The 129,214-nt window shown below is 52.5% G+C and overlaps 4 protein-coding genes, 2 long non-coding RNA genes and 6 pseudogenes across 6 annotated transcripts; 3 read left to right on the top strand and 9 right to left on the bottom strand.

The window, feature by feature from the left end:
• Positions 1–1,845: 1,845 nt before the first annotated feature.
• LOC114694328 lies at positions 1,846–8,006 on the bottom strand (annotated as a pseudogene).
• A 1,531-nt stretch (positions 8,007–9,537) lies between these two features.
• Positions 9,538–14,018, bottom strand: LOC114694330 (annotated as a pseudogene).
• Positions 14,019–14,325: 307 nt separating this feature from the next.
• LOC114694331 lies at positions 14,326–22,884 on the bottom strand (annotated as a pseudogene).
• Positions 22,885–28,955: 6,071 nt separating this feature from the next.
• Positions 28,956–31,023, top strand: LOC114694152 (annotated as a pseudogene).
• A 4,283-nt stretch (positions 31,024–35,306) lies between these two features.
• Positions 35,307–42,428, bottom strand: LOC114694332 (annotated as a pseudogene).
• A 1,591-nt stretch (positions 42,429–44,019) lies between these two features.
• On the bottom strand, positions 44,020–44,730 carry LOC114694343. Its single transcript, XR_003734684.2, has 3 exons — positions 44,654–44,730; positions 44,334–44,433; positions 44,020–44,062 (listed from the first exon to the last, which is right to left on the bottom strand). It is a non-coding gene; the product is annotated as an uncharacterized LOC114694343 (long non-coding RNA).
• A 169-nt stretch (positions 44,731–44,899) lies between these two features.
• Positions 44,900–45,425, bottom strand: LOC114694333. The gene is made up of 3 exons (XR_005090640.1): positions 45,374–45,425; positions 45,181–45,245; positions 44,900–44,929 (listed from the first exon to the last, which is right to left on the bottom strand). It is a non-coding gene; the product is annotated as an uncharacterized LOC114694333 (long non-coding RNA).
• Positions 45,426–47,209: 1,784 nt separating this feature from the next.
• On the bottom strand, positions 47,210–48,632 carry LOC119086123 (GDP-L-fucose synthase-like). The gene is made up of 3 exons (XM_037201896.1): positions 48,597–48,632; positions 47,860–48,016; positions 47,210–47,513 (listed from the first exon to the last, which is right to left on the bottom strand). Exons 2-3 carry the CDS (start codon positions 48,003–48,005, stop codon positions 47,210–47,212), a joined length of 450 nt encoding a protein of 149 aa, XP_037057791.1. The 5' UTR covers positions 48,006–48,016; positions 48,597–48,632.
• A 5,566-nt stretch (positions 48,633–54,198) lies between these two features.
• LOC114694334 (zinc finger protein 707) lies at positions 54,199–77,898 on the top strand. Its single transcript, XM_028871261.2, is given in 8 exon segments — positions 54,199–54,269; positions 56,363–56,566; positions 56,673–56,862; positions 71,845–72,082; positions 72,184–72,365; positions 75,203–75,299; positions 76,976–77,374; positions 77,377–77,898. Coding segments are annotated over 8 exon segments (1,836 nt in total). The 3' UTR covers positions 77,832–77,898.
• Positions 77,899–87,128: 9,230 nt separating this feature from the next.
• LOC114694335 lies at positions 87,129–88,733 on the bottom strand (annotated as a pseudogene).
• An 18,142-nt stretch (positions 88,734–106,875) lies between these two features.
• On the top strand, positions 106,876–112,436 carry LOC114694336 (mitogen-activated protein kinase 15-like). Its single transcript, XM_037201897.1, is given in 18 exon segments — positions 106,876–107,144; positions 108,233–108,332; positions 108,417–108,514; positions 108,629–108,658; positions 108,764–108,816; positions 108,819–108,875; positions 109,353–109,415; positions 109,418–109,482; positions 109,562–109,725; positions 109,890–110,029; positions 110,150–110,152; positions 110,642–110,696; positions 111,099–111,233; positions 111,321–111,426; positions 111,536–111,740; positions 111,846–111,948; positions 112,041–112,152; positions 112,251–112,436. Coding segments are annotated over 18 exon segments (1,944 nt in total).
• Positions 112,437–115,276: 2,840 nt separating this feature from the next.
• LOC114694153 (protein FAM83H) lies at positions 115,277–126,205 on the bottom strand. Its single transcript, XM_037201898.1, is given in 21 exon segments — positions 115,277–115,406; positions 115,408–115,900; positions 115,903–115,983; positions 115,986–116,066; positions 116,069–116,156; positions 116,188–116,254; positions 116,256–116,574; positions 116,577–116,778; positions 116,780–117,009; positions 117,012–117,187; positions 117,189–117,297; positions 117,300–117,475; positions 117,477–117,708; positions 117,711–117,801; positions 117,804–118,147; positions 118,352–118,396; positions 118,399–118,471; positions 118,544–118,557; positions 118,560–118,707; positions 119,502–119,963; positions 126,098–126,205. Coding segments are annotated over 21 exon segments (3,534 nt in total). The 5' UTR covers positions 126,176–126,205; the 3' UTR covers positions 115,277–115,381.
• Positions 126,206–129,214: the final 3,009 nt, after the last annotated feature.

The following is a 129,214-nucleotide window of genomic DNA, read 5'->3' on the forward strand; positions in this document are numbered from 1 at the left end:
CCCTTATGCATCTTCTGATCTGAACCAGCCTCCTACCATCTGCACACTTTTGCCAGCTAGTGTCTGGGCCTCCCATTCCCCATATCTGCTTTTCTGGGCCTTCCTTCTCCTAGATATGGCAGGTCAATTAAGTCTCCCCAGCCTGTGGATGTTCCCTATCTCAGGCCCCTGGGGGGTAGCTTTGTTTTTAACAGCAGCTCCTCAAGATGGCTGCTCTTGGGGTCAGAAGCACAACAAAATGAGATTTCATTCAGCTGCAGACCATCCACCAGAGAAATCAATTCCCTTACTGAAAAAATGGCAAGCGGATTTGAGGCTCCTGAGTGTTGTGGGCTTGTCCTGGTGCTTTGACCGCCAAGCTTTTATCTGCCTTTCTTTTTGGAAGTAGCTTCTCAGTCGCTTCCCCCAGCCAGGGACCTGTGCAGCGGAGTTTGTGGTAGGTATTTTCCTCTGTGTGGCATGTTTATTCTCCTCCATCATCCTTTCACTTCCTCTGTTTCTGACAATCTTTTTCTTTTCTTTCCCTCCTTATTCTGACTCTCTTCTTCATCCGCTCTCACAGAGGCAGCCACTGTTCTGCCATTGTCTTAATTAGGGTTTCTATTGTTAAGATAAAACACCATGACCAACGCCGCTTAGGGAGGAGAGGGTTTATTTCAGATTACACTTCCAGATGACAGTCTTTCCCTGAGGGAAGTCAGGGCGGGAACTCAAACAGGGCAGGAGCCAGGAGCCGATGCAGAGCCCATGGAGGAGTACTGCTTATTGACGTGCTCCTCATGGCCTGCCCAGCCTGCTTTTTTATAGAACCCAGGATCATAAACCAAGCGATGGCACCACTCACAATGGGCTGGGTCTTTCCCCACCAATCACTAATTAAGAAAATGCCCTTTGGCTGGATCCTATGAAGGCATTTTCTCAATTGAGGTACCCTTCTTCCAGATGACTCTACCTTATTGTCAAGTTGGCATAAAATTAGCCAAGACAGCTATCTTACCAGAAGTCCTTGAAAAACTCCTGGAAGGCAAGCCTGAGTCAACAGAATGGAAGCAACCCAGATCCTAGAAAGCATGGCACCACAGTAACGCTTCTGGGACCCTTAGGTCCTGGAGGGCAGAGCATAGGCAGGTCTTGCCACCCACACCCAAAGCCCGGTGGAAGGTCTAGTGAGATCTCCAGTGAAAGGGACCATGTGAGAGTCTTTGAAACAGGAGACTGGCCGGGCCTACAACGGGGCCTGTGTGGGATGGGAGAGCACCAAAAACAAAAACAAACAAAACAAAAAACACTTAAAAAAAAAAAAAAAAGCCAGCCAGTAGCACAGGCCTTTAATCCCAGCACTCGGGAGGCAGAGGCAGGTGGATCTCTGTGAGTTCAAGGCCAGTCTACCTAGCAAGTTCCAGGCTAGCCAGGGCAACACAGAGAAACTCTGTTTCGTAAAACAAAACAAAACAAAACAAAAAAAAAAAAAAAAAAAAGGAAGAAAGAAAGAAAAAAAGGGAGGGCACAGCGCAGTTCAGACTCCAGCCCCCAGCTGGGGGACTTGCAGTGGGAAGGCTTTCTGCAGAAGTCCGTCCTGGGAACTGCAGCTACCGCAGCAACGAGTGCCCTAACCACTGAGCCATCTCCCGGTCCCTGACCTTCATCTTGCTGCACACACCGCTTCGCTCGCCTGGAGCCAAGCGAGCTGCATCTTGTGCAGCGCCCAGCTCATCACAGCCGCTCTCTGAGACAGTCGTCCACCCCCAGCCATGTTTAGTCTGAACACCTTCCACGTAGGTGCCAGGGAAGCAAAGGTGAATGGGATCCCACGCTTGTCCCGGAGAGATTCCAGGGCGGGGAAAACAGCTCCCCCCACTCATGACCACCCTGTGCACAGCCTGTGTTTGTGAGGAAGCCTCCCTGCAGCCGGAGGAATTCCTAGGCAGGCATTCGAAGTGGAGGAAGCTGCCTTGGCAAGCCCTGAGGGGGGGGGGTCACAACTATGGCTGACTCCTCCTGTCTGTCCAGCTATGCCTTCCATTTGAGCCCGGCCCAGGACATTGGGTAATGGCATACCCATTCACAGTCTGGTGGGTGTGGCGTGCCTGCTTGCCATACTTCAACCCACGGGTACGATCCTGGCTTGGGCTCTCCAGCCCAAAGGGATGTTAGAGATACCTTCTGGAGAACACCATTGTACAGGTGGTTCCGACAGGAGTTGGGCGGGGTAGGAAATGGATTGGTTATCCAAAGGAGCAGGGGCAGCAGGTGTGGACAGGAGAGCAGGTCAATGCCTCTTGAGGACATAACCTCAAGGACACAGGGGACACAACCCAGGACGGCTGGAAGGAATAGCGGCTGGAAGAAGAAACCGGGGTGACAGACTGCTGTCGAAACTAGGAAAGCCATGATAGGAACAACTGTAGTTAGGCAAACCGAGCCCGAGGAAGCAGGCAGGGCAGCCTATGGCGGCGTCAACTTCAGTGCCTCCATCAGACCCTTGCTTGGGAAGCAGCTGCTATTCAGGACAGGCGCCAAGTCCAAGCTGGGCCAGAGGGCACACTCCAGGGAGTTGACAGAACTGGCCTGGCAGAGAATAAATAACACTACAAGAGGGACTTGGGATGGAATGTGCCATCCGCCACGCAGCTGTCACATGTGGACCCATACAAAGTAGTTCAGGGCAGTGAGCACCAGCGTCCAGCACCAGGCCCAGGGTGACTCGAACAGAGCCTCTTCTGCAGATCTGCTGTAGGTGACAGCATGGATAGCGTGTGCCCATGAATCTGGATACCGGGCCTGGCTCACCGAGGTTCAGGGCAGCTCCAGCGGCCTGCAAGGCTCCGGCGGAGGAAGGGACTATCGTCATAGAGTGGATGGGGCCTTGTAGGGTGTGAGCGACGGCGGATGAAGCGTAAGAGGCTGGAGCGGCGTGGTCGGACCTGCGCCCGGGCAAGCAGCGCCACCTGCTGGGCAGACACGTGCGCTGCCGCGGAAACCGCGGACTCCGGGTCGCCCTGCAGCTGTCCTAGGTCTGTATAAAGCGACACTTAGGATTTATGGGAGAGGAACCTGGGGCCGGCCCTCACCCATTCTGTCTTGTCCACTCCTCTCCAGCACCCTCCATCTCTCCAGTACTCTACCCCATGGCGGATCTAGTCCTCACCCTGGAACAGAGAGTCCAACAGGTCCTGACTGACTCCACTGGGGCTAGCATGATAGACGAGGAAGCCTGTACCAAAGCAAACCAGTGAGGTCTGGCCCAACCCTAGAAGGGGTTGGCTCAGTTCTCAGAGCCCTAGCCACTCGTGGGTACGACTGCCTCACCTATGAGCACAGTGGCTGCCCGGCGCAAGGTGTCCTGGGGCTCCGCAGGTAGCCCTGGGTCTGACTCAGGAAATGCTTAACATGGCTCGGATATCGCTGAACCTAGGAACACAAATGCTCACGACAGCACAGAAGTATCATTCCTCTTGGAAAAGAGGCTGGAGCAGGCAGCATGAACAAAGGCTGTGGATTGTCCTCATAGGAGCGTGGTGGTCACGGTTAGCTCAGGTGGAGGGGGCGTGGCCTATAGAATCCCAGGACAAGTGAGCCGCTGACCATACCTCCCTCTCTCCATCATGGCGCTTTCTCTACTAACCAGGCGGTGGCAGACACGGCTGAGAGCCTCGGGGCTGTCGTAGTGAGCCACAGTGACCATCTCCTCCAGCAGGCCCCATCGAAGGGCCTGGTCACAGCGAGCTAAAGTCCACTCTGAGCTCTGGATTGGAGGAAACAAGCCGCGTTAGGGGTCCAGAAGATGCCAAGCGGTGGAAGAAAAGGGACTGTGGCCAGAAAGGGTTGGCAAAATTTTGCCCAGGGTGAGGAGCTTAGAACACCAGCCAAAGGAAGAAGACCTGGACCTGGAAGTTCTTGAGGCCCTTGTCCCCCGGCTTGAAACCTTCAGAGAGGCCACAAGGTAGGAGTGGAAGTACTGGATGAGACAGATGTGGGACAGAAGACCGACCTCAGCGGCGTCCCGGCTGGAGTCGTGTAGGCGCAGCAGTAACGGCACCAGACTCTGCAGCACCAGCTTCCGAAGGGGTCCCCGAAGCCCCAACCGGAGCCCTCTCTGACCCGCCGCACCAGCGTTCCAAGAAGTCCCACCGCTGAAGCACGGACCGAGTCCCGAGCCTTCATGTGAAAGAAAATACAGTCAGAGCTCAAGGAAGCAAGAGTGGGAGAGGAGGCCGTGGGCGATCGGGGCTTCAGATTAAGCCTCCATCTGATGTCAGGACCACAGGCAACTGGGTGGGCACCCCAGGGAGAGCCTGTGGGTGGGACTGCGCATCTATGGACAATTCCAAGCAGGACACGGTGGGACCACGGGCAGGATTTTGCTCACATCGTCCAGTAGCGGTGGGAGGCGTGGTCGCAGCTCCGAGCTGAGGAGCCTCACCGGTGCTCCGGGCTGCAGGAGGAGTTTCCGGAGTGCGCCTAGAGCGGCACCCACGAGCCGCGCATCGCCTTCGCCCAGCGCTCTAAGGAGTACCGGCAGCAGCGTGTTCACATGCCTAATCTGTAAAGACAGGACTGTGGCCCGACCCCTTCCAGACTCGGCCTAGGACCCTCCTGGCCCGCCCGGCACTACCCGATTGGCACCTTCCCACGATTCATTGCCAGGTGGCCAAGACCAAGTAGGCCCAGCCAGCGCACGGTGGGCTCCGGGTCGCCTTGCCAAGTTCGAAGCCGCTCCAGGATGACTTCCTCCCGTAAGAGCCGTGCAGTGGGCCGGCTCTGCAACAGCTAGGCACGGGACACAGAGTCAGTGCTTCTCTGCGTCTGCGCAGACAGTCACCCCTCACTACCGTTCTGGGAAGCAGGCTCACCCAGTAAAGAAGGCCATAGCTGTGAGGCGCTGCGGGTCATTGGAACTTCGTAGCCGAGGAAGCAAGTCTGCAAAAAGGCCTCGCAGGTGGTGATCGGCATGCGCCACCATGGCACTGGAGAAGGGCAAAAGCCAGCTCTTCCTTCGCTTGGAAGGGCTCATCCCACCACCTCCTCCATGCACCACCGCACCTGGCCAGCAGGGAGCCTCCTCCTTTTGTGCTGTCCTGGGGTGTCTCCTCACCTGGCCAGCAGCAGGACGCCCTCCAGGTGCGTGTGGGCTCCTACCAGTCTCCTCCAGCCTCCTGCTTGCTCCATGCATGTGACCACCATTCGGCCACCATCCCCGTGAGCAGGGCCTTCAGGGCCTCCACGGTGCAGCTGGAGGTAGACCAGCAGGGCAGTGGGCAGTGAGGGTGAGAAGAGCCCTGTTCCACCCTCACTTACCCAGGTGTACCTTCTCACCTGGCGTGGCTGTGAGGCGGCCCTCGGTGGAAAGGCTCCCAAACCTTAGGGCTGTCAGGGGACCGGACACCTTGAGCCAGCTCATGCAGCTGTGTGACCAGGGCTAACAGCAGGTGAGGGTAGAAACCTCGAGTGGCTCCCACGCAGCCAGAGACTGCCAACATCTCCCCAAGAGCGCGTGTGGCCTGCCGATCAAGTGAGCCCAGCCTCGGAACTCTGCCAAATGTGGATGTGCGCAAGGACAATCCCGCCACAACACGTGTGCCTCCGGAGCTGATCTGTGGTCCCACCATCACCATCAAAGCTGCTCTTTGGCTGCTTTGTGGCTGGGCACGCCCCCTGACGGCACCTCCGGAGCACTACGCCAGTGCCTCGGGCTCGGGCCCGCTGCGCCCTTCAGCGCCCACAGCAGTTGCACCAGCACCTGGCCATTGACACGCTGGTTCCGGCTTAGGCTTCGCCAACAGCTCAGCGGCTGCCTGGGGGTGAAGGCCACACAGTGAGGAGGAGCTGCATGCAATCCTCAGGGACTCCAGGAAAAGCCTCCTGACGTAAACCATTTTCCATTGGCCACATCCCAGAGAAGATACATGCAGACGCCAGTCCGGAGATCAGCAGCATCTGGAACACACTGAGAGCCCTGTTAGGTCAGGACAGGAAACAGACCTGACTACACTACACTACCACTAACTACTATTTTAATTATTATACAGAATAAACCAAAGATAACTTCTGGGGTAAATGACTCAAGAGCCAGAGGCTTCCAAGCACCCAAGCCATCCTGCTCGATTACCCACCCACATCCACAGGAAAAAGCAGGAAGGGGTGTGTGTGTGTGTGTGTGTGTGTGTGTGTGGTGTGTGTGTGTGTATGTGTGTGTGTTAATCTAAACTTGGGTACCGATTGAGGCAGCAGCGACAGTCAAGGGAGGGGATTCCGAGGCCTGCTCCTTACAGCCGGTGCTTCAGGGACCACATTCTATGATTAAGCAATCAAGCGGGGAAGGGGAAGGAAGCCGCGTGGGGCGCGCGGCTGGGAGGGCGGGGCGGGTTACCGGTCCGGGGGCAGAGAACTGGGGAGCAGCGCAACACCACATCCTGCGCATGCTCCAGGGGCCAGTGCGCTCAGCACCGTAGGGCTGCCCGCCGGGGTCTCCCCTCTGCCAGGCTAGGCACCTGTGCCAGCAGCCCACGCACAGACCGTGGACCTGAGTAAAGGGGCAAATGTAAGTGGTTAGGGTCCCTTGAGACTCTTGCTGCAAGGCGCCCAACTTCACTCAGTGAAAATCGCCTTTAGGGGGAGTGTGGTTGAGGCTGTATTCCTCCTACCAGAAGGGAGGCTTGCGGGATTCACTGGGTGGGGGTGAGGATGCTAACTGGTCCTCCAGTCGTTGCCCCGGGCTTCCAGGGCTGAGGACAGAGTGAGGGCTGTCGCCTGGGTTCCCGCATAGCCAGCCTCCTCCAGACAGGCAGCCGTATACAAAGCAAGGTCTGCAAGGGCTCCTTCCTCCCGGGAATACTGGGAGGCCTAGGGAAGGCGTGGGACACGGAGTTTATGGAGTCCCAAGCCATGTCTCAGTTATCATCTTAGTTCCCGGCCTGCTTATCCCTCCAATGTCACACCCTCTTCCCTGTGATCTTTTCCATCCTCTTTGCCCTTAATACTTTCCCCAGCTCCAGTACTCTTGTCTTTCTAGTGCTCGAGTGAACAAGAGCCAAACTTTGCATCATCTATCGTCATTCCTCAATACTCACCGGGTAGGGTCTCTCGGGGGCTGGCTCCTGGGCATCGTGTGGGGAAGAGTTCTCACTGCCAGCTGCGGGGGCAGCCACTTCATGCCAGGCTGGGCCTCAAAGGCAGGGGTGAGTGTTTGAGAGTAGATCTCAGCCTCAGGCCGAGCTCCGGGGGCTCAGCCTGAGGGCCTGTGGAAGGGGTCCCCAGGCTGCCCCTGGTTAGCCCGGATCCCTTCAGCTAGGGCTGTAAGAGTTAGGGACCCCACAGGGCCATCCCGGCCCCGGCCCACACTCCCCAGCCATGGTGTTCCTACCAGCGTCACCGCCACCACTCTTCCAGTGAAGGTGTGCCAGACCTGACTAGAATCAGGCCCGGCGGGCCCACAGGCGGGCCTACAGACAGGCGTGGTGGCGTAGGCACATAGTGCATGCGTGTCTGAGCATGCGCCAGTGGTTGGCTGGGGAAATCACAGAAGTAGCCTAGCATGGGCTTATGATGAAGGGTTGCTGCCCAGGCTGCTGGAGTCAAGTAGTATGGCAAGATTGGCTCTGCCACCAGTACCCATGGAGATAGTGGACTATAAAGAGGAGGAAGGTCTTTAACCCAACTGCTGCCCCTTATCTGGGGAGGGCCCAGAGCAGTTTTAGGTCATTCTGAGGAGGCTCTAGCAGGGTCAGGGGCTGGTCTAGGCCCCAGGATTATCACACAGCAGACATCCTGGGAATGGGTGTGGTCGGATACTGTCATCATCTCTGAACTTAAGATACTTGGGGTGTGGAGCAAATGAGTGAGGGCAGGTGAAGCCTCCTAAGTATGTTTGCAAGTACCCACTGTTGTGATGTGGGCGTTCTGTCTGCTTATGTGTCCTCCACCCTCGGCTGAGACTGTTCTTCCCATGGCTGCCTAGGCAGTGTGTATGTGTACTGTGTTCCAGTGGTATCCCTTTCCAGGTTCATGTTGCCCAAAGCTGACCCAACCTCTGCCCTAAATCCCTCTCCGCCCAGCCACACTATAGGCACTCCCAGAACTAAGCCAGGGGAGCTGGATGGACTGGTCTGACAGTCTACTTGGGCAGGCGGAAGTGTGCATGGAAGTCTTCCAAGTAGTGGGCATTCACCTTCTTCAGCTCCTGTACCTCAGGTCAGGTTGCCCAAGCCCAACTCTGCCTCTGCCAAGCCATGAACCTCCTGTGGTTTTTGAATAAGAATGGCCCCCATAGGCGCATACATTTGAATGCTTAGTCACCAGGAGTGGCACTGTTGGAAAGGAGAAGGACTAGGAGGGGTGACCTTGTTGGAGGAAGTGTGTCATGGTGGGTGGGCTTTGAGGTTTCAAAAACCCGTGCAAGGCCAGTGTCTCTTTCGGTATCTAGAACTCTCAGCTACGTCTCCAGCACCACGTCTGCCTGTATGTTACCCTGCTCCGCTCCATGATGATAATGGATTGACTCTGAAACTGTAAGCCAGCCCCGATTAAATGCTTTTCTTTTTAAGAGTTGCCGTGGTCATGGTGTTCTGCACAGCAATCCAACAGTGACTAAGACACTTCCTCCTGGGCAGTTCCTCTGCAGCCTTGCCCAGTGGCTGTGCCCAGGCAGTTCCAGCCTCATAGAGCTTTTCCAAGCTTCTCCTCCTTCCTTGATTATTGGGTCAGAAGCTGAGACCGCGGGCTGGGAGATGGCTCAGAGGTTAAGAGCACTGACTGCTCTTCCAGAGGTCTGAGTTCAATTCCCAGCAACCACATGGTGGCTTCACAACCATCTGTAACGAGATCTGGTGCCCTCTTCTGGCCTGTAGTCATACATGCTGTATACAAATAGATAGATAGATAGATAGATAGATAGATAGATAGATAGATAGATCTTTAAAAAAAAAGAAGAAGAAGAAGAAGAAGCTGAGACCCGAGGCCAGGGCCGATTGGCTAGAACAGACGACAGATCATGCAGGGCTGGCATGGGAAGCTCGAGATACCTCTACTGATGGGGACATTGTCCTAAGTAGATATGGAGCCTGAGGCTATTATATTAGACTCTGACACCTCACCGCAACCTTAGGAACCCCTAGCTGCTTCTAGTAGGTAAGGGCCTTCACAATAACATCCTCAAACAGAGATAACGTAAACCCTCTGTGTCTTATGGCCTGCTCAGACCTGGTCCCACAGTCCAGCCCATGGCTGCCTTCCCACATGCTGGACCTGTGCTTCAATTATTCCAGATTTTCCAGCACAGCTGAGCTCTGATTCCGGGCCAGCATCTTCTCTTCCCTCCCCTGCAGCTATATGAGGCGCTTTCATCCCTGGATGAGTCCAGAACTTTGCCAGCAGTCCTGAGCCACCTCAACTCAATTCTGGCCCCGTCCTGGAAGTCAAGTGAGCAGCAGAAATCTGTGAATTAACGACACACGACAATTTGTGGGGACAGCGAGTCGTGTTATTTCGGCACCTCACCACCCTGTAATTTTTCACAAGGGCCCCCAGCACTCAGACTGTCTACCAGGGCCCGCAGTTCTCTGACAGCGCAACCTGTGGAGAGAAAAAGAGGGATACGGGAAGCTGGGGTTGGGGAGCAGGGCCCGCGGCCCGTAGGACACACAGGGCAGCCCCCCCCCCCACAAGCCCTACCGGATACACTGTAGGGTTCTGCAGCTGCTTATGAGCAGGGTCGAGGCGGCCAGGGACTGCTGGGCAAAGGTTCTGGACTCGTCCAGAGTTGGAAGTGGTTCACACAGCTGCAGAGGAGGGGAAGGGTACGGTCGAGATGCCGGCTGGGGATCAGAGCTCAGCTGAAGTGAAGGTGCATGTGAGGGGCGGTCACCTGTCCCTGCTGCAGGCAGAGCCTCAGCAACGGCTCCACCTGGGCTGGCTTCACAGTGCAGGGCTCCCGGGCCCTCGGGGCAAACCCTGAGTTCCTGCCCGGCTTGGGTGGAGGCTCTTCTGCCAGCTGCAGTAGGTCCAGGAGGAAAGACCCTGAGCCAAGGCAAGAATAACGTCACACGGGGGGCCGGAGACTTTGAAAAAGGACCAAGGGAGAGGCGGAGGGGAATCACCATCGGAGCCGAGGAACCGGAAGGCAGCCTTGCTCCCCGGCAGGGTTTGCTTCTCGGGTCCTCTGTCAGCTTCATCCGAGGCCGGCCTCCACAGACACCAGCTGCAATGACCGGGCGTTCGGATAGCTGGACACCCCAGCCCACCCCACCCCCCCCCACCCGTCCCCTACACCCGTGTTCTTCCAGACTTGCCCCGCCTGGGCCAACACTCTCTTACCTTGTAGACACAGCCCATCGAGGGCTGTTTGGGACAGGTGACCACACTGGTACCGATGCCAATGACGTTCACCTCACTGCCCTGTGGGGAGAGGAGGTGACGCTGAGCCAAGCTGCCCCCTGTAGGGTGCCAGGCTCCCCTAGACTGCCTCCACCTGTCCCCCTTCCACTCCACCTTTTGGGACAGTCGTGTTAGCTCTCTCGTCGATGTTGTTGCTGACAGCAATGGGGACAGATTCCAGCCAGGCACCTGGAACCTGCATGTCACGGGTTCACAGGCGGCACCCTCAGATGCTCCTGATTCACCCTGGCCTCCTCCCTTGCTTCCTCCCTCCCATCAGCCATGCTACGCCTTCCCTTTTCTATTCTTTTTTTTTTTTTAAGATTTATTTATTTATTTATTTATTTATTTATTTATTTATTTATTATTATGTATACAGTGTTCTGCTGCATGTCAGATCTCATTATAGATGGTTGTGAGCACCATGTGGTTGCTGGGAATTGAACTCAGGACCTCTGGGAGAGCAGCCAGTGCTCTTAACGCCTGAGCCATCTCTCCAGCCCCCCTTCCCCTTTCTTAGGAGCCCCTGATGGTCCTACCCTACCCTCCTTCCAGGGCTTTTTCCGTTGCCCCTGACATTAGGCCCATGTCTCACGACAGGAGAGGCCATCCCTCTTTGTCCTAACCCCATCTCCTGGGACTCGCGCAAGGAGTCTCCAGCAGGCACACCACACCCCTCATGGGGGACTCACTGGGCACCAACAGCTCGAAAGATCCCACGGATCTCCTGTGCCTGCTGAAGCAGATCACCACTGTCCAGCCTCACGCCCACTGGCCTGTAGCCCAGCTCCCCCAGTGCCAGGGCTACGGACAGAAAGTTGGGAAGACCACTCCTGCATGTTAAAAAAAAAAGGGGGGAGGGGATCAGGAGCTCAGTGGCTCCACCGAGGCCACGCTGACAGAATGCTCCCAGCTCACCTGCGTACACTGTAGGAATCCAGCAAGCCCTGGAAAGCCCGGGGAAAGGCCAGAGCATAGGCCACAAATGCTGCCCTTTCCCCTGGATGTGGCTCCTGTACCTCCAACCCCAGATAGCTGCACACACGCTTCAGCCACAAATTGACACTGGCCGTCAGGTCCACTGCGGGCCCTCACTAGAAGCTGGAGCCAACATCTGTAGAAAGAGATTAGTACAAATTGGCTCTAGAGTACAGCGTACAACCTGGGAGTGGCCAGTATACCGTGGCCTGAGGGCAAAGGTGGTGGCACGTATCGCCAGCTTTCTAGTGCAGCCTTGGACCAAGTGTCCAGGGCAGTATCTGTCAGCATATAATAACAGGGGCCAGCCCACCCTAGTGGGATACGAGTTGGTTTTGAGATCTTGTCCTCTACAGCAGAGCTGGTTTGAGAAAGTACTGACTGGGCACAGCATGGGAAGTACACACACTGAGACGGAGGCAGGAGGATCAGGATGTCAAGAGCAATCTGGGCTACATAAGACCAGCCTGACACAAAACAAAACAGTACTAACCGGGTCAGGGGGCACCTCACTACCCGAAAATGAAGTGACGAAGGAGTGCGCCAGGGTCCCTGCCACGGGCACACCCCTCAGTTGTCCAGCAAGGGTGTTGCTGCTGCTGTTGAACCCTGGGTGAAAAGGCAGGCAGGCTTGAGGGACTCCGGGTATGGTGGTACCTTCCCTTCCCCCAACCTATGCCTTCTCCAGGCCTCACCGCCCAGGTAGCTGTAAACGGAGGCCGTGAAGCCCCCATCTGGACCCTGAGCTCGACGCAAGCCATCTCGAGCAGTCTCTTATCCGGCCCTGCAATCAGGCGAAGCCGAGCAGCGTTGGTGGCTACGAGGCTGTGGAGAGTGACAGGCGAGGGGAGCCCGGGTGAGGCTTGCAAAGTCGCCCCAGTGGGCCGACTTAGCCCCCCAGACCTCCCGACTGCCTGCATCTCTCAGGAGCTCTGCTCACCTAGCGTAACTGACCAGACACAGCAGCGGAGTCTCCAGCAGCTGTACCAGGAGGAGGGGCCCAGACACCTGCAGCAGCGGCACCTGCGGGGCGCGCGAGTCATTAGATCCACACACAGCAGGACCTCCTGGGCCACCACTCCCCCCCCAGCCCCCGCCGCGCCCTTCCCAACCCACCCAGCCCGCAGGACACTTACACCAGGGAAAGCGAGGGAACCCTCTGGCAGGGCCCGCACCGTCACCCCAGAGCAGTCAAGGGCCCGAAGGTGCTCGAAGAACCCAGGGTCAGTGTCTGGGGGTAGCACTGAAGCCAGGAACTGCACGTCTGGGACGAGAGAGAATACATGTGGTCTGGGGGAGGACTTGGCCAGCCAAGTGCAAGTAGGTCCCTCAGAGGTCAGGGTCACATTTAGAGGGGGCGGAGCAGGATTCTCTCCAGCCAGAGTGCCAGCGCGGGTTGCGGAGCTACCTGCGTCCTGCAGACGGAAGGAGCGCAGGAAGCACATGCAGTCCCGCAGGCCGGCAGCCAAGGCAAAGGAGCCTCCAAACGGGCACTGGCGGAAGAAGAGCTCGAACTCGGCTGCCTCGCATGCCCGGCCTGCGCGCCAATAGCCCAGCGCCATGGTGGCCTGGTAGAGGTCGGTGAGCAGTGGCCGCACCACTGCGCGCTCCCCGTCCAGCTCCATCGCAATTCTGCACGGTACCAGCTTGACAAGCCTGGCTAATGGCGTCCTACTCCGCCCCCCAGGGCACTGGTCCAGGGAACTAACTGACCCAGAGGCGGGGCCTTTCCTGGCAGCAGTGGGCGGGCGAGCCACCTTCACTGATAAAGAGTTCCAGGGACCCAAACCAGCACAGTAGAGGACAGGTACACCCTACCCAGCCTCCTTGACTCCAGCTAGCCAGCCGCTTGCCCCTGCGATGGTTCTTACAGGATAGTGGACCTCAACTAACAGCGGCAAAGGCAAAATAGCAACTCCAAACAGGGCTGGAGTGATCGATCAGGTTGTACTTCACCCTGGCCTCTTGCCCAGACTAGGGATGGGCCAATGGGGTTACCTACAGAACTGTTAGCCTCTGCCTGGCAAGCCAGGCGCCCCTAGAGGCCGGAGCTGCCTTTCAGGTGTGAGACGGGAACTCAACCACCAGTGAGGAGGGTGTTTGCTCAACCCAGCTACTAGGCTCATAGTGAGTCAATGTCCCAGGACAGTTTTCTGTGGTGAATGCCTTTAATCCCAGCCCTGGGGAAGCAGACGCAGGGGGATCTCTACCAAGTTCCTGGTCAGCCAAGGCTACATAGCAAAATTTATTCCCCCCCAAAAAAAAGTGTTGTGTTTGTGTACTACAGGGACTTAATGCCAGTGGCCTGAAGAGGGCATCAGATACCCTGGAACTGAAGTTACATTACAGCTGGTTGTGAGCTTCCATGTGGTGCTGGGAATTGAACCCCCATCTTCTGGAAGAGCAGCCAGTGCTCTCAACTGCTAAGTCATCCTTCCTCAGGAGACAGCTTTCAGTGGATCCTGCATCTCAGGCCCCACAGGAAAGCTTTTGAGGGGAAGGATCACACTGCTCCCGGATGGCTGAAGGATCATGGTGAACACCGTTGACAGTCACACGTGTACCCCTCACCTAGATGGCCACACTACTTCATCCAATACCAAGCACTGACCACAGGGATTTAAGTGGAATGGGCAGGCAAAATTCACACAGTACAGCTGGCTGTCCATATCTAACCATCCCAGAACATAAAAGACGTGCCTCACTCCAGTTAACTGCTGTGCCCCTCCTGAGGTAAGGAGAGCCAAGAGGGATGTTAGATCGGGCCTAGGTGTACCCACATGGTCACAGCAGCAGGGACAAGAGGCAGAGGGTGGACAAACGTGGGCCAACAGATTCTCTTTCTGGGCCCGAACAGCTTGAAGAGGCAAGAGGTGGGCTGGGCTGGGCCAAGCACGGCTAGAGCCTGGCAGAGTGTGGCACACAATTAACACAGGAGCCAGAGTGCGGAGTCTCAGCCTTTAATCTCAACAGGCGCTCACACACCACACGAACCACACGCTTGGACTTTCAGATCTTGTTGAAGGCTGCGATGTCGACACTCTGCACCTGTGGATGGAGACGAGGGGGTGGTGGTGGAGACTGCCGAAAGGCCTGCCTGCTCAGGCTCCGTAGTGGGGCTTGAGAGGGATGTTGCTGTGGACGTGGGGCCCGCAGTGCCCAGCGCCCACCCCACCCGGTTCCCCACCCCTGGGGTGCCCGCGCCCACTCACGTGCTCCTCAAACTTGGTGATCTCCTCTTCCAGCAGGTCGGTGCCCACTTTGTCATCTTCCACCACGCACTGGATCTGCAACTTCCGGATGCCATAGCCAACAGGCACGAGCTTGGAGCCCCCCCAGACCAGCCGTCCAACTGGACGGAACGCACACAAGCCTCCAGCTGGGCCATGTCTGTTTCGTCGTCCACTGTGAGAAAACGGGGGGGGGGCTGAGTAAGCCACCTCAGAAACCTCCAGAACACCAGGGCAAACACCTATGACCCCCACCTCCCGTCCCTCCACTCTCCGCCCAACCAAACTACAAGACCAACTTTGCTTCTTTAAGGAGCTCTTGGGAATAGCCCCAAATGTACATGCGTCCTGCTCCACATCTTGTTCTTGTGTCAGGAGGGTATGTTCCAGTGTCTCAGAACCTGAGCCTGTGGTCAGGCCACACAACACCCCGCCCCCCCCCCCCCCCCCCCCCCGCTTGTGAGGTCTGTTCCCGGATCCGGCCACACTCACGGGCTTGACGTCTAAGAGGATGGAGGATTTGGCCACCAGGGAGGGCTTCTTGGCCTTCTTCTCTGCGTACTGCCGAAGCCTCTCCTCCCGTAGTCGGGCTGCTCCTTATCTTCTTCCTCCTCATCACTGCCAAACAGGTCAATGTCATTGTCCTCGTCATCCTCTGCCGGGGTGGCTGCCTTCTTGGCTGGAGGCTCCACTTGACGCATAGGAGACACATGCTGCCACAGAGGAAGGGGGGGAGGGTTGAGACTCGTCTAGCCCTCGACATGCCAGCTAACGGAAGAAGGAAGACCGAGGGAGCCGCCCTAAGGGTCAATCTTGCTGGGGTAAGTCAGGAGGTAGAGGCAGAACCAGCACCGACCACCACCACAAGTCGAGGCCCCTTCCCAAGTCTGGAAGGGTACTCACTTGGGTCTGTGGCGCTGTGCTCGGTGAGCAGGTGAATTCTTCTCCAGAGTGCTCAGCCGGGCCTCCAACTTGGAAATGGCCTGCTGTAGATCTTGTACCACTGTGGGCACAAGGGGGGGGAGGACCAGTCAGATAGCGGAGGCTGGAGTGGAGCCCCACCTGTCAGGCCCAAGCCTCACCGCCTCGAAGGTTCTGGTTCTCCACTTCCAGACTGGCAATCCGTACAACGAGCTCACTATGATCTCACCAGGTCCACTGGAGCCCCAGGGCCTGAGCTCTGTAGGGGGGGTGGGGGGAAACACTGGTCTTAGTACTTTAGTCTGCTTCTAGGATCCCTTATAGCCACTCAGAAGCAGAGCCAGACTGAGCTGAAGGTCTGGCAAAGACTCAGTCAGTCTTAATGGGTCCCTACGGAACGTGGTCAAGGATCTGCTGGAAAAGCAACACAGAAAGGCCTAGGTAGGTGAGGGCCACAGGACAGACTTCGCTTAGGGAGAGCAGTGAAGAGCTGATGTCTTCAGGGAGAATGGCTATACAGCCCACGGTGACATTGTCAGCCAAGCAGAGGATAGGGCAAGGGGGCCAAACAGAGAAGCAGCAGGACTTACAGTCCCAGGGGTGGCCTGGCCAGGGCCTCAGGGGAGTTGGGCAGCATCACCTTGAGCTAGAAACAGGAGGGAAAGCCATTGAAGGGCTGGAAGGAAGGAGTATGCAGGTGGTGCAGCACCTGTGAGCTTGCTCCTGAGGTGGCCCGGAAGGCTCAGGAGGGCACAGGGCGGGCTCCCCTTGCTGGAAAGAACCAGGCTGCTAGCTTCATGCTCTCAGATGTTAGTGCCCATCACAGGCAGGAGGGTTACTGAAAAAAAGTTGCATGCAAGTCCTAGCCCCAAATGATCTCAGCAGGCCCTGCCTGGACGTCTTCTGAAGGAGGGAGGCGAGCAGAATCTGCTCCACACAAGAGGTAACGTAGACACAGGCCTCTGCCAAACACACGGCACAGCAGCATTTAGGTAGACAACAAATGTAACTTGCTGTTTTTTAAAATACTTGCATGTGGCAGAGAGCCTATGGTAGGATTTTTGGCACGGCTAGCACTGAAGGGAGGTACCTTCAGTCCACCAGCAAGCAAGGCCAGACAGTCCCAAAGACGAGAGCATGTGAGTGGACGCTAGGCTGGGACGCCAGGGCTGTTTCCAAAACACCTGAGGGCTTTCCCATTCTATACAGCAGGCTGGTACGCAGGAAAGGATCTGGAAGGGACAGCCCAGCAGAGCCAAGCCGGTGAACGGCTGCTGAGAATGACCAGCCTTCTGGATGCTGAATCTCAATGTGCCAGACCAATTGCATAAATCTGTCTCCCTTTTCCCATGTCTACCCAGCCTGAGCTCTACTGGGTGAGCATGGGATCATGAGTTTGGAACTGGGAATGACAGGATGAGAACTAACACAAGTCAGGCAGGACCAAGATGGGGTCACATGTGTGCAGCCTTTTGAAAAGGCTGTGCACTCTTGACCGTCTGGTAGAACAGTGCCCTGGAAATGGCTGTTCTTGAATCTCCAGAGCTTATAATGTTAGTTCACGTTAGTTCACACAGCAAAGCAGATTTAATAGATGGAACTAAAGACCTGGAACAGTGGTTCTCAACCTGTGGGTCACAACCCTTTCACCTTAGACCATCAGAAAAGTTTAAATTATGATTCATACATAATGGTAGCGAAATTACAGTTCTGAAGTAGCAGATAATTTTACGGTTAGGGGTCAGCACAGCATAAGGAGCTGTATTAAAGGGTCGCAGCGTTAGGAAGGTTGAGAACCGCTGTTCTAAATGCTCCATGCACGGCAGTGGGACAAGGGAAGTAGAGGCAGGGTGATCAGACAGGTGGGAAAGATGGAGTGGGTTTCATCAGGATCCCATGGACACCCTGGTTCTGCTCCACAAGATACTCTAGAGATGTGACCCCAGAACTGTAAAATGGCAGATCTGTGTCATTAGCTGTGGTAATCTGATGGAGAACGTGGCCACGGGAAATGGGGTGCTGAGGGAACAAATCCTAACGATGTGGAGATGGCAGTGGGCACAGGCCTTCAGAGTAAGAGGCCGGTAGTTTAGTCCACTGTTTCCAGGACTTCTAAGTGAGAAAAACCTGATCTTCAGCTGAGAGTTTTTTGTTTGTTTCCCAAGTGCAGATCTTGAACTTGTGGCAATCCTCTTGCTCAGTTTAACCAAGTGCTGTGACTGCACACTAGCAGGAAGTTCCATCCTAACTGAGATTTCTTTTTTTTTTTTTTTTTCCTTTTTCCGAGACAGGGTTTCTCTGTGTAGTTTTGGTGCTTTCTTGGATCTCACTCTGTAGACAGGCTGACCTCGAATTCACAGAGATCCGCCTGCCTCTGCCTCCGAGGGCTGGGATTAAAGGCGTGCGCCACCACCGCCTGGCTCTAGCTGAGATTTCTAGCCAGATGTAGAAGGCATAGCCTGCTTTTTTTTTTTTTTTTTGCTACTGATGGAGAGAAGAAACTGAGGGAAAACTGTAGAGCAGAAAAAAGCCAGGGCCAGGTAGCTGAGGAAACTCCTGGCTCTCTAGAGTGCAAAGAAAACAGATTCACTGTTGGGAAGTAAACTGTTGAAGGGAGCAGTGGCCGCCTTGGGTAGACTGGAAGGTGCAAGGGCTTGAAAGGTCAGAGACCCCGGATGAGACTTGTGAATTCCGTGGCATCTAGACAGATGCTAAGAAATGTGATGGGATCAAATATACCCAGAACCTCCTGCCACGGCGCAGATTTCTGTGACGAAGTACACCTGCGAAGTTTTGAAAATTAACTAGCAAAACCACCATAATTTAGACCAAAAGGGGAATCAGGACGAATATTAAAACCATTTTTTTTTTTTAAAGGCTGAAGATCTCTACCCTCCACAGGGTTAAAATTTGTTAAAATTTCAGCTTCAACAGTGCTGTTTGGTGAAAACTGTCTCCCAGGGGCCACATGGGCCGGCCACAAAGCACTATTCAGGAAGCCTGGCAGGAGTCTGAAATGGTTTGGGACCAGTGATCCTTTCTACATTTCCCTGTTTTGAATGGGAATTTGCCTGTTGACTATAAATCAGTTGCTTTACACCGCATGCTTTCAAAACTGGCCAACAAGATTCAGTGAAGGGTTTCAAGACAAAACAAGAACCTGAACGATCTGGGTAGGTTCGGTGCATTCACAAGGATCCTTGTGATGATGGGATGCAGCGGGGCACAGAGGTGGTGGAGGCTGATAGGACGAGATGCCAAAGGACATGCATTGCCCAAGAAAGCGGACAGGCAGGAAATGGATGCTCAGAGCCTCAGAAGGAACCAACTCTATTTGCCTTTGGCCTATTCTGGCCTCTGACTTCAGGACCATCCGATGATAAATTCACATTGCTTTAAGCAGTAAGGTCGTGGTAACCTTTAGGAAGCCACAGAAAACCTGTTTCCAGGGCATAAACCCATTCCAGAGAGACAGACTGAAGTCCTGATTCTCTGGAGTAAGGAACACAGAGCAAGTCTGCCTGCCATCTAAAGGGACACCTTCCTCAGCTAGCTCAGAATGCTAGAGTCAGATGGGCATACCCAGCTTGTCTGAAAGGCCATGCAGGGTCCCTCCTGGTCCAAGATGATGCTGACTAGCATAACCTCACTAAATAATTATCCCTTTCCATGAAGGGCCCACCTAATCAGGAGGAATAGAGCAGTCTCAGGATAGGGATGTGAGCTTCTCAGCAAGGGAGCAAGCAGGAAGAACAGGCTTCCAAGGCAGGTGCCTCCAGTATACACCCTGCAAAATGATACCACTTGCCCAGGCAGCCTACGGCAGGCACTGCAGGAATAGCTAGAGTGACCTCTAGTACGCATGAAAGAAGAGACATGGAAAAGTCTAGAGAAAGACCTTTTCCATGGCAAGTGGGTCGGAGCCTCAGCATTCACGCCCTACAAGAGCACAGCACCACACCTGTGCCTAACTTGCTCCAAAGGCAAAATAGTCAGCAGTACTGAAGGGTTAAAAAAAAAAATCAGACATGCTGTTTGGCGAGCACGAGCCATGGGTACACGGGCGTGGGTACTCACTCCGGCCAGGGATTTCTGGATGTTCTCTCTGGCTCTTGCAATGTCACGGAGGATCACGCTGGCACCATTCTCCTGCAGACAGTGCAGAAAGAACCGGTCTTTTTTGTTTTGGTTAAAAAATTTTTTTAAACATACACACACACACAAAAAGAAAAAAATCCCACACACGCACAAAAACAAAATCTCTGAGAACCTCACTCCAAAGCAAGAATGCATTACGAAGAGATGAATGCTTACACAGAATGAAAGCTCCCAGGACAGCGAAAAGCGGAAGGTGCTGAGGCCAGGGCCACAAAGTCTGGGTACACGAAGCCTGCAGGTGCATACATGCTGAGGCCTGGACACACACACCCTAGACACCTGTTTGCTGGCCCCAGCCGCCTGGGAGCATTAAGAGTGGGCTGTCCGTGTGTTAGGGTCAGGAGCCAAGGGCAGAAGCACCCCAGCATTCTGCCAAGGCCTTCTACATGGCCCCGACACGTCTCCGGCCACCGGTTCCACCAGCCTAAGTACGGTCCTCACCTGGCGGGAGCCAGCAGTCACAGGCCCGTTCATCTGCTCGTAGAATTTCTTTCCGCGTCATATATTTGAACTTGTCAAACCAAATCTTCCGTGCACTAGGAAGTTTGTAGCCATTTTTCTGCTGAGATGGAAAGAGTGGCCAGGTCAGTGTGGCAGAAGAAACTTGCAGGCCTCACCTTCCCGACAGGCTCCAGGCCTACCTGCCTGAGTACCTAGGACCAGGCCAGAGGTAACCAACGGGGTTGTGACATGCTGGGCCGCTCACAGTCTGCTTGGCTCATGAACGGCCTCTCTGCTGCCTACGACCACAATGTTCACCACCAAGCCCCTTCACACACAAAAGGAAGAGTCAACAGTCCTTCATCCCCCAGATGGGTTCCCTACCAGGGCCTGGGCGAGGGTATCCTAGGCCAGTCTCCAGACCAATAGGCACCCAGGCCTGACTCTTCTGATCACACAATCCAACCACAACCCATACCAGCAGCTAGAGCACAAAAGCAATTGCAAGATCGGCAGCCGGCACCTGCCCACCCTGCAGCCAAACAGGTTTCTAACAATGAGACAAGTCCACTCTGGCCCTTAAGTTCTTTTTCACAAGAATGTGTCATCCAGCATGCAACAAGTTTGTCGCTCTCTTTCAGTATATATAAGCACTTTTAGCACCTCTCTGCTTAAGATGTTAAAAAACCCAAGGTACAACGAAAGTCCAATGGCTACCAGACAGAGTCTGAGAACTGCTGTTCTAGACCATAGATCACTAGGCTCCTGCAAGTCATGCCCACACGTGGCTCCTACACTGCACAGGATGGGAGCTAGGGGCCGCAAAGTGCCACAGAGCCCACCATTCACTAGCCTGCCTTCCTGCCAGGTGGGACAGACCGACCAATCTCACTCTGCCAATTTTCTGGGTGGAAGGCCTCAGGCCATCACGAGACACCCCAAGTGTCTTCTAACAAGGACAGAGCCTGGACTGTGCCCCTTTCCAGGATGCTTTGGTGAGGAGCAGGCACTGTGAACAAGGGGCAGGTAGGCGGCAGACCGACGACTGGGTTCCACTCCCTTTGCCCTCGCACCACAGACTGGTGTTACTCCTGTCCTTCTATGTCTATCATCAGATCTATGCTATGTGCCTAGGGGCCACTCCATGGTCACTATGACTGCCACAGCCTTCAGACACCACTGTTAGGACTCATCCACCTGTATTGGAGCAAGATCCCTTGGGGGCCTGGGTAAAGGCAGGTTTCTTTCCTCACGGGGAGTCAAAATGAAAGCACCCTTCAGAGGCTGCAGCATCAGCCACGTGCTGCTCTTGGATTTAACGCCACCTTACTCAATGAACACACATACTCTAACCTGGGCTGTGGGTGTCAACACCTGTCAGGTGCCGGAGACCAGCTACAAGGTTTCCATTCATTCACCTGCTAATAACAATCTTGTCTTCTGGGTTCTTGGGGGGGGGGGCTTTGTCTCATGGAGACCCCTTTCCCACCAACTAGCAACTCAGGACTCTGTAACCTCAAGGACGGAGCACTACAGGTGCCCACCCCACCCCTACATTCAAGCTGGTCAGGTCCACAGGGGGGATGAGGGACACCAGCCCAGGGACAGCTGTCCTTATTACGCTCGTAGCCCAGGTCCGTCCCGACACCTGCAGTCATATTTCTCCTACTGGGTCTCAGGCTGGACATGGATGGGCCAGAACGGGGTGTGGGTCGTGAGCCAAGGAGGCGGCTTCTAGGCGCCAGGCTATGCGCAGGGCCTCGCGGCATGGTGGCGGCACTCAGCACTGTCGTAGGTGGGCTTGCTGAGCCAGGGGGCCTCTGCGTCCTTGTGTAGGAAGTACCAGTAGGGCAGGGCAGAGGGGGCTCCCCATCAGCCCGTTTTGACCCGGCTCGCTTGTTTCCTACAGCATTGCGAATCCGACGGTCTCTGCGGCCCCTCCGGGCACCCTCTGCCTGACTGGCTCGCTCTTGCAGGCGCACTTTCCCTGGGGGGTGGCCATCAAAGAGGCCTCGTAGAACCCCCTTTCCGCTGCATCATACCGGGGCTTCTCCAGCCACACCTCCCGCACCAGCGCCTGCAGGCTGCCCAGAGGAGGCTGGCCGTTAGCTGGTGGGCAAGGCTGGCAGGCCAAGGCCAGGTCAGGAGAGACAGCCGGCTGGCCCGTGTCAGGAGTCCCCTGCCTGTGGCTCCCTTCTACATCCAGCAGTAAGGCCTGAGACCACTCCACAAAAGCCCGCTCAGCCTGATCAAAGCAAGACTTGTTGACCCAGATCCCCAGATCATGTGGTGGCAGGCCACATGGCTTCCATGCGTACAGGGGCCCGAGGGCCAGAGCAGGCGCTGGGCTGCCTGGCGGCCACATCTGCCAGCTCTGGCGGTAGGAGCTTTCTGCCTGGTCGAAGAGGGGCTTGTCCAGCCATACATGGTCAGCTGAGAGGCCCACGAGGGCCAGGTCTGCCTGCCAAGCCAACTCTTGGGGGATCGCTTCCTCTTTTTCTGGAGGGCTTCTTGCACTCGTGGCTCTTCCTGGATCACTCCTGCTGCTGGTGTGGGGGGCCTCTGCCTCGTCGGTGTCCTCTAGGTCTCCTGGCTGGGCCGTTCACAGCTGGCACTTGGCCAGGAGCTGTTGACAGAGGCGGTGGCGGTGGCGGTGGCGGCGGCGGCTCGCGTGGCCTCATGCTCATGGAAGCGCCGCTCGGTCTTCCTCATACTTGTGCTTGTCCTCCCAGACGGTCTCCAGCGCACAAGAGGCCTTCCGCTCCTCATCTTCGGTGCGCAGCATTAAAAAGCAAGCACAAGAAGGGCAGTTGCAACACAGCAGAAGGCACCTGCCTCCCTTCGCCCTCCTCGGTCTGGCAGGCAAGGGTGGGCAGGGAGGCCCGGGGAAAGGAGAGGGCAAGCCACCAGAAGGGGCTCCGCCAGAATGACATGCAAGGGCACAAAGAGTCAAATCCACACCAGGAGCTTTGGTAAACCAAAAGTAGCATACGCGTATATGCAAACCCCCACATCTTATGACTGCATGTGCTGTCTTTGCTAACCCCGTAAGCCCATAGCTTCAGAAAGGGATCTAACACCACCTCCAAACTCAGCAGATACCTTCTCTCCCGGGGCCCCAGATAGGGTGGGCAAATAAAACAAACAGCTGCACTCATTGACAATGGGCTTTAAATATAAACAATTATGGCTTCTTTTTGGTTTTGTTTGTTTTTGTTTTTTTTTTGTGTGTGTCAACACACCCCATGAGATGGTCATGCTTACTTTAGTAAATTACTCATGGTTTACTGAAATCAGACTTACACGGGCTGTGCTCTGCATATGCCGAGCCTCACACCTCCTTGAGGTAGGTGGCTGATGTCTCCAGTTCAGTGACAGGGATTTGTGACTGCCAAGGTGGATGGAGCACCAGCAAGCGGCCCATCACTGAAAGTCACCTGCACCTGTCCTGGCCACACAACCCTACCCAGACCCGGGTGCCTTTCCGGAGCAGGGGCAAGTCTTGGGAAAAGGGACAGTGTCTCTGTGAGCCTGACTGACCTCACCGGGATGGGTCAGGGATTGAGTGTCCACCACCAACAGGGCTCCTCAATCAGCTGGCATCACCTCCCCATCAGGAGGCCACCAGACTAACAACTCGGAATCCCTCTGACCCGAAGGGTCATCATGGAGACCCCAGAGTCTCAGGATGCCCATATCCCACTCAAGACGGCAATCAGTGGACAAGACCCTTGCCCCAGGGGTCTCCGCTTCCTTATTGGGCATGGTGTTACCTCAAGCTCTGTGTGACTTTAGGTACCTGCTCCCTCGGCAGGTGTTGACTCTGAAGTACACACCAATAGCCACAGAGAGGACGACCTGCCTCCACTACTCCTGAAGCTGAATGCTGCCCCATGGAAGGGAGGTTCCAGGCTCTACCAGCCACCCAGGAGGCCACAAGGATGCTCTTAGTGCCACCCCTGCCTAGAAGGGTGGTCCTTTCGAGATTTTTGTTAGTCTGGACTCGACTAACAAAACTCAAGGACTAGGGTACAGATGCTGTTATCTTGCTGCTTCTGTGGGTCTGTAAGGAACACCTAGGCATCTGCTGGGCTCTCAGGAGTGGAAGGGGATCTTTGGCTGGACAGCAAACCTTCACCTCACGTCTAGGATCTTTTCCTAATACACCGACAAAATGCTTAACTGGAAGAGCGTTAAGCTATCCAATCTAACCTCTGCTCAGGACCTTGGAAAACTCTGCTTGTCACACCCTGAAACCTACCCTCCAGAGAGATCTAAAGGTCTTTAGTACAGCCCACCCAAGCGCTCTCTACTGTGAGGAGCCAGGGCCAGGAGCCAGAGGCCCAGCGCAGAGAGGTCTCCAGGCCACCCCCTCACTTACCAAGGCCAAGGGCAGGGGCAGGGGCAGGGACTGAGGAGGATCCCAGGAGGCAGAGCATTGTGACATCACCCACCGTCGCCAAGGGGGCAGTGCATGCCATCACAGCAGACCTGACTGACGCCCACCTCCTGGCTTTCGGTCCCTGAGGCTGCTCTGTTCTTGTGAAGCACTACCAGTCTAGGCCGACCATTCCCTTCAGCGATGCCCACTAACCTGCCCCCCTACCAAACTTAGATTAGGCTGGAACCCTCCTGAAGGAAACAGATGTAGCTACTTCCAATGCTCCCCCTGGAAGGGACAGGGCCACCTCCTTAGGCCACATCTTCATGACTGGCCACCACTTCTCCATGGGCAGAGGGCTATGTGCTGACTTGCTTGGTGTCAGGGCCACATGGGGTACCCACTTGCCACTAGAACAGCTAACTACACTGCTGCTGCTCTGTCCCAGCAAGCTCAGCTCGGCATGGGTATGCCTCCCTCGGGCAAGGCGGTGGCTGGGGGCTCCTTGGCGCAGGTGAAGGGAGACACAGGGCACTTTGCAGGTGTACTTACTTTTGCTTTGGCCTCCTAGGACAGCATGAAGGAAAAGCAGCAAGGTTAGAGGAGCGGGCAAGGCCACCCACGGCAGACGGCAGCTCGGGCAGCCTGGCACAGCCTGGCTGGCCTTTCAGAAAGCTGCTTGTCAAGGTGGCATGGCAAAAGAGGATAAAATGAGATGCACCACCAAATCCCAGGTGGCTGCCTGGTCCTCATCTTTGAGGGGCAGCACTCTTCCGTTAGCCCGATATGTAGCTCTTAGGGTTCCTACTATCTAGGAGACAAGCAGAAACCACCACGGAAGCTGCCTGCTCCCACCCCTGTCCTTTTCTGAGCCTACAACAACCTGCATCGAGGTGAGCTAGCACCTACGGATGACCCCTCAGCTGTGGAAGAAGACCAGCATCTTCCCTTCACTGGCAAGGCTTTGGAAGATAAAGACACTCCCCCAGTGCCCTATCTCCAAGGGACCAAGTGGTCCAGGTCCAGATAGCTCCAAGCTCTGGGCTCTGCTGCCACCAAGGTCCAGTGTGCACACTGGTACTGGACCTCTTACGGAAATGGTGCCAGCTCGGGGTTGGGATGCCAACCCAAGACCTGAGCACAAATGGCAAAGGCTCCTAAGGGACAAGGTCTTCCCCAACCTGCTTTCTCCACAGGGGTACAATAATAGGCTGAGGACTTAAGCCAGTTTGCACCCAGACTGGGCATACCTGAACTCCATGCATCCCAGGAGGACATTCCTATGCAAACCTGTAGCTGTCCAGGAAAAATAGGCTGGAGACAAGCAGCAGTGAATTTCTCAAACCCCCACAAGCACGGGTTTGCCAATACCCACATGTCTACAACAGGGTTACCCTTTCTTTCTCTTGAGGTTTTATCTGGACCACAGCAGAAACACATGCCAAAGAGACTGAAGTACCAGAAAGGAAAGTCAAGTTCCGGAGACGCAGGCTCAGACACATCAATGGACCTAGAAAGAAACGGCCTAAGCAGCCCTTGCCCTGCTCTTGGATATAGGTTCGAGTCTAGAATGCAAGACTGGCCACCAGAGGTGAGCTGTCAAGACCCTTTGTGTGAAAGCCGGACAATACCTGAGCTCTGGAGGGCCCTGGAAGCAGGCAGCTCCTGTGGCAGACAGGCCCGATAGGTCCTAGGTCCTGAGACATGTTCAACAGCTAGGCATGGCCATGTAGTCCAGCACCCGGCCCTAAACCCACTCACACTCACAAGCCAAAAGAGCTTACTGGCCAGCTGCGGCCTCCGAGGGCCAACCTACATCTGCTCTGCAAAGAAGAGCACAGGTGTGATGACTCTCATAGCTTCTACTAGTTTAGACCAGGCAGTGGCTCCCGCCAAGGACACTTCCGGCTTGGGGACTGGACCCTGAGAAGCTGAGGATTGGTATGTCACAGCTGTGCCCCACAGCAGTAGCAAACATCTGAAGGGTTCCATGTGCTGGTAACGATAGAGAAAAATCTCCCGAGGAGCTGGCTTTCTGAGCCCTAAGCCCCGTATCTTGTCCTCTGGACATTCCGAAATAGCATGTCACTCCATCAGTCATATCACTGTTGGGCTCCCAGTACTATCCGTCCTCATGAGGAAGGTGAGTAGGGAATGGGGTCCGCCAGCAAGCCTAACTCATACCCCTTTACCCCAATAGCAACACCCCCTGGGCTCACCTAGCCCAAGTCTGCGAACCAGTGCTGCCCATCAACACTCTCTGTGTCAAGTGTCCAAAGGGGCAGCTGATAGCCCTTGGAATGTGGAGGGCTCCGGAGCAAAGGCTAGCTTTTTAGTCACAACAGACATGCAGTGGAGTAGCCACTTACCTAGGCACAGGAGGGATGATGCCTTTGGTCTTTTTTCATGGGTTAAATCCTACCTCTCCAAGTTCCCACTCTGCCCCCGGGATATCCCAGTCCTACTCAGAAACACTGGCCTGTGCTGTGTGCCCATCTTGAGACCCAGAGGCTAATGCCCAGCCGAAGCCCAGGCAGCCCCAACCTCCTTGTCCCAAATGCCACTGTTGGAGAGTTCTATTTCTGTTTTAACCCGTGGTGCCCTGACCTGACACACAGGTCTTGGGGCTTGCTGGACAGCTCTCCGTCCTTTCCACTTGCTAACACACCTGTGCCAAACCTCACACTTAAGCGGGAGATGGCTGTGTGACATCCTAGACAATTAAGGCTCTGATTGGTCTAACCACCCAAATCCCCTGAGTTTGTGCAGATGAGTGGAGCTAGAGACCAAGGCATGCTCCGTTACCTGTATTCCACACAAATGTCTCAACGACTCCAACCTTCAACAAGCACATACCATCTGAGATCTCTGGCACAGCAGAAACGCTCAGTGCCATCATCTCCTGCCGTCAGCCCCCAGGAGACAATTCACTCTTCCTGACCATCAGACCCAAGCCCTCTCAAGCACCTCCGCTTCATCTGTAGTAAGCCCCGGAGCCTCAGCTATCCAAAAGCTGAGCCTGGAGGGATTAGCCCTGTACCAGCTTCCTCCTGAGAGGACAGAAAGTCATGCAGAGCACACACCCCAGGTTAAGAAAGTGTAAGTGGCTCCCTCTGCCAACCCCCCAACTGTTTACTGAAGTCTCCAGCGGTCCAAAGGGGAGGCTCATGCTGAACTAGCCACCACTGAGCCTGGGAGGGGACTCCTTGTCCCTTTGAGGACTTCTTCCTCTCGACTCTGATTGGCTCAGGGGGCACCTGGTAGTCCTGTCACATCCATCCTTTGCTTCATCCATGAAGATCTGCCTGAGGTAAGACCCAGTTAGCCCCGAGTGACAGGGATGATTCGGAAGCACCTCTGGGGTGTGGCACCCAAGATTTAGCTTCAACAAGTTCTTTTGCTGCGAGGTAGCCTTTCCTTCTAGAAAACTATGATGCTAGGAGAGAGCGCTCGCGTATTAGAAAAAGAACGGCCGTACCCTTCAACGACCCTTTCCCAAGAAAATTGCCCAGACCCTCTTATTCAAATCAGTACGTAGCCCTGTTACATTCTGAGCCAGTCGGCATCACACGCCTTTTCTCTACCCTGTGTTCGTGGGCCTCCTAAGTTCCACGAGGCTGCACCCGAAGCCAAGTTCTCTCTATGCCTAGGGCTCGGTACGTCCTCGGTGCTTAACCGCAAGGACCTAGGACCTTGGCAACAGCTGGGGCAGACGAACGCTGACCCGGCAAGGATGTCAGTCATGGCCGTGGCAGGCCGCCTGAAGCAGCACTCAGGAAGCTAGCAACCATGTGGCCACCGGCCCGGCCCCACACAGGACCAGACGCCCGCCCGTAGCCCTCACTGATCCGCTGGAGCCAACCCTATCGGCGCGGGCCCGGGGCACTCCAGCTTTAGCCGCACGTGCGCTCCTTGAGGCGGGGCCCACGGTACTCACACGCCAGCCAAGGACGCAGCAACCAAAACCTGGAACTGCGAGCTCAGGACTGCAAAGGAAAGAGAGGGCGACCGCGCAGCTCCCGGAAAACGCAGCGGCACAGACCATGAGAGGCCCGGCGGGGGACACAACCCTGAGCACGCGCTGCCTCGCCCGCGGAGCGTGCGCCACGATGCATGCAGGAACCACTATGGCAGAAGCCAGGCGACAGCTACCTCGGGCGCCGCACTTCACCCGAAGGAGTTGTCACAAACAGCCGAGAACCCGTCCCAACACGCAGCACCCCTGCACAGCCCGAAGAGTGGAGCGGCCGGACTAGGGCGGCACGAAACGGGTTGGTGTGCGCACGCGCTGCTGACGCGCCCGAGTTCAGACTTTGCGCAGGCGCCCTGAGGCGGAGGGGGCGGAGTAGCACGCCTGTGCCTGCAGGGCTGGCGAGACAAAGGGAGGGACCGGGCAGCCCCGCCCCCGAGCCCCGCCCGAGCGGCCCGCGCGGGGTGTCAGGCTCGCTAGCCCGGTGGTCCCCACCCCGGACGCCATGTACCCCACGAGCTCACCGGCCGGCCCGGCCCTGCACCCGGTCCCTCATCGCGCTCGTCTTCCCCGCCCGGCGCCTTGCCGAGCCGCAGCGATCGCCCGCTGCCGGCCAGGGTCCCACGGCGCGCGCCCACCGCGCGCCCGGGCCGCGGCCCCGCGTGGCCGTAAAAATGACTTTCCGCAAGGCCTACTCCATCAAAGACAAGCTGCAGGCCATCGAGCGCGTCAAGGGCGGTGAGCGGCAGGCCAGCGTGTGCCGCGACTTCGGCGTACCGGGCGGCACGCTGCGCGGCTGGCTCAAGGACGAGCCCAAGCTGCGCTGGTTTCTGGACCAGCTTGGTGGAGAGGTGGGCACGCAGCGTAAGAAGATGCGCCTGGCCAACGAGGAGGAGATCGACCGCGCCGTCTACTCGTGGTTCCTCACCTTGCGCCAGCACGGCGTGCCGCTGTCCGGTCCGGTCATCCAAGCTCAGGCTGAGGCCTTTGCTCGCCAGATCTATGGCCCCGAGTGTACCTTCAAGGCTAGCCATGGCTGGTTCTGGCGCTGGCAGAAGCGCCATGGCATCTCCAGCCAGCGCATCTATGGCGAGGCTGAACCCCGGCCGCAGGCCCTGCGCCTGTCAAGGAGGAGCCTGCACAGCCACCCGGCGCAGTTCTACTGACCGTGCGCTGGCCACTCTACCCACTCCGAGGGCGGCTATGGTGACGAGCAGATCTACAACGCCAACGTTACTGGTCTCTACTGGAGGTTACTCCGGAGCAGGCCGCAACTCCGGGCACTGGGAACGCCAGCGGGCCTGGTGGGTGCAGCCGGCGCTGGCCGGGACCGAGTGACAGTACTGTTGGCCGCCAACCTGACGGGCAGCCACAAGTTAAAACCGCTAGTTATCGGGCAGCTACCAGACCCACCAGCTTGCGTCACCACAACCAGGACAAGTTCCCAGCTTCCTACCGCTACAGTCCGGATGCCTGGCTCAGTCGTCCTCTTCTTCGGGGCTGGTTCTTTGAGGAATTTGTCCCTGGCGTCAAGCGCTACCTGCGCCGAAGCTGCCTGCAACAGAAAGCTGTGTTGCTGGTGGCCCATCCACCCTGTCCAAGCTGGGCCACTAGGATGCCGGCCCTGGAAGAGAGTGGGGAGACTCCCAGGCAGTGCCAGCCTGAGCTCCTTGGGTCCCCGGAGGAGTTGCAGACACCTGATGGTGCCGTCCGAGTCCTCTTCTTCCAAGGGCAGCAGCCGGCACACATCCCTGCACCGTTGGAACATGGTGTGGTGGCAGCCTTCAAACATTTGTACAAGCGAGAGCTGCTGAGGCTTGCTGTGTCTTGTGCCAGTGGCTCCCGCTGGACTTCATGAGAAGCTTCATGCTCAAGGACATGCTATACCTGGCTGGCCTCTCTTGGGACTGGTCCAGGCAGGCAGCATAGAGCGCTGCTGGCTGCTGGGTCTTCGGGCAGCCTTTGAGCCTGGGCAGCAGCCATCCCACCAGTCGAGGAGGCCGCTGAACACAGCAGGGTGCTCAATGACCTCACACATCTGGCAGCTCTGGCTTACAAGCGCCTGGCACCTGAAGAGGTGGCCCAGTGGCTGCACTGGACGATGATGGAGGTCTCCCTGAGGGCTGCGAGAGGAGGAGGTGGCCCGCAGCCCCCATCCCCCAGCCTGCCGTCTAGCATGGGGCTGGAGAGGAGGAGGAAGAGGCCACTGAGCAAGGAGGAATGTTGTCCTACAGCCGGGGAAGCTGTTTGGGGTCTAGACAGCCCTGAGGTGGCTGAGAGCCAGGATCCTAGAGAAGTGGGCCCCTGAGGCTAGTGCAGCTACGTTCCCTCATTACATGGCACGGCTTGGGGCTTGGGCCCTCACCAGCAGCGTCTCGTGATGGCGTGTGACGACTGTGGCCCACTGGTCTTATTTTCCTGCTGCACTGGGAGAGAGGGGGCATACACAGTCTGCCACCTTCCACCTTTTCTCCCTGGTATAGTCCACTGTAGAGGTCCAGGGGTGCACGCCCAGCACAGCTTGGAGGAGGAGTTCTGTTGGTAAAGGATGCCCTGCCCCGTGATCCACAGCGTCTTGGGAAATAGCTTCAAAAGCAAATGCTCTTTGCCGGGTAGGCACACGTGGGCCCATAAGCACAAGCACCTCCTGGAGAACAGTTGACTGGACCTCCATTCTGGCCCCTGTGGGGCTCACTTGCCCATGAGCACTGGATGAGGCTGCTGCTTCCTTTCATTGCCTCCCTGGTGCTACTGTTCTCATCTCAGTGGGAAAACAACTTGGTTTGTTTTAAAAACAAAAACACACATTAAACCTGTTTTTTAAAGATGCTCTTCACAGAGAAGCATGATGCTGGGCTCTGGTCCTGGGCTCTGGCTTGCCTTGCTCTGAAAACTGAGGCCCTGGTGATGTGGGTCAGAGCCAAGCTAGGCCCCCATCCCTTGGCTGGGGTGGTGTGCTCACAAGAGACTGGGAAGCGGGGAAGTGGAAGCCAGTACTTGGTGAGGTTTTGGATGCAGCAGAGTATAGTAGATTCTGTTCCACTTGGATTTCTAGTCCTTAAAAAAAAAAAAAAATTCTGGATAGATCTTCTCTATTCATGATGTTGGCAAGTGTTTGAATTTGGACCCAGGTGGCTTGACCAATGGCAGGACAAACCACAAAGCACTTTGTCTAGTTCTGGGGCTATCTGATCTACCGGGAAACAGGCTATATAGCCTTTGCAACCATCTGGGAACCCTGCAGTGCCTTAGAGTCAACTCCTACCTCTCCCTAGACTCATCCACCTCCTGGTATTGCCAAGGGTGTTGCCGAGGAACTACTGCTGGATGGCCCAGGTTGAAGGAGCAAAGGCTCAGGGGAATGCCACTTTTGAATCACTCTGCGGCTCTGTCCAGCTGTGGATTCAGATTGCTCCTGGTGGTCTAGAGCTGAGGCCCCTGTGCCTTAAGGAGGGCGATGCTGCCTTTGCAGAAGTACTGTCCTGAGCCCCTGGCCTTGTACTCTCCCCTGATTCATGTCTCTCCTCATAGTCTGAGCCTTGAAAACATGAAGTAGGGAAGGGCTCGGGATGCAAAGAGTTTGGCAATGGATGGATGGAGCCTTGGATGAGGTCTCCAAAAGTGGTCTCCATGTAAGTCCAAGAATACAGCTGCTTGGAACCACACTGCACCCAGTCAACAATCTACACAAATTAAGAACTGAGGGACAACATGGAACAGGAGAACGGAGGCTCAGGTAGCAGACTCCATCTGTACACTGGAGCCCATCTGGTCACCTATGTCCCTGGCCGCCTCAAGCCTAAAGACCTAGAGAACCTTCGGCAGTCATGGTTGGTAGAGAGTCTCCAGCACTAGCAACTGCGTGGGGGTTCAGAAGCCTAATGTATTTATAGCAGCTTCCATATCAGCCAGGCACCCAGGCTAGGAGCTGCCATCAGGCTTTCATAGACCTACTTCCAGGTCTGCAGAAAGGCAGACCTGCCTGGGCCCTGGATTTACATCCAGCCTGGAAAGCCTCTAGTAGCCGCTCCAGCCTAGGCTACCTGTACTATTCTTTTGGCGAGGTTTCCATCCGTTTCTGTCTTTGTCCTTTCTGTTGTGTTCCCTCCTTTGGCCTGGGCCCAGATGGACTAGAGTTGGCAAAGACTAGGAGGGCTCAGGAGTGAGACCTCTCACCGGCCTCTAACTGTCCACGCCCCCTTCACCTGGGGACAAAGGTCCAGGAGGTTTCCATGGCCCATATTGCTGCTGCCTATAAACAAGGGTGGGCTGACTGGGTCACAGAGCGTTCCTGCCAGGTTTGTTGTACACTACCATTCACTGGACTAGGGAGACAGACGCCCTGAGAAGGTGCCAAGGTATCATCTCAGGCTAGGGATGCTATGGTGCTTGCTAGGATGCCCGAGACCTTAAGTTCAAACAGCAGCACTATTTTTTAAAAGTGCATTTCTTTTCTTTTCTTTTTTTTTTAGGCTAGCATATGCTGGTGTTCTTTACATGCCACCGACAGAGGTGCTGGTGGCCGAGTCCTGGTTGTGGAGGGGGCTGCTTTGCCCAGGTGCCCATATGTCCCAGCAATAGGTCCTATAACTCAGGGGCTTGCAGTACTGCATATCCAGTTGCACAGCGGCCTTAGCCCCAGTGGCAGCTGGGCCTAGGATGCGCAGTCGCCTCACCTTTAGTGTCTGGTGGGGCTCCCAGGGGCTCATGGGCCCCTCAAGAGAGCCTCCTGCTCTCACTGTGTACCTACCTGGGTTGCACTGCTGTTCCCTACGGGCACCGAGTTGCATGAACTGGAAAGGAAGGTGAAACTGCAGCCTCTTTCTCCAGCAGCCATTGCTACCTGCTACGTAAAAGGCATCGTGCAGGAATCCTGGATCTCTTGCCCCGGAGGCCTCCTGTTCCCCAAAGTAGAGTGATCCTTTGGCCTGGGAAGTATAGGCAGCCTTTTTCGGGTAGGTGGTCCTGCCTGGGATTCATAAACGCAGTGTCTGGAGAAGGCACCCAGCACAGAAAGGTGGGTGTGAGTTCTACCACCACCTGCCTTTGGGGTTGCGAGCTTTGCCGGGTCACAGGCCTTGTTGTCCCCAAGGTCCATGTACTGGAAAATGAGAGCAGCTGGCTACAGGTGAACAAATGGTGTGACCGAGGGGATAAAGCTGAAGAAGGTTGTCCTCTGAGGATTAGACACTACTTATTAGGGCCTGAGCTATGGCCCAGACTATGGACCTGTATATAGTCTAGCTCTCCAAATGGGCTCACAAGAGCATCTTGACCCCATCAGCTGCCCTCAATAGGATCTTGGGCTGTGAGTTTCGTAACTTATTGTAGGGCCTTCCCTGACAGCACTTGCACAGCAAGTTCACCTGGCCAGATGATGGCACTTGTGTAATAAAGGTGAAACTAGTCAACGTCATCAGCCACCCTGTTTTAGTCTTCTTTTTTTGTGACTGGATTAATGCTTGGATCTGAACACCCCATAGGATGGGGTAGGAGGAGGATATAAAAGTGGGACAATAAAGAGAATACGATGAGCATCGATCAGTTTTTATCTCAGAAAGCAGTGGCTAGGTGACCAGCACACACTAGAAAGGCCTGGATGACAGTATCACAGCTGAATGGCCCCAAAGCTGCCTCTGAGGCGCTAACATCCTGTGTCCCAGCCTGTCACCCTCTGGACCATGACTGGGTCCAGGGCAATGAAGGGAGGGGTGTTTCCACTTCCCAGCCCTGGGTTTGCCATCAGTCTCTTGGCAGGTAGGCTGCCCAAGAGGTTCCCCATAAGGGGGTGCCTTCCACCAGACCCTGGGACTCCCAATACCTAGATTCGGCATGGCTTGGAAAGCCAGGGAAGCCAATTGTCTTTTGTCTGCACAACACAGGCAAGTGATGCTGCAGCCCAGCTGGACCCCTCTGCTGTCTGTATCACCTGCCTTCTCATCATTGGCCAGCTCACTCAGCGCTTTGTATAACCAAGCAGCCGAGCTGTTTTTGTTTTTGTTTGTGGTTTTTGGTTTTTGGTTTTTTTTTTTTTTTTTTTTTTTGGTTTCGAGACAGCGTTCTCTTTATATAGCTCTGGAGCTTGTCCTGGATCTCGTTCTATGACCAGGCTGGCCTCGAACTCACAGAGATCCACCTGCCTCTGCTCCTGAGTGCTGGGATTAAAAAGGTGTGCACCACCACCGCCTGGCTAGAAACTAGCACTGTCTATTATGACTTTTAGAAGTAAGATTATTGATACTTTGGGGGTGAGGAGGCCTGCAGAGATGGACACTTTTTTCCAAGTGCAGAGGAAGTAGAAACACTTGTGTGATGCATAGAGAACCGTTGTCTTTACAGGTGGAACAAGGGGAAGATGGGGGTAACCTGGGCAAGCAAGGAGGCTAGTGCCTGATGTTGAAGATATTCTCCCTGAGGAAATAGAAATATTTACGCCCTCTTTATAGGGTACCAAGGACAAACCAAAGCACAATTCTACCAACCAACTTGGGGAACCAATGAGTTATTGGGCTTACAGAGCATGGATGGGGTGTTGCTTACAGGAGTGTGGGTGACCCCAAAGCAGCCACACCATGAAAACATCTCATGCCAGCACGGATGATGATGATGTCCCCATACTCTGCAAAGATGGAACCCTCTCCGCTTCAGTTAATCTTCCGCAGGCTGCATATCCTACCACCTCCTGAGACCATGAGGTCATGTGCAATTAGGACAGTTAAAACTGGCTGAGAGGTGCAGAAGGGAGGAGCTGGAATCAGAGATGAGGGCCAAGCGACCCTCCCACCTCCTCCTTCCTTGACCGAATGTCACAGGCAACAGACTTGATCTTGAGGGTCTCTTTACAAGTCGTCCAGCGTCTTTGACGATGGCCGTGACGCTCGGAGGAGAGCATACTACAACACCCACTCAAGGCTCTTCTCACCACTCGGAGGCCGGAGCTGGGCAAGGAGCCTGTAGTCTCCCCTGGAGCCTGGCTCACTTCCTGCTGAGCTCCTTAGCCCGGGGTAGCCGCTTCCACCGCCACCGCGCTCATGGCAGCTGCTCGAAGGCCGCCCTGCTCTAGGGCGTGAAGCCCATGGATGGTGTTCCAGCTGGTGTGAGCACATCTGTCGAAGCTGGGCCGGGTGCTTTCCTTCCTGCTGCAGCATTTTGGCTGTCCCCTGGGAGAAGAGTGAAGGGAGAGCTGAGAAAGGGGGGCGCAGCTACATTTGCCCAGCCTGTCTGGACTCTGCAGCCTTGCCTTCCTGTTTGCTGGAGACGGCACACACACTCCAGAGCACAGCCTTCCCAACGTTCTCCTGAGGAATCCTTCACTTACCAGCAGTCTGGGCAGCAATGCGGTGGGCCAGGCCACTGGCATGCCCATCTTGATGGCACCTTCAGCCAGGGCCTCTGAGAATGTGCACACCTGTAGCAAAAAATAGCGTTGGAAGTGGGAAAGGGGGAAGGTCAAAACTGACATTTTGCTGGACACGGTTCCCAGCTAGAGATGCTCTGAACAGCAGCATTCAACTTGTTGGTCACGACCCTTTTGGGAGTCAAATAACCCTTTCATAGGGGTCGCCTAAGACCAACAGCAAACACAGATATTTACATTACGATTCATGGCAGTAGCAAATTAGTATATGAAGTAGCAACAAAAATAATTTTATGGTTGGGTCCCACAACATAAACTGTATTAAAGGGTTTGAAGCATTTGGAAGGCTGAGAACCACTGGCTCAGAACCACAAGAAACAGGGCCCCCAACATGGTCACAGATACCTGAGGCCATAAGGCCTAACCCAGAGTTTGGTAAAGGGGCCAGCCTCAATGGTCCAACAAAGCATGATGTTCTGAGCGACAGCAGAGCCCATGGACCACTCGAGGCCCCAAGGCTTGACTCTGAGACCTTGAGAGCAAGGCCTTTGCTAAGGGCTTGCCTTCGAGGGTATGGGTTAAGACAATACTCACAAAGGCCACACCGCTGCACTGAGGCCTGTGTGATATCTACGTAGGACTCGGGAACCTCTATGCTGCCACAGGCCTCCAGCAGGTTCTGCAGGAGCCTGGCGTCGTCGTTCCCGGCATGGTGGCCCCGGGCCATCACCATGGCCCCTCCTGGACTACGCGGGTAGATTGGAGAGACTCGCAACACTCGGGTGTTCGGGGGCAGCAGCTGGACAAGAGAGAGCTTAGTGTCAGGCAGGCTGAGCCTGCCAGGCCAAAGACCTCAGCTAAATGCAGCCTCGAGTCCCTACTTCCCAGGTACAGTGGCAGAACATTACCCCACCTACCTAACCCTGGTGGGCCAACTACTAACCCTGGTGGGCCACTACCTAACCTGGTGGCCACTACTTCTGGAGACTGTCTGGATGCCGTCTGCCTCCCAAGTGTGGCCAGCAGAGCTTATTTCATGGTCAAGGCCGTACTCACACCACACACCACTCACCTCCTCCAGAGAGCTCAGAGAGATGCCAGCAGCCACAGACACCACGATGTGCTCGGTGGTGACCACGGGCCACCTCTGTCAGAACCTCTGCAGGACTTGAGGGCTTGGTGCAGATGACAAGGGAACAGCTCTGGCCAGCACTTCCTGGTTGGTGAGTGGCCTGGCAACCCAGAGCCTGCACAGACACCGGGCCAGAAATGACCGGTGGGGGGCATCGGACAACCCACCGAGTGCCATCCATCATCCCGCATCCCGTGGTGCCCTCAGGCTCTGTGGTTACAAATCTATACTAGCCGTGACTCTCAAATGCCTAAGAAACACCCCCAGCAGGCCCTGCTCCTCACAGATGCCAAGATGTACCTTCTGAAACCTTCCCCCCTAATTTAGTGTCCACACCACCGTACACAGGCACCCCCCTCCCGTGTACTCTAGTCTTCCGGAAGCTTGACCTTCTTCCACCTTTGACCTCGCCTTCTCAGGACAAACCAAACCATCTCAGACCTTCAGCCAAAGCTGCCCCTGGAAACTGCTTCAGAAGGACAAACCCTAAGTCCCACTCACCCTGAAGTGGCAGAGATTCTTGTCTGTCGGGGCGCTGGCCAGCACTTGCTTAGCTTCCACTTTGCCTGGATAGAGAGCAAAAGCCGGTGAGGGCAGGGAGGATGGGAAAACAGTGTGCCTAGTCCACTGCTAGCTTAAGGCTCCATAGGATCACAGCAGGGATGCTCGTCGCCGCCGTGCTGAGCAATCCCCAGGAATTCAATTGTAATGTGACTACCACTGACCATCGCTGCTGTTGGGACACTGGGGCCAGGAACCTGCCTGATCCTGACAAGACACAGAGCCCAAGGTCTCTGCTTCAGGAAGGGGCAGCTGACTGGAGCACTTATGGTCTGTTGGCCAAAAATGCAAAAATCTCTGCAGGAACCAGGCCTGGAGCAGCATGGTGGATAGGGAGATAGCTGGTGGAGGGTCTGGAAAGATGGCTCAGTAGGGTGGGCAGATGGATGGTCAAGGAGAGACAGCTCAGCAGCTGAGAAATACTTGCTGCTCTTGCAGATGACATGGGATAGGTTCCAGGACCCACATGCACTGCCAACTGTCCATAACTGTCCACCTCCAGTGGAACCAGTGCCCTCCTCTAGTCTCAGCAGGCACCCAACACATACACACACACCACCACACCACACCACACCACACACACACACACACACACACACACACAATTTTAAAAAAAAAAATAGCCTATCTGATAAAGACTGACAGGCAACAAGCTCCCTTGCAGGGCAAAGTATGCTGGGATGTCTAGGGGAAGGACTAAGTGCCGTTCGGTGGAAATCATGTTTTCGGAAGGTACAGAGGCAGCTAATCATGCCAGTGACGGTTGTTATAGCACCAACAGCAGGTGAGCTGCCAGGTTGTTTTTTGTGTTGTTGTTTTAGAGACAGGGTTTCTCTGTGTAGCTTTGAAGCCTGTCCTGTGGAACTCGATCTGTAGACCAGGCTGGCCTCGAACTCAGAGATCCGCCTGCCTCTGCCTCCCAAGTGCTGGGATTAAAGGCGTGCGCCAGTTTTACATGTCGACACCATGAGACTGTAGGAAGCCATTCTCTAATGATCATGACCCTCTGGACTTTGAAGTTCAGCTGCAAGCAGAGAGCCAAAGGTCACCAACTTCCTCTACCTGCAATCTGTAGGTCAAGTCTTCCAAACACTGTAAGCAGTTAGGCCAGGATTGCCAGCCCCTGCTGTTCACCAGCAGTCTCAGCCAGGCAGTTTGCCTCCCTCCTCACCCCACCCTCCAGCGCCCAGGCAGCAGACATCTGGCAGTGTAGGAGAGACACTTTGGCCTTCCCATGAAAGGTTGGTTGTTGACATCTAGAGATGACAGACCAGTGATGGCGGACACTCTTCAGTCCACAGAGCCAATCCTCTTCTTCTCTTCTGTCACGCAGCTGCCCACCCCGAAGTGGCGCGGATGCCGAACAGAAAACAGAGAATGTTGGCACAGGAGGCGGCGCCAGGAAGTCGGACACTAACTTGGCATTAAACCAGTCCAATCTAAGACAAAACTGGTTTGTGCCACATAGGGAACTATAAAACCACAGCCACATTAAAGATATAAGTCAAACGTGAGCCCACCAGAGGTGGTGCATGCCTTTAATGGCAGCGCTCAGGAGGCAGAGACAGACAGATCTCTGAGTTCAGGGCCAGCCTGGTCTACCAAGCGAATTCCAGGACAGCCAGGGCGACACGGAGAAACCAGGAAACCAGAAACTGTCTCTAAAAAACAGGGAGAAAAAAAGTGCAAACCCCCCACAAAGAAGTCACGAATGGAGTTAATGGTAATTTTCTTTAATTCAATACATTTAAAGGAATATCATTCAACGACACAATCAGTGTTGCATAAAACAAGCTGTGTTATTTTTCTCTACACCACGCCTGGCTCGTCCACCACCCTCCCTCCTGCAGGCTCACCTAGGGATCCTGGAGACCCAGGAACAGGGCGAACTCACCCCACTGGCCCTTGGGCGAACCATCTGCGCCCCTTCCGCCGAGGCTTAAGGGCTCCTCCCACTGGAAAGCCCCCAACCAGGCCTCGCCTCCCCACTGCTCGTATGAGGCCTTGGCGATGGCCTCCGCCATGCGGCCTGCGCCCACGAAGCCCACACGCAGGGGTTCAGATGCCCGCCGCCATCGTGCTCCGGGGTGGCCTTCTCACGTCCCTACGTCAGCGAGCCCCGCCCACGAGAGCCGCATTGATGAAGAGAAGCCGCTGGGCGGGTTCGGGGTGGGGTAAGGGGCGGGATCGGGAGGAGTAAGGGGCGGGATAGGGGAGGAGTAAGGCGGGGTGAGTTCGGAGAGGAGTAAGGGGCGGGATCGGGGAGGAGTAAGGGGCGGGATCGGAGAGGATAAGGGGCGGATGGAGGAGTAGGCGGGATCGGGGAAAGAGTAAGGGCGGATCGGGGAGGAGTAAGGCGGGTGAGTTGGGAGGAAGGGGGATGGGAAGAGTAAGCGGTGAGTTCGGGAGAGTAAGGGGCGGATCGGAGAGGAGTAAGGAGGGGGATCGGGGAGGAGTAAGGGCGGATTGGGGCGGATGGTTCGGGAGAGTAAGGGGCGGGATCGGGAAGGAGTAAGGCGGGCGGGTAGGGCTCGAACCCCTGCATTTTGTTCCTTGAGGTGGGATTTTTCTACAAATATGGGTGAAGCAGCTGGCGATTTTGCTGAGGGAAAAGGGATGATGAAGAGGTAGTCCTAAACAGGCTGTCTGATTCGACCCGGAAAACCCAAAGTTGAAGTCTTCCCAGAAGCCGTGCAGAAGAGAATGTCCAGGATGGGGCTGGGAGGTGTATGTTGGTACTAAAACTAGTATAGCTCTTGAGTAGCTTGCGTGCCTTGGGTTGCGTCCTCGGTGCTTTCTGGTTCTCCAGATTAAAGGCAGCACTAACTAATTAGTTACCAGTACACAGCATCCCCCCCCCCCCCCCAGACAGTGTTTCTCTGTGTAACAGTCCCGGCAGTTCTGGATCTCACTTTGTAGACCAGGCTGGTCTCGAATTCACAGAGATCTACATGCCTCTTGCCTCCTCGAGTGCTGGATTAAAGGTGTGCACACCACTGTCTGGCTGTTTTTGTTATTGTTTTCAATGTGTAAAATTAGGCAAAATAGAACAGAGCACTTAGAAGTACACCAAATTTATAAGGGCAATGCTGTCCTTGGACTGTGAGGTCCCACAGTTAAAGCTGGTCTGTCCCCTGCTTGCCAGTGTTGGAATGTGATGGGCAACTCTTTCCTCTTGCGTGGCCTGAAGTGAAGAGCTGTATTCCTGGACCTTTCCCCAGGCCCTACAGGAAGCCTAAGAGTGATGAGTCTGCCGGATGATGGATGGAAACCCATAAAGCCAGGAACTAAAAATTAAAGCTAAATAAAACTTTCCCTGGGAGCTGGAAAGATGGCTCAGTGGTTAAGAGCATTGACTGCTCTTCCAGAGGTCCTGAGTTCAATTCCCAGCAACCACATGATGCTCACAACCATCTATAATGAGATCTGGTGCCCTCTTCTGGCTTGCAGGGACATATGCAGACAGAGCACTGTATACATAATAAATAAATCTTAAAAAAAAAAAAAAAAACTTTCCCTTGTTACAAGTCAATTGTCTTAGGGAGCAGCAGAAAACAGGTTGACACAGGGAACTCGCAGAATTCCTGCTATTTACAGGGACAAAAATCTTCCAGCAATGTCCATGGAGAGGTGAGGGACAAGGAATTTCTGTATTCTGGGCTACAACCAACAGCACCTGGAAATGAGGTTGAGACGTGGCCTCAAGCCTACCAGAAAATGCATGCCGTCTGGTCAGAGTGGTCAAGGTATTCTGATCTTAGGACAGTGTGTGTTCCTTGACATGATGACGCAGTTAGCCGACTGGTGGGCGTTAGACAACTGAGCATCTGGCAGGTTCTGATCAGCTTAGCTCAGCTCTCTAGGGGCCGGAAGGGTACGTCCTTAACGCCCTGGTCCCTCTGCAGACTCATCAGAAGATTAAGCTTAAAGGAAATTTGAAGATGGGGAGTGGGAGAGGGTGACCTGGGAAGGCCTGAGCCAGAGGGACACTGGGCAGGACAACATAGGAGAGGCCAGCAGACAGACTCTGCTTTAGAGAGGGTGAAAGACCAGGCAGGCCATGGACTGTCCTGCTGGACAAAAGGACTCCAATGCAATGTTGGGGGAAAACAACTGGATATCTTTAGTATTTCTGGGAGGTGAGAGGCAGAATGTATAGGAAGGTTGGGCTGGGCTGAGGAATTCTAAGCAAGCGATAAGACCGCAGCAGACAGGCTGATGAGCTGGAAAAAGGCAGTGGGGTGGAATGGATGTGTTTCTGAGGGAGGGGACGTAGAGGTTTGAGTAGTCAACTCTGACTGCATCTAGAACTAACTAAAACACAAGTGTCTGGGCAAGCCTGCGAAGGATTTTCTTAAGATTATTTGAAGCAGGAAGACCCGCCCTAAATCAAGGCAGTGAGTGCCTTCAGTGGCAGCCCAGGTAACAGGACGTGGAAGGACACTTTTCTGCCTGTTTGATGCTGCCAAGTCCATCTAGGATCCCAATGTACACAGTATACAGAAGACCAGCAACTCTCCGGGAGTCCTCCAGGCCAGGCTGGTACTGCTGAGGCATCCAGCGTCATTGACTGAACAACTACTGGATTCTTGCCTCTCCAGTATTAGCCATTGTTGGGCTACCCAGAGCACATCCTGTAAGCCAGTCTATCAGTCACTATGTATGTATGTATAACAGTTCGTTCCTTTAGGGAACCCCGACTAGTCTAGCAGCCCGTTGTCAGTTTTAGCCATGTGGCTGGTGCCATGAGTCACCACCCCCTGGGAAAGTTAATGTATTACACAGGTGCCAGCCATCACTTCCGCCTGCCTGGAGCTATGTCTTGGGAGTAAATGCTCACCTCTGCTTACCCCAGTCTTCAGGACAGTGGCGGCTCCATTCCAAGATTGAGAGGAGTCAAGGGCCTGTAGCTTCCAGCCCCAGGTCATCATGGAGAAGGAAAAATCCTAACAGTCTTAGGTGAATGGAATCTAGGATGGGAGCCTGGAAATGACCAGAGCTACAGTGGACACAGACACGACAAGCAATCCCAAGGTGACCTGCCTCTAGCCACAGCACCCTTAGGTAGATTCTCCTGTCCTGCCCTAACTGGCTTGGATTTGACCATCATGACATTGAGAATAGAAAGGTCCTGAATATCACCGCTCAGGTGGTTAGAGTTAACAAGGCCAGGCCTGGGGGGGTCCTAGTAAAGTCTGAGTCACTGGGCTGGAGAGATGGGTCAGCAGTTAAGAGTTCAACTCTTCCTGAGTTCAACTCCCAGCAACCATATGGTTGCTCACAACTATCCATTAATGAAATCTGGTGCCCTCTTCTGGCCTGGCAGAACATTGCATTATATAATAAATAATTAAATCTTGAATTAGTATATTTTAAAAAAAAAAAGTCTGAGTCATCCATCACTAGTCTCCTTGCAGGTCCATCCTTGTGTCCCCAAACGGCCAACTGAATCAGTCCAAATCAAGATCCACCAAGATCCTCAAGTCTGAGGCAGAGAAGCCTGTGTGTGACAAGTAGAAGGTGTACTAGACTATTATTTTACGGTGTGTTACTTTTTGTTTATGCTGCATTTAACTCTGTGAAGCTGTTTTACTGTGCCTGTCTAACACACCTGATGATCTAATAAAAAGCTGAACAGCCAATAGTAAGCAGGAGAAAGGGATAGGTGGAGCTGGCAAGGTAGAGAGAATAAATAGAAGGAGAAATCTGGGAAGAGAGATTGAAAAGGAGGAGCCAGTCACCCAGCTACACAGCAAGCCACGGAGTAAGAAACAAAGAAAGGCACACAGGAATAGAAAAGGAAAAGCCCAGAGCCAAAAAAAAGATAGACAGGTTAATTTAAAGTTAAGAAAAGCTGGCTAGAAACAAGCCATGCTAAGGCTGGGCATTTGTAATTAAGAATAAGCCTGTGTAGAGTGTGATTTACTTGAAAGCTGGGTGGCGGGCCCCCCAAAAGCAAAGACAAACAAGAAGGGCTAAGCATGGCCAAAATCCAGCTCAGATTGTTGGGGAGGTACCCCGTCCTATAGCTGAGCCCACTGACAATTCACATCTGACCTGCACTGCCTGCTTCCTGACACCCACATCTCCACCCTCTGGTCCTTCACATGGGGACTCTTGCCTTGGGCCTCGCAGCTCTTAAGAGCTAAGAAGCACACAGGGACAGTGGGTCTCAGGACTTGACAAGGCTCTGTTGCAGGGAGGGAAAGCTGACACAGCTTCTGAGTCCAGGCTTATGAAAATCCATTTTTGGGTTTCTTAGACGAGGGACAGCAGGACCAGCATGGATGCACTGAGGTTGGGGCAGAAGCAGACAAGCAAGATGTTGGTCTGGCCTTTCCCCGAGGATGGACAACATGGACCCTACTGGACAGCTGCATGGAGGCCCCTGGCAGAGAGGCCAGCATGTGGCTTAGGTTGCTGGATACTATCCTCAATTCTCGGCAAGGTCTGAGGGTGGTGACCACCGACTGGGCATTGCCAGCTGGGCACCCGCTTGCCCTGTGCTTCACTTCCGGCCTGCTCATAGTGTCGGTGAACCAGGCACAGGTCTCCTTCACAGCTGCAGAGGCAGACAGGCGAAAGCCGGTGACACCCCATCCCGTCCCCCCCACACACCCTAAACTTCAGTGTCCTGCTTCCCAGTGGATATCGGCTCCGACGAGGGTCTGGTGACCAGGCCTGGAGGGCACCAAACCCCCATGGTCACCGCATGGAGGCTGAGACCACAGCAGGAACAGGAGGAACAGTTGTGCTGAAGCCAAGGACTAGCCGGGCAAGGAGCCTGCAAGCCCGGGCTGGGGTGGTTATGGGTTTGGGGAGGGATAGCTCACCTTGTTTGAAGGGTGTGAAACGGAAGTCAGGCAAGTAGCCCCGAAGCTTGCCATTGCTGGCTGTCTTCTTGTATTGCCCATCTGACTTTGTTGAATCAAACTGGACACCTTGGTCAAGGCCATAGCAGGAGCACTACCCATGTGCCCTACCAGGTACCTGTCTTTTCCTGGGACAGGTCTAGACACAGCAGATGCCCTCCTGCCTGCCTGGCAAGCACCACCAGAGACAAAACGGAGTTATGTTGGCCACCCTACAAGGGGAAGGCACAGTCCTCCTCCCCAGACCTCACCACCAGCCCATCACTGGAGTCAAAGGATACAGTGACTTCCCCACGGAAGTCCATGGCCTCCACTACTGCCTCGGCTGCCTCCTTGATGGACACTTCATCTTCCGCCCACTGTGGGGAACCACAGGCCGGTGGTCAGTCAGGCCTCCCTGTCCAGACCCCCAGGGGCATGTCTGCTCCCACTCCTCAGGGTAGATACAGGGCCTGCCCTGCTGTAGGGAAGGACAGCTGCAGGTGCCCACCTGAGAGGATGATGGGCTCCACTTCATTGTACTCCCGAAGGAACCCAGATGAAGAGCGGGCTAGGTCCTGGAGGTCAGAAAGTTCGGTCAAATCCACAAGTGAGTACCAAATGCCCTGGTGGAGGTTGTACTACTGTTTCTGCTCCGTTGGGGTACAGTCAGGTTCACCCTGGGTGGAGGTCCCTCATCCAGGCCACACTTCCTCCTACTGAACCAAAGTTGCACCCCTGGGGACCTGCAAGGTTCAAGACTGTCTCCTACGCCACCACTTCCCCGCCACAGCTTTCTGGGACGGCCATGCTTGCCCCTATACAATACCAGTGAGTAGATGAACTGTCTCCGTGGTTTCCCTGTACCCCACACAGTCAAGGCTGAACCATTACCTACAGATGAGGCAGATGTGTCAGAGCTCTGTGTCCAGAGCCAGCTCCCTGCCCACCCGCAGCTGAGCCCAGGGCCCCTTCAGGCAGGTAACCTGGGCCAGGCGTGTGTGCTGGACAGCTTCACTCACTCTTGGCCAGGTGCACCTTATGGATGAGTCCAGGCAGCACGTGCACCACTTCGATGTTGAAGTTGTCGTGCGTGCCCGAAGACATTGGTGGGGATGACAGCAGTGAAGGTACAGCCATGCTGCTGGAAGTAGGCCCTGCGGGGACACGGCGTCTCCTGACCTCGTCCCCAGACCGTGCTCCCCGGTGTCCCCAAGTCCTTCTGAAACTGGATAAACGAGGCAGCGACAACGCCTCGCTAACCCAAGGGTCCATCCTCCCCTCTCCAGGGAGGCCGGGCAAGACCAAGATGGAGCACCTGTTCTGCACGTCAATCATCCTGCTTGGCGTACGAGTACCCGAAATTGCTGCTGTGGGGCGGGCCGTTGGATCTGAAGGAGCAGGAGATGCGCTGAGAACCGCCACCTGGCCCCGCCCACCCCCTCGGGTCCTAACCCCAGGAGGAGGGCCCTGGCCCCTCACCATTGTCTCATCAATAGGATAGGTGTCTTGTCAGGGAAGATGCAGGTGGACAGGCAGGAGACCACCTTGCGAGTGCCCACCTCGAAGGCTGAATGCAGTACGTTGTCATTGATGTGCACGTTCTCCTCTGCAGTGGGTGGCACAGGTGGGGTTAGACATCACATTCGTTTATGCTGTGGAATTAGTTCTTTAACGACGCAAAGATGTGTTGTTGCCTTCTTTTTTTATGCGGCATTTGTCTAACTCTGTAGGGCTGTGTTACTGGGCCTGTCTAAGACACCTGATTGGTCTAATAAAGAGCTAGCTGGCTAATAGCTAGGCAGGAGAGGAATAGGAGGCAGCAGGCAGAGAAAATAAAAGAAGGAGAACAAGAGAGAATAAAGAGAAGGAGGAGAGAGAAAAAGGACGAGAGGAGGACACCAGGGGGCCACCCTGCAAGCCACAGAGTAAGAAGGAAAGAAAGATATATAGAAAAAAGAAAGGTAAAAAGCCAGAGGCAAAACATAGTTAAAGAGAAATGGAAATAATTTAAGTTAGAAAAGCTGGCTAGAATCAAGCCCAGCAAAAGCTGGGCATTCATAAGTAAGAAAAGTCTCCGTGTATTTAATTGGGAGCTGGGCAGCAGGCCCCCAAAGACTAAAAAAAAAAAAAAGAAAAAGAAAAACAACCCACAGTCTGTTCCTCCAGAAGAGACAGGAACATAGCCTGGCTCAGATATGAGCACTATCTGTGCCTACTTATCTGAAGTGCTTCTGGGAACAAGGCTAAGCCTCCCAGCACTGACCTTCTAGAAGCTGCCATTTTCTAGGGACACAGGAAGGGTCCTGCCCTGCCTGCCTGGGGGTGGAGGCCCGAGTGCTGCCGCGTGCGGGGCAGGTGGTGGAGATGAGGGAAACTGTAGTTGGGGTTCCCCACCACAAAGCAGCAGCCCTCCTCACTTCCCACCTCCAGAGGAGTCACGCCCAGCTCTACTTCCCAGTGCCTCACCCTGCCTCTTCCAGCTCTCTTCCCTAAACTGACGTGGGGGCACACTGGCGTAAGAGCAGGGAAGAGGTGGTGACCAGGCAGTTTGCTGAAAACCCTGGGGCGGGCCAAAGAGAGCTTTGGGTGTCAGGCAAAATCTTGGTGGGAACCTTTGCAGGTTCTAATCGGGGGCCAGCCAGACCAAGCCATTGCCCAGAGGCAGGTGGGCCAACTCTGAGGAGCACATTCAGCAGAGGCAGAGCCTCTTATGCTTCGCCCTTCCTCCTAAGCGCGCATGCTAGAGACAGTCCAAACACCCCGAGTGGTTGGTAGATTCAGGAAGCTGAATGAGCCAAGCCTGAGAGGTCAAGATCTCTGGCAGCCGAGCAGGCTCGGTAAGCAGGAACCTGCCTCTAGTCGCATAGTGTGGCGTGCTGACTTTTTTCCAGCTTCCCAATCCTGCAGGTCAGCGCTTGGCCAAATGACCCCAGGGCTCTGCAAAACCAGTCCTCGGGGACTTCTTGGGGGTGACTCCGGTGGAAGTACCAAGAGCTTAAGCTCCTGGCTCCCAAAGCTTGTTGTCCCCCAGCACCCCAACTTACCCAGAAATCCAAGTTGTATTTGATATTCCGGAAAAGGCCGCCTACCATCGCAGCAAGATGGATGACATGGGTGGGCTGTACCTTCTGGAACAGAGCCTTGGTTTGTGCTGCATCCCTGAGGGAAGCCAGTATGTCAGGGGGCTGGTGAGGCCCCAGGAAATCAGGAATTAGGAGCTTTGGGCAGTGGGTGTAGAAATTGGCTGGGTCTAAGGCGAGATGGGTGACCAAAGCGACAAGTAGTCAAGTTCAGGGCTTTAGCAGGTATTGGGTGTGGCACCCAGAACTAGAGGAGGATGTTTACTTAGCACAGCCAGCAACCAGAGCCAGATCAGTCACCTGGCAGGGAGGACCCAGACTCAGGGAGGCTACTGCTAGGCTCAGGAACAGACCCAGCAGGGCACTCTTCAGCTTGGAGAGGGACCCGGGAGGAGGGGTTAGGTCTGAATATGGCCCCAACTCACGTCAGATCTGCATCTTTGGAGGAGACAAACACCCATTCCTCTCCAGGTAAGCCGGCCCCGTCTGCGACCACCTTCTGGATGGCTCTGCCCACCAGTCCAGAGCCCCCTGTCACTAGGATCCTCATGGATCCCTGGGGCTCACCCATGGTGGCTGCACCTGGAGGGCCAAATGTTGTGAGCTAAGGAGGATATCGGACGTGCTGTTCTCCCCGCCCATTCTCTTGAGCCAATGGGCAACAGGCACAGAATCAAACTCCCAAGGAGGAGTGACGACGGGCTACCAGACCACACCAGCTCTGTTCCCCCTAAGAAGTCCTTTGCCCTGGCCGCCACAGGTTCCTGCTGGCTGCTATCCAAACCAAAGCAGCTTGGTCCCAACCCATGACCCTACTAGGCAGAGGAAAGGTACATCCCGTCCCTACGACTGAAAAGTTAGGGCTGGCAGTTCCAGGAACAGATCTTAGGTAGCGGCTGCTTCACGCCAACTTTACAGATAGACAAGGGGCGGTACCCTGCTTGGAGCTCCGGTATCCACTAGTGATGAGCTAATAGCCTATGGCATAGGAAGGCCTAGTTCTTCTAGGGCAGGGTGCACGGCTGGAAGGCCTCGGGTCGCTAAAAGTATGCTACAGTCCCAGCAGGATGGCTCTGGCCCAGCCTCATGGCTCCACCATCATCCAGATGAGCAAGGGCCCGGCCCCTACACCCCACGGTCCCCTACCTCGCAGGGCACTCACCCCAAGTCCACGGAGACCTCCGATGCCAGACGCACTCTTACGCCTCGACCCAACCAGCAACCTCTGGGGTCCCGAGTTTGCCGCGCTGCGCCCACCGGAGAGCCTCACCTGCACCGGGTTCCACCAGTCCGAGAGCTGCTTCCGGTGCACAATTCTCCAGTTACTCGCGGTCCAGGTGGAGGGGGCGAGGCCCTCCCGGGAGCTCTGGGAAATGAAGTCTTCGTCGTGCACCAGTGCGGCGCGGGCGCTTCTGGGAAATGTATTCCGGGCTTCGCATAGAGGTCTGTGGGCGTGGCGTGGGCGCTACCGCTTTGGTCTCCGGAACTGCAACGCTGAAGCTGCTCACCCAAACCCTCTGGTGGTTGTACGGACACAGGTCCCCTAACGCAGTAGTGGGCTGGCCAGGAATCTTCTTATTTCTTATCCTGCAAAGGAAGAATCACTTCCCATTGGCCCTTCTGCATGTCTTTGAGTGGCCACGGGCCTCCTTCTGGCTGAGTCAGCATCCGGCACCAAGCCTCTAGGTGGTCAGTTGTGTTTCAGCCAAGAATACACAAAAGACTCGGATTCCTTTTACCTAAATGCAGTATTTTAAAGCAGTGAATAAAAGCTCTCCTACCACCAGGCGCGTAGTGGGTGTGCACGCCTTTAGTCCCAGTACTTGGGAGGTAGAGCAGGTGGATCTCTGTGAGTTCAAGGCCAGCCTGGTCTACAGAGCGAGTTCCAGGACAGTCAGGGCTACACAGAGAAACCCTGTTTAGAAAAACCAAAGCCCAAAAAAAACAAAACTCCCCTACAATTCCGGCATGGGCCCGCTTGGATGATATTTTAAATTTTCATTATGAAACACACTTTAAGATGTTGTCGAGGATATCACACAGAGAAAGCCTGTCTCGAAAAACTACACACAGACACACACACACACAAAATCATCTATCTCTGTATCTATATATAGGTTATGCATATATACTATACATATGGGTTATAAGGATGTCAGTAGGACAACAGATGATTGAATTCATCTAATTATATCAACTGGGCTATAGTGTTGATTTTAAAAATACAGACACAGGCTGAGGCTATGGCTCAAATAGGGGCATTCACCAACAAACCGATTACTGGAGTTCAATTCTCCAAACCCAAATAAACTGTGGAGGGAGAGAACTGGCACACTTGTGTTTTTCCACAATATCAGAATTTATTGGACGTGAGAGTCTGCCAGAATCCAGCTCCAACATGCTTCTACCTTTCGAAGGGTTCTTAGGTGGAGGAGAGGGGAATGAGGAAATATTAGGTAGAAAGATAGACCTAGACAAGGAGGAGAAAGAGACACAGGATAGCTTCGGGAGGGGCCTGGGTCCATACCCAGTCGCCCAGAGCTTTATTCAAAAGGGTTTTTTATAATATGCCAAGGGAAGAGGCAAAAGGACTCACCCTTGCAAGATCAAATCACACCGTACAGCCAAATGTAGACCTTTCTAAACACCTGGTAACCACGCCCCTGGCCAAATCATCCTATTATGCAGCCCTGCTGGTTAAAGCAAGCTCAGATCCTCTGACCTTGAGTATGGTCTCACTAGGAATCCTCTGTTGGCCACCACAATTGGACAATAACAAATTCAAAAGGCATAATGATTTCACCAAGTATATACCAAGCAATATACAAGTAGTCCTGATTTCCTTGACATGGAGCTGAAGCAAACACAGGTTACTTTATTCCAGTCTTAACTATGATTATTAACTTTGAGGTTACAATTATACAGCACACAGTGAATCTATCCATCTACATGCAGGCTACAGAATGTCTACAGTGGGTTACAGAGGATTCAGCAGAGTTCGAGGAGTTCCAAGGTGGCTGGAGAAACAGAAGCAGAAAGCTGGTAGGAAGGACAAGAGTGGGTAGGAGTCAAACTTGTAACTGTCCTGTGACACTCCTTCACCTGTGCGAACCAATGAGTTTGCTGGGGTTACTATCAGGAGGAACATCACTAACAAGCCCACCCTACAATACTCGGGAAAGCTGAGACCCTGGAGCTCTCTGCTTGATGTGCAGTTAGCTGGGCAGGTCTCCCCTCCGCGGCTGTCCTTACTGCTTATAGAATCTTAGGAATCTGGTTTTAGGGACGTCTTGAGGCCTGTGTGTTGTTTGCTTCCCAAGTCTTAAGGAGCCTCCCTGGAGTGGAATGTTTCAACATCTTTTATTTATTGCTTGACAATTTAATGCATGTATACAATGTATTTTTATTTAATTCACATTCATTAGCTTCTATCCCCCTACTCCCTCTGAACCCCATCTTCTGAGCAAGCAACCCCCCCCAATTTTATGTCTTTTTAATGACTCACTGAATATAATTAGGGTTGCTTGCATGAGCTTGGGTATAACATCATTTATTGGAGCATGGGCAACTTCCCACACTGACAGACTTGAAATCCATCTCTGCTGATTACATTTCAAAGGAATGACTTCAGGTCTTTCAAAGACCTTGCTGTGTGGAAAAGATCCCTTCAGAGTGGAAAGCCCTTACCTAAATTCTCTAGGAATTTAGAGAAGTTTTAGCTGGGGTTATGCTCAGCCTGCTGAAGCCTCTGGAGTGGTTATCTCTAGAGCAGAGATCTAGTCCCTGTCTAAAATGTCTTTGACACAAGCTTAGAACTGTTACCATATTGTTTAATAATGATAAAGCTTTACTGTAATCATCACCTCCCCCCCTTTTTGAGACAGGATGTCACTATGTAGCATTGGCTGGCCCAGAACTAGCTATGTACACCAGGCTGTCCCCAAACTCACAGAGATCCACCCAAGACATGTATCCAGCTACTAATTATTGTTGGTATTTTTTTTTTCTACTCTTACTCTTTTGGGAAGCCTGCCACCCAGCTCCCAAATAATCACATGGAGACTCATTCTTTCTTATGAATGCCTGGTCTTAGCTTGGCTTATTTCTAGCCAGATTTTTAAATTATCCTATCTATCTTTTGCCTCTGGGATTTTACCTTTCTATATACCTTTCTTCTTACTCCATGGCTTGCTGTGTAGCCGGGTGGCTGGGCCCTGGAGTCCTTCTCTTCTCCCTTTCTCACTCCTTTCTACTCTTCTCCTCTTCCCATTTATTCTCTCTGAATGCCAACCCCACCTATCCTTTCTCCTGCCTAGCTACTGGCCATTCAGCTCTTTATTAGACCAATCAGGTATTTTAGACAAGCAAAGCAATAAAGCTAAGAGTTACACAAATGCAACATAAAAGAATGCAACACATCTCTGCATCATTAAACAAATGTTCTACGGCATAAACAAATGTAACAAATCTTCAACTAATATCCCACAACAACTAATCATTCCTTTTAATGTTAATTTTTCCTGTGACAAAGGTAAGACAGTGGGTGGCGGTCCTAAATTGAATAACTAACAAAGTACTAGACTAGAGTGCCTAGCTTCCTAGAATGGAGAACTGTCAGCTAAGCAGACCCTCTCTAAACTACACTTGTGGCAACCATGATGCCCTTTTTCCTCTGTGTGTACCCCTGTATCGCTATATGGCCTCGAACTCACAGAGATCCGCTTGCCTCTGGGATCAAAGGCATGCGCCACTGCTGCCCGGCTACTGTAAGGCTGTTAAAACACTTGAAAGATCTCAGATAACTGAGGAAGCTAAGGACGACCACACTTGCTGCTGAAGCACAAGTCCAGCTCTCAGAAGGCACTGGATGACTTACCACAAGTTTCACATAGCTTGCACCCACCCTTTGGCCATGAGAAGCCTGGGTTTGGGACTGCGGAGATGGCTCAGTCAGTGAAGCGCTGGTTTGGAGGTACAAAGAGTGGAGTCTGAGCCCGTGGCTTTTTAAAAGTGACCCTCTTCTGCGTCTTTGGCACTGACATACGTGCCAGTAAAATAAATATCCATACACATAACAAAAAAGCAAGCTCTGCAGGGAGGCAGAGATCGAGGGATCTCGGGGCTTGTTGGCTTGGTGAGTTCCAGGCCAGTGGTGAACTCTGTCTATAAATATTTATTTATTCATTTATCTAATATGTATGGTTTTTTGTCTGCATGTATATCTGTATATCACCTGCCTATCTTGTGTCCTGGAGGGCAAAGAAGGTATTGGATCCCTCGGGACTGGAGTTATGGATGGTTGTGAGCCACCACCCTGTGGGTGCTGGGAATTGAACACGGGCGCTCTTAACAGCTAAGCCATTGCTCCATTGTTTTGTTGTTTGTTTTAAACAGAAGTGGGCCAGGCAGCGGCGGTGGTGCATGCCTTTGATCCCAGCACTCAGGAGGCAGAGCCAGGTGCATCTCTGTGAGTTCGAGGCCAGCCTGGTCTACAGAGCAAGATTCAGGACAGGCACCAAAACTACATAGAGAAACCCTGTCTCGAAAAAAAAACAAACAAAACAAAAACAAACAAACAAAAAACCTAGAGGTGGATAGTGCCAGAGCACCACCCAAGGCTGTCCTCGTCACACATGTGCACACACATAAGCACACACACAAACAAACAAACAATACACTCATGCATGCACGCACACGCAATATCTTGATGAACACTAACAGCCATTTTCAACTTGACCAGACAGGTACACTTCTCCTGGTAGCCAAACAGAAGGTCCAGGATTGGTGCAAACAGTTTTTGTTTTGCACAAAGGACTGTAGTATAATTAGTGCACGTGCGCGCGGTCCTTCATTTGCCTTAAAGACTGCTGTAATGGCCCAAACAGTCTTGTCACATTCCTTTTGCATAAGCAGGCTACTTGCTTGTTTTCCAAGACAGCTGAGTGATAACTCTCTTGTGCTGCATCCTGAAGCCCAACTGAAGACTTCTCTCAAATGGTCTTTCTTTTACTACTTTGGTTTTGAATCAGGGTAGAGTAGGCTTATCCGGTCATAGGAAGAGCTGGGGAGAGGTAAAATGGTTAGCAAAGACAAAGGTGGTGGCCGCAGAGAGAAGGTGGTTCCAGATAGCAACCATTAGCAGGGAGCGGAGGCTGGGGAGACTAGGCTGTGAAAAACCGAAGGTGGGAAACGGCCTTGGCTGCCAAGGGAGTTGTAGGGAGCTGAGAAAGCTTTAAAAGGCCCCCAAGCTCTCAGACCCCTCAGGACTGAGAGCTGAAACACTGGCCTCTGGAGGAGTTAAGGATCCAGGAACCCGAGGCTCAGCCAGGTGGTGTAATACTAACTGACGCTGCATGATGCCACACCACACTTCTACTAGATGCTGAGGATTACAAAGGCTGCTGCTAAGTGCCAGGGCAACTGGTGGTTACAGCCCAGAGTATCAAGTCTTCCATCTGAGTGCCAACGGCATTCAGTCTCTGGCTTCTAAATCCCTCTCAGGGCTTGGAGCTTCAAGCAAGGGGGTCTGCCTGTGCGGCCCCTCGCTCGGCCTTGGGTACTCAAAGGCCAACACTTGAACTTGTTTTTTCCCTCAACACATGATCTCTCTCTCTCTCTCTCTCTCTCTCTCTCTCTCTCTCTTTCTGGTTTTTCGAGCCAGGGTTTCTCTGTAGTTTTGGTGCCTGTCCTGGATCTTGCTCTGTAGCCCAGAACTCACAAAGATCCATCTGGCTCTGCCTCCCTAGTGCTGGGATCCAAGGCGTATGCCACCACCGCCCCGGCTAACCCACGATTTCTATGCAGGTGGGACAAAAGGATTTTGGAAAGTTGACAGGTAACAGAGTTTCACTGGGGATATCGTGGGCCACTGGGACATGGAAGGGTTGACATCTCCAGTGAAGGAGCCAACACAGTCCTTCTGAAGTTTTAAGAACAATATGTGTGCTGAATAGTTTTGTATCAACTTGACATAAGCTAAAATCATCTGAGAGTAAGAAACCTCTTAATTAAGAAAATGCCTCAATAACACTGGGCTGTAGGGCATTTTTTTAAAAAGTGATTAATAGGGGAGGTCCCAGCCCACTGTGGTTCTGTAAGAAAGCAGACTGAGCAAAGCCATGATGAGCAAGCCAGTAAGCAGCACCCTCCATGGCCTCTGCATCAGCTCCAGCCTCCAGGTCCTGGCCCCGTTTGAGTTCCTGTCCTGACTTCTTTCAATGATGGACTGTGATGTAGAAGTGTAAGTCAAATAAACCCTTTCCTCCCCAACTTGCTTTTTGGTCCTCATATTCATCACAGCAACAGAAACACTAACTAAAACCACTTCTAAAACGTTAGAAGTGAAACCTAATGGTTGATTTCCAAAGGTTCCTCAAGTCAGTTTAGGTCCATCACAAAGGAACAGAAAACACGAGCCCCGCTGTACCTGCTAATTTAGCTATCCCCTACAATCCCCCGCACCCAAACTCTGCTAAGCTTTCTCTCCCAGCAAAACAAAGAACCCTAGAAGTTTAGCGTAGAAAACTGCAGTTCAAGCTTGCCTATAAGGTCATGAGTCTGGTAAGTAAAGAGGATACAAATGTAGAGATTAAACTGGTGGTGGTGGGCGAATGCCTTTAATCCCAGCACTCAGGAGGCAGAGGCAGGCGGATCTCTGTGAATTTGAGGCCAGCCTGGGCTACAGAGTGAATTCCAGGACAGCCAGGGCTACACAGAGAAACCGTCTCAAAAAAAAAAAAACAAAAAAACAAAAAAAACCCCAAAAAAACCACCACAACAACAAAAAGTAGAGATAAATCGGTTCAGTTAGAGCCTCCAAGCAGGCTGTGGTGGCGCACACCTTTAATCCCAGCACTTGAGCAGAGCCAGGAGGATCTCTGTGAGTTTGAGGCCAGCCTGGTCTACAGTTGGAGCCTCCAACTCATCCAGAAAGACCTATTTCTCTCTCTCCAAACCCAGCCTGCTCAGATAGTCTCCAAACAAAGGAAAGGCACCAAGAGCTTGTGGCAGCCACATCATCACCCCTTGCCTATAACCTATAAAATATCTCCCTGCTTTAGTTTGGGGACTCAACTTCTTGGGCCTTGATCTCTGGAGACTGGAGAACCAGCCAGGAGCTGCTTTGCTCATTTTATACCTGTTATATAGTTGTTATATTTTTAAGTTAGGCTTGAGCTGGCTTACTGCATTGACGAGTAACGTATTATGGAGGGGGGGGGACTAGCATAAAACCTATTAAAACTCACACAGTTTTTTGTTAATACAGATGACTATTAAGGTTGTACCCTCCATGGCGCTGGAGAGATGGCTCAGCAGTTAACATGCATTGCTTGTTGTGGGATATTTGTACACTGAGTGAAGACGCATTTTGCTGTGATTGGTATAACACAAAGCTGAACGGCTAATAACTAGGCAGGAGGTACAGGCAGGATTTCCAGGGAAAGGAAGAGGAGGAGTCGAGGCGTGCAAGAGACTCCAGGAGACATGGAGAGAAACAGGAAGTGCAAGATGGAAGAGAGATAACACCACGTGAAAGAATATAGATTACTATAAATGGGTTGCAAGGTAGTAAAATGACCCGTCTTGATTTCACTACGCGGAGTCTCCAGTGGCTTATTACAAAGCTAAGATCACGTTTCTCAGGCCCAGTGGCTCAAAGTTGTCCTTTGACCACGCGTGTACACACGTATAGTAATAACAAAGATGTTTTAAACCCCAAAAACTAAAACCAAAAGCCCCAAACAGAACCACCACCACCACAACCAACAAGACACCTTCAGTAAACTCTCTCTAGAGGGCCTGCCTTTCCCAGATCTTCCAGGGAAGTCTGGCGACATCTACTGCTGGGCATCGCGGCTAACCCCACACCCACGTGTGCAAAACAATTCAGCCCCGCGTCTGCGCACTGATTCCTCTGGCTGCATGCAGTGGTCTGGGCCGGAAGTCTGGCACGGAGAAGGCTCCGGTCCCCACTCTCATCCTAGAGCGGCCACGGATGTCCTCCGGGCGGGGCCTCGGGCAGCTTCCGGCCCGGGCGTGCAGCGGTGGTGTGGGCTTTGTGGCCGCCCCGGGGCTGCGCGGCCGGGTGGGCTTGGCTTGGCTCCGCGCCGTCCTCTTGCCGCCGGGCTCCGGGTGAGTGGGGCGTCGTGGATCATGCAGGCGGGCGGGCTGCCTCCAGGCCAGCGGGGTTCAGCGGTTCGGTTGGTGTTCCGGGCCCGGCTGCACTTCGCTCTTGCAGGTGTCTGCAGCCTCGCTTCCTTGGGGCCGAGCCCTGCGTCTTTTTCTCGCCGAGCTGGGTGTTGGTAGATGCCTGGACCGGTCGCCCGAGGACATGGAGGCCTCAAGGGTTGCACACTCAGCCTCGGCGCCTGCAGATCAGGCCTCCGCTTGGCTGCTTGCAGGCTGGCTGCTCAGGTGATGGAGCGCAGGTGCGCGCATCTGCTCTTTTGCTTGGATCTTGCCTCCTGCCTTCCCTCAGGCCTTTCGCCTCTGCTGGAGGAGGTGCAGTGCGGGCATCCCAGCGCTTCAGGGGTTGTAGATAATGTGCGTGTTGGGCAGAATTAGCTCCTAATGACGTGAAGGAGGATTCCCAGGTGGGGTCAGGTATCAGCCAAACTGTCCTTAGCTTTTCCACGAAGCTTTTTCATAATCAGAAGTGTGTGAGTCAATGTCTGTGCTATCTCTGTGATGATGCTAGGGGCATTTAACTCTCTTCGCATCCTGCCCCACTGTGGTCCAGGAGTCCAGGGCCTGAGTTTCCCATGGGTCTTTAGCAGGAATAGCTCTAAACTCAAGCCGTTTTCAGGAGGAGCTGGTATCACAGTCACTCTGTGCACTGTGACATCCTTCCTCTGAGACCCATCCCAATGAATGAGAGAAATAAATGTTCTTCTGCTCACGAAGAAATCAGAATTGCCTCCACCACTCCACCCACTCCCTACACGAAGGGGTTTGTGTGTTGTTGTGTTTTTTGTTTTGTTTTTTGGGACAGGTTTTCTCTGTGTAGCCCTGGCTGTCCTGGAACTTGCTCTGTAGACCAGGCATGCTGGCCTCAAACTCACAGAGATACCTTTGTTACTTCCCTGGCTGTGGCATCGTATCTGTTTTAATACTTCATGAGAGGTACATTTACCTCTGGACACTCCTGATTCTTTGAAGGTGGATTCCTGGTTCTGGAATGATTTGGGGGATGATAGAGAGCAGCAGAGCTGGGAACCCCACCCCCTACCCCCCAAGACTCATGATCTGAGCTGGAGGTGGACGGCATGTCAGAGAAGCAGCAGGTCAGAACAGAATGGTGCCCTTGAAGTGAATCAGAGAACCCTCCTAACTGCTTTTTTGGCTTATGGCAGGTGGCTGCTGAAAGGTCCCAGGGCATGTAAGGAAAAGAAGCTTGTTTGTCTATGGGAGACTTTGTATGCAGGTACTAGGGGCAGAGGTCAGAAGAGGAGCCCTAAGAGGGCAGCCTGCCACTGCCTCTGTTCTTTTTAACCTCAGTCAGCTGGCTCTGGTAAACGTATGGATGATTGTGAGGAGAACATGGTATACACCTGCTTTGCACACACATCTGGCGAGGCATCTGCACAGGCTTCTGAGGAGGCGGGCCCTTGCCTGGTTATTCCCAAGGCGGAAGCTACACAGACTTTGCCTCTTCTATTGTATTTTCTGCGCGTGGGTGTTTTGTAATGCACGTCAGTCTGTCCATCATGTGTGAGCCTGGTGCCCTCAGAAGCCAGAAGAGGGCATTGGATCCCCTAGAACTGGAGTGTGAACGGCTCTGTGGGTTCTGGAACTGAGCTCAGGTCCTCTAGAAGCGTAGCTTAACTGCTAAGCCGTCTCCCTAGCCCCCAATTTGCTGATTTTGAGATGAACATTTCGTCAAGCAGATCTATTGAATTGAAGAAACTTCCCTTAAAATAAGAACTTACAAAAGTCACAAAGAGGCACACATGGTTTTTAAGCTATTCTTGTAAGCAGATGCAGGCCTGTTTCCAGGTAGCATAGTCGTTTTAAGTATATCAGAGGCTGAAGTGTAGCTCATTGGTAGGGTACTTACTTGCCTCGCATGCACATACCGAGCTCTACATGATGTGTAGTAAGTATCCTTAGTGCGACTATGTTATGTAAAATAGTAAAAGTCAGACGGTATTCGTGATTTCTACAACCAGAAACCACATGTCCATTTTACCATTTTTTCAAACATTTAAGTTTCAACCTGCAGATTTCTTCATAGTACTGATCCTGTCCATCTCCAAACAAAACCCTGTAAGACCTACGTGTATTTATAGAGGATAAAGTCTCTCAAAGCAGGACATGGACTCTGTGGGTGACAGACCTGAATTTGAACCTTCACTCTGCTCCTGACTGATCTGCTTCCTCTTCTAGTTTGGTTTTTTCTCTGTAAATAGTGCAGCCGTGGTGACACGTGTGAGATGAAGCAGGTCCTTTCTAAGCACCGTGGTTGGCTGGGTGGCCTTGGCCTTCCTTATGCTGAGTGCTGGCTAGACCCTGGTGCAGCAGGCTGGCGGCACTGCCTTGCTGTGGCCTCGGCGGTTCTGAAGCTGAAAGCTTGTGTGGAGCGGAGTAGAGCCGTGGGCCCCTGGAAACAGCCAGCTCTTAGAAGGGGTGGTGGCATAGGTTGCCCTCACATGCCTAGTAAGTGACTCGAGTGTTTCTGCTGATTCATCTACCTACCTGGAGAAGAATGCTGGTGGTAGCCAGATAGGAGAGCCTTGTAGCTTTTAAAATAGAAAGTCGTCATTCCATTTATGCGTTTAAGGGGCCATCCTGCTGGCTCTGTAGAAAAGTAATAGAGACAGGTTAGAAGATTGTCATCCTTGTGTGTTATGAAATAATTGTAGAGGATGGCGCTGCTTTTTTTTTTTTTAAGATTTATTTATTTATTATGTATACAGTGTTCTGTCTGCACATACCCCTGCAGGCCAGAAGAGGGCACCAGACCTCACTACAGATGGTTGTGAGCCACCATGTGGTTGCTGGGAATTGAACTCAGGACCTTTGGAAGAACAAACAGTGCTCTTAACCTCTGAGCCATCTCTCCAGCCCCGGCACTGGGGTTTTGAGACAGGAGCAGGGTGCAGTACAGTGGCCTGGCCTACAGGTCTGCTGGTGGATTGGATGTGGGGAGTGAATAAAAGTAAAGGGCACCAAGGATTATTGCACAGTTCTGGCCTGAACAAACACAAGTTGATGGAGATCTCACTGTAGGAGGGGCGGATTTAGCAGAAGTCAGAAAGTTGGCGGCCCGAGGTGTGAGAACCTGAAAAGGCATCGGGTTGAGAGCCAGTCAAATGTGGAAGTTGGGGAAGAGCCCAGTTGCAGGAGGAAAAAGGTTTTCAGCCATAGATACCACCATCTCTCTGCTAAGATAGGTCAGTAGAGAGAGAGAGGTCTTGCCGGGATCATGGCAAGGCCCCCTTGTCATCTGTGTGCCACAGGCCGCCTGAAGGGACTGCAGGCCTGTGGGCCATGGGCTGTGCACTGGGTGAGGACAAGATGAGGGTGGAGGGCGGAGAAGTGGCAGGTTCTGTTGGAGCGATCTTTGGAATTAGATGTCTTGATTTTTAAGTGGAGCCCTGGCTCTCTCCCTGCCCCTCAGTCTCCCTCACAGGACACAAGGTAGAGGAGTGTTGTTTAAACAGCACAGGCCTGTTTGTGCTGGGGTTGGACGTATGAGAGGTGGAGCCACAGGAAACCTTCCCATGTGGACGCTTGGTCTGGGAGAGGGGAAAGTTGGTAACAGTGAAGGGTCCGGAAGTGTGGGCAGAGGAAATGCTTCCTCTCTCACCTGTGTGGGAGTTTAGTTTTAGACCTCCCGCCCATTCAGCAGCTTCTTGTGAACAAAGGGGAAAGACCGTCTTCTTTCTCATTTCAGATTCTACTGTAGGAGCTGGGGCAAGAAGGTGATCCTGAAGCCTGAATTTCTGGGGATGAAAATTCACGTAATACGATGTCAGACGAGCTCACAGTGCTGGAGCCTTCCGCCTCTGAGCCCGGGGAATTTCATGAAGACAGATTAGCGCAGCTGTTGGGGAATCCAGAAAGGCAGGCCTAGAGAGTCCCCCCTCTCAGGAGGGGGGCTTCAAGCAGATGACAGTGACCCACTGGAAAATTCAAACAGGAGAAACAGCCCAGATGTGTAGTAAGTCAGGAAGAAACCCTATTCTCAACTCAAACCTCCTTATACTTCAGAGAGAGCTTATAGAAGGGGAGGCCATTCTTGTGGTATTGGTGGCAAGAGCTTCCCTTTTAATTCAAATGTAGTTCCACATCAGATTTCTCACCCAGGGGAGAAGCCTTATCAATGTGATCATTGTGGAAAGGCTTCAGTCAGAACTCCCTCCCTCAGTGAACATCAAGAGTCCACACCGGGACAGACTCTATGTGCTGTAACGTGTGTGTGGAAAGACTCATTCACTATGCAAACCTAGTTGAACATCAGCATGTACATACAGGAGAAAAGCCTTCAAGCTGTGCCAGTGTGGAAAAAGCGTTTTTTGGTCACAGTTCAGACCTGCTTCGCACCAGAGAGTCCATACCAGAGAGAGGCCTTTTGAATGTAAAGAGTGTGGGAAAGGCTTCAGTCAGAGCTCCTTGCTCATTCGCCATCAAAGAATTCACACAGGAGAGAGACCCTATGAGTGTAACGAGTGTGGAAAATCTTTCATTCGGAGGCTCGAGCCTCATTCGGACATTACCAGATCACACGGAAGTCAAACAGTATGAATGTAGAGACTGCGGGAAGGCCTTTCCGACACCGTTCAGACCTTATTGAGCACCAGAGAATCCACACTGGAGAGAGACACTCTTGAGTGTCAGGAAGTGTTGGGAAGCCTTTATTCGAAGCTCAAAGCTCATTCAGCATCAGAGAATTCATACCGGCGAGCGCGCCTTATGTATGCAACGAGTGTGGGAAGCGTTTCAGTCAGACCTCCAACTTCACTCAGCATAGAGAATCCATACTGGGAGAAACTCTATGAGTGTAATGAATGTGGGAAAGCATTCTTTCTGAGTTCGTACCTCATTCGACACCAGAAAATCCACACTGTGTGAACGGGTGTATGAATGTAAAGAATGCGGAAGGCTTTTCTGCAGAAGGCTCACCTCACTGCACGCATTCAGAAGATCACACTGGAGAACAGACCCTTTGAGTGCAAAGACTGCGGGAAAGCCTTCATCCAGAGCTCGAAGCTGTTGCTGCATCAAATATGTACATACTGGAGAGAAGCCCTATGTGTGCAGCTACTGTGGGAAAGGCTTTATACAGAGGTCCAACTTCTTCAGCACCAGAAGATGCACACTGAAGAGAATCTCTACAAGTTTAGTCAGCGTGGAAAAATCTCACCCACCCCTGATCTTGTCCACCAGGAGGATCTTTCCTGAGTGAGACCTCTGTTCATTTAGGAGAGACGTCTGTGGATCAGGAGTGTCATGCAGATAATTTATAAGACAGTCAGCCCTCTCCGAGTCAGCAAGTGTGCTTTGGAATGGGCATGCTTAGTATATATATATATGGCTCTAAGATGTGGATTTGTCACAGTTGTCCAAGTCCATCTCCCAAGTCATGGGCTGCTTTTGGTTAGGTCTATTGTCTGTCACCAGGGCAGAAAGCTGAGGGGCTGAACAACTGACCTTGAGCTGAAAGCCGAGGGAGAGCCTCTAGAGAATTTTCTCCTATTTCTTTGAAGTTCCAGCACGCTGTATACAGAGCAGAGCGGTATTACTTGAGAAGTGGTTACCTATCCAAAAGGTTGGAGAAAGGGGCTTTGCTCATGCAGAACAGCAAGTTGGTTCCCTGTTTGTCTGGGAGTAGACTCCAAGCCTTGGGTTTAGTCCCTGCCTTTGCTTTCTCAACATTTGACTCCTGGTAATGCATTTGATGTGTATAGTGCGTACCCCCGCCCACATCCTTCAGGCTGCTCCCACTCCTGTTCTGATGGCTCTCCCCTTTTCTCCAAGTTGCTCCTGACTATTATGTGAGACCTCTCTCAGGCACCGTGCCCCAAATGCTCCCTTAATACCGAGCTGGGTTTGTTGTCTTGTGCATCTGTTGCTCAATGCTAACCTCTGCTACTGTACTTGCTTTTAAGTACCACAATTTTGAATTTTCTCTTTTTCACTGTGCTCTGTTCCCGAGGACAATGATCATGTGTCATTGATTCCTGTGTCCCTAGTGTCTAGCACATGACAATAAACAAAAACAAAACCCCAAATCTGTGTCATCGGCATATCCTTTATCTCTTCTCTGTTTTTTTTTGAGACAGGTTCTCACCATGTGGCCCAGGCTGGTCTCAAACTCACAGCCCTCCTCAGCTCCTGAGTGAGGGGATGATAGATGTGTGCTACACACCTTGCTACACATTCTATATTGCTGTTTTTAAATTTCTGGGCGTTCTTTTTGTCATCAGTGTGGGCTGTTCTACTAGGAAGTGCTGTCTCCCCAAGTCCTGTTGATACCTGCTCTTGTTAAGAGTTGCTGACAGTCTCCTGTCTGCAGTTACTGGCCACCAGGGTGGCACGGTCCTCATTCAGAACTGTCACTGTACTTTGAGGGTGGTGCCCTCATGCCTACATCACTTTTTTTTCTGTTTTAGCAGTCCAGGCTCAACTGTCTCTCTCTTTTTTTTTAATTTTAATTTTTATTTTTTTTACTACTCAGAGAATGGAATGCTGATTGTGAATCAACCAACCTTCAATTTTTTTTAAGGGTTACTTAACATTATAGTTTTTACTTTTTTTTAAGTGCCGAATGCTGTTTATTGAAGAGGGAAGAGGTCTTAAATACAGGCTTACAGCACAATGGGAGAACCCAGAGGCAGAAGTTCGCTACCGATGTTTTTCAATCTTGCATCTAAGCTGTTAACGCCCATTATGCATGATACACAGACAAGGAACTTCCCTTAAACATTCAGGAGGTGGAACCCGTCAGGGATTAGCATAAGGAAGATATCAAGGTCAAGGTCAGCAAGCAAGGCAACAGTTAACCCTAAACGGGGGCCAGAACCCTACAGGTCCCCCTTTTACTAAAAAATGAGCTTCTGACTTAGGTTGCGTGGTGAAGTCAGCAGGTCACCTTACGTCATGGAGACGCCTGCCCAGGCCACACAGCACTCTGTCTTAGGTTGGTGAGTGCCTCCAGGTATTTACCTGTCTCTGAATACTCATTATCATACAGGCTCAATCGTGTGTTGATCAACTGTCTTTTTCTAACGTCACTTATTTGAAGATGGATTAAGGTCTTGTGAGGAATAGTTTTGGATATTTGAAAAATGAGAGTAAGAAGGTGCCATGCATCCTGTGTCGGGTGCTGGGGAAGCCAGAGAGACCCAGAATTGTTAGTGAAATGAGCCACAGTCCTTGTAAGAGCTCTACCAAGGAGGTGACTAGTGGCACTGTAGATCTAGGAAGGCTCCATCGCTGACTTGATATTTTAACTGGTCCCGAGAAGTCAGTGGACATGTCAGCTTGAGAGCAGGAATTTGGATGGTGTCTCCACAGACAGGCAGAGCACAGGTTGCCCTGCTCCTCAAGGTTAGTCCACAGTGGATTCCAGCCAGCAAATGTGCTTGTTTCTACCTCTGGATTCCTTTGAGAAGAGCATTAACCACAACAACTAGTTTTGAGACAATATGAAGATAATGTTTGTCCCAGAGGGCAATTTTGAGTTTTGAGCAAATCCCAGCAACCCTAGAAGCTTCAAGTAGGCAGATAATTTTAAAAAGGACATTGATGCCCATTTTCTGGAAACTCACTATCCCATGACATATCTAGCAGACACATGTTATCAGACATTTCAGACAGTACAGTACAGTCCCGACTTCATACAGTTTTAGGAATTTCCTTTGCCCCTTGTAGCAATACACATTCAAGAAAAGTAACATTCTTTTTACCTCAAAAAAAGTCCCCTTTTGCTCTTTCCAGAGTCAATCCAACCCCTGCCCTGGTCGCCACTTCCTGTGAGTGTAGAATTGCCCTGTGTGTCCTAGAACCACCTACACGTGGACTGGTGAGGTAGGTGCCCTTGTGTCTGACTTGGGTCACTTTGGCATGTGACCAAAGTGTTTTTAGACTCTGTCAAGTAGCTTTGCATTAGTAGTTCTCTTGGCCAAGTTGGGTCCCATTGTATAGGTAGGCCATCCTGTGCTCACTGGTCCACTCGCTTATGGAAAGTGGGTTTCCAGGGTGGACTCTCAAGAATAAACTGCTATGATCATTTGTGTAAAAGCATTCATGTGCACATGCGTGTTTATTTCAGGTAAATACAACTTTCATTACAGGTTATAAGCATCTCAATCTTAGGTGTCTATAACCCAAATAATGTCAACTGGGTGGCTTATGGACAGTAGGAATGTATTTCGAAAAGTATTGGAGTCTGAGGGACCCAAGGTCCAGTGAGACATCCGTGGGTGGGTGCCTCCTCCTTGCAGCCTAGCATAGCAGAAGGGCATTAGGGAGATCTCTCTAGCCTCTTCTAAGGGCAGAAGTCCCAGTCTTGAAGCTTGCACTGAAGTTCAGTCACTTCCCAAAGCCCGCCCCCCCTCCCGCCTTTGGACACCATCTCTTTGTCGTCGTCGTCGGATGCATGTGTTTGGTCTGTGGGCGTGAGCGCTTGTCTAGCTGTAAGAGGGTGCTGCAGCCCAGCGCTCTCATGCTGTGCCGTGCCATGTTCCTGCCGGCACGCGGGTGCTCGTGTTGTTCCAGTCCTTGCCAACACTGAGCATTGTCCGTTCCGGACTCTGTTTTGTTGTTTTGATTTGTTTCGTGCTTTCAGATGGTACGACTATGTAGCTCAGCTGGCCGTAAGTGATATTCCTATGTGTCCGCCTTGCAGGTGCTGAGATTATATTATAGGTATGGGCTACCATGCCCAGCTTGAATAGTTTTAGTTTTATTTATTTATTTTTTATTTTTTTATTTTTTTGGTTTTTTTTGAGACAGGGTTTCTCTGTGTAACTTTGGAGCCTGTCCTGGATCTCGCTCTGTAGACCAGGCTGGCCTCGAACTCACAGAGATCCGCCTGCCTCTGCCTCCCGAGTGCTGGGATTAAAGGCGTGTGCCACCGCCGCCACCACCCCCCGGCTATTTATTTATTTATTATCCCTTTTTGACAGTCTCATTCTGCAGCCCTTGCTGGCGTGGACCTGACAATGTAGACTAGGTTGGACTCAAACCCACAGAGATGCCTGGGTGGTAGTGGTGCACACCTTTAGTCCCAGCACTCAAGAGGCAGAGGCAGGTGGATCTCTGTGAGTTCAAAGCCAGCCTGGTCTACAAAGCAAGTTCCAGGACAGGCTCCAAAGCTACGCAGAGAAATTGTCTCAAAAAAACAAAAGAAAACAAAATAAAAACAACAACAATAACAACAAAAAAAAAACCCACAGAGATCCACCTGCCTCTGCCTTCTGAACACTGGAATTAAAGGCGGGTGCACACCATGCCCAACTTTTGTATAGTTTTGTGGGAGACTGGCTCCCACATATTACCCCAGGATCCTCTTGAGGAGAGAAGGAAAAGAGATTTAGATAGAAGGATAGAGGGGAGAGAAACAAATAGAAACACAGGATAGTTTCGGGAGGGCCTGGATCCTAATTCACCGGCTCCTTCTGTCTCCTCTAAAGGGCTATTTATAGGAATGCCAAAGGGTGGAGCAAAATACCTCCCCCCTAGCTCAGCCAAGTGCAGACCCTTCCAATCACCTGGTAACCACACAGGTGGTCAAGCCACCCTCTAATGCAGCCGTGCTGGGTAAAGCAAGCTCAGATCTCACTAGGAAACCTTTGTGGGCCTCCAACAAGGTTTTTTGCAAAGCACCTTTCCAAGGGGCTGGAGAGATGGCTCAAGTAGTTAAGAGCACTGGTTCCTCTTCCAGAGGACCTGGGTTCGATTCCCAGCACCCACTTAGTAGCTCACAACTGTCTATAACTTGAGTTCCAGGGGATCCAGTGCCCTCTTCTGGCGCCCCCATGGGCACCAGAAATGCATGTGGTACACAGATACATGTAGGCGAAACACCCATACACATAATAAAAATTAAAACAACTTTCCCAAACTGGGCAGGGTGGCTCCCACCTGTAATCTGAATGGCTCTTAGGAGGTGGAGCTGGGTTGGAGAAAGTCAGTCTGGGGGGGAGTTATGCCTTCTCCCATTCTTACTGTCTCTCTACTCCCTGGCTGCCATAAAGTGAGCAGCCTCGTCCATTACTGTTCTGCTACCAATGATGTTTTTGCCTCACCACAGTCCCACAGCAGTGAAGCAACCTCCATGGACTGGAACTGTAAACATAAACAAATCTTCCTGTCAACTCCAGATATATTGCCACAGCCAAGAAAAGCTAACATATTTCAGAAGTCCCTTTTCATCCCCCATGCATGTATGTGTGTGCATGCTAAAGCTGAGCTCAGGAGCCAGGCGGTGATGGTGCGTGCCTTTGATTCCCAACATTCGGAAGGCAGAGGCAGGGGGCTCTCTGTGAGTTCGAGGCCAGCCTTGGTCTCCAGAGCGAGGTCCAAAACAGCCAGGGCTACACAGAGAAACCCTGTCTCAAAATAAACAAAGAAACTGAGCTCAGATGGCTCATATTAATTGCACTGCCTGCTCTGCCATAGGACCTGGGATCCATTTCCCAGCACCCATATAATGGCTCACAATCATCTGTAACTCTAGTTCTGACAGCCTTCTGGCTTCTTGGGCACAAGCCATGCATGTGGTCCACAGACATATATGCAGGGAAAACACCCATACACATTAAATTTTAAAAAACTTTTTTCCTGGACAGGGTTTCTCTGTGTATCCCCAGCTGTCCTGGAACTAGCTCTGTACAGCAGGCTGGCCTTGAACTCAGAGATTCACTTTCCTTGGCCTCCCAAGTGCTGGGATTAAAGGTATTCAATACTACCACCTGGCTAAAACCATCTTCTTGGAGGAAATGACATTTACCCAGAGTTGAGTTTCAATGTAATTATGCTTACGTGTGCACCAGGGATTGTATTATACCAGAAAACTTTTTCCCCCCAAATTGTACTCTGTTTAAAATTTTTTGGGAATAAACTACCTGCATTACACTTTTTAAGTCTTACTCTATGTTGATGAAGTCAGTTATCAGTCTCATCTCTTCAAAAGGTTTGCTTCTCTGTCTAACAGCTGTAGAGACCCCCTCTTTGGTTACCAGAAGTAAAATAATTTGTTTCTCTAGATTCTTCTTTTTAAGATTTATTTATTTATTATGAATACAATGTTCTGTCTACATGCCAGAAGAGGGCACCAGATCAATTATATATGGTTGTGAGCCACCATGTGGTTGCTGGGAATTGAACTCAGGACCTCTGGAAGAGCAGCCAGTGCTCTTGAACCTCTGAGCCATCTCTCCAGCCCTCTCTAGATTCTTTATGTCACCTACTTGGGAATCTGTATGGCCACGAGAGAAATGAGCCAGTCACCTGTCCTTCTTGAACTGACCACTCACCAATTATCTTTAACAATGGCCAACTACAACCAAAAAAGGAAACTTAATCTCCTTCCCACCCTCTTCCTCTACAAACTGTAAGAAAGGCCCCTACTCTGTCTGCCATGTAGACCTGAATGCTCCTCGGAGACCCTTGCAGGCTGTAACGTGCCTGTTTATGGCATTAATATTTCTAATAAATCTTTTACTTAAAGGTTAATCCATCGCAGTGTCTCCTTGAACCTTGAAACTAAAAACCTTTCACAAATCACTACTGGGAGATGACTAAAACACACAACATTCAAATGGAAATTTACTTATGTATGACGTGTGAGAAGTGTTTGTTTTCTATCAAAGATAGCTTGCTGACAGATCTCTGTGAGTTTGAGGCCAGCCTGGTCTACATTCCAGGCCAACCAGAACTACATAGTGAGACCTTGCCTCCAAAAAAAAAAAAAAAAAAGCTTGCCTGCCAAGGGATAATATTCTTTAAGTCTCCATCATTGTTATTTGTTGTCTTTTTTTTTTCCAGACAAGATCTCTCTACTGTGTAGCCTAGGCTGTCCAGGAGTTTGCTGTGTAGAAGAGGCTGGCCTCAAACTCAAGATCCACTTGCCTCTACCTCCCAAATTCTGGGATTAAAGACCTGCACCATTGTGCCTGGCTCTTTGTTTTTGTTTTTTTTTTATTTTTGAGAGAGAGAGTTTCTCCTTCATCTTCAATCTTACCCACCCTGTAAAAACTTTTATGCAAACCTTTTCATTTCTCCTACCTGGTAAAACTTATTTATACAAAGACCCTGCTGCATTCTGGGATCCTGACAGCCTGAAGTGGCTGATCCATTCTCCCTTCATTTTCTTTGCACTGATTCCTTTAAAAAACAGGACAATTGCAAAAGACTGTGAGGTCAGATCCCAGCCAATAGAAAACAGACACAGTCACCACTTGCATTAGAACGACCAGGGGAACTTCTTGCCTCAGTCCGCTTACTAGTCGGATTTGGGTTCTGGTGCACTCTTTTTACAAAGAGCAATTCTTGTATGCTATTAGAGGGACCAGCCTAAATATTATACATCCCAGGGGCTCAGGAGAGAGAACTACGAAAGGCGAGGACTATTTTCGGGAAATAGAATCTCAGAACACCGAGCTCTTAGTCCGGTCATTCATTCTTTCAAATCTTCTTCTTTTCTCCCCTGTCCTGGGAGTCCGGTATATATACACTGACAAGCAGCAATCCCTTGGCAGTGCAAAGCCAGGCTTCCGGTCAAATGGAGGGGTGATAAGAATCACAAAGAGGGCAGTAATTGTTAATTATCATTAGGAAGTGACTAATGGGGAAATAAATTAACTAAGGGCTAAATTCAGGTAATATCTAAGAAGATGGATCTTACGTGCTCACTATAGTCTTAAACATAATTGGTAGAAAATGTTAAGATCTATCTATAAGTTGTTAGGTCAATGGGAGAAAATAAAAGTGCCTTCTTTTTTCCTGTGGCTCCTATCTGTCCAAGCTATCTGCCATTTTTTCTGCTGGGTGGGGGAACATATGCTCGGTCTCTAGGCCACCTGTGCACAGGTAGATGCCTCTGGTGATAGATAAAGGGAGATCTGGAACTAGAGGTAAGATTTGGGAAAGGAGGAAGTTAAGCTTAATTAGCACATCCACCAGGCTTTCTCAAACAGGTAGTCTGGACACTTAAGTCTGTTCTTAGAGAGTACAGAGGTATCTCTGATAAGGTACTTTGTTCCATCTGGGGATGGACCTGGCCGGATGCTGTCAATGATGATAATTACAGGGAGGCTTGAACTGCTGGGGTTCTGGCTGTGCACAGCTGTCAGCGCAGAAGGTTATCTAAATATTCCATTAGTAGAGGGGAAATTGTGCCCAATGAATGATGGAAAAGCTACAACAGCACACAAGAAACTCATAGCAGAAAATGGCTGATGATCAAAAGCCAAATATCACCAAGGCTCCTTGAGCCTCAGCTTGACCTCTGGAAGGCCTTAGCCTCTTCTAGGTATTAACTTTGTCATAATCAGCTGGAATCCTACTTCGTATATTTTTGCGGCTTGTAGCAAGCAATTGCCTTGCCAAAACTACTTTGGCTTTGTTCTGTGCGACTTTGTGCAACACCAAGATGATGGTTTCTAAACAACACACCACTGTAAATCAATTATGATGGTTACAATTTAAGCAAAACAAAAAGCCCAGAAACAACTCCAAATAGAAAACGAACATGGTTGGTGAGGATGAAAGGTTTGAACCCCTTGGTCTGCTGCTCAGAGCACAGGTGCATGGGATGTAAAGACAGTGAGTCGATTCCTCGACAAGTCAAATAGAATTAACATAATCTGGAAAATCCCAGAAATTCTATTTCCTGAATACATAGCGCAAAGAAGTGAAGGCAAACAGATAATGTACACCTATGTTCATGGCACCCTTGTTCAACAAAATCCACTGGAAGCCATTGCTTGGCAGTAGACTCCTGCACTGGGCTACGGTGATATTTTGTTTGCGCTCTTAACAAATAAAGCTTGCCTGGAGACCAGAGTGTGGAGCCAGCCACTAGTTAACCATAGAGGCCAGGCCGTGGTGGCACACACCTTTAATCCCGGCACTTGGGATCTCAAGCCTTTGATCTCAGTACTTGGGAGGCTCACACCTTTAATCCCGGCACTAGGGAGGAGGAAACAGGACTTGATGTGCTGGGTGGAGACAGGAAGTCAGCTCCCTTTTTGGCTGAGGAGTTGGCGAGGTAAGAGGTGGCTGTGGCTTGCTCTTTTGTCTTTCTGATCTTTCAGCATTTACCCCCGATATCTGGCTCTGGGTTTTTATTATTAAGACCAATTAGAATTTGAGCTACACTGGGCCCTTAGCTGACCAGACTCAGCAAAGAGTCAACCATACTCAAGTGTCAGGCATCAAGGGAAGCTGGGTTGTTATCTGGTCTTTTGGGAAATCAGGAGAGAGAGGGTGGGTTTCAGTGAGCGAGACAGTTTGCTCTGGTTTAATCCTTACAGAAAAGCAGCCTGGACTAACCCAGTGTCCCTGTGGGTTGGTTGGTTTGTTTGTTTTGTTTTGTTTTTTCTATTGTCTGTCTCTGCCTTAGGAAGAAACTAACTTTGACAAGACCAATCTTTTTCTTTTTTTCTCTTAGACCTAACTCCCCTCTCTATAAAAAACAGACACTCTATAAAACAGACAACTGCTCAGTTTGTGGGACTATCTTTTTTTTTTTTTTTTTTTGGTTTTTCGAGACACGGTTTCTCTGTGTAGCTTTGCACCTTTCCTGGAACTCACTTGGTAGCCTAGGCTGGCCTTGAACTCACAGAGATCCACCTGGCTCTGCCTCCGGAGTGCTGGGATTAAAGGCGTGCGCCCACCACCGCCCCGGCATCGTGGGACTCTTATTTTATGGAATCAAGTGTTGCCTAAACTAGAATTACAAGTAAGTTTGGATCTTTAGGATTACATTTAGCATCACAGTGGCCCAAATGTCCACTGACCAATGAGTGAACAGAATGAGGTGGGAAATCCTGACCCATGCCACCACATAAATGAACCTGGCAAACATCGGGTTGAGAAGGTCCTAGGACAAATTCCAATCAAGGAATGTTGGTGGCCCCGCTGCTGAGAGAGGAACTGGAGAAAAGTTCCGTGGGCAGGGACATTTCTGATTTGCATGATAACACGCTTTCATGTTGCAAAAACTGCAAGTCCCATACCACTACTGGTACACTCAACAGGTTAAAATGAAAAGTTGTGTTGTATTACTTGTACTTTATCATACTTAAAAAGAGAGAGAAGTCTGGTGTGTTGGCACATGCCTTTAATCCCAGCCCTTGGAAGCAGAAGCAGGCGGATCTCTGAGTTTGAGGCCAGCCTGGTCTACAGCGAATTCCAGGACAGCCAGTGAAACCTTGTCTCTAAAAACCACAAACTCTTAGAGGGCTCAGGAACGCCACAGCCCAGCCCAGCCTCCACGGTGGAGGGATCTGCAGGACCAGGGCAAGCCGGTGAAGGAGACAGGTGCACAACGAGTCAGGTGCACAGCAAGCGAAGGTCAGAGCTCCTGGGGGCTGCTGGGCGCACACTTCCGCTTTCCGCGGGCTTGTCTGGGGCTTGTCTGGCGCGCATCATTGAGTCGCGCTCCTAGATTTGCCGGAAGCGGTTTCGGTCGCTGGCGTATTTCCCGCTACAGAGTTGAAGTCAGGGCGGCGCGCAGCCGAACTGAGGACTGAAGCTGCAGGAGCTCGGCGATCGTCCGGTGCCGGCCTGGCGTGCAGCTCTGGTCGCCCTGCTGCCGCGCCACCGGGCTTCGCGCCGAAGCCGACTGGACCCCGCGCAGCCCCTGCGGCCTTCAGATGCGCCCACATCTCGCTGCCGCTGCTCCCCGGGAGGCTGGACGCGAGCGCTGCTTCCGACGGGGCAGCGCTCCTCCCGGCGGGCTCACCGTGAGGACCCTCCGGTGAGTACGGACCCTCTCTACCACAATCGCAGGGCTCTCGCGCTCGGGTTTCCTTCCTCTCGCTTATACTGCGCTCGGCAGCCCTCGGATCTCAGTCCGGGGCTGTGTCGGCTCCTGCCCTCGCAGGATTGCAGTCTTGTTTTCGGGTGGATTTCCTGCAGTTGCACCAGTTTCAGGTGTTCAGATGAGAAGCAATGTTCTTATTTGATCTGCTTGTTTGTGGTTGGCAGTCCACTACCCGGACCCGAGTTTCCCGAGCTTCGGTGTGTCCCAATTTTCGGCCTTGCAGGTCGTTTATAGATAAGAATGGCAGACCAGCGCGTTTGTAGATAAACTAGTCCAGACTCAATGTCACAGGGTTGAATGCCGTAGGCGCAACTTTTGTGCTAAGTGTTAAAAATAATTTCCCTGTTATAGGACAGGGTCTCGTTTTTGTAGTCGGGCTGGGCTCCAATCGTGCCTGACCCCCTTGCCTCTGTCTCCTGAGTGCTAGGATTAGTACAGCTTATTTTTACCCTTATAGAATGTCTTTCTCTTTTTACCGTTAGTTTGTAAAAGTTATTCTGGATACCACTAGTTCTTTGGCAGGATGGTGAATTGGGAATATTTCCTCTAGCTTGCCATTTTATCTTCCTAACTCCTTTTTAGAACCAGAAAATCTAAGCTTTATTGGTTCTATTAAATTTTGTTGCTTTGTTTTATTTGGCTTGCTTTTTTAAAGTATCCCAAGCCGTCTTTGAGATAGCAGCGTAGGCAAAGTAAGTGTAATGATTAATTTCTCAACTTGACACAATCTAGAGTCCTTTTGGAAGAATGTCTCCGGTAAGGGATGTTAAATTGAGGTTGGCCTTTTGGCATGTCTGTGGGGCGTTGCCTTGATTGGCTTAATTGAGGGGCAAACACAGGTTTGAGCCCCTGGACTATGGAAGATTAGAGAAAGCAAGTTTGAGTTCTAAACATTTTATTTATTTATTTATTTATTTATTTATTTATTTTTATTTATTGGTTTTTTCGAGACAGGGTTTCTCTGTGTAGCTTTGCGCCTTTCTTGGAACTCATTGGTAGTCCAGGCTGGCCTCGAACTCACAGAGATCTGCATGGCTCTGCCTCCAGGAACTGTAAGTTAGATAAGCCTTTCTTCTCTGGTTTTTGTCGGAATTCTATCTTAGGAGCAGAATTGACACTAGGACACCTGGCCTTGAACTCTTTGTTTTTGAGATTGGGTCTCTATAGTTGGCTCAACCAAGGGGGATTTTCTTTTTTTCTTTTCTTTCTCTCTTCTTTTTTTTTTTTTTCCTTGGTTTTTGGAGACAGGGTTTCTCTGCATAGCCTGGCAGTCTGGAACTTGCTGGGTAAACAGGCTGGTCTCAAACTCAGAGATCTGCCTGCCTTCTGCCTCCCAAGTGCTGAGAATTAAAGGCATTGCGCCACCATGGGGTGGGGGTTCTTAATTGGTTGGCTGAAGTGGAAATATCTACCCCGAATGTGGGTAGCACCATTTCACGAACTGTACCCTGGATCAAATGAAAAGGAAAGGGGGCTGAGTACAGGAAGCTTGGGATTGTGGGTCAAATTCTAGTGAATGTTGTGGCCCCTCCCATCCTGTAGACTGTTAACACTCTCATTAGCATTGCAGTCCACCTAGTTATTACTGTGCTGTTTGCTTATCTTGTTGTCCTGACTACAGAATCAAGATTATCTCTTGATAGCAATGGGATGAGTGAAGAGAAGGTCATGCTTGCCTACAGCCAAACCACAAACAGTGGCCAATGATGGTTCATGGCTCTGGCTGTCCTGGAACTCTCTGGCCTCAAACTCAGAGATCCACTTGCCTCTGCCTCCTGAGTGCTGGGATCAAAGGTGTGCACCACTGTGACTCTGTGTCATTTTCAAATGGCACAGGACAAATTGGAGAATCGTATGCCCCGCACCGTGAGGATGTTTTCTGTATCAGTGACTTTTCCTGTTGCTGTGGCCCATAGGCCCATATGTGTCACATAGGCCAACGTGGAGGCAGGAGTGTGAGCTGCAGCCGACAGGTGGCATCCTTGGCTAGGATAATGCTGGTGCTCAGCTGGCTGTCCTTTCCCTTTTCCGGAGGCTGAACCACACCCATGGAATGATAGTGCCTCCATTCAGGTTGGTTAGACTTCTATGGAAACATCCTCACAAACACATCCACAGGGGTGTGTCTCCTAGTGGTTCCTGGTGAATATTAACCACACAGAGATCGCTGCCTGCCCTACCCCTTCTTCCCGTACACGCGCATGGGTTTCTAGCATGCTCTCTCTGACTCCCTCTCACTCAGTAGCAGCAGTCCTGGAGCCATCTGTGTGTCAGGTGCCAGTGACCTTCAGAGATGTGGCCGTGTACTTCGGCAGGGAAGAGTGGAATGTCTTAGCCCAAGCCAGAGGACCCTCTACGGGATGTGATGCTTGAAAACTTCAGGAACTTCATCGAGCTGGGTAAGGGCTGCTGCATGTCGGTTTCTGGAGCCTGGTAGGTCCTGGCTAAGACCCCTCCCTGTGCTGTGTCTGATCAAGGGCCTCTCTTTGGCTCCTCTGGAGTAGCCTAGGTCCCTACATGGGGTTTTGTGTCAGCATATGTGTGCTCAGGTGCGGGCAGGCATACTCCTGTTTTCCTCCCTCCTGTGAGCCTCTGCTTCCTCATTCCTGCTTCCAAGCAGCTTCCCAGGGATCTAGGGGATCTACAGGGGCTGACTGGGGTGCTGGGGTCATCTTGTGCTGCCCAGAGCTGGTCTGAGTCCTGGACTTAACGTTGTCTTTTACACAAATCAGATACCATTTCTCACTTTTGAAAAGGATACTGTGGCCTAGACAGACCTATTTTCTCACCTGGATCAGTGGGATGAACCATGGGTTGAAGACTGGGACAGACCTGAGTTTCTAGAAGCACAAAAAGGTGTCTGCCCAGGTAAGCAGGATGGGCTTCTCTTGGTTGACCCCTCCCACATTTCCTGGCACTGATTAAGGCCACTTTTCCCACCCTCAGACAGACACAGTGGGAGAGTGGATGCAGAGTGCCCTTAAAAAAAATTACGCCAGGCGGTGGTGGCACACGCCTTTAATCCAGCACTCGGGAGGCAGAGGCAGGCGGATCTCTGTGAGTTCGAGGTCATCCTGGGCTACAGAGTGAGTTCCAGGACAGGCTCCAAAGCTATACAGAGAAACCCTGTCTCAAAAAACAAAAAACAAAACAAAAACAAAACAAAAAAAAATTAACTTATTATGTATACAGTGTTCTGTCTGCCTGCAGGCCAGAAGAGTGCATCAGGTCCCATTACAGATGGCTGTGTGCAGCCATGTAGTTGCTGGAATTGAACTCGGGACCTCTGGAAGAACAGCCAGTGTTCCCAACCCTCTGAGCCATCTCTCCAGCCCGCAGAGCGTCTTCTTAATTAGGGTCTCTGGAGGTGGATGAGTGGCGCATTTCTGCCACTAAGCTCTGGTGGGAGGACGTGTACACGTATCAATGGACCCCTGTGGTGAGGTTGTTGTGGAAGGGAGGTATTGAGAAAGGGAGGCGGTGTCCTAGCACTGTCTGTGGTAAGTCTAGGGCGGCTGAGATTTGACTGTGAGAGATTTGTTTGGTAGAGCAGAGAGAGAGAGAGAGAGAGAGAGAGAGAGAAGAGAGAGAGAGAGAGAGACTGACTGTCTGTCTGGATCTGACATGTTCCAGGTTTGTGATACTGGGGCAGGTTCTCTCTCTATTTCACATGTGTTTGCTCATTTGTAAACTTAGGGTGAAGCCCTGGCTTTTTCCTTAAGTAAGGTGCTCCAGATGGTGGTCATGCAGCTTTTGTTTTCTTTTTTGCCATACTAGGCATAGAACTTGAGGCCTTCGATAAACAATTATTATTTTTTTAGATTTATTTATTATGTATACGGTTATTCTGCCTGCATGTGTCCTGCAGGCCAGAAGAGGGCACCAGATCTCATTACAGATGGTTGTGAGCCACCATGTGGTTGCTGGGGATTGAACTCAGGTCCTCTGGAAGAGCAGCCAGTGCTCTGAACCACTGAGCCATCTCTCCAGCCCAGATAAACAATTCCTTGAGATACACCTCTGCCCTGAGTTTTGTTTTTTTACTTCATATCCTCCAGAAAGAAGACCAGGCACTTTATGTGCCTGAGACAGGCTGGAGGGCCCCCGATTATGGGGAGCCCCCAGCTGGGAGTGTATCAGGCCTCTGTTTGCAGGAAGCTTATGGTTTCAGAGGGTGAGTGGTTCTAATTTGCAGACAGCCAGCTCTCAGTGCCTGCCCCAGGCTCACCTCCATGGTAGGAATAAGGCCTGTTACTTGAACCGACACAAGCTTGATGGACAATTGGTGGGTTGGGGCCACTGAAACCCACTTATGGTTTCTTTTGTGTCCGAGTACCTGGCCTGTAAGTCTCGTTAGTTTTAGCTCACCTGTGTACACCGAACACATTTTCTTCATAATTCATGCCATTTTTTCTTTGAGTCCCTAAGTAGATTGCGTTGATTTGGTACTTGATAGCTTTTTCTCCGTCCTTTGTTGGATAGCTGCTTTGTTAAGTTGGCTTGTCCCTGGGCCAGTTCCGTGTAAACGTGTCTGTTCCTCCCAGGAGGCAGACAGTCCACAGATCGTAAGAGAGCCCGTGTTCTGGCTTCAGCTCATGAGAGGACCCATCCACGGACAGGAGCCAAGAGGGGGGCTACCTTGAAGAAGAGTGTCCTGACCCTGGGTAAGGTGCGCCTCCCCAGAGCCACCTCTGGCGAGAAAGCGGACCACCAGGAAGCTTTCCAGAACCGGCCGTGTGGGAAATCCTGCAGGAAGCAGCCGGGCCTGCAGGAGGAGGAGCCGTGCAGGGCTGCTGCGGAGGGACAGCCCTTCATCTGCGGCACGTGTGGGAAGGCGCTGAGCTGCCACAGCCGCCTGGCTGCTCACCAGACGGTGCACACCGGGACCCGGTCCTTTGAGTGCTGTGAGTGTGGCCAGACCTTCCGCTGGGTGTCCAACCTCCTGCGCACCAGAGGAATCACACCAGCGAGAAGCCCTTCTGCTGCGAGGTGTGCGGCCAGGCCTTCAGCCTGAAGGACCGCCTGGCCCAGCACCGCAAGGTCCACACGGAGCACCGGCCCTACGCCTGCGGGGACTGCGGCAAGGCCTTCAAGCAGAAGTCCAACCTGCTGCGCCACAGACTCGTGCACACCGGGGAGAGGCCCTTCTTCTGTGGCAGCTGCGGCAAGGCCTTCCGCACGAAGGAGAACCTGGGCCACCACCAGCGGATCCACAGCGGGGAGAAGCCCTACACGTGCGGCGAGTGCGGCAAGGCCTTCCGGTGGCCCAAGGGCTTCAGCATCCACCAGCGGCTGCACCTGACCAAGAGGTTCTACCAGTGCCAGCACTGTGGCAAGGGCTTCCGCCACCTGGGCTTCTTCACGCGCCACCAGAGAACTCACGGGCGCGGGGAGGTGTGAGGGGACCCGCAGGCAGCTGCTGGTCCTTCCCCCGGTTCTGGGGCTCCGGGCAAGCCTCGAAGCCCGTGGTTCCCGAGTCCCTCCCTGGGGAAGTCCTGCCAGGAAATGGGCACAGGGGGGGCGGGCATCACGTGTGCAGGCCGAGCCGGCCACAGCGCTGGGCTGCCTCAGCTGAGGAGTTTGCCCCTGTCCCGAGTGTCACTTGGGTGCCCTTTAACCCCCCCCCTCCAGCTCTTTCATCACGTCTCCTGTTGGTGGGAGGGAGGTTGGAGCTGACAAGGCGGCCCGGTGGGTGAAGGCACATGCGTGTGGCAAAGCCCGAGAACCGGAGTTTGGTGCCCAGAGACCCACCCGGTCGGAGGAGAGAACCTGATGCCAAGTTCTCTGACTTCCTGCAGCACATGTGTGCATACAGACGCACAAGAAATACATAAATAAATGGGAAGAAAAAAAAAAAACTTCTTCAACCATCACAGTGGCCATAGAAACAAACACCCTTGTTAAAGGCTGCAGGGAGGCCTGGATTCACACTGGGTATCCAGCGCAGCGTGGGGGTATGTGGAGAAGCAGCCACAGACTGTCCGGGACCACCTGGGTAGAGGAGTTTGTTGAAATGCCCTCAGCACTGATTCTCTAGCAGGTGATTTCAGCGAAAGATACCGGATCTTTGGCGCTATTTATCTGGTCTCATTAAAGCGTAACCAGAAGGTTATGTCACCGTGGTGTGGGAGCTTAGATGAGCCTTGGCTTCAGGCGGGACTCTGTTCCTGCATAGAGCTGTCCTAGGAAGGGGCAGTGGAGCCTCTGCTGGGCCATGTGGTTGAGAGCTGGATGCTTCTCACCGATCCTGTTTCTCTGCACAGGCTCGTGAGCTGCAGAGATGGCCACCAAGCTGGGCCCCTCAGGAATGAGCCTCCTCCACTACACTATCCCAGGCTGTGCTTCTGAGGCTCCTCTGCTGCTGGCTGTCAGGTGGTGCTCAGGAGCTGGCTGGGTCAGGTCCGCCCACTCAGGATGCAGAAGCGGTGGCCTTTGCCTGCCACTGCCCTAGAAGTTCCTCTGCTCAGCTCTGACCCTGGTGCCTTGGGAGCTGCTCACTTCCGAGAAATAAGCCAGGCCTTTACAGCAGTGTGAGGTGGCCCTGTGCATCACGGGATATTCTTCAGTTCTAAAGCAGCATGTCGACTTTCAGCCAGAAATGTCTTGTTAATCCCAACGATGAGATTAGGAACACTACCACAATTTGAGCCAAATTTGAAGCAAGCTCGATTTTTTTTTTTTTTTTTTTCTCGAGACGGTTTCTCTGTGTAGCTTTGCACCTTTCCTGGATCTCACTCTGTAGCCCAGGCTGACCTCGAATTCACAGAGATCCACCTGGCTCTGCCTCCCAAGTGCTGGATTAAAGGCATGCACCACCACCGCTCGGCCTTCGATTTTGTTGTTGTTGTTGGGGTACATCCAAGAGTTGGTCAGTGACTGCCTCCTAAGTCTAGTTAAAGAGAGCAGCCCTGAATCCATCTTTTGGGCCCTTATAAGGAGTAAAACAAATCAAGGTCTGGGTTGGAGAAGGTCAGGTTCCAGGAAAGAGCCACTCAATTCTCACAGTAAATAGAAACTTATTTAAAAAAAAAAAAATACAGCATAAAGGTCAGCAGTGGTGGCGCACACCTTTAATCACAGCACTTGGAGGCAGAGCAGGTGGATCTCTGAATTCGAGGCCAACCTGGTCTACAGAGCGAGATCCAGGATAGGCTCCAAAGCTACACAGAGAAACCCTGTCTCGAAAAAAAAAACAAAAACAAAACAAAAAATCGTAATGGCTCCTGCCTTCAAAATGGAGACAGGCAGGTTCCTCAGTCTCCCAGGTGGAGCTCACGGCATGGTTCTGCATTCAGCAAGCTGTTCAAGAGACCAAGCACTTGTATCCACTGTAAATCAGTTTTCTAGCTTATCTCTAGGTCTGATAACAGATTATACTTTGAAAGAATTCTAGGAGGCTGGAGAGATGTCTTAGCAATTAATGCACTGACTGCTCTTCCAGTGAATCCAGGTTCAAATAACAGAACCCACATGACAATTTACAAGTCTAACTCCAGTTCCAGGGGATACAACATCCTCTGTAACAGATTTTTCTTTGGGCCGCCAGCTCACAAAAAAACAACACAGATTTACTAATTATGAAAGTTCGGCCTATAGCTTAGGCTCATCCCACTAGCTCATAAATTAATCCATTTTATATTAATCTTCATTTTTGCTTCATGGCTTTTTACCTCTTTTTCATCTTGCACCTCCTGTTTCCTCTCCACGTCCTGTGGCATCTAGTGTTTCTTCCTCTCTCTGCAGAAGTCCCACCTGACCTCTTCCTGCCTAGCTACCAGCCAGTCAGCTCTTTTATTAAATGAATCAGAAGGTGCCTTGGCAAAGACACATCTTCACAGTGTACAAAAAGATTACAAAAAGAGGCCTCTTCTGGCCTCTGTGGCACCAGGCACGCATGTGGTATATAGATATGCATGCAGGCCTATCCACCTAATTTTAAAAGTTCCAGTTAGTTGTGGGATAGTGGTGGCACACTCCCTTAATCCAGCACTCAGGAGGCAGAGGCAGGAGGATCTCTGAGTTCAAGGCCAGCATCGTCTACAGATTGGAGTTACAGGACAGCTAGGGCTACAGAGAAACCTGTCTCGAATTCCAGTTTAAAAATGCACATGGAATTGGGAAGGAGTTGAAAGGAAATGGGAAGCAAAAGGTCAAATTCTGCTGGAAAGTGCTGAGCTACACCCCATGAAATATGATACCAGATAACTCAGGAAATCAGGTGGAGCTGAGAGATAGCCTCGATCTTAATAAGCTACTCTTGAGTTGTGGTTTTGGTTTTGGTTTTTTTGTGGGAGGGTTGAGATAATCCTGACTGACTTGCTTTGTAGACCAGACTGGCTTCAAACTCAGAGATCCACATGCCTCTGTCTCCCAAGTGCTGCATTTAAAGGCATGTGCCAGCCACCATGTCCAGCTTTTAAATTTTAAGATTTTTAAAAAAATTTTATGTGTATGAGTATGTTACCTACATGTATGTATGCAGCATGTGTGTGCCTGGTACCCACGGGTGTCTAGAAGAGACTCAAATACCCTGGAACTAGATTTATAGATGATCGTGAGCACCATAAGAGTGCCGGGAACAACCCAGGTCCTCTGCAAGACCTGTAAGTGCTCTTAACCCCTTAGCCATTGTTGTTCCAGTCCCCCCCCCCCCAGACAGGGTTTCTCTGTGTAGCTTTGCGCCTTTCCTGGAACTCACTTGGTAGTCCAGGCTGGCCTCGAACTCAGAGATCGGCCTGGCTCTGCCTCCCAAGTGCTGGATTAAAGGCGTGCACCACCACCGCCCCGGCTGTTCCAGTGAAGCCAAGCCTGCCCTTGAACTCATGAAGCTGAAGGAAATCAGGACTTTGTGATCCTCCTGCTTCTACATCCTAGATGCTAAGATTATAGTTGTACACCACCATACAGCTGGTTTTATGCATGCTGGGAATCAAACCCAGGACTTATGCCAACTCAGCTACATCCCCAGCCCTGTAAAAAGTAATTTTTTCAATCATGGCAATGTGAACAGAGCTTGGGTGTTAGGTTGCATGGCAGAACTGGAAGTTGTTAGCTGAGTGAGCGTTTAAGTTTCAGTATTTCCTTAAGTTAGTGTGTACATACTGACCATTGTTCACTGTTAGTCTGTGCTGGAGGCTGTGACAAAACACCACAGAGTGACTTAAAGAGAAACCATTGTCCTCAGATCTGGAGGCTGGGAGACCAGAACGGCAACATCTTACTTTGTGGTATGAGCTCTTCCTGGCTTGCATGAAGGGAGCTGGAGCCTTGTTTGTTCTTCTTACGAAGGTGCTGATTTCACTGGGGCCCCACCTGTGTGATTTTGTTCAGGCTGGCTCACTTCTTCAAGACCCCCGCATCCGAATTCATGCCATTGGCTTTGTATTCCAACAAAGGACCTGTGAAGTCTGCGGCAATCTATCTGGCTGCTGGAGCCAGTCAATGGACGTGCAGTGAATGGAGCCAGTGAATCAAGGATGCAGATGACATTCCCTGTACTTAACAGTACAAACTTGGATAAACAAAAATGCATGTCTGCCTTCCACTGAAGGGCCGCCAGGTGTCTGTTCATGTCCGGTAGGTGGGGTTGGAAGGCCTTTCATAGGCACGTGTGGTCGTAAAAAGGCCTGCTGTCGGAGCACATTGCCTTGTGTCCGTGGGGAGCGGGCACTTGGACTTGAGTGGTTTGCAGTTCTGGAGATTGAACCTAGCTGCAGCTGGGCAAGGGCTGAACTGCCACCCCAGCCCTCTTTGAGACAGCCTCACATTGTCCAGGCTGATCTTCAACTTCCCATCCTCCTGCCTCAGCCTCCCAAGTAGCTGAGTTTACGATCTTGTACCCCTGGGCCCTACAAACTTGAGTTTTAAGTGACTTTCCAGAACCAGCTGGCCTCTACCTGGTTTGGTTTGGTTTGGTTTGTGTGTATCTGCAGGTGGGTGCATGTGTGTACATGTGAAGGCCAGGGGTAGACATTAGTGGTCCTCTGTCACTCTACCTTTATTATTTATTTATTTATTTATTTATTATTTATTTAGAGACAGAGTATTCACGGAGCCTGGAAGTTGAGGCTATCCATTTCTCTGTGACATTCCCTCCCTGAACTGATACACACACGTGTCACAATGCCTGGCTTTTATGTGGGTGCTGAGGGATGCAATGAGTTGGCACCCTACCTGAGCAGCAAGCACTTTGCCTACTGAGTCGCCCCCAGGCCCCCAGACCTGGCTTTGACCCTCCATAATGCTTTCACTTCCCCATAGTTGTGCGAGGTTAACCGTGGACAGAACTTGGAGTGAAGTGTGAGTTCTTTGCTTAATTGTTGCTGTGGGTCAGAGCAGGCTGTCCGGGTGCCTGGTTGCGGTTCGGTCCAGTTGGTAGCCAAGGCATGGCCAGCCTGCTTCCTGTGCCTGCTAAGTGGACTCTAGAACAGGCAGACATCTCTGTCCTGCCACCTCTAGAGAGTTATAATACAGTTGTGAACTGGCTGCTCAGAGACGCTTCCCCCATCCTGTCCCTTAGGAAGCTTCCGGCAGTTTGCCTGGAGAGGGAAGACAATGTCAGTCAGAGTGTCTCATCTCACTACCTTCTCAGACTGACGGGTCCCATTGGGTGCTTGTAAGCAGGTGTGCGGCCAGCAGTGTGGACCACATCGGCCCTGTAGGGTACGTGTGCATGGGGCTACTTGGCACCAACAGATGGCAGGACTATGCCTGTGACCCTGATCTCGGCAACACTGACCAGCAAGCTATAAACCATGTACCATTCACTGGTTACCTTGACTCAGCTATGAGGTCCACAGAGCTAGGAAGAACACAATGTGTCTCCAGCAGAACCAGCACATCCCTCCCTCAGCCTCTGGAAGCCATGGCTAAATGGGTTCCTTAGGTAGAACACCAGTTAGGTGAGGATTGGGGCTTGGGTAGTTGTGACATGTTGTCTGCTGTGGGTCAGTTTTGGAGATTCTTCAACTCACAGGAACTCTGTGGAGGTGGAAGACCAGCTTCTCAGCACATGTCTATCCCTAACGGTCACTGTGTTGGTATCTGGATCTGCATTGTAGGCCCTCAAATGACCAAAAGAGTTGGTTCTTCAGTGACCTAATGTTGGAAGCACATTGGATTTAAAACTTGGAAAGCATCTCTTTTGTGGTGCCAACCACATCTTCAGAACACTTTGGGAACCTGAGAGCCACTCACAGTGGCAACTTGAGGATGACGGGAGTCTGGGGCCACCTCTACACCTAAGTAGAGTTGACACCTCACGCTGCCCTGCCTGCCCTTGCCTCAGCATACTTGTTAGGGGATTTGGCAACCTGTATCAGTTTTCCCTGCTAGATGGGAGCTACAGAGATACTTCCCATCCAAATCCAAGGAAGGCAAGCCTCGTGACCTCCAGTGTCTTCCAACATGCTCACTGACTACCCAGCACCAGCAAGTAAGTGGTTCTTTGACTGACCTAAGAAGTGTTTGGTGGGTTTGTCTCAGTTTTTTTTTTAAGATTTATTTATTTATTATGTACATAGAAGAGGGCACCAGATCTCATTACAGATGATTGTGAGCCACCATGTGGGTGCTGCGAATTGGAACTCAGGACTCTGAAGAGCAGTTGGTGCTCTAACCTCTGAGCATCTCTCCAGCCCAGGTTTGTCTCAGTTTTGTTGAGCATTGGTACTTGCACATCTATGTCAGGGCTCGAGAATAGCCTCACTAGAGGGGGATGGGAGGACACCGATGGCCAGCTGCACACCCCCTGTCTCCCCACCTGCGTCCCCTATCTACACTGCAGTGCATTTTGCCTTGCTTGTTGGAGACAGTGTCTTACTATGTAGCCCAGATTGTCCTGAACTTGATCTTTTGCTCCTCAGCCTTCTTAGTGCTGGGGTCACAAACCTGCCCACACGGCCATCTGCAGCATCTTGAAGCTGCATCTAGAAATTGCCGTGGACTAACAGTCCCCAGTGCCATCATAGCTCCCACGCTCTCACGCCACAGGCCATGTGGAAAACTGCAAAGCCCCATACAAAGGAAGAGGGAAACCATCCTTTTTTCTTTTCTTTTTTCTTTTTGAAACAGGTTTCTCTGTGTAGCCCTAACTGTCCTGGATCTCGCTCTATAGACCAGGCTGCCTCAAACTCAGAAATCTGCCTGCCTCTGCCTCCGAGTACTGGGATTAAAGGTGTGCGCCACATGCCAATAATACTTTTTTTTTTTAAAGGCACTTAAAATGTGAAAGGTAGCTGAGTGTTTCATGACTTTTCCTGGAAAGCTGTATGAGTTACTTTTTTTTTTTGTTGCTGTGATAAAAAAAAAAAAAAGTGACCGAAAGCAACTTAAAAAGAGTTTATTTTGACTTACAGTGCGAGGAAGAAGAGTCCACGAGGCAAGGAGGCATGGCAGTAGCAGCAGAAGCTAGAAACTCACGTCCTCAACCACAAGCACTAAGCAAAGACAGAGTTGGAAGTAGGATGAGCCTTTAATTGAAAAGCCTGCACCCGGTGTGCATTTCCTCTAGCAGGCGGTACCTCCCTACCCTCCCAAACAGCGCCACCAACTGGACCAAGCAGTCAAGCAGCCGCGCCTGTGGGAACATTTCTCATTTCTCATTCAGATCACCCCAGAGGCCGTGGTACTCACCAGACATCAGCCACCCCGAGAGATCAAAGGAAGGATGCCATTCGAGTCCAGCTGGCGGCGGACCAGTCTTTGACTTATTTTACAGCAGCTGTGCAATAGAAAAGCTTCACACCTAGTCCCACCTTCACTTACTTAAGACCTCTCCCTATACTAGCACTTCTGGGCCCGCTTGCAGCTGGGGCCGTGTTAGACACAGTTGGAGGCTGGGAGCAGTCTGGATCTTGGACGTGGTCTGATGACCCACTCCCTTTACAGGGAATGTTGATAGGCTTGATTTTGTGAGGGTGGCTGGCCTCACAAAATCAGCCTAGATGGCAGTAGTAATATTTGCAAGTGTTTCACACTGAGGTTGCGCATCTGAGGGGTGGAGATGGCTCACTGGATAAAGAACTTGCTGGGCAAGCGTGAGGACCCAAGTTCGGGCCCTAGCACCCACATAAAAGTGCTGGATGAGCATGTGCCCACCCATCATCTAGAGTTCGGGAGGTGGAGACAGGGCTGCTGGGGCAAGCTGGCTAGCTGACTAGCCAAGGTTCAGCAGGAGACCCTGTCTCATTAATCACAGAGAGTGATCAAGGAAGACCCAATGGTGTTGAACTCTGGCCTTCACAAGCACACCCGTATGCATGCAAATTTTCCTTCTAGACATACATTGCACATACAAGGGAGATTTCAGATGTTGGATCTGACAGAGGAGAGAGATGGTCATGAGGCTGTTCTTGGGCAGTAGGACGTACTCCCACACGGCCTACATGCTCCTCTCTTCCTTCAGCAATTCTGGAACTTGACTGTTGTCTACAAGACTACATGAGGGAGCTGGAAAGATGGATCAGTTGCTGCTCTTGCTGAGACCCAGGTTTGGTTCCCAAAACCCACACCATGGCTCACAACCATCTGTAACTCCATTTCCTGGGATCAGCCACCCCTTTGGCCTCTGCAGGCACCAGGCATGCACATGGTACACACACACACACACACACACACACACACACACACACACACACACACAGCCTGTTGAACTCAGGACCTCCGAAGACCAACCAGTGCTGAGCCATCTCTCCAAGCCCTAAAAAAAATTGTTTTTAAATACAGTTTGTTGCTGGGTGGTGGTAGAGCACACCTTTAATCCTAGCACTCGAGAGGCAGAGCAGGAGGATCTCTGAGTTCAAGGCCAGCCTGATCGACATAGAGAGCCCTGTCTCAAAACAAAACAAACAACAACAAAAAGCAAAACAAATATAAAAGGACAGACAATGGATTGCAAGATGTGACCAGGAAAGGCATAGGTAGCTATGGACGCCACTGGACAAGTGACGAAATCTGATTGGCCAGTATAATTTTGTTGATAGTATTTTCTCCAGGGTGAATTTCCTAATTTTGATTGTGTCTTGAAGAAATAGTGGGCAGGGCTAGGGATGTAGCTCAGGTTTGTTTATCATCCATGTGGCCCTGGTTCAACCCCAGCACCAGAAAAAACAGGCCAAAGTTCTAGCCAGTAAACACACAGGGTTGTGTTTAAAATTAAGGGCACAACTGTCTCCAGCAAAATCCAGATGATTCAAAGACCCAAACATAACCTGTATCCCTGTTTGTCTACATGTGTGGCATTAGAATTTCTGGATAAGTCTTGCAGTCTTCCCTAAATTGGAAACTATGTATTTTTAAATGATTGGGAAAGTCCCAGTAGGTTTTCCTGTGGTGACTGGACATAACCTGCTCTCTTCTGCAGAATTCCCTTGAAATGAACACTACTCAACTTCCCTGGAGCACAGCCCCAGCCTGCCTCCTGGCTCCCTACCCAGGTTGGCAGTTGGTGGAAGGACATCGAATTCCAGCAGACAAGGAGACATCAAGCTCCTTGTATCATGCATGGCAGACCTCTGCACACCTGAAATACAGGGCAGCGAACCAGGCAGGTGCCATCATGGGGTTTATTTACATGTCTATTAACATCTTTATGTACCAAGAAAGCTTTCCAGGGTATGTTTCTCCCACCCCATAGTCCTAGTGCCTCCCGCTGCCGTGGGTTTAGGCTTGCCCAAGACACCTTCTGTAGCATCCTCATCAGTGTTTGCTGTCTCCTCCGGTTGTGGCTGAGAGGGACTCGATCCTGCGACAGAACGGGAGGAGCTTGAAGCTAGACTTCGCAGAGATGTCAGTCTCTTGAGAGAACTCACGCAAGGAAGGCTGTGGAGAGATCCGAGAGCTCTTGCGCTGCAAGACAGAAGTAGCTGACGATACAGCCAGGGATGGAACCCGGAGCTCTTCCGTGACCGGGTCAGGACGAGATCCGCGAGCCCGGGTGCAGGGAGTCAGAGAGGAGGGCCGGGATCCAGGACGTGATGGACTCAGGAGAGCAACCACAGACCCAGCCTTCCGAGACCGGGCTGAGAAGACTCAAAAGACTTTACAGAAGGAGTCTGGGAGGTTCGGTGTGACTGGCCAACGACGGGGCCCGGGAGGCCACACGTGATTGGGCTATAGCGCCTAAAGTTGTGTAGGATGATTCCAACACGGTGGCAAGTGACCCGATGCGCAAGTGGGGTGGTGGATTTGGGCGGCTGCCAGAGTGGTGGCCCCCGGGACCCCGGTGCAGCCAGCCGTGCACACACTGCAGGTTCCGCACGTCTGCGTGCTCCCGGCGCAGCTGCTCCTGCTGCTCTTTCAGCTGTAGTTTCAAGTCCTGCAGTACCTGGGCCCGGATGATAAGCCTCAGGAGTTCAAGTCGGAGACGCCATTGTCGGCCCTGATGCCCTGTGTGTGAGCAATGAGGGCACGCGCCGCCTCCCGCTCTGAGCGGCGCGTCAGGGACTGCACTTGCAGCGCGCCTCGCGCTCAAAAGCAGACTTGTCCTCCTGGAAGCGCCGCTTCACCCGGTGGAGGAGCTGCGTGTGCTCCACGCGCATGTGCAGCAGCTCACGCTCCAGGGTCCGGATTCGCGCCAGTTGCTCCAGCTGCAATTCCTGCAGCGGGGCGCGGATCAGCTCACCGGTGGAGCGCGCCCATCCCTCTCGACCCCGCCCGGTCCGCGGGGGGCGCGCTCACTGGCCTTGTAGGGCTGCAGCTCCTGCACCTGCTGTGCCATGTTTTCCGCGCGCATCTTCATTTCCAGCAGCTGTGCACGCACCCCGTCCTCGCGCCCGAGGTAAAGCGACGCCAGCTCGGCTCGTTGCCACCGAATCTGCGCCAGGTCCATGCGGTTCTGGTCCTCGAGGCGCACGATGGTGTTGGCGCAGCGCTGCGCGTGCGCGCTCACATAACTGGCGTAAAGCCGGTTTTCTTCGCGCAAGCGCTTCGCCTCTTCGTTCAAGAACGTATTGTCCTGCAGCACCTGGTCCACCGCTTCTCACAGGCCACTAGATTCTCTGAGAGCAGCGAGTACTCGCGCTGCAGGTACTGCGCGCGCTCGGAGAGCGGGGCTCTGCATTGTCGCTCGCCTGCTTGCGAGCGCTTTGCCCGCGCTTCTTCTGGGCGCCATGGCTTGAGCCCGGGCCAACCCGCTCCTCAGCTCAGCTACCCCTCTTCCTTACCCGAAAATTCTGGAGAACTGCACCCTAGGTTCAGGGACGAGTCTTCGGTTTATGAAGTTCAGAAGCAGGCAGGATTAGAGATCAGAAAGCTTAGGGCTAACCTGTGTCCGAGGGCTGCTCCAGACCTCTGCAGTCGCATCCTGGCGCGTGCAGAATGTTGATGTTCAACCAGCGCAACCTCTATGGAGACAGAATTAAGTCGCTGTCCTCCACCCACCCATTCTGTTGCTCTGGCAACGGCTTGATTCAGTCTTTCATTCCTGCCATTTCTTATATCCTTGCATGATTCTCCAAGGGTATAGTCACAGTCAGGTAAACGGTCAGCTTCAAGACTTTGAACTAACTTCCATGTCCCATCCCCCACTCGCCAGGGTCTTAGGGCTCTCGCTGTCACTCCACCAGGGACTCTTCAGTCCCACAGCATAAGGGATTCTTTCCATGCTCCCTCATCCAGCTTCGAGCGAGCCATTACCTGCCTGTCCTTGTGAGGTCTATTTCAAGGAAGTACATTTTTCCTTCTTGTCTATCGTAATTCCCATCGCAAATTTCTCAGTTTTCTGAGACTCAGGATCTCATCCCTTCCTTTTCACGGGCATAGTCGCTTAGTAGATTGTAATTTTTCAACCTATGATAAACTAAAAAGGCCCATGTAAGAAGGGCCAGCATCTAGCTAGGGAAGAGTGGACCTAGTGCTCCTTGTCTGTGATTAATTAGTGAGCGCTTAATGCCCTCACATTAAAACTTATATGGAATAATCTTTGTTTGTTTGTTTGTTTGTTTTGAGACAGGGTTTCTCTGTGTAGCTTTGGAGCCTACCTGAAACTCGCTCTGTAGCCCAGGCTGGCTCGAACTCACAGAGATCGGCCTGGCTCTGCTCCGAGTGCTGGGATTAAAGGCATGCACCACCACTGCCTGGCTGGAATAAACTTTTTGTACTCTTCGAAAATGTGTCTTTACCAAGAGCCTTCTGATGGATTAATAAAGAGCTAATGGCCAATAGCTAGACAGGTAGAGGTTAGGTAGGACTTGTGGACAAAAAGGGAGCTCGGGGGAAGAAGGAGGATGAGGTCTCAAGGCAGACACAGAGGAAGCAGATGAACATGCCAGCTGAAAAAGGCACTGCCATGTGGTAGAATGTAGATAAGAAATATGGGTTAATTTAGGATGTAAGAGCTAGTTAGTAACAAGCCTAAGATATTGGCTGAACATTTATAATTAATAATAAGTCTCAGTGTGGTAATTGAGAGCCAGCTGGTGGGACAGAGCTGAACAGAGGCCCTGATGAAAAACTCTACCCACAAAAAATAGACCTTGTTGTACATTTTTTTGGCCAGCACGCTTTTCCCTGAGGCTCGTCCATGACACAGCTCAGCATCTTCTTAGCTTTCTTTCCTAATAGAATAGAAGACATCTAGAGGGCATGAGGGTACACCAGGGATTTGATGCCTCCTTTTTGCTATTAACTCTCCATAGACAGCATCCTTACAGGATTCACTCTCGACTAGAAAACATGAGCTGTCTGTCGGTTGCGAGTGGATGCTGGAGTGTCAGTTCAGCGGAGGCATGCTGGTTTAGCAGCATGGTGAGAGTAGCATGTAGAGCAAGCACTGCTTGCCAAAGGTGTTCTGATTCCGTTGGCTGTGCAGGTTCTTAACCATCACTTCATCAAGCAAAAGGTCAACAGCCAAGATCAAGAGATGTCCTCAGCACACGATGCCCAATGTGCTTTCAAGGTTTGACCAATCACGGAGGAGGTAAAGAAACCTTTAACGTGATCCACTAGAACCGGCCTGGCTTCCTGGACAAGGAAGAGTTGCATGGTCTCCTTGCTTCACTGGGCGAAAATCTAGCTGATGGCTATCTGGACACCGTGAGGAATGAGGCACCAGGCTCCGTCAATCTCACCGTGTCCCTCACTATGGTTGGTGAGAAGTTGTGGACACAGATGCCGACGAGGTCATCAGGGATGCTTGCTTGATGAAGAAATGACTAGTCCAGAAGACTCCCTTAGGGAGCTGCTGACATCCATGGGTGATTGTGTAGAGTGGAGGAAGTGGTGGGCTGAACAGAGCAGCCCTGGTGGAAGAAGGATTCCAGCTACATGGAGTTCACACGCATCTTCAAAAGGGAGCAAAAGACAAAGATGATCGGTTCTAGACAGACAAATAGGCTAACATTCCTTCTGCCACTTGGGGTATTTCTGAGATGTTTTTTAAAGATTTATTTATTATTTATACAGTGTTCTGTCTACATATGTGCCTGCATTCCAGAAGAGAGCACCAGATCTCATTATGGATGTTGTGAGCCACCATGTGGTTGCTGGGATTGAACTCAGACCTCTGGAAGAGCAGCCAGTGCTCTTAACCACTGAGCCATCTCTCCAGCCCCGAAATTGCATTATTATTATTATTATTATATTATTATTATTATTATTTATTATTTTATTTATTATTGGTTTTTCAAGACAGGGTTTTTCCGTGTAACTTTGCGCCTTTCCTGGAACTCACTTTGTAGACCAGGCTGGCCTCAAACTCACAGAGATCCACCTGGCTCTGCTTCCCGAGTGCTAGGATTAAAGGCGTGCACCACCACCACTGCCCAACTTCTGAGATTTTTTTTGTCCTTAGCATTTCAGCTTTTTTTTCTTTCCTTGTTTTGTATTTATTCCTAACTATTTTAGGGCATATGAATCTAGTCAGACTGGAAACAGGACTTTCTGTCATTTTGAACAGTTTAATTTACAGGCATTCCTGTCTCTCCAGATAACTGCAGCCACACAGAGCCATTTTTCCCCAGAAGTTCTTCACTCAATTTTCCCCCTGAATGATAAACTTTTTAAATGTGAGTAGTCCTCTAGAGCCTGGTAAATCACCACCCCGGGGCTGTGTATCTGTTTCTCCTCCTGTTAGAAACCTCGGCTGCAAGACAGCTCTGATGGACAGTTTGTGTCTACACTGTTGTGTGCACACCCAGTACCAACTTCTGTCTTCATTAGGGTTGCTGTTTGCTGTGAGGAGACACCATGGCCATGGCAACTTTTATAAAGGAAAACATTTAATTGAGTGCCTTACCTTTTCAGAGGTTAATCCATTATCATCATGGCGGGACATGGCAGCATGCAGGCAGATGTGGTGCTGGAGAAGGAGCTGAGAATTCTACATTTTTGATCCACAGGCAACAGGAAATGAACTGAACACTGAGCATGACTTGAGCATATATAAGCCCTCAAAGCCACCTCCACAGTGACATACTTCCCCTAAAAAGGTCATACCTCCTCCAACAAAGCCATACCTCCTAATAGTACCACTCCCTATGATTTACAGGGTCAATTGCATTCAAAGTACCACATTCCATTTCCTTGGCCCCATAAACTTGTAACAATACCGTGGTGCAAAATGCATTTAGTCTAATTCCAAAAGTCCCAAAGTCTATAACAGTCTCAACAATGTTTAAAAGTCCGAAGTTTCTTAGTAGAATTTCTGCTCAGGTCTGTCTGCATTTGCTAGGTATGGATGGATTTGAGGATCCTTGAGTTAATGAAACCACATTTAAACAAAGATTTTAGTAACCTCCAATTGTGTGACTTTTCCTGGGAGACATGAACCAAGGACCACAGAACCATCCCACCAAGTCTAGCCTCATGAACCAGTGAGTCTCTTGGGCTACTTACCAGAACATGAACACACAAAGACAACTGCATCACCAAAAAGTCCACCCAGCATGGGTGAAGACCAGGAAATCTGCATCCCTGGAAGCCCTACAGGACTTGCAGACAGCTTAACAGGAGTCTTCTGGCTCTGAGTGAAGGCACAAAGGGGCTGGTATAACCTGGGGAGGGGAGCCTCCCTGTGAATGAGCAATGGGACTTGAGTAACCTTGCCAGGGGCACTGTGACTCTTGTAAGTTTCAGGTTTCTGGAACCTGTAAATTTTGTTTACTTCCTGAGTGTGGTAGTTTGAATGTAATTGGCCCTCATATGATCATTGGAGTGTGTAGCTAGAGTTGTCCTGCTTGCCCACAGTCAGGACAAATCTTTGTCACCCACCAGTCCCACAGTCGCTCAGACCCAACCAAGTAAACACAGAGACTTATATTGCTTACAAAACTGTATGGCCGTGGCAGGCTTCTTGCTAACTGTTCTTATTGCTTAAATTAATCCATTCCCATAAATCTATACTTTGCCACGTGGCTCGTGGCTTACCAGCATCTTCACATGCTGCTTGTCCTGGCGGCGGCTGGCAGTGACTCCTTCTGCCTTCCTGTTCTTTCTTTCTTTCTTTCTTTCTTTCTTTCTTTCTTTCTTTCTTTTTTCTTTTTTTTAAAGATTTATTTATTTATTATGTATACAGCATGTATGACTGCAGCCAGAAGAGGCATCAGATCTTGTTACAGATGTTGTGAGCCACCATGTGGTTGCTGGGAATTGAACTCAGGACTCTGGAAGAGCAGTTAGTGCTCTTAACCTCTGAGCCATCTCTCCAGCCCCCTTCCTGTTCTTTCTTTTCTCCTCTCTGTTAGTCCCACCTATACTTCCTGCCTAGCACTGGCCAGTCAGTGTTTTATTTATTGACCAATCAGAGCAATTTGACATACAGACCATCCCACAGCACAGCCAAGTGCAGACCATCTCAGACACCTGCACTCAGGCCCGTGGTCCTAATCATCCTCTATGCGGACCTGCTGGGTAAAGCCACGAGGAACCCGAGAATGGCTCCCACAGGACATACAGAACATCCCACAGCTGGAGTGGCACTATTAAGAGTGTGGCTTTGTTGGAGTAGGTGTGGCCTTGTTGGACGAATTGTGCCATTGTGGAGGGGGCTTTGAGGTCTCATATATGCTCAAGCTACTCCTAGTGAGATAGTCCACTTCCTGTTGCCTTCTGATCAAGATGTAGCCACCACCATTTCGGCCTGCAGCCATCATACTTGCTGCTGTGATGATAATGGACTAACCCCTGAACTGTAAGTCACCCCCTCAAGTAAATGTTTTTCTTTATACGAGTTGCCATGGTCATGGTGTCTCTTCACAGCAATAGAAACCCTAATGAAGACACTGAGCTTTGGAGCAGCCCTCTCTCCAAGAGAGAATGTTACAATTCTGTGGAATTTGCTGTACTACAAAGCATTTTTTTTTTGGTAATGTTTTGAGAACTTGCTGTTATTAGTTAGGCCTGGCTGGGTAGGTGTGGCTGGGTAATGGAGGCATTACCTCCTCATAAAAACATATAAACACAGCTTGGTGTCATTGATCCTGTAATCTTAGCCTTGAAAGGTGGTGGCAGAGGGAGCAAGGGTTCAAGGCTAGCCTGGGCTACATGAGTCCCTGTCTCCAAAAAAAAAAAATGTGTAAGTAGAAAATAAAAAAAGAAATGATACTAAGTTTGGGGGCTGGTGAGATGGCTCAGCAGGACTTGCCATGAGTCTGATGACCAGAATTCGGTTGCTGGAACCCACGTGATGCAAGCTGTCTCATATTTAGTACACACAAATTAAATACCAAATTTCAAGACAAGGAAGAATCTCTTTTAGTATTAATATTGAAAGCAACTTGACTCTTTATGAGAGTCTTGGAAAGCAACTAGATGTTGGTCTTAAAATACTACCTTTTTAATATGAAAGCGGAACCTAATCTGTTACAGAATATTGGGGAAAAAAAAAAAACCAAACTGGGGAAGTAATCAGTCTATGCCCGTCTATGATGGGTCGGTCTGTTATATATGACTGTCCTCTAGCTCAAACAGCCATCTTCAGGAGTTCAGCCATGCAAAAGATCACTCTGCAGGACTTCCTGACTGTCTACACCCCCTTCTAGAGGTTCAAAGACAGTCATGGGACCCTCACCTGAATCTGCAGCCACTCCATACCACCTGCTGTGTGCAGTTCTGCCTCATCTGGCCTCAGGGTGAGGCTAGAGCTATAAGGAGGGAAGGATTAGGGGAGAGGTCTCCATCTAGGTGCTGTGGGAAAGCTGCCCTGTTGGGTAAGACTTTCCAATGCAGCCTTTCGGTGAGGGTCGGACCCACACTCCACTAAACAAGCCCTCATCCATGCTCTGTCAGGAAGCCCAATAACCCAGTGGTTCCCAGAGTGAACTCTGGTAGAATTGTGCTTTGGTTGTTACTGAATCTTAGAAGAAAGACAATATGTTGCTTATGTCCGGAAGGATTTTAGCGCGGGGGTGGGCGCTCTATTCTCATGACCTGTTCCTATGCAGGTCAGGGCACTGATACAAGTTTTAACCAACTTTTATGTGATATGGGACAGAAGAAAAACAAAAATTAAGGGACTATTCTATTGCCACTAACCTCATAATCCTTTGGTTTTATTTTGATTCTTTAAAGCTTTTCTTAAGGTATAAATAGTATCTCAAAATTTATAAGATTAATATATATATATATATTTAAACTTTTTATCATGATATTAACGATCATATAGAGTACTAACTAATTCTAGAAAAAGGCTTCATCTAGCTTCCTGTACATGATTTCAGGTTTTGAGTTTCTATCAGGTAACAGGAATTAAGTTTTGTACTCTAGATGAACATAACAAATATTGATCCTTTAACCTCTTTGATATCTGCTGCATAAGAGATTTAAAATGTTTAAGTTTTCTGCAAGTGAACCATGACCATGTCTTTGAAGTCTCCAAAAGGAGGATGGGGCCCCACAATGATGATTCCATCAGGACGATGAGGACACCACTAAGCTGACAAATGCCACCTGAAGATTGGCTTTGGACTACAAACTGCTCAATCTCAAGGTGGCTAGCTGAGATGATCCAGCCTCACAGACTGCTCTAGCCAGGACCTGAGATAAGCCCTGCATTTTCCCATTACACAGAGGCTAGATAGCAAATGATACAGCTAGCTCTCCCAGGAATGATAATTATCCCAATATTTTTTTCAGGATCTCCTAAAAATGCTGTTGCCCCAGATAGCAGGAAGTAATTTTAAGAGCACAGTGCCACAGGGATTTAGCTCAGTGCTAGGCAAGTGCAAGGCCCTGGGTTCAGTCCTCAGCTCCAGAAAAAAAAAACAAAAACAAAAACCACAATGCCACATTCCCAAAGGGTGGAGTGGACAGTTTTTGGTCTTTCAGTGGGTTATGGATAATTGTCATTGTTTAGGGTGGTTGGTTACAAGTTGTTATTGGTAATGGTCAGGAAAAAGCTGAACAAAGGAATTAGATTCAGGATTCTTGTTTTGAAAAGAAAAAAGGGGATATAGAGAGATAAGATAAAAGGGTAGATTATTTAATCTACCCTGAAAAGAAAAAAGGGGATATAGATATAAAATAAAAGGATTGATTATTAAATCTACTTTTAAAAAGCAACTTACTTGTCTTAAATATTTTACATTCATATAGGTGTTGTATATTGATACAAATTTGAGATTATTTTGTTAGAACATACTGTACATACATTTCTACTTTTATTCAAAGTATTATGCCTATACAACTCATTTAACAATGTAATGCAAATTGCTAGTCCTTGAAAGTTATTATTACCAACTGTTTAGGATAATAAAGAAATGCAAGTTAGTAGTTAGTCACCTATTACAATCAAACTTGTAGTTATATTGGTATGTTTTCTAGTCAAACAGAGATACAGTTTAGATAGACAAGTCATCTTCAAAACACTTCAGAGACATACAGAATATGGCATTTAAACTGTTTTAAGAACTTAGACTTTTCTCAGCAATGAGACACATCTGCTCCTGGCAGCACCAATTACTTCAAAGAAGATGATGGGCATTGAAGAAATTCCATATGGAGTTTGCTTTCAATGTGGCAAGGCTAGCCATTTGGGCCGGAAATTACTCTTGCCTGGACTGCTTGACAGTATGCTGTATAAACTGGACATATAGGATCCACAGGAAAGTGAGTGCTAAACTTTGCCAGAAAGATGGATGGTTTCAATTTCCCGCTTCACAGAAGAAACTGCCAGACATTCTGCAGGACACAGAGGAAAGCAACTGACAAACTTTGCCAAAATAGGCAGGAACAGTCCTTCAAACTTCCTGCTTCAGTAAAAACTCTGCCAGATATTCTAGGCCTGTAGGCTAAAGATGATACCCCAACATTACAGAAGAGCTTTGGGTGACTGTCAGGCAGCCAGATGTCTCTGTCATTTCTAGAGTTTGGAAGTTGCTTGCAATTTACTTCCTGTTTACTCAGGTAATATTATATCTTTCTAGGGAATTTGATGGTGTTAAAGACTAGATAGTTTTTATTTTCTTAGTTATGATAAAAGATAAATTAGATATAAAACTTTAGACTCACCAAAACAGGATAAATGATAGAGTATTTTCTTAAGTTTGCCAAATACAAAATAGACTAAATATTGTAACTGATTCTTAGTTGATAACTGTTTTGTTATATATTATTTTACTATGTTAAAGTCAAAACCTTCCTTTTGATTAGACAGAAGAGGGAAATGATGTGGAATGTCCTTCCGTATGCTGTGGATATGTGTTGTTCTCATTGGTTGTATAATAAAGCTGCTTTGGTCTATGGCAAGCAGGATAGAGCCAGGTGGGAAATCTAAGCAGAGATACAGGTGATGCGGATGGAGTGTGGGAGACACCAGCAGCTGCGCAAGGACAACATGCCAGAGCACCACGGGTAAGCCAACGGGCCAGTGGTGATACACAGATTAATAGAAATCGGTTAATTTAAGATGTAGAAATCAGTTAATGTAAGAGCTAGTTAATCATAAACCTGAGCCATTGACCAAATATTTTGTAATTTAATATACATCTCTGAATGATTATTTCAAAAGCAGCCATGGGACCAAGCAGGACAGAAAAGTCTCCGTTTACATTATGAACTTTTGACACACAGCCTGATAAGGTAGTTGCCAAGCAAGAAAGACGGTGACAATTATAAAGGTATGGTGTTAAAGTGTTTTACAGGCATGAATGATATTTTTTAAAAAAAAGATTTATTAAAGAAAATGTGGAGCTGAAGAGATGGTTCAGTGGTTAAGGCATTGCTCGTCTTGCAGGGACCTGCGTTGTTTCCTTAGGGAATCCAATATCTCCTCTGGCCTTTATGGGCACCTGCACTCATGTGGTGCGCGCGCGACACACAACACACACACACCTCAATAAATAAGTAAATAAATAAATCTCTTTAAAAGTAAATAAAGAGGCTGGAGAGATGGCTCAGTGGTTAAGAGTACTTGCAGGCCAGGCCTTGTGGCACATACTTTAATCCCAGCACTCAGGAGGCAGAGCACGTGGATCTCTGTGAGTTTGAGGCCAGCCTGGTCTACAGAGCAAGTTCCAGGACAGCTAAGGCTATACAGAGAAACCTGTTTAAACAAACAAACAAACAAACAAAAGTACTTGCTGCTCTACCGAAGGGCTTGATTTGCATCCAAGTACTCACATGGTGGCTTAAATTATCTGCAACTCCAGCTCCAGGGATTGATGCCTCTAGCCTCTGTGGACACATGCATTCACATGCACATACCCTACACACACACACACACACACACACACACACACACACACACACACCCCTCTACACATAATTAAAAACAATGAAAATTTAAAAAAAAGAAAATGGACTGCAAGGAGAGTCAGACCCAGCAGGTGAATTACCAGCACAGTGATGACCCCTGAGAGAGCTGGAGAGTCCTTTTATACCAGTGGTTCTCAACTCATGAGTCACAACCCCTTTGTGGGTCAAGCGACCCTTTTACAGGGATCACCTAAGACCATCAGGAAACACAAATATTTATTTATATTGCAATTCATTACAGTAGCAAAGTTCTGAAGTAGCAATGAAAACAATTTTATGGTTAGGAAGGCTGAGGAACACTGCTCTATCCACTTGAGGAAGTTACTGGTCTTCCCTGTGTCCATCTGTGTGAGGTCCATATTTAGGCAGACAAGCAGGCACCCAACTGTCACCACGTTAAGTAGTAAATTTTACAGTTAGTTGTCTTTCTTGAGACCATCCATTTGGGTGTGGCACTCTGGGTCATTAGGTTTTAGGCCCTGGATGATGGCTTAAGACAGTACAAGTCACTTGGGTCAGACTCCAGGTAGTCAGGGTCTGGTTGCTAAGGTGTAGGCATATCTGCTCTGGGTTGGGGTTTTTCGTCTCTACAGTGCTTTAAACGTACAAATGATGCGTTCAGTGTTTCCAGAGGACTGCTGCGTGTGACCCAGCATCTAGAACATTCCATCTATTACCTTTGAAATAAAAGCAAGTCTGCTGTCATTTAGATAAATAAGAGAACCCAAGCCTGGAGTTCGTTTTGGAACCACAAGGACACATTTATTAGAGTTTATAAGAACAACCTCGGGGCAGGAAAACTGCAGAACTCCAGCGGCTGCCTGGAAGAGGCCAGGAGAGGAGAGAAGGGAAACTCACTGGAGCTGGATACGGAGTCAGACACAAGGAACCTGCAGCCAAAGGCAGAGAGAAAGAGGAAAGAATCCAAAATGTCAAGGAAAGCAGGCTGAGAAAAGAGACAGAAGAGAAGGAAAAGTCACTAATAAATAAACCTCTATAAATGGTAATCATACATATGAGTAAAAAAGTGGGCAGCCTTATGACTGCAGTCCACAAGCTTTTGCTCCTGAGGTTTATTTTTAAGGTTTTTTTTTCATAATACGATGAACTATGGGCAAAATTAATAATGTACCAGGGCACCTGTTTTAGCTACTTTTCTGTTGCTGTGATAAAACACACACACCAGACAACCACAGAAGGAAGGGGCTTATTTGGGCTTACTGTTGAGAGGGTTAGCGCCATGACGGCCTAGCAAAGGCAGGCGACCGGCAGCAATTTGAAGTGCACACTTTTTTTTTTTTTTGATCAAGGTCGCACTATGTAGCCTGGTCTTGCTGGGCACTTACGGTAGACCAGCTGGCTTCACAGAGATCCGCTGCCTCTGCTCCAAGTGCGGATTGAAAGGTGCACCAACCACTACCAGACTGAGAGTTCTGACACACCTCCTCCAACAAAGCACACCCCCTATCTCCAAACAGTCAACAACTGGAATCAAGTGCTCAAATGTCTGAGACCTGTGGGGACATCTCATTAAAATAATACCGCACTTGTTTTCTGCACTAGATCCTTGCTTGCCTGTCATTCACATTCCCTCTAAGACCAGAGACATGAGCTCTGTCAGGACAGTGAAGAGATGTGCCCTCCTCTATTTACTTAAAATGTTGGGATATTATGGCAGCAGAGTTTGGAGCCTACAGCTGAGCCAAAGAAAGGAAACCAAAAACAAATCCCACAAACTTCCTCAAAGGTTACATGATTCGTAAGGAAGAAGAGAGCCAAGTTTAGACCAAATAAACTAAGAAAAACAAAACAGCCAGCGGTGTGGCGCACGCCTTTAATCCAGCACTCGGAGAGGCAGAGCCAGGCTGTGAATTCCAGGCCAGCCTGGGCTACTGAGTGAGTTCAGGAAGGCACAAAGCACACAGAGAAACTCTGTCTCGAAAAACAAAAAACAAACACACAAACAAACAAAACAAAACAAAAACAAAAAATCTTCTGCCTATACCTGTGAGAGGTGGACCTTGGAACATAGAACTTGCCAGCCAGCAGAGATGGGGATCTCACACAGGACCCACAAAACTACCAAGACTCCTTCTCTTTGAACATGGGAACTTTAAGACAGAGTGCTACCCCATCTTCCTCAGACCCAGACTTGAACCAAACACCTGTGAGACCTGAGGACAACCTGGAACCGATTCCCCTGATAATGCCTCAGTTAAACCGTCCCTTAGTGAAGCCAAAGTCAGGGAAGGAACTGAAGCCAGGAACCTGGAGGCAGAAACTGAAGGAAAAGCCACAGAGGAACACTGCTTACTGGCTTGCCCCATGCTTGTCAACCTGCTTTCATATAGCACCCAGAACCAGCCCAGGGTGGTACTGCCACAGTGAGCTGGCCTCCCAATCAATCTTTAATCAAGGAAATGCACCACAGTTATTCCTAGAGGCCAGCTGACAGAGGCACTTCCTCAATTAGATTTCCTCTTCCAGATGGCTCTAGTTTGTGACTGACAAAAAAACTAATGTGCACATTCATTCATTTCTGCTCTTTAATTTTTTTTTTTTTTTTTTGTAATATGAGAAAACACAGGTGATGTGTGAGGAACATGATTCCTGATAAAAAGGTTTGAAAGGCTGCCCTTTGTTTTCTCAACTTCTTGCTCTATAGTAGAGGGAAACAAATCCACCACCGATACAGAGGAGACCAGGTACGTGGAAAACCACTTCCCTGGCAAGCTCGGGTTCAGCTGTGGTGTCAGCTGCCTTGTCGCAGTCTATTGTTGTCCCTTTAGTGAACAACTGTCACCCCCTTTGGCAATTCTCCCTGAAACTGTCTGAGACAAGTTGATGGTATTAAGATCTCCAGACATAGATTTTACCATGAGCGTGGGCTCTGAGAAGGTGCAGAACTGGTGCATATGTTAACATCCTTCCTTTTATTAATTTGAGTGTCTAAGTCAAGGCTGTGCTATTTTGTCTTTGGATCTGAAATTCTGGGTCAGAGAAGCTTTTGTGCCAGCACCTGTCTTGTTATAAAGCTACAGTTCTTTTTGTTCGTTTGGTTGGTTTGGTTTGGTCTTTCGGGATGGGGTTACTCCATGTAGCTCTGGCTGTCCTGGAACTGATCTATAGACCAGGCTGGCCTCGAACTCAAGAATCTCCTGCCTCTGCCTCCCGGGTCTGGGTTAAAAGTGTGAGCCACTGCCGAGAACAGACCAAACTACACGAGAAATCCTGTCTTGAAAAAAAAAAATTGTGAGCCAATAGCACCCGTTTAAGCTAACAGTTTTTCCACGGCCTGGTGTTGACACCTATGGGCAATAGCTGGTTGAGTAGACACGGACACGTCATCTGACTTACAGAATAGGTACCTGACAGAACATGTTACCCAGATCTGGGTTTAAGAACAAGTCGTGAAACTCACTTGTAGCACAGAGGACAAAATAAATGTGTAAAAAACTGAACAGAATTCTGCAAAATGTGGCACAGGAATAGCCATGAAACACACGGGGATTTGTGTATTAGGAAAGTGGCGAATTAAGACCAGATAAAATAAACCCAGTTCACTACATGGTCAAAGAAGACAAGGCTGATCGCACGTACTCTGATATCTGAGGAAATTCGGGTTTTCACACATCATTGCTCAGATGTAAAATGACAAAATTACTTAAGAAATTGTTGTCTAAGTCTTGCAGTGGTGGCGCACACTTTAATCCAGCACTCAGGAGACAAAGGCAGGTGGATCTTGTGAGTTCAAGGCTAGCCTGGTCTACAAAGCAAGTTCTGTACAGCTTGCAGCACAGGAAGACAGAGAAACCTGTCTCAAAAACAAACAAAACAAACAACAAAAGAAAAAAGAAAGAAATTGTTGTCTAGTGTTTTTGTTGTTGTTTTAATTTTATTTTTATGTGAATGGGTATTTGTCTGCATTATGTCTATGTGCCATGTGAATGAGGGGTATGAGGGGTGCCTAAGTAAGCCAGAAGAGAGTGTCAGATCCTTGGACCTGGAGTTCAGATGGCTGTGAGTCACCATGTGGGTGCTGGAATTGAAACTGTGTCCTCTGGAAGAGCACCAGTGCTCTTAACTGCTCAGCCATCTCTCCAGCCCCCAGTTGTCTAGTTTTTAATTCTAAATACTTATGTGAGAATAATGAGATGGATGTTTGTCGAAGGGGAATATAGTGTTGGTAGCATGTTAATTCATAAAAGAACCAGTGATAAAATACCTCCAGTGTCCAGAATCATACCATAGTCAACGTTGCAAAGGGATAAATTACTGATGCATAACATAAATGACTCTCAGGAAACAGGTTGAGTGAATTAGTTGTTACATGGAAGAGTACTTCATGTGCATGTCCTGTCCAAGTATGTATGGGTGCATATGTTTTGAGGTGTGCATGCATGTGGAGACCTGAAGAAAACCTCCGGTACTGTCTTCAGACATTCTCTCTCTCTCTCTCTCTCTCTCTCTCTCTCTCTCTCTCTCTCTCTCTTCTTTCTCTCTCTCTCTTGTCTTGTGAGTCTAGCCTAGAAATGGCTAAGTAGGCTAGGCTTGCTAGCCAGCAAGCTCTAGCACCCACCTGCCTCTACCTCCCCAGGGCTGGGATTGCATGCACACATCGCCACCCGGGATGGGATAATGATGTAGGTCCTGAGGCTTGAACACAGGCCCTCACGCTTGCAAGCCAGCGCTTTACTGACCGAGTGATCTCCAGACCCAAAGAGAATTATTCTATGAAGATTAGAAAGTAGAGTATTCCACACGGTACAATGCAGAAATAATGTTTGTCTCTTGGGGAATGAAGGCACCAACTTAATAGGCAGAGGCAGAGGCATACGTGGATGTATGCATTTGCTAGAACTCAGTGCATGAACACATCCTTTTATGTGCTGTGTGGCTAATTTTGCTTCAAAGTAGCTCATAAGCATTGAAATCATGTCATCCTTCTCAACATGGAGAGTTCTGCAGATGCCTGCGGCATGCTTTGAAGTAAATCACAATATAAACCAACAACAGTTGTTCAGGAAAACACAGACATATGAAAACACACGGAATGAACAGGCGTGACGCTAACGCAGGACAAGACGGCAGCTTGTCCAACACTTACCCTCAAAAGTCGTTTAACTCTGAGATATGTTAGAATTCTAAGAATTATTTAAATTTTATTTATGTGTATCTGTGTGTGTGGTGTGTGTTGTGTGTGTGTGTGTGTGTGTGTCCCACGGAGGCCAGAAGAGTGTGTCAAACCACGGAGCTAGAGTTACAGGTGGTTGTGAGGTACCGGATGTGGGTGCTGAGAACCTAACTCAGGTTCTAAGGGAGAGCAATACATGTTCTTAACTATGGAGCTACCTCTCCAACCCTTAAAAATATATATGTATATATATGAAACTGGAAAACATCATCCACAAATTGAAGAAGGAGCCAAGTCTACCCTCAATTGTTTTGTTTTTCGAGGCCAGAGAAATGGGTCAGTAGTAAGAGCACTTGCTGCTCTGATAGAAGACCCAAGTGAGTGATGATGTACGATTCTGTAATTTTAGTTCCAGTGACTCTAGTGCCCCACTTCGGCCTTTGCAGGTACCAGGAACACATGCAGTACATAAAACATACAGGCAAAACACTCACACATAAAATAAAATAAAAACAAATCTTAAAAAAAAAAATGACAAATCCATCAATGTCTCTCTATTTAGTCCTGGCTGTCCAGGAACTCACTCTGTAGAGCAGTCTGGATTCAAACTCACAGAGATTCTCCTGCCTCTGTCTTCCAGTGCTGAGATTAAAGGCATTTGCCACCACACCCAGAAAAAAAAAAATCTCTTTTTTTTTAATTTCCCATATTTTAAGTAAAGAAACTAGCACTGTTACTTTAGAAATACCCCCCTCCCATTTTCTCTGAATGCATTATTTCCTGTGTTCCATCTAACAAACTTGGAGATCCCAGTACAACCATGCTCTCCCCTCCCCCCCCCTGTAGTGGAATTTTTGGTTGTGTGTGTGTGTTCATGTCTGCAGGAGCATATGTGTCACTGCCTATACAGGTGTGTCTGCATGTATATGAAGACCAGAGGTCAATGTTGATGTTGTTTCTTAAGAGACCCCCACTTTGTTTTTTCAGACAAGGTCTCTCACTGGGACCTGGAGCTGAATTAGGCAAGGCAGGCTAGCCAGCATGCTCCAGGGATCCTTCTATTTCAGGCTACGGGCAGTAGGACTGCAAACCCACTTTGTATGTGGTGCCAGGGATCGAACTCAGGTCCTTTGGTCCTCAGGCCTGCACAGTTACTGAAGCAGTACGTGAGATTTTCCTCCAAACACTGGGCAATAATAATGAATCAAAACTCTTTCATCATTGTGTGCGTCCGGTTTTGGCTTAAGTCCAAAGGGAAACTGGCCTTGAACAGAAATTCTTTGCTAACAGATTTTTAAACTAAAACATTTCACACTTGAAGTTATCTGTAAATCTCTTTAGATTCCAGCTCCAAGTTACACTTTGTGCTATTAAACACGTTTTACAGAAACTGCAAGCTTGGCCATTTCGGACAATGGGCGGTTGACGTAGCAAAGACAGTTCCCAGTTATTTTGAAATAGGCCAGGGTTGTCTTTAGGTCATCATTAACCAGGATCTGCCTGCCTGCCTGCCTGCCGGGTAGAATTACACGCCTTTTGATGTGGGAATAGATGCTAATGGGCAGTCTGGTGAACAAATCTTAACTAAAATGTACCCTCAGTAACCCTAGACTCTAAGAGTCCTAGAGTTCAGCTCTACCTACATTTCTTTCTTTCTTCTAGACAGGGTTTCTCTAAGTAGCCCTGGCTATCCTGGAACTATGTAACCAGGATAGCCTCTAACCAGAGATCCTCCTACCTCTGCCTCCCAAGTGCTGGGATTAAAAGAGTGTGCCACCACCGCCCAGCCTAAACTCTATGTTTACCTTTCTGTAGTTCTAAGAAGTCTGGTTAGCACACTGCTTATCTTCTGCCATATTAGAGGCAGTGCTCCTTAGCTAAATTCTACTTTTGTGTAATAATATTTCCTAGGCACGCTTATTGAAAAATCCTTTATGACATCGGCTTATTACTTCCAGCTTTCCCTTCATCACACCACTTTACTTACTGAGCCATCTATCTCTCTAGCCCCAGGAGCGGCATTTATTACTCCCCAGGATGCAGGAGGAGCACACTGTCCCTGCCAGAGGTCAGCGGTTATGGCAGACATCCCAGCATTGCGTGGTCAGACCTCACAGTGCACCTGATATACTTTGATATACTTTGGCCACTAGCTGCCACAGGCCGGCTTGTCTGCTCTCGTTGTTGATGGCAGGTATTCAGTGAGTCAAGGCAGAAAGGACAGGAGAATCTGGAAAACTCTTTTTGTTATAATTTTTAAAAATTTTTGTGTTTTGCCGGCATGTAGGTTTGTGTTGAGGGGGCTGGAACTGGAGTTACAGACAGTTGTGAGCCGCCATGTGGGTGCGGGGAATCGAACCTCGATCCTGAGGAAGAGCAGCCGAATTCTTAACCACTGAGCCATCTCTCCAGCCCCAAGATTCTCTCTTAAAAGCTGTAGCACAGGGTAATTTAACTACCCAAGCCAGTAAATAAATGATGATGACGATGGTTTCTTTTGTAAGTTTGAGGTTTTAATTTTTTTTTTTAGCAATTCACTTTCACTGTATTTCACACAATTATTGATCTACACCAGATTAAAATCTTGCTAAACATGTTGGTCCCTGGGCATTGTTGGCAACTGACTGTGAATGGGAGAGTCAGAGCTCTGCCTGGTTCTCTGCTGTTCCCAAAGTGGCGCTCTAGTCTACGACTCCGGTATCACCTGGTCCCTCCAATGTCTAAGATCTCTAAAATACACAAATTAGCTGGATACACCCAAGCTCACACACAGTTCCTGCCCTTACTCTATGTACCACTCAAATGGGCTCTGCTTATGTGACCCTGAGCCGTGCTGGAAGCAGTCCTTCATTATAAGTGCCTGGGGAGGGCCAGGCCTCCCAGAGCGTCTGGTGGAAACAAGAGAAGAGCCCTGGAAGCAGGTGCCTGGGAGGTGGGTGAAGCATCCGAACCACTCCCTCGTGGCTGCTGGGGGCCCTGGTGTCCCCTGCCTTCGGGGATGAGGTTCCTGGGTGTCACCCAGTTTCCTTAAGGAAACGGAGGCTTAGGAGCCTGGGAGAGGAATAATCGGCATCTTCCAGTTTTTGTTTTGTTGGGTACTGGGAATGGAACTCGGGCTTCCTGCACGTTAGGTAAGCTCTCTGCCTGAGCCACACACGGGCATTCTGGGTCTCTCTGGCCAGCCCAGGCCTGCACCCTTTTTCCACATCCAAACAAGACTCCAGCAGCCTGGATCCATTTTCATGCGGTATTCCCTGCCTTGTTGTGTGGTGTTCCCGCCGCACAATCGCGAGCTCCTGGCCTCTTGCAACTTCCTCCTCACATCAGTCGGCCCAGTGCTTTGGTCCTCTGGGTGGCCCATACCTTTGGTCTCCATCCAACTTCCCTGGCAAGCAGCCGGAGCCTCAAACACGTCGGCTCACTCCCACTTGGCGCCTTTTCCCCATCACCAGCTTTAGGGCTCTTCTACCAGGGTCCAGGCTCCCGCCACGCCCTGACCTCGCCGTCTTTTCATCCACTGTTGCATCCAACAGCTTCGCTCCTGAGAGAGCCGGCTCTGAATTCCGACGTTCAGTTCCCCTGAACCCTAAGACGTGCCCAACCAGGGGTTGCAGCGTTGCGATGCCGCTGTGCGCGGCACTCGAAATAGCCCCCACCCCAACCCCCACCCCGCGACCAAGCAGACAGGTGGGGCAGGCTGCAGACCCCGCCCATTGGCGCAGGCGCAAGGGTGGCGCACCGCGGCCGCCGGTTCCCAAGCCAACGATCAACAGGTCCAACTCCGAGGAGGAGTCCGTGGACACTAAGAACCTGCGCTGCTCTCGTCATGTGTGCCGAGGTGGACGCCACGTAGCCCAGAGATACCTGATCAAGCGGAGGCTTGGGAAGGGGTGAGTTCAGGGACGCCCCGTCATCCGACGAGCACTGCAGTCACCTGGTGGCTGGTCAGCCCCCAAGGTCTAGTTCTTCCGACACTGGATGCTGGCTCCTGGGCTCGCGTCTTGCTTCCTCCGAGGCTCCTATACCCCATACGGAAATGGGGCAGCACTCAGGGACCTCGCCTGGAAGGCAGGTGACTGACTGCCAGGGTCCCCACTTTGCAGGAGGAGTCGCATTGGTGCTCCAGGTTGCGAGAGGAGTGGCATTGGTGCTCCACCCACACACCCCTACCTTTTTGAGTTCTCATAGGTTGTTCTGGGGAAGCCTGGCCATTTCAGTTTCTGAGGGTGAAGGGCTGCTCAGCACGGCTCAGGAGCACACAAACCAGGCTCGGGAAGTCTGAGTAAGGGGGTTCACAGAATGAGAGCAGGAACTGTGTGTGAGTTCAGGTGCATTGGTGACTGTAATTGGGTCTGAGTATATGGGGCTGTGTGTGTGAATGTGTGTGTTCTGTGGGTGTGTTCTGTGTACACTGGAGGGGAACAAGCACACAGCCATCGCAAAGGCCCCGAAGCAAAAAAAGCCCTGCTTGGCTCTTGGAGACACACTACATTTCTATGCATGGAACCAGGAGGAGATGGATAGGTGGTAGTGATGGGTCCATTGTGTGGAAGGGATCTAGGGACCTTCAAGACTTTGGCTTTTATTTTAATCGACGAACTGTAGCAGCTGTTTGGAAGAGTCATTTTTACAAAGCTCACCCTGTGGACTCTGGTGAGGCTTGGTGTGGTGATGGGTCGGGAGTGGCAGAGAAAGTAGATAGCCAACCCGCAAGAGATGCCAGAAGCATGGGCCAGTGCCCAGCAGAGATGGAAGGGAAGGACGTCATCAGGCCCTGGATACATTCTGAAGGTCAAGTCAATAGGATTTGCTAAGCAGATGGCATTGGGGGGGGGCGGTGTAGAGAGAATCAATGTGCTGGAGGGGTCAAAGGTCATTCCAGAGACAGCCGGCTTCAGGTCCTGCCCAGTAGTACCCACTTGTGGCTTCATGTCCTGGTAGGGACCTCTCCAGTTCTCACCCTTTTTTCCCCTCTCAGAAGATGCTGCCGTCATTGGCTCTGCCACCAGGACTTGCCACACTCTGACCCCTTCCAGGATTTAGAGCTGGATAGGACAGCCTGGCTGGCTGGCTGGTGTGTGCGTGTGGTGTTGTGTGTGTGTGTGTGTGTGTGTGTATAGCAGGACACCCCTGTGTTCAGCAAGCTGACCTGTGTTCCCCAGGCCTATGGCATTGTGTGGAAGGCAGTGGATCGGAGGACCGGTGATGTAGTGGCCATCAAGAAATCTTTGATGCCTTTAGGGACCAGACAGATGCTCAGGTCAGTGAGCGGTGAGGGAGTATGGGGAGGTATGGGGAGCTGTGGGAGGGGCCCGTCACAGCAGGCTTCCTGGCGTTTCTGGGTCAGCCTGCTGCCTATTTCTGTTTCTTACAGAGAACCTTCAGGGAAGTCATGCTTCTCCAGGTAAGGGGCCCAGGCCACCCGGCCACGTCCTTCCCTGGGTGCAGGTCCCCACGGACAAGGGAGAAGCTGGCCCCACTGACCCAGAGCACAGTCTTGGCTTCGCAGCAGCAACAGTCTGTCTTCCCAGGAGTTTGGGAACCACCCCAACATCATCCGCCTACTGATGTGATCCCAGCACAGAATGACAGGGATATTTACCTGGTGTTTGAGTCCATGGGTGAGTGAGGCTTGGCCAGACCCCAGCCCTACTTAAGGGACCTGGCTCCCTTCTTCTGTTCCTCTGATGCCTGGCCCATACTGTACCTGTCACTCTCATCTGTCCCTGAACCTGAGCACAAAGCTGTGTGAGGTCTGACCTTCCAAGATTGGCAGTGACCCTCTCCCTTACCCTGCTGCCCTGGCCTGGAGGTGACGCCCCCACTTCGTCCCTTCTGCACGGGATTCTTGCTTTGCCCTCACTTGCGATGTTCTCCTTTTTTCCACTCCGTTTGTAAAACAAGAGCATGAAGTAGGATGAAATAATTCCATAGGCCGTTCTGGCTGTATTGACAGTAAAGACAGATTCGATGGCCGGGTAGCCAGGCAGAGAGAGCCCAGGATGGGCTGAGGGCTGGCAGGCTCGAAGTGGTACAGACCTGCACTCTTCACCCTCCAGACTGACCTGCGTCTCTTCCCGGCTCCTGCCCCTTCCCAGACACCGACCTGAATGCAGTCATCCAGAAGGGCAAACTCCTGGAGGACATCCACAAGCGTTGCATCTTTACCAGCTCCTGAGGGCCACCAAGTTTATCCACTCAGGGCGTGTCATCCACCGGGACCAGAAGGTTGGGTCCACGTGCCCACAGGTCCCTTGGCTCCACTGTGCTCCCGGCCACTGGGTCTCAAGAGCCCGTTCCTCTCCAGCCAGCCAACGTTCTGCTGGATGCTGCTTGCCGGGTGAAACTCTGTGACTTTGGCCTGGCCCGCTCCCTGAGTGACCTCCCGGAGGGGCCTGAGGGCCAGGCCCTGACAGAGTATGTGGCCACACGCTGGTACCGAGCTCCAGAGGTTCTTCTGTCCTCCCGATGGTAACAGCTGGAGACCCAATCTCCCTCCTCCCTTCAGGTCCCATAGGGTACCCTGTAGCCTGGTCCCGCCTGGGCCCACCTGAATACTCACCGCCCGGTCCCTGCACTCCCGTTCTGCCTCCGCCTCTGCTCCCTGCCCTTGCACATCCCCCTTCCTGCTCCAGGTACACCCCTGGGGTGGACATGTGGAGCCTGGGCTGCATATTAGGAGAGATGCTTCGGGGGCAGCCCCTGTTTCCCGGCACATCGACTTTCCACCAGCTGGAGCTGATCCTGGAGACCATTCCGTTGCCCTCCACGGAGGGTGAGCCTGCACAGTGAGGTCCCAACTCGGCAGCCTGTCCCCTAGGCACAGGGTGATGAAAGTCAGAGGGCACAGCTGTGGAGACGCTGTACCACATCTCCCCAGTACCGTGCACAGGAGAGAGTTTACTTGACCCAGGGAAACTGGAAAGGGCCCTGTGGAGGGAGGGCCCAGGAGCCGCTGCTGGGACTGGAGCAGACAGACTTGGCCACAGGGACTGTGCAAGCCAACACGGACAGGAAGGGGCTGAACAAGAGTGAAGTGTCCGTCCGTGCTGCTTGCTGAGATCAGCGGTTGTGGAGAGGGACATGGCAGGAGGGAGACACCTTTGAACGCCCCCGAGGGTGCCGCTGTCCCCCAGCAAGTTCCTGCCTTTTGGGTTGGTGTGACCCCAGCATCCTCTATGTGAGCATGCTCAGAGTGTGTGCTTTCCGGGTAAGGCACAGCTCTGGGCACTCACCTGGACCATGTGCTGGCTTTTAGGGTTTGAGCCCTTCTAGACCGACTCTGTGAGAGGCTGTTTATTATCCATGTGGCAGAAGGGTTGGCTGCCCCCTCCCCCCCTGCCAGCCTGCCTGCTTCATACCTCTTGTCTTCCACCCACTCACAGAGCTCCAGGCCTTGGCTCAGACTACAGTGCTTTGATTCTGCAGAACCTTGGGTCCAAGTGAGTGGATCCCTTAGGTGTGGGGAGGGGTGGCAGGTCGCGGGAGGGGCCGCCATCTTGCAAGCTGGCACAGGGGCCAGTTTGTAGCGGTGCAGAGCTGCGAGCTCAGCCCCATGCTCTTAAAGCTTAGTTACGGGGGGGGGGCGCGGGGCGGCGGGGAGGGGAATACAGGAGACTGGCAAGAAAAAGAGAAAAAAAACAAGACCCATCCCCCAGAAATGAGACCACCAGCCTTAGAAAAGGGGAGAGCGTCCCACTGAGCGGGGGGATGAGGGAATGGAGAGGTGACCGCCTCGGGAAGGGGACGCGAAGAGTGGGGTTTACACAAGCAGAGGTCAGGCCACAGACAGAAGGTGCCACGGGTGGGGCCCTAGCGAGGAGACGACAGGCGGCTGCCCGCAGGCCACGGCAGACGCTGGACGCCCTCCTGCCGCCAGACACCCCCAGAAGCCCTGGACCTCCTCAAGCGACTCTGGCGTTCGCTCCGGACAAGAGGCTTAGCGCTGAGCAGGCGCTGCAACACCCCTACGTGCAGAGGTGAAGAGCAGGGGTGGGAGCCCGAGTGGCTTGCTCTCCTGCAACTTGTGTCCCGTCACTCCTGCATCCGTCTTCCTGGCCCCGCAGATTCCATTGCCCGGACCGCGAGTGGACACGGGGATCCGACGTGCGGCTCCCGGTGCACGAAGGGGACCAGCTCTCTGCACCGGAGTATCGCAACCGCCTGTACCAGGTGCCGGGACTCCCATCGTCCGCTCTCCACGGGGCACCCTCGAAGCCTCTTATCGCAGCGACCTCCCAGTGCCGTCCGGCCCCCTCTGAGCGCCCCTCCAATCCCGCAGATGATCCTGGAGCGGAGGGGGAACAGCCGCAGCCCTGGAGAGGAAGGCCTGGGGGGTGCGGCCTCGCGGGCAGAGCTCAGGGTGTCCCCCGCCCGGGCTCAATCCCTCAAGCCCGGAGTCCTCCCCCAGGTCCCCGCGGAGACGCCTGCGCGGAAACGGGGACCCAGACCTCAGAGTAGCCCTGGTCATAACCCTGAGCACGTGGGTGAGCTTTGCCTGTCTCCCACGCACCCCTGGCCCCTTCTCTGTAAGGCCACCAACGTGCGCGGCGGGGACCTAACTCCGGGGGGTTGCTCTTATGACCCCACAGAAGTTCCCAGGCAGAGCTCAGACCCCCTGTTCCAACTTCCGCCCCCAAGCAGGGGGGAAAGGCCACCAGGGGCCACAGCGGAGCCACCCTCGGCACCCTCGGGGTAAGTCGAGGTTGGGTGGGCACGGAAGAGCCTCTTGCAGTACCTTTCCGTGACCCCGTGGCGCACCCCTTCCAGGTGAAGACAAACCTCAGGGTGGTGGCGCCCTCCCTGACTTCACAGGCCGCGGCTCAGGCGGCCAATCAGGCCCTGATCCGCAGTGACCCGGCCCGGGGCGGTGGGCCGAGGGCGGCCGGCGCGCGACGGGTGAGCCCGGCCCTTCCCAGCTCCCTCCAGTGCGGTTCGTACCCCCAGAGCCCTGCTCCACTCCTCTCCTCCTGAACAAGACCCTCGCCTGCGTGCAGGTCCCTTCCCGCCTGCCCCGGGAGGCCCCGGAACCCCGACCCGGCCGAAGGATGTTTGGCACCTCGGCCTCGCAGGGGGCCCAGGGCGCAGCCAGAGCTGCGCTTGGCGGCTACTCCCAGGCCTATGGGACCGTGTGCCGCTCGGCGCTGGGCCGCCTGCCCCTGCTCCCCGGACCGCGTGCGTGAGCCGCCCACCCGCCTCCTCCTCGCGGCAACCTGGCGCTGTTCCCAGCCCCCAGCGCATCTCCCTCCTTTGTCCATATGCATTCGAGTTCCGGGAGGGTTCTCTGAGCCTCTCTCCCCTAAGGGGGAGTAGATGGCGGTTTCCACTCCACCCCCAACAATTTCTTCCAATAAAGTCATATTTTTTGCCAGCCCAGCTAAGCCATCTTCTCACCCCACTACCCTCCGAGGGCTCCCTTCCTAGGTCCCAAACAGTCTTCCAGAGTGCTCCATATCCGAATCCTGTGCTCAGCACACAGTTGAAGGGCCATGTCTGCTCTCTCAGAGGCCTCTGCCCACTCAGCCTAGCCCTCTGGGACAAGGACTGTGGACCCATTCCCACCGGGAGAGAGGAGTGTGCAGCACTTCTCTGGGCCGAGGCTCTCGCTACCTTTTGTCGGTGACTGCCACCTGCGCTCGAACCACGCAGTGACACTCCTGGTTTGTCTCCGGGTCTTGATAAAAAGGGCAGGAAGACCCTGAAGATCTCGTGGGGGCGCTTGGTGTGAGTTCAGACCAGATTTGTGTAGGCACTCAAGTGTTCCACACCACCTGGCTAGGGGAGCTGTCTAAACCTGCTGGCGCAGCGGGGCCATGACAGCAGGGACCAGGCACCCGTAGGGGAAGCTGGGCAGAGCTGGAGCCTGGATAGCAGTGATACTGGGTGAAATGAGACAGAGTCAGGAAGCAAATAACCAGGTCCGGGCGAGGGTGGGTATGATTCCAACATGGCGGAGAGCCAGTCAGAACGAGAGCCAAAAGGTTTTGTCTCCTGAGGTGGCCGACTGCCAATGTGGTAGCGCCCAGTTTCAAGAGTCTGAGGCATAGCTCCAAGTTGCTGAGCACAGAACAAAGGAGTCTGTGAGAGCGAACCCCCCGAAACCAGTGTGCCTGCAAGGCCAAGAAGTGGCTATCGGGGCAGAAGGGTTCAGGGGGCTGAGAAGTGTCTTCTGGGCTTCAAGACTGGAGAATGCCTCCGTGAATGACCCCAAAGAGCCAGGCGTTTGCAGGGGCATGGGGTGCTCAGGGATGGGAGCGGCGTGGAGGAATACGAGTTCCCCACTGGGACTCATGGGTCCAAAAAGGAAACTAGGAGGGTCACAGGCTTAAAAATTGGACAGTCACACCTATTGGGGGACTTGCTGGTTGTGTGTGTGGTGTGTGTGTGTGTGTGTGTGTGTGTGGTGTGATGCATAGGATCTCACTGTGTAGCCCTGGCTGGCCTGGAACTTGCTCTTCTAGGCTGCCCAGAACTTCGAGACCAGCTTACCTCTGCCTCCCCAGCATTGGGCTGCGTTGGAGCTTGTGTGTTGTTTTACTGTTAATGTGAGAGGACAAGAACTGCTTCAGGAAACGTCCTTCTCAGAAAGGTGTGCAGGGTGCAGCCAGGGGTCTCAGGGGGCCCAGGAAGGACTAGCAGCCTCCACTTTTCCATTGCGGAGCTCACAGGTCTGAGCATGGGCAGTGACGCACGGGGACCCCAGACGTGCGCCCTAAGATGAGCTAAGCAGCGAGCATGTCAAGACTAGGAGATACTCCAGCTCATCGAGTTCCCAGGGACACGTGCACGCCGGCCAGGACCCGGAGGGTGGGGGTGGGGGGTTGACAGGGAAGTTACAGTGGGATCCGGTCATGGCCCAAGCCCCAGTGTCCTTCCTTCCCCAGCTGCTGCAGTCAAAAGGAACTACTTAGTGGCTTTGTTTTCACATCTTTGCCCTCTTGGGATATTTCACCGAGTGCACACGCACGTGCACACTCTCTCACACACACCGGGTATAAACTATTTGGAAAGAATGGTAGACAGCAGAAACGTATTTTCTCAATGCCTAACTGTGTGTGTGTGGAGGAGGGGGGGGCTCTCTATGCATTCGGCGTTATTCCCAATCAAAATCCTTGGAGGTAAGAAAAGGTAAAAGTGACCGGGACCTTGGACAGATTCTTTTTGTTGGTGACAACTAGGAAAGGAGCGAGACTAGGTGGAGTTGGGGGTGGGGGCAGGGTCTGCTGTCCCTTAGTGGCGCTGGCGCTCAGGCTGTGCTATGCCCCGTCTTCTGCCTTTTGCTGAGGCCCAGACGCGACATAGAGCCTCTTCGCAGACTTTGGCTTAGGAACTTACTGAAGCTGGGGTGGCGGAAAGTCTGTCCAGACTGCTTTATTGTACTGCGAAGTCAGTGCTACCCACTCTGGCTCCTCTTCAGGTGCTAGCCAGAGGCTTGCTGGAGAAGGCAGACGCGACTTAAGGCAGACCCCGCAGGTGCTTGGCAATGACTCCTGGTGGCCTGCCCTGTCTAGCATCCCTGCCCTCCCCAGCAAGAGGACAGATGCCAAGAAAGTGCTAGGAGGCAGTGAGGAGGCAGAGAAGGTGAGTTCCAGAGAGAGAGGGAGAGAGAGAGAGAGAGAGAGAGAGAGAGAGAGAGAGAGAGGAGAAGAGGAGAGAGAATGGAGGTCAGGGGATGGAGGGAGGCTGTCTCCAGAGGAAGGCAGTGGACCCAGGAGCTTGTGAGGGAAATGCACCCCTGAGAAAAAACCCTGAGCTAAAAGGCTCTAAGAGGCAGCCGAGGCGTAAAGTGTTGAGTCCTTGAAAAATTGGCGAATAAGGCAGAGATGTGGATCCCTGAGGTGAATTAAGCCCCAAAGTGGACCTGAGCCCAGGAGATGGTGGAGGCTGAGGTGAGGAGGGTGATGAGAAAATGCACTGGCGAGGGGCCGAGCTCCTAGCGAGCAGAAGCCGAGAGAGAGAGCAGTGTGGCTGTCAGGTGGATTCAAGTGGAGCTCAGTTTGGGTGGTTGTCAGCCAGGCCCAAACGGCTTTGACACCAGCCTGGCAGCCACCACTCCATCAGTACCAGATGGGTCCCGTGAGTGCTGTATGGCAGTGATGCAGAGTCCTGGCCTCCAGGACCAGAGGACTCATTTTTTGCTTTTGAATGTCCCAGAATCTTGGGAACAATTTGCCCATTTTACTGTCCCTGGTGTCCTCCTCTGCCTGGTTGTCTCCTGTGCCAGTGCTGCCGGCTTCCTCCTTTTTGCAGAAGACCTCGAAGCGACTGTAGACACGCTTCTCTTTGCGCATGCTCTCCATGCGGCGAAGGAGTCGGTCACGCTCCTCTGCGCTGGCCGGCAGCGTGCGGCTGAGCCGGCCTTGTGTCCCTAGGCTGTCTGAGCGGAAGATGGCCGAACACTTGTCCTTGTCGGACATGTCTGGGGCCAAGTCCCCTGCAGTTGTCGGGCGACCTAGCTCCGGACTGCTGTGAGCCGGGCCTGGAGCAGGGACCCCGCGGTGCTTCTGGCCATGGGCACTGATTTGCTCCAGAATGGCCTTCGTGTCATCTCGCAGGTTGCTGCTGTATAAGGCATTGGCGGTGGCTGAAGTCAGGCGAACCTTGGGGCTTCTCTCGTCTGCAGCAGCCTCTGCGCTGTCACCCCGCCCAGCGAGGGCCGCGGGGGCTCTCGGGCTGCCGCATTCTCCTGTGGAGCTGGCAAGCCGCCCTCATCCTCCCACGCCCGCTCATCTTGGGGCTCAGCAACTGCTGAGGCGGAGGAGCCTTTCGCAGGACTTCCATGGGGCCGCCAGCCACCTCATCCGTAGGCCCGTCTTCGAAGACTCCCCGGCGAAGGTGAGACTGCCTCTACGCTCAGGGACAGGGGGCACTGGACTGCCCTGCGCTCGGCACTGGGGACCGGGCTGCCCCTGCGCTCAGGTAGGGGCACTGGACTGCCCTGCGGTCTGGGTAGGCTAGTGGGACTCCCTTCTGCTCAATCAACCCGGTGGTTGGGCTGCCTCCGATTGGGAAATCCAGACGGGGGCTCCCTTGCGCTCAGGGTAAGCTGCGTGGGGCTCCCTTTTGGCTCAGAATAAGGCAACTGGTGCGTTCCTTGCCCTTCTAGTGGAGGGCTATCTCGCCCTTGTGGCGACAAGGAGCGACCCTGGGCGGAGAGGAAGCGCGAAGGCAGGCGGTCTGTGCTGCCCAGTGTGTCCAGCAGCTGCGCAGCGGTCAGCGATGCCGCTCCTGGGTGTCGCTCTGCCTCCTGATGCAACTGCTGTGCGAAGGAGTCGCGCAGGTCAAGCAAGCAGCTCTCAAGGCTGCGGCGCTCAGTTCCGCGCCTCCGGGCCCTACCACCTCCTCCCGCCAGGACTGGGCCACTACCGCCTTGCTGTGGCTGGAGGCAGTGATGGGACCCCCTGCGCCCCCAGGGTCCCGGGCAGGGCCCTTGTATTTCTCCAGTAGCTCCGCCACTTTCGCCGAGGCGCTGGAACGAACGGCCTCTCCACCGGGCCCCACGGTTTCACTGACAGTCTGCTCTTTGGTGTAGCAGCTGTACTTTTTCTGTGGTGGCTGCGTGGGTCCCAGCACCCTCGGCCTGTGAGGCAAAGATGAGTGATGAGCGCAGCCTGGAGCTGCGCTGGATGAGCGGGTTCAAGCGGGAGCGGAAGGAGTCCTGCTTGGCCAGGCCTGTCTCTTCTGTGCCCTCTCTCTCTGAGCTATCTCCACCACCGCTTCCTGAGCCTGGCTTTGGTCCCTTGGCTGGAAGGGTACAGGAGTGCGGAAGGCGGAGGGGAGCAGGTCCCGGCCTCCAGGAACCAGCACTTCATCTTCATAGGCCTCAGCTTCCATCGGCAGACCCTCCTCCCCGCCATCACCGTGGCAGCCGCTCAGGTAGGAAGCAAGGCGCCAGTGACGGAGCCGGGCCCGGCCCTCGGGTCCACCCCTGCGCAGGCTCCATCTCTGGAGTGGTGTCCAGGCCTTGCCTCATGGATGCTTGGCACGGAAAACGCTGGCCCAGGTTGGGGCGCGAGGCCCCATTGGGCTCCATACCACGTGGGCCGGTCCAAAGGCGGGATCCGAGCCGTGGCGTACTTCCCGAGATGCGCTGGATGGCACATATTCCAGCCGCTGGTGTACATCGGCACCGAGTTCTGGAAAGCGGGGCCCAGCACCTAGTGCAAAGTCATCAGGGTCCGCAAAGCCAGGTCGGCCTCCACGAAGCTTCTCGAAGAGGCCCTGGGCGCGCGGGCGCAAACTGTGGGTCCCACTGGTAATGCTGCTGCTGGTAGAGCTGGTCACGCTGGAAGTGGCTGGTCTGGAAACGGAAGTCATCCCCGTGGCTGAGGAATGTCTGTCGCGACACCTGCCGCGCAGCGGCAAAGTTCTCCACGGCTCCACCTCCGTCGGCCGCGGTGTAGCTGTGCCGCTTGAAGGCGTCCATCTCCAAGTGCCGCGCCTGGAAGAAGCCCCGGGGCCTGCGAGCTCCCCAATGGGTCCGGCCTCAGCCGGCCGCGCCAGTGGCCGGAGCCCTGAGTGGGGCTCCAATGCACCCCCAGGCATGCGCGCTGCAGCTCCTCGCGGCGGAAGGCTGACAGGAAGTGGCGGTCAGGGTCTAGGAAAGAGGGGAAGCCCAGGCCTTCTTCCCGGGGCGGTGGAACAGGAGTGCGCCGCTTAGGGAAGGAAAAAGGTGTTGGTGCTCCAACCCCGGGGACGCCCACCAGGGGCCCGGCCCCGGAGTACGGCGCAAGAGCATAGGCATCCATGCGGGCTAGCACCCCAGCCGAGGGCACCAGGGGCTCTGATTGGGCGAAGAGGATGCGGAACTCCTCGTCGAAGCTGGAGACCAGCTCTCCCTGGAACACATGAGCCAGGCTGCGGTGGATTTTCTCGAAGGACCACATGAAGCTGTGGGCAGGAGGGAGGGAGTCAGGGAGAGGAAGTAGGGGCCACAAAGGCCGAAGGCATCCGTCGTTTAATCAGGGAATCGGGGTCTGTAAGGAACTGGGTTGGTAGGCTGTGGCAAGGAGGGCTTTACGGGGGGGGGGGGGAGTAGGACCACGGGGGAGGGCTCTGCGGGGAGGGCCAGGGCTGAGGAAACCCACTGGGCATACCTATATTCCGCTCATCACTACAGCACAGTCCACCAGCAAGAACTTTCCTTCAGATGGCCCTTGAAGGACTTCCCAGTGCGGCAGTAATAGGTAGGCCCTGCCACTGTGCGCACGCGCAGGAACTGGAAGAGAGGGAGTCAGGTCTTCGCCAAAGTATTTTTTTTTCCCTCCACTCCCCTGGCCTGGTCACTCACATCCACGTGGTGCAGTTGACACGACACTTGTCTGCCATGTCCAGGAAGTGCTGAGCGTTCATTTCATCCAGCAGAATGTAGACCGGGACTCGCCTGGCCGCAGCCTCTAACACTTCACTGAGCAGATCCACATCGGTGAACATGTCCATCACCACGGCTACCACCTGTGTGAGGTAGGTGCGTGTATCAGGTCAGCGGGACGGAGGGGTCACCCACACGCACTGTGAAATGACCAGTAGCAGCCTAACCCCAGGAGAGAGCGGCCGTGAACGGAGGGTGGTAAATGGGACGTGAGAGAGGGAGTTCACCAAGGAGCCTGGAGCAGGGGCAGAGCCTATACTTTTAGGGTGCTTCATTCAGAAGGGGAGTAGCTGCAGCTCTGCCTGTGTGTTCAGATCCCAAGCTGTGGGGGCAGGCATCGGAACCTCAGGCTCGATGGGGGATGCGGGGTTGTCACAACCTGGAGCAGGGACAGAAGCTAGGTCTGCTACCTTACCTAATCTTCCTAGATTTTGTGGGAGTGTTTTGTTTTTTTTAATGCAGGCTGGACTGTTACTATGTAGTCCAGGTTAGCCTCAACCTCCCTGAATGTTAGATAACTGGCACCAGCCAGTCTCCCTGGCTTAACAGCCATTTTCTTTTCTTTTTGCTCTTTGCCAGCTGCTTTGGGAGTGGGTTGCTCTCAGCCGGGCAAGGTCTGGAGAGACCAATAGGCCAACGGCCCTACGTTTCTGGGTACTGGCCATGATCCTGGGCAAGCAAATGTATAGAGGCCACTAACCAATTCCCAGGTGACGATGGACAAACCCTACAGGGTGACTCTCCTGCTGAGGTCTGGCTGACCAGCCCGGGCATCCCCAATACTGCAATGCTTTTATTCTTCCCACACCCTCCTATTCATGCTTCAAGACCCAGCTCAGGCTACCCTTCACCATCCATCAAGCCCATAACAATGTACCTGCTGGGCAGAGCGGATCATCCTCCGAGCTTCATCTTTGATGCTGGGGCTGTCGGGGGGCGGTGGCTGTACCAGTGTGGTGACCTCCGTGCCTTGGAAGCCAAAGGTCAGGGGCCAGCCCAGGTCCAGCTCAGGCACAGCCTGGTCTGAGTTCACTGGCCAGTAGGTTCCTGAGGAACCATCCATGTCCACATCAGGAGGGCTGCCTTCAGGGGGTTCCCGGGCCACATATTGTGGGGGCTGCAGGTGGCGGGTCACATGTTCCAGCTCCTCAGGGCACAGGAAGTCAGGTGCCCCCTCAGATGCTAAGAAGCGGTTGTAGGCTTCTGGCCCACCCTCAGTCAGCGCATCCACCGCCAGGCGGTAGTATTCTTTGTAGTGGGGTGGCAGGTACCCAGGTGCCAATGGGTTGTCCCCCTGCGAGCTGCTCTGGGAGCGACGGGCCATGTTGGGGCCAGGGGCCTGGAGGGGCGGGAAGATGCATTAACTAGGGCTACTAGGGCCCACTTACCTTACCCTCACAAATGGACACACACAGCCGACGGAGCTGCTAGATCTTGGGGTTCAGCTTATCCCTGGGAGATCTTCCAGGCCCCAACCAGATAGGCTCAGAAACAGCCCCTGGGGGCAGCCATGGGCCACTGGTACTCCGTCCTAAATCCCTTCCTGGGGACGAGACCTTGTTCTCATCAGGACCTCAGGGACTGCCAGTGTTTGCCCCATTCCAGACAGGGAAGAGGCCCCGCCTACCCTTCCTTCAGGGTCAGTAGATTCATGGCCCATTTCCTTTGTGGATCCCTTTTCCTACAATAACTTGTTGGTTAAGACACAAATGCAGTCCAGTAATGAGATTATCACCCCCCCCCTTTTTTTTCTCCTTAAGAGAGTAGTCTCGTTGGCTCCTTGGCACTGTCTCCACTGACAGAAGATCCTGGGCAATGCTCTGGCCCTGTTACCTTTCTGTGTGCAACTGGGAGGGGTGGCAAGACACTGTACCTGGCCCAAGGTGAGCACGGCAGAGCGGAGACTGACTCATCCGGGCTGATGGCCTCCAACCCCACCCACACCTCTTCCCTCCTTCCACACCTGTCCGTTCCCACAGCCCCTTCCCTCACCTCCCCGCCCCCACTCCTCAATTTTCAACCTCTCTAAATGAAAACTTCGCCCTTTGCTACCGAGCCATCTCGGCTTAAAGCCTCTCTGGGCCACAGTTCCGTGGGGCCGCCCTCCCTTGTAGGGGTCTCTACACCCTCCAGACCCACCCACCCTGATGGCAACGGAGACATTCCCAAGACCACCCCGGATCACCACCCTCTCCTCTCAGTGCACTAAGAATGAAGGCTGAGCTCTGTCGGCGCCCCATTACCAGGGGGGCCCCAGAAACCAATGCTCTTGTTCTCCAGTGGCTGGGGCGGGGAGGGGGAACAGGAACTTAGGCTTGAGGAAGGCATTAGCAATAACAACCAGACACCTAGAAACCTGCACCTCTGGAAGCTGCCTTAGGGCAGGCTCACCCCATTCCCCACTGCTCTTCGGGTTTGGAATGGCCTGGGACTCTTGCTCTGCGGAGCACACAGGTTCCCGGACTGGGAAAAGTGATTCTGCCCAGGAAGAGGAGGGGGTCGGTGATGGGGTCAGCACGGGGCACTAGCTGCTGTCATTAGGGGACGCTTGTCTGGTGATATTGGGGGTCAGGACTCTGCTCTGTGTGTGCGAGCCAGGGAGCTGTAGTGTCTGCCATCCCTAGGGGCATGCTGCAACCCATGAACAAGTCCGAATGTGACAGAGCTTGGAGGTGGGGACACTCCTTTGTCTACCCGCCCTGAGAAGAGTGCTCTACATTCCCTTTGGGGCACTGCCCTGACTGTAGGCCGTTGGTTTTCCTTCCCGTCTGCAGTGTGAGGTGGGGCACACGGATCTGGGGACCACCTGCTGGCATGTCTGCTGGGCAGGCCCCATGTACCGCACTCAGCCTTCCTGGGTAGCATGCTCACACTCACTGGTGTGCGCTCACACTCACTGGTGTGCGCTCACTGGGGGGGGGAGGGGCACTTCCTGATATAAGACCGAGAACTGATACTGTCCAGCCTGTGGACTTCTGGTGAGGAACCATCAAAGATACTACTGGTTGGGAAGAAGCCCTTGTCTTGAGTGCCGGTGGGCCCTGGTCTCACACAGCAGTCACCCACGACCTCAAATGCCCTCAGGTTCTCTCACTGACACACAGTCCCCCCCGCTTGCCTATGGGCTGGGCAGTGACCAGTCCTATCAGCAAATGACCCCAACAGCCTGCTCACACAGACATCTGCTCTTCAAGAGGGCCGCTGCTTACGGAGGGAGTCTATCCCACCCAAACCGATGACTCAGCAGGAAGCTTCTGTCGATGACCTCCGACCTGAAGCCACTCTCCAGGCCCTTCACCATGAACAGCACACACACACACACACACACAAATGACGGTAACTCCCCTCCTACCTGACAGGAGTAGTGTTCCCGCATCTGGAAGGGGGATCCCATGGGGCGCACCTTGGGCTACTACACGAAGACGGTGACTGTGGCCAACCAAATAGGGGTGGGTGGTAGGGGACATGAAGCTGAGAGGTGGGAATTGGTGGGATGGGGCGCAAAGACCGGAAGTCGATGAGTTAGAGCTTGCGGGTTAGGTACTACAAGGCCCAAGGGTGTTACTGTACCCTAGGAAGTTAGCCGCTACCCAGGCCAGGTGTCTTTATCTGCCTATCCAGTCCGGGGATGTGGGATCAGGAGTTAGGAGACTCCAGTCTTCCCTGCCCTCCACACAAGGATCCAGCCCTGGACACCCCGGTTCATGGCGGCTGGGGGTGAGGCTCCGGTAAAGGTACAGGTCATGCCCAGCCACCATCTAGGCCGCGAGAACGAGGGTGTACGTCGCACCCCTTCCATCTGCCTCCTCCTTGCCAGCATGGCCCTCGGAAACCCCTCACCCAGGACCCCGGAGAAGCAGTCCACCCTGTCCCCGACCCAGCCCCACGCACGCGCTCACAGTACCGCCCGGCCCGGGGTCCCGAGACCAGACCCAGGTATGGTGGCGCGGAGGCCCCGGCCTCGCGTCCTGCGCGCTGCGCGCCGTGCCCGGCCCCCCCCGGGGAAGGGCCCTACCTGGCCAGGTGAGCGGGGTCTCGGCACAGGGCAGCAGGAGCCCACCGCCGCCCAGCGCCTCGCGTCTGGTCGTCCGGCAGCCACTCCCCGCGCTGCCGCCGCCGCCGCCGCGGCCCGCCCCCGTTCGGCCTGATTCACGCGCCCCCCCGCCCCGCCCGCCCGCCCGCGCTCAGCCTCCTGCCTGCCCGGGCAGCACCTGGGCGGGCGGCCCCACCCCGACGCGCCCGCATTCCTGCGCCCTCCGCGGCCCGGACCCCGCTGCGACCCCCGGGGGGGACCCCCAGTCTGGTCTCGCGGGCGCCCCCCAAGCCCCCAAGCCCGCCACCCCAACCCCGGAGCGCTCCGGGGACGTCCCCAGAACTGCGCCCCGGACGCTGGCCGGCTCCACTGGGTACAGCCAAAGCTGCTTCGTTCGAGACCCGGAACCCCTTGAACCATTTGCGAGCCCATGGCTCGAAGCCCCTACTGCCGACCCCTGACCCTCGCCCGGAAGTTGGGGGACTCGGAAGTTCCGGCTTAGTCGCTAGGAAACTGGCCGGCCCGACGTGAGGGGCGGAGCTTCTGGGCTCTGTGCGTTGCAAGAGGCAGGTGAGGCAGGTGAGGCCGCAGACGCGGGACCAAGCACCCCGCTCACTCGGTGACCGCCTTACAGCACGCAGACACACCTCTGGTTTCCCCACTGCACTCCCTGCAGGCTATCCTCTCACATGAGACCGACGGCACAGGAACGCCACGGGTTTCCCACCCATATGTCCAAACCACATAGGGGATCCTGCGCGCACCCACACCCCTGTACCCATGGGACCCCTCAGGCACAAAGGGACCTCGCAGAAGCCCCTCCGCCACACAGAATCCCGCACACCAAGCTCCGCCCCTCATCTCATATAGAGGATCACGTCCTGAACCAAGAGTGTGGTCCTGGCACCCACTGATCGCTTCTTCACGCACGCCAACTGAAGGCACAGGGGTCACGATCACACATGTACATTAAAGCGTCTCTGCGCTCTGGATGCCGCAAGTGGCTGGGTCCTCTACAGACAGGGAACCCCATGTACATATCAACCCCCACACATCACCCATACACCTAAGCGCGTAGTTCCTCCTAGGTCCCTGGTCTGCCCAGTTCTCCCTCTAACCCACTTCCCTACTTAGTAGGCCCTGCCCTGAACTCAGACGTGTGTCCAAGCCAGCTCCCCATCCACCAGTTCTCCTGCCCCCACTTCTCAATGTCTGCCACCTGCCTGAACATTCTCTGTAAGACAGCCTTCAGTCACTTTCTGGTCCTATTTTCAGGATAACATTTCATTAACTCCATTTCCAAATGTTCCTGTGGCACCAGCGGGGTGGGACGTAGCGGTATGGAGTCGGAGATTGCAGTGCCTGGGCTTCCTATTCATTGGGCCCTGTGAGGGGTTCCAGGATACTGGAAGACCCTAACTCAGGCCGAAGTGGGAAGAAGACTCTTCCTAGGGGAATGAATGGGGGCCAGCCTCGGATACTAGGGGAAAGGGCATTGCTTCCAGAACCAGACAAGGAGAGGGGGTTCGAGGATGGGGAGGGGTTGGGTTCAGCAGACCAAGGGTTGAGGCACTTGAAGGTATGTCTACACAGCCCAGGCTGATCAACTGGCACTCCCGTGACTTAGAAACTGGTGCCAGAATGTAGATCTGTGGATTCCAGCAGGGTGGGGCGGAGCCAGGATTGTAGAGATCAGGCACACAGCATAAAGGGAGACATTCTTGCCAGGCCTCTTGCTCAGGCCCACTGGACACATACTCAGATCATCAGGGGGCAGGCAAGTGGACCAAGAGATTGGCTGAGAAGTGTGCTGGAGGTCTGTGCTCCTGCTGCATGCTCATCCAGGGCCAGCGCAGTATGTCCTCTGCCCTTCTGAACATACCCTCCCTGGACTTTCCTTCCCGCCCCCCCCAGGAGCATGAGCAGTAAGAAGGGGGGAGCCAAAGCTGCAGCAGGAAAGGGACAGGCGCCCCCACCTGGGCCCAAGCTTCGAGCGGCTGCTGGTGAGTGCACCCTCTGACCTCCAGGGCACCGCCCCAACACTGACCTTGAGACCACTAGGTACACAGGGTTCCTCTGAGAAACCCTTCTCTCCAAGGAGTCTTCAAGGGATCGGTCAGCTGGGCTTGGGCACGCTAGATTTGACGGCTCAAAGCCCAGACATCCACTGTAGCCTGGACCTCTAGAGCCCGGGTGGGGAGTGGGCACGGGCCTCAGAAGAGGAGTGTTAGAGCCCCTGGAGGTGGGATAGGGGTCAAGAGGAGACTGGAGGGCAGATAGCTTGAAAATGATATTGAAGCCGGGCGGTGGTGGCGCACGCCTTCAATCCCAGCCCTCGGGAGGCAGAGGCAGGGGGATCTCTGAGTTCGAGGCCAGCCTGGTCTACAGAGTGAGTTCCAGGACAGCCAGGGCTACACAGAGAAACTCTCTTGAAAACAACAACAACAACAACGAAACCAATATTTAAAAAAAGAGCAGGGCTTGACTCTAAGTTGGGAATCTTCATGATACGTGGTTGTCCCACTCCCCCTCATTCCACAATCACCCCGCCTCAGCCTCTCCCCCTCAGACCACCTCACCATAGCACTGAAAGGTTACAACTAGACTGGGCTGGCTTCTGCAGAGCATCAGGAGATGGACACCCCACCCCCAACCCCACCCCCACCCCGCGCGAGCGCGCTCCCTGCGTCCCCCCTCCTTCAGCCTTTATCACCCCTTCGCTCTGAGTGCCATCCATTCTGCCACAGCTGTGAACATCCTCCAGGCTGTCTCTTGGGCTCTGCACCCAGACTTGCCTGGGGTGTGTGCCTGCTGCCAGAGTGCCCACCCAGACCTCGATGCAGCCGGCGGCATCTTAGACCTGGAGCAGGCAGGCGGTGGTGACTCCACACCACCACGCTGGGGTGGAAATCCTAGTTGCCCAAAATAGCCCCAGCTGCGTCTGAGGCCAGTCTTCCTCCTGGAATGAGGATAATGGGCACCAGCACTGCGTGCTGCCTCTGTGATCTCAAGCCCTGGGCGCCAAGCTGCGGTAAACAGGGCAGGCCGCTGGACCGACCAGAAGCTGTCCAGGATACTTGGGGTGGGGACTGTTCCTCACTTCTGCTGTTGTCTGTCGACTGTGCACCCAGCCCTCACCCCACACCTTACTACGCCTGCTGCCCTGGACAGCTCCTGTAGTTACTTGTCCTGGTCCCCTGACACTCCATCCCCAAACAAACATCCCCTCCCTCCATGGCCTCTGCCTGCCAAGCATTGTTGTGGTCTGGGCAGGCTTGCTGTCCTTTGTCCCGGCAAAAGATTCCGTGTGTAGTGGGCGCCAGCCCCTCCCGGCAGACGGGCCCCCAGAGTTCCCAGCCCCCCCACATCTGTAAGATGCTTGGGTGTCCGCTGTACCTTCAGACTGCCCAAGCCCCTGCCCATAGCCCTCTAGGCCTTACCTGGCCTTGAGTCCGCAGGGCCTCGAGACCCTCACTCCGGAGCTGCTCCAGGGCCACGGCCAGCTGCAGCCCCTCCATGTGCACCCAGGCCTGCTCCTCCTGCAGCTGCTGCAGCCACAGCTGCTCCTCCTGCAGCTGCTGCTGCATCTGCAGCTGGACCTGCCGCCTCCGGTCCTCCAGCAGCAGCTGCTCCTGGGCTAGCACAGCTGGACTTCGTGGAGTCTCAGCAGTTCAGGCCCAGGGCTGGCATGGGGCCCCCGGCGCCACAGCCCTCCATGTGCTCAGGGGCCAGCACCAGCTTGGATTCCACGGCAGCGGCCTCAACTGGCCTCCAGGCTGCCTGTGGCTGCTCTGGCCTGGTGGCCCTGGAGTGTCCCTGAGGAGCCAGCTGAGTGCTGGTCACGTGCCCTGCCAGGGCCGCCCCCACCTGGTCCTGGGGGCCCCCTGTGTCGGGGGCGGGGCTCAGCCTCAGGCGCTGCGGCCCAGCTGCCCGCTGGCCCTGCCCACCCTCTTGCCTCGGGGCTTTCGAGCTCGGCCTCGTTTCCCAGACATGGCCCTGGATCCAGAACTTCTTTCCCCAGATGTCTGCTCCCCAGGGGCCTGGGCTCATCCACTGGCCTTGTTGGGGAGCTCAGAGGACACCCCAGCGAGCCTGCCTGCTCTCAGCCAGCTCAGCCCTCTCTGATCCTGCGGCCCCAAATGGCTGTGCTTCCCCTTGGCCTGGTGTCGGTAGCACACACAGCACAGGGCCCTGGCTCTGCCCATAGGCCTCGCAGGCCCCACTCTGTGGCACTGGGCCACGCCAGGGAGTTTATAGGGACTTTGGCGGCTCGGTGGCTCACCCCAGCCCAGGAGGCTGACTAACGTGCTGACACAGGGTGCGGGACTTTACAGACCACAGACTTCACTGGCCAGACTGGGAAGGAGACGAAGAAACTGGGGGCGGCTCTCGGTAGCTAGACTGCCGCTCGAGGACGTGCCCGGTCCTGCCTGGGCGTCACCAAGGCCCCCCACCCTCCCACCCCACCCTCGGTCGCGGGAAACTCAAACTGGTCCACAGAGGCAAGAGCTGCATCTCCGATGCGCCAGCCCCGAATGCCCAGACCCTCCTGGCCATAGACCATCCCAACCCAACTGACCGCTGGAGCCCCAAGCCTACCCAGATGAACCCTGCTGGGAGCTTGGCTGGGGAACTTGCCAGAGAAGGAAGGCCACCATAGATAACCCCAGTGTGAACCACTTGGGCCACACTGTGGGCTGGTGAAGACACTGAGCCTTCAAAAGCCTAGAAAAAGAAGAGTCCAGCTTGTCTCCCAGGATGGGTGTGGGACCTGACTACTGCCATGCTTGGGAATCCAGCTCCCCCATTTGAATTAAAACAAGACCCGAGGACCCTTCCGAGGCCCACCTGTTAGTCCCAGGGGTGGAGCTGGGGGTCCAGGACCAACTCTCATCTGAGCCTTCCTTCCCAGACCTCCTGTTTCGAGGCGGCGCTCCAGGTGACATCCTCCCCAGTGGTTCCCCAGCCCCAGCCCGCTGACTCACACCCACGCCCAGGGCCTCATCCCAGCCAGCTCTGCTTCACTTCACTGGCCAGACTGGTTTGCCTGGCTCAGCCCTGCCCGGCACACACCCCCCATCCATCCTGCCCCTGCCCAGGCACCTCGGATCGGATCGGATCGGAAGGAAGGAGAGCGCCTGTCTGGAGCAGAGCTGGACAGAGGCTCTGCTGAAGGGCGTGGAGAATGGCAGAGGCCTTGTTTGGGTGGGAGACAGCAGTCAGGACAATGAGGGGCACACTTTTTAGGGGCTTCCCATGCCCAAGCCTGGGGTTTCAGTTCCAGTACAGGGTAGGTGTGTCTGTTGGTTCTTGATATTACCAGGCTAAGATGTATTTGCTGTTGGAAGACGCTGCTCATTAAAGCTGTGGCATGTGCTGGCCTCATGAGGCCTCCCCTAATAGCCTAGGAACAAGCCTAGCTGGTGTCCCATAAATGCCACCTGAAGTTGATGGGGTGAGGGACAACTCACATCCTAACACTTCTACCACCTTCCCTCAGGGAAGCCGAAAGAGAATCGCCAGGTGCAGAAGAAGACAGGCCAGCCGGCCAAAGAGTCCTATGCTGAGGACCCCAAGGTCCTGCAGGTGAGATCCTGGGTGTCCTACCTCTGCTAAGGGGATGGGCCGGCAGGAAGGGTCTGCCTTGGGCCCAGACATGCACGGTATGCACAAGTGTGTGCATCTATGTATGCACATGTGTGCATGCATGAATGTGCGAGGGCATGTGTGCATTCGTATACCTATGTGTGTGTGTGCATATAATCTATGCAGAAGGCCAGAAGCACACGAAGAAACCCTCTCCCTGTGCCTTTTTAGCCCTTGTTCTCTGGTCTGCCTCCCCAAGTCAGCAGGAGTCTCCTGCCCTGAGCACATCGCCCTCTGGCGGCAGGAAATTGATCCAGTCATGGGCCCCTCCGTGGGGAGTCCCACCGTGGAGTCTGGAGTCCTTGTGCCCGCTTCCTGGGCTCCAGCACCTGCGGACAGGACCGGATCTGTCTGGCTTGCTCACCTCCTGGCTCTGGCCCCGGCTCTGCTCGGTGTTCCCGAGGTTCCCAACCTAACGATTAGGTGAAGGTCTCACCGCCAGCACCTCGACCCCTTTTCAGATACCACCCCACTCCTCTTGGGGCGTCTTGAAGCCAGCACAGCCAGCCAAGTTCCTCTACGCTCACCCCGGAGTCCCTCCAACCACAGTGCTCCCGGTGGCTGATGCTGGACCCATTCCAGACGACCTCGGTGTGCGATACTTTCCCTGCCCGGCTTCCAGGTCTCACTGATGATGCCTGCTTTCATCGGGTTGCCCAGGCTTGCCCTTTGCTGCTCCCTCCCAAGGTTCTCAGAGCAGCCACAGGGTGTGCGAGGCTGGCAGACATTGAAGCTGCGTGGCTGGTGAACAACCCCGTCACTTGTGAACCTCCTCCATTCCCATCCTCGGGTGCCGGGATAAGGAGACTGAGCCTTGTCCTGAGGACAGGATACAAGTGAGGTCTTATGGGTTGTTCTACTGTAGTTTTTCATATGCCTGACGCATTGACCTGGGTTCTGTATAGCTCAAG

The sequence above is a fragment of the Peromyscus leucopus genome, unplaced genomic scaffold (genome assembly GCF_004664715.2).
Source record: "Peromyscus leucopus breed LL Stock unplaced genomic scaffold, UCI_PerLeu_2.1 scaffold_257, whole genome shotgun sequence".
NCBI lineage: Eukaryota > Metazoa > Chordata > Mammalia > Rodentia > Cricetidae > Peromyscus > Peromyscus leucopus.

What these genes read in the sequence shown, in the direction of transcription:
- LOC119086123 (XM_037201896.1), bottom strand. Translation starts at nt 48,005, where the DNA reads ATGGGTGAGCCCCAGGGATCCATGAGGATCCTAGTGACAGGGGGCTCT. An exon ending in TCCAAAGATGCAGATCTGAC is followed by an intron (nt 47,514 to 47,859) that starts GTGAGTTGGGGC and finishes GGCTTCCCTCAG; the next exon opens with GGATGCAGCACAAACCAAGG.